General features: G+C 43.8%; 4 protein-coding genes across 8 annotated transcripts; 2 read left to right on the top strand and 2 right to left on the bottom strand.

Annotated features, from left to right (window-relative positions):
* Positions 1-6379: 6379 nt before the first annotated feature.
* Positions 6380-22990, bottom strand: LOC133422195 (zinc finger protein 239-like). Its single transcript, XM_061712139.1, has 2 exons — positions 22707-22990; positions 6380-7235 (listed from the first exon to the last, which is right to left on the bottom strand). The coding sequence occupies exons 1-2, from the start codon at positions 22827-22829 to the stop codon at positions 6456-6458; spliced, it is 903 nt and encodes a 300-aa protein (XP_061568123.1). The 5' UTR covers positions 22830-22990; the 3' UTR covers positions 6380-6455.
* A 3616-nt stretch (positions 22991-26606) lies between these two features.
* On the top strand, positions 26607-113114 carry LOC133422182 (zinc finger protein 501-like). 2 transcript variants are annotated; one of them, XM_061712124.1, is made up of 2 exons: positions 26607-26841; positions 112196-113114. In XM_061712124.1, the coding sequence occupies exons 1-2, from the start codon at positions 26680-26682 to the stop codon at positions 113090-113092; spliced, it is 1059 nt and encodes a 352-aa protein (XP_061568108.1). In that variant the 5' UTR covers positions 26607-26679; the 3' UTR covers positions 113093-113114. The 2 variants fall into 2 exon arrangements, with proteins under 2 accessions (XP_061568108.1, XP_061568107.1); XM_061712123.1 differs by lacking the exon at positions 112196-113114 and adding an exon at positions 36565-37987.
* Positions 55088-67905, top strand: LOC133422176 (zinc finger protein OZF-like). Of its 4 annotated transcripts, XM_061712117.1 has the most exons (4): positions 55088-55175; positions 55251-55390; positions 66301-66622; positions 66791-67905. In XM_061712117.1, exons 2-4 carry the CDS (start codon positions 55289-55291, stop codon positions 67750-67752), a joined length of 1386 nt encoding a protein of 461 aa, XP_061568101.1. In that variant the 5' UTR covers positions 55088-55175; positions 55251-55288; the 3' UTR covers positions 67753-67905. The 4 variants fall into 4 exon arrangements, 3 of the variants coding, with proteins under 3 accessions (XP_061568101.1, XP_061568099.1, XP_061568100.1); XM_061712115.1 differs by having other exon boundaries at positions 66301-67905; XM_061712116.1 differs by having other exon boundaries at positions 55107-55175; positions 55254-55390; positions 66301-67905.
* Positions 113115-115225: 2111 nt separating the features above from the next.
* On the bottom strand, positions 115226-117961 carry LOC133421586 (uncharacterized protein K02A2.6-like). The gene has a single exon (XM_061711237.1). The coding sequence runs from the start codon at positions 117959-117961 to the stop codon at positions 115226-115228; it is 2736 nt and encodes a 911-aa protein (XP_061567221.1).
* Between the last annotated feature and the right edge of the window lie 26218 nt (positions 117962-144179).

The raw sequence follows: 144179 nt of genomic DNA, 5'->3' as shown, positions 1-144179 counted from the left end.
TTAAATCGTTGGACTCAGGTGTTTCAAAATTTCTGTGGAAAAATAAAACTCCACGTATTAGTTTAAAGACATTGCAAAAATCTAAAGAATATGGAGGTTTAGAGCTACCTAATTTTCAGTATTATTTCCTTGCTAATAAATTACAGTATATTGTAAAATGGTCAAAAGATCATCCTTTAGATAGTCAATGGCTGGACTCAGAGCAAGTGTTTTGCAACGAACTAGAAATCTCAGAGTTACCATTCATTAGTCAAAGTATCAAACGTCATCAATGTTTCAAAAGCATTAATATTAGCACAACTTTATCAGCTTGGTGGGAATTTCTTAAAGTAGCTAAAATTTCACCTTTTCCATGTGATCGTACTCCCATATGGAACAACCCAGACATCGTGAAAAATGATAAAAAGATGGTTAATTTCGTTCAATGGAGAGATCAAGGAATACGGTACACTTATTGCTCAATACGGAGTTAGCAGGAATACATTTTTAGAGTATCAACAACTTAAGGCCATAATAAATAAAACATACAAAATTAGTCAATTAAACTTACAACTTCCCGCTAAGATAACAGATTTATTGAATCTAAGCACTTTAAAGTTGTTATCAAAACTCTACAGGTTAATATCTAAACTGGACGATTCAGTCTCTCTTCCGATTTCCAAGTGGGAGGCGGATCTCTCTCTTAATACCGACCAGTTTTCTTGGTCACAAATATGCTTAAATACGTTTACTATGACTAAAAACCCAAACTTACAACTTATAAAGTACAAAGTTCTTCATAGAATACATTATACTGGACAAAGGATGTTCCAGATGGGCTTTGTCACCTCTAATATCTGTTCACAGTGCACAGAGAACACTCCTGATAATTATATGCATGCTTTAATGCTCTGCACACCGGTTCAGAGGTTCTGGAAGGAGATTTGTGAGGATTTATCCACATGGATCAACTACAGAATCCCAGTGTGCCCCACGGTATGTATATTAGGTCACCTGGGAGACATTGAAATAGAACCTAATTGGACACACCGGGTCCTCACTGGCTTATGTATCGCAAAGAAAACCATTCTAGTAAATTGGAAACAAAAATCTGTGGCTTGGGCGTCTCCGGGTCTCCCGGGGGGGGGCTGGGCCGTGGACGTGGGGGTCCCACTCGGAGGGCCTGGCCCTGCCTGGGTGGGGGGTGGCTATCTGCGCTGGGGGGACATTGCTGCCTTGGTCCTCCGTCGCTGGGCGGGGGCCGAGTGCCCCTGTGGATGTGGGGACTCCGTGACCCTTGGGGTGTCCGCCGGGGTGGCCTCGGGGGGGTGGGGGTGGGTCCGGGGATCGGGCCTCCCCTGACCGGGGGGTGCACGGGCGGGCGCGGCGGCGGGGCGGCACCATTCCCAGGTGTCTATGTCTTATGTGAAATAAATAAATAAAAAAAAAAATTGAATTATGTTGTCAGTATGAATGGGAGGATGTTGGACCGTTTCCCCCTCCGTCTGGGGGCTCCGGCGGCGCCGGGGGCGCCCGTGGAGGTACGGTGGGGCCCTGGCCCGGCTCGGAGGGCCGGCCCCCGTCGACTGGATGGCCGTGGGGGGGCGCGGGTGTCTTATCAGGGCCGTCTTTGCTGGTCCTGCCTCCTGGCTTCGGCCTCCGCTCCCCCTCCTCCCCCCCCTACAAGATTCATACGCACATAGGCGAAGGGCGGGGGGCCCGGGTCGTGGGGGGCATTGTCCCGCGTGGCCCGGCACTCCCCGCCTCACGGTTTTAACAGCAAAATAGACACTGCACATTCAACACTTAATAAAGACATTTGACAGGGACACGTAGTTCGGGAGGGGGGGGGTCGGTGTCAAATCGATGCTTGGCCCTCCCCCTCCCTGTTTTTATGGCATTAATCACATGCACTCAACACCAGGGGCGGGGGGGGGGTCCCACATCACCCGCGTTCCCTCACCGGCCTGGGATAGGTGGGTCGGGATACCCGGGCCCGGCGGGGCTCGCCGTGCAGCCTGGGGTGCCTTCTGGCGGTGCTGGACCCCCCCGGGGAGGGGGAAACGGTGCGTGATTGTGTGTCTGTGTCGGTGAGAATGCGGTATGGAAGGGTCCTGCCATGGAGGATTTGGGCCTCCATTGGCAGGACATCAAAACTTAATAATTGATCAATATTATATTATACAAAGATGGTTATTAAAGTACCCCCTTGGGTTGCCTCCCTCCTGCTTCTCCCCTCTGTGGGGTTGCCGGTGGCCTGGGTTCCGGGCTCTTCCGTGTCGGCCTCTGGTCTCGCGGGTGGCGGGGTTGCTCCACCCCCTCCCCCACTATAGATACACTTCAGGTAGAGCTTTGTTTGGTTTATTACACACACACACACACACACACACACACACACACACACACACACACACACACACACACACACACACACACACACACACACACACACACGCATGATCATATACATACACACACACACATAGACATACACACTGGCTTGTTCACCTGCATGCTGGCTCTCTAGTTTTTGGGGTTAGGTAGCGGTAGCGGTAGCTTAGCTCAGACTGCGATCAGATCTCAAGATTTAGGTCGATTGCTGTTGTTGTTTTGGTTGGCTCCGTGCCGGTTTCGTGTTTTGTTTGTGGTTTTTTGTTGCAGATTTCCAGTGCTTGACGTGTGTTTCCGTGTGTTCCTGCTTCCTGGATTGGCAGTGGATGTCGTCACCCCCCCCACAAAAAAAAAAAAAAAAAAATCACTGGGTTTGTATGTGTATATTTATGTATGTGTACGCATATGTATGCGTATATATGCTCATGTGAACTCTGAACTTATGAATGCTTATGAACATTTTGTGAATGTGGATTTGACTTTAAAGCCAGCTCAACCTGAAATCGGCTTTAATGTGCCTCCTAAAATGGCCGCCTTGAAAAACTACAAGGACCAGTGTGCCTTGGAGGGGCGGCACCTGAAGCGCTGCACATCCAATCACTGGCCTGGCGCTGGTGATGTCACGCAACCCGTGGAGCGCAAATCTCTGCTTCTCCCGCAGCTCTCCCTCTTCTCCCAGCTAGCCAAGCAGGACAGACCGATCCTGTCGACCAGCGCACCTGGACCGCGTCTTCCCATTATTCCTGAGAGCTGTGGCGGGGGGAGAGCCGCTTGAACCGGATTGACCGGCCAAGCGTATGCCCTGATCCGAGGGCAGCGCACTCTTCACCCTCCTGTCTGCTAACTTCTCTTTTTCTCCGAGCCTGGTCCTACACCAGGAACGGGGCGTTCCGGGACGACCGTTAGCGTGGACCAAAATCCGCCGTAGGAGCTCCAGCTTGGATCCGTGAAGCCCATGCAGCCCGGCGACAGACAGGACGAGCCACACATTCCGATGGACGGAATCGGCCCCCCGTGCACAGCGAGGTAGTGTGTACAGGCTCTGTGGTCAGGCGTCAGTGAGCCGGCGTGAGGCGCCGCTACAGCTACTGTCCCCTTTCTCTCCAGAGTTGGAACTAGAGAGAGAAACGAGGCCGCCTCGGACTGGAACCACCGGCAGAACCCGCAGCTCCGGATCCGGAGACCGGAAGGCGTGAGGTTTTATGGTCCTGGGTGATCAGTTTCATTTAGAGTGGTTCAGAGCTAAATTTGCGTTTAATGTTTAGTTATCATATGTATATTACTGTGTAACGCCGGCAACTACCGACATCATTGTTTGTTTATTTTGTGGCACCACTTTTCGTCAGTTATTCACGGTTTAAACGCCGTGTTTTGTCATCCCGTCTGATTGCACGTGGCGTGACGAGGGCAAAGCCATCTTTAAATGCCGCAGTCATCCTGCCGGACACGTGCAACCACGTTGTTTTGAACCATAGATGATCGTTTTGTATCACGTGTTTCTTGTTTTGATTTCTTTTTCCATTCATGCAGTTTCATTTTTATTGTTGTTGTTTTTCTTGTTAGTTGATGGTTTTATGTTTTTAACGTAGTGTGCCATCAGGATTTATTTGGGTATTGCTTCACGATCTGCTTGGTACCTGATGTAAATACATTCTAATTGATTTTAATGAGAAGGTATTTGTGTTGTTTGCACGTATTTCGTCACAATGGCTGTTTGACAGAGCTAGAGCCGAACTGTAATTGCCTTCAACGGTTATTCTGTAGTGATAAAAGTAAACTTTACTACTCTGCAGAATAATATCTATTTCTGAGACTGAATTCTGCTGTAAAAGTTATCATTTTTCCTGGTTAAGGCCCAGGTGGTGCCCTTGCAAAATCAAGTCATTTTGATAATTCAATTTGATAAGTAATCTACCTTATTAATTATTAATTATTATTAATAGTTCTTGATAACTGAACAGTGCTACCACTTAGCATAACACCTTGATGTCCCTAAGACATGCCTGAAGTTTAGCTAACGGTTCTGTTTCATCTGGCTTCATAGACAAATAGCATAACATAAAACATATTGACGAGGTACTGTTTATCTAAGTTTAGTGATTTTAATTATAGTTCTAGTTTTTGTAGTACTTTGTTGTTGCACTTAATTGTTGTTTATCCACTTCAAATTGTTGTTGCACATTGCTGTTGCAGTTTACTTAAAATCAAAAATAAAGAAGATAACGTGTTTACAGTAAATGGTTTATACATGATAGTATAGATAGAACATAACAGGAAAGATTTCAAAGTCAATAGCAATCCTGTATAAGTCTAGACATATATTAAATCATAAAGCACTACATTTAATTTATTGTTCATTAATATTACCTTATATATCATATTGTGTGGGAGTTTGGGGCTCGACGTATAAGACAACAGTAAATGCTATTGTGCTCTTACAAAAAGGAGCCATACGTATTATTAATAGGGTAGGATATTATGAACATACAAATCCATTATTTATAAAATCCCATATTATGAAATTTTATGATTTGGTTCATTATAAAATAATGCAAATAATGTATAAAGTTAGATTAAAGTTACTCCCTGTCTGTGTACAACGTTTTTTCTCAGTATATGAGTCAAATTATAATTTGCGTTTTGTTTGTAAATTTGTAATACAAAAAGCTAGAAAAGAGACTAAAAGGAGATGTATATCTGTTGTGGGAATTAAATTCTGGAATGAAGCTAATATAGATTTACGAATGTGCAGCTCATTTTCAGTTTATAAAAAAAAGCTTTGTAGAGCAATCTTTCAAAGTTACAAAGGTTAACATTTGTTTTTGTTTGCTGCTGTTCTTTGATGTTTGTGTATACATATATAAGTGTGTATATGTGTGTGTATATATGTGTATGTATGTATGTATATGTATATATATATATGTGTATGTATATGTGTGTGTATATATATATATATATGTATATGTTGTGTATGGGTATGTATGTTTTTTTTATATATTTTGTATATTATTATGTGTATATATATATAATATATATATATATATATATATATATGAAAGAATATAAAAGGATATGCATGAAGGATATATGTATATATGTGTGTGTGTGTGTATATATATATATATATATATATATATATATATATATATATATATATATATATATATATATATATATATATATAAAAAAAGTCTTACTATTATATATGTAAACCTTATTGGTCCTCCTTTTCGGTTTTTTCTGGATTAATTTTGCTATTGTTTGTTGGTATGTAGGACAGGCATTAATATAAGCACTATGCTTCTGCCTGGGCCTTTTCAGTCACTATTTTTTTTGATAATGTTTGTGTTCAATGTTTGTTTGGTGAAGTGACTGAATAAAGAATTTCAATCAATCAAAATCAAGCATCAAGCATCCAAGGCGCCACCGTGCCCCCTCTTTTCTAATATTCTGACGCTGATGTCTTGTTGTGAGTTTGCAGTGAGCAGGAAACTGAAATCCACCAGGCAAACAAATACATTCTTTATTTAAATAATTGTGTAGACGCAGAACAATGAAACATAAACTGGTGAAAAATTTAATTTAAGATAAACACATTTTTCAAGGAAAGGCAAGTTTATTTATATAGCACAATTCAACACAAGGTAATTAGACAGTACATAATAAATAAGATTGAATAAAATTATGAATAAGATGATAAGAAAAGAAGTAAAATAATAAAAGGCACAAGCTGTTAAAAATAAGGGCAGTAGAGTCCAGCAGGTAAGTATTTAATTTAGGAGTATGCTTCAGTAAACAGTAATGTTTTTAGGCCTGATTTGAAGGAGCTGACAGTTGGAGCAGACCTCAGGTCTACAGGAAGTTTGTTCCACCTGTGAGGAGCAGAATAACTGAAAGCTGCCTCATCTTGCTTGGTTCTTGTTCTTGGGACACACAACAAACCAGATCCAGATGACCTCAAGGTTTGAAACTGAAAATAAAACTCCAGATTTTCTTTTCTTCAGAACAACATAACATGTCTAAATTGGTACCTTTAACTGAGCTCTCAGAGTAAAAGCTGCCCCACACTGATCACAGACAATTTTTTATCCAGTGTGGATACGCTGATGACGCCTTAGATGACCTTGTTGGGTAAAAGCTGCCTCACACTGATCACACCTGTAAGGCTTATCCCCAGTGTGAATACGCTGATGACTCCTTAGACTACCTTGTTGGGGAAAAGCTGCCCCACACTGATCACACCTGTAAGGCTTATCTCCAGTGTGAATACGCTGATGATTCCTCAGACCACCTTGTTGGGTAAAAACTGCCCCACACTGATCACATCTGTACGGCTTTTCTCCAGTGTGAATACGCTGATGACTCCTTAGACTACCTTTTTGGGTAAAAGCTGCCCCGCACTGATCACATCTGTAAGGCTTATCCCCAGTGTGAATACGCTGATGACTCCTTAGATGACATTGTTGGGTAAAAGATGCCCCACACAGATCACATCTGTAAGGCTTTTCTCCAGTGTGAATACGCTGATGACTCCTTAGATGACCTGACAAGGTAAAAGCTGCCCCACACTGATGACATCTGTGAGGCTTATGTCCAGTGTGAATACGCTGATGACTCCTTAGATCACTTATTCGGGTAAAAGCCACACCACACTGATCACATCTGTACGGCTTTTCTCCAGTATGGACACGCCAATGACGCCTTAAAATACTTGGTTTGATAAAAGCTTTCCCACACTGTTCACAGGTGTACAGCTTCTCTTCAGTATGAATCCTCTTTCGGACCTTCAGACCTGGTGAAGTGGTGAGGACTTTATCCCTCCTATCACAGCAGTAACTTGTGGTTCTCTCTTTGGCTTTATGTTTCTGTAAGGAAAGAGAAAAAGACTTAGATCCTGTTGTTGGCTGACCTGACAAATCCTTTTTCAGTTCAAATCAAGTGCTGTCCGTCATGTTCACAGTGAAACAATGAAGAGTTTTATGTTTGAGTGCTGAGAATGTCTGAAAATGTTAAGCATGTTCTGTTATCAATGGCTCTTGACAGCCATGTGCGGTACACAGTGCGGTATACAGTGTAGACAGCGAGCTAAACACACTCCAATAAAGACCCCGACGCAATAAGGATAATTTAGGTATAGTTGAAGTACTTTAGTGAAACTGCAAAAGAAACAGCAATACAGAAACAAGAATAAATGTCAGCCAAAGTAGTTACATTAGATAGATTAACACCAATTGTAGTATGACCATCTTTACAAAATGACCCTAATATGGACATTCTGACCATGCCATACCCATTTGACAACCAAGTGCTACCTCATCATAAACCATGTAGTGACAATCGAGCACACATACTAATCAAAATGATCAGTGTACTGTACAGAAAAACATTTCAATATTACAACACTCACAGACTGTGCCAAATCAAAAGGTGTAATCAGAAGGATGGTAGAGGATACAATTTGACTCTCCAAGATGGCCAAGTGAGCAGACGCTTTCACCGAGTGCTGCAAAGTTAAGTCTAGAAAAGTGAAGTTTTAACTTTTTCCTGGCTCAGTTCGTCCTTTCCTGAAAACATTAACACAGCGAACACAAAAAAGTCCGTATGTATGCCTCGCAAAAAAGGGACAGAAACCGAGCCTTTGAGGGTCCCAACATCATGCTGAACGAAGCTAATGCTAACGTTACGGCTCCACCTGGCAACGTGCTGATAGACAACTATCATGACCAGACTGCTTCCTTGACTCTCTCCGGGACTGGAGCCGATAAGGATGAACTTCCACCTTTACCCTTCACTCCAACTAAACCTCCAGCTTCAAAAAAGGTGATGTTTGCACGCAACAACCCTGAACATGCTAACTCCAGTGATTGATAAACACCAGGTCTGACAACATTGAGAAGACGGTGAGTGCAAACGTGATGAAGATTGAGGGTTTAAAGAAAACTATCGACTTTGCTTGCGCTGAAATCAAGGACATGAAAGGAAGAGTGTCTGCACTGGAGAAACGACCCTCACATGAAGAGAAGTGTGTGAACGACTGTCTGCAGTGGGTTTCTGAGCTGGAAAGATACTCCGGGCGGTGGAACTTACGGCTTTATGGAGTCGCGGAAACGGAGAAAGAAGATGTACGGCAGAAAGTTATTGAGATTCTTCAAGGCGGCCTGCCGAAGCATAGGGAGAAGCTACCTGACACAATGCTCCGTCTCGGCGGCAAGCGGTAGAATGACCCCAAACCCAGAGGAATAATCCTTCAGTTCTCGCCCAGAGTCTGTAGGGACGCCGTATGGAGAGCTCCAAAGACATCCCGCTTCCTGCGAGACAACGGACTGAAATTTGCGGAGGATCTCTCCAAAGAGAACAGGGAACGCAGGAACAAACTGTGGCCGCTGATTGAGAAGGCTAGAAAGGAGGGCAAAGCTGCATATTTCGTCGGAGGTCACGCATTCATTAATGGGTCTGAAGTCACTCTCCCTCCCTGAGACCTAATGGCATCAGCCAAGTATTGATATATGATGCTCAGTGCTACTCATATTAAGTGCATATACTGCCCCATTACCTCGGATATCTTCCGTCCAATAATCTGATTCATGTTCCAGGGTATCTTTTTTGACAAAACTCAGAGACTGCTTCTTCTTTCTTTATTTATTTTTATTGTCAAATTTACTAAAAATGTGACTTGAAAATGAAAGCATGTTAAGAACGCTGTACTCAAGGACTTCCGGTGTAGCGACTAATGGACTAGGACGTGTTTTTTTGAGCTCCTGCAACAACCTTTAAAAATATCTATTTTTGGTACAGCTTTTTCATCTTCCTTCGGTTTATTTTTCCCGACCTTCATTATTTTACTTTGGCCCCGTATTTTTGCCGACCAAAATGCCTCCAAAACTCAAACCATCCGCGCCACCGCCGCGGCCCTCTCCGCACGCAGCATCCCCGCCTCGTGGTGACCCCCCGTCCAGCCTGGCCGAGGCCGCCGGGGCCGCTCCTTCACACGACTTTAAGGCCGAGCTGCTCGCATCACTCCGCGTTGAGATGGCGGCTGTTTTTAAAGCGGAGCTTCAGGCTGCTTTAACTGAAAACCTGTCGAGCATCAAGACTGAGCTGCAAGCGGTGAAGTCGGAATTATCAAAAAGCATTACAAACATCCAGTCTGATGTGCGCGCTCTGAAGAACACCGTGGTTGAAATGGAAACATCTCTTTCATCCTGCACCGATGACATCACAACCTTACAGGCTAAAGTGGAGCATCTGTCAGCTGAACTGATGAGGCTGGATGGTAAATGCGAGGATCTGGAGGCGAGATCCCGGCGCAATAACATACGGATCGTGGGAATTCCTGAAGATTTTTCCACCTCTTCTGCTGTTACGGATATTCCCTCTCTGCTCAAGGAGGCTTTCAGCCTGGAGAAGGAGCCTCTCCTGGACCGGGCGCACCGCACCCTCCAGCCGAAGCCGAAGCCCGGAGAGCGCCCTCGTCCCATCATCGCCCGTCTGCACTATCATACAGACTGTGTGGATATATTGCGCCGAGCCAGGGCTCAGCAACGGATTACGTGTGGAGAGTTGACTTTTTCTGTCTTTCCCGACCACACCCAGAAGACGGCCCGTGCCCGCGCCGCCTTTAATGACGTCCGCCGCCGGCTCCGCGAGATCCCGGGGGTCCGCTACGGTCTGCTGTACCCCGCCCGCCTCCGCATCACTCACAACGGCGCAGAAAGGGAGTTCAGGTCGGCAGAGGAGGCCAGCGCTTTCATCACGTCGCTCAAAGTCTAGTTGAACTTTTTTCAGTTCATCAGTGTCGGGTTTTTTTTTTTTTTTTTTTTTCTCTCTCCCATATATACACGGTATGTGGTTTTCAGTTTAACTTGGTCGTGATTGGTTGTACCTCTCTGTTAATGTTGCTGGGCTTGCAGGAGCTCAACACGAAGCTTGTTAGTTATTATCTTGTTAGTTATGCTTAAAGCCGTAAGTGTTCTTTTCAGGGATCTGACTCCTTCTGGAGTTTGCACTGGGTTCTCCATCGTTTGGGGATGGGGTCGTTGTAAGTGCAATTGGGGGGTGGGGGGTGGGGGGTTCAGTAGGTTAAGTTTGTTGTTGTTTTCAATTCCCCCCCCCTTTTTTTTTTTTTTTTTTTTTTTTTATTTATTTTTTTTTTTTTATTTATTTATTTTTCTCCCCCTTTTTTTTTTTTTTTTTTTTTTCTTCTTCTTTCCTCTTTCTTTCTCTTTCTTTCTTTCTTTCCTCCCTCCATCCCTTTCCCTTTCCTTGGGGATCCGCATTCGGTACATCTCTATCTTTAGGAATTTAACATATGGCCACTAATACTGGTACTTCTGTGAGGTTGTTGAGCTGGAATATCAAAGGCATGGGGAGTCCAATTAAGAGATCGAGAATATTTGCTCACCTGAGACGTCTTAAAGCTGACTTAGTGTTCCTTCAGGAAACCCACATGCGCACCAAAGACCAGGTCAGACTTAAATGTCCCTGGGTTTCTGAGGTGTTTCACTCTGATTTCAACTCTAAGGCCAGGGGGGTTGCTATATTAATTGGTAAGTCAATGCAGTTTTCAGCATCTAAGGTGATTTCAGACAAAAACGGCAGATACTTAATTGTGGCGGGTACGCTATTTCATATTCCCATATTATTAGTTAATATATATGCCCCCAATTTTGACAACCCACACTTTATGAACAAGCTTTTTGAATGTCTCCCCTCATTGAACGACAGTCTTCTTATAATTGGCGGGGATATGAACTGCGTAATTGACCCCAAACTAGACCGCTCCAGCCCACGAAATCTGACTCCTTCTTCAATGTCGAGGTCTCTTTCAGATTTTGTGTCCAAGAACGGTTGCACCGATCCTTGGAGATTTTATAACCCTTGTACCAAAAAATATTCCTTCTTTTCTCAGATGCATCAATCTTTCTCTCGGATTGATTATTATTTTATTGATGCTAAACTAATTCCCAAAGTACTGTCTGTTGATTATCATCCTATTGTGATCTCCGACCACGCTCCTCTTTCTTTGGATATTCAGTTCTCTTCACAGCCACGCTACTCAACATCTTGGAGGTTCAATACATTACTTCTCTCAGATGATAAGTTCACCAATTTTATTACAACTAAAATTGATGATTACATCTCTATAAATCAAAATGATATGGAACCAATTTCATCTTCACTGCTGTGGGAATCATTAAAAGCATATTTGCGGGGACAAATTATCTCCTTCTCTGCTCACTTGAATAAGTCCCGGAAAGCCAAATTACAAGAACTCTCTATTAAGATCACAAAATTGGACCAACAACTTGCTACTTGCCCCTCTCCCAGTTTTCTTAAGCAACGTGTCGATTTACAGACTGAATTTGATCTCCTTACCACTAATGATGCAGAGCGACTTCTCTTACGATCACGCTCCGTATATTATGAACATGGAGACAAGGCAAGTCGGCTCATGGCTCATCAGTTACGTCGCCAGGCAGCCTCACGTATGATCCTTCAGATAAAAGATTCATCAGGCTCATTGCATCAGGATCCCACCGCCATTAATTCTGTCTTTCACTCATTTTATTCCTCTTTATATACGTCTGAATCTCCATCTGGCTCCACCGAATTGAATTCATTCTTAGATAGCCTCAACTTTCCTGTTATAGGCTCCGATGCTGCTAAAAATCTTGACTCGCCATTAACGGTAGAAGAAATTAATCTCGCTGTGAGAAGTATGCAAAATAACAAAGCTCCTGGCCCTGATGGATTTCCAGTGGAATTTTTTAAGAAATTTCAGGATAAATTGTCCCCTTTATTGCATGCTGTTTATAAGGAATCACTGGAACATGGCACTCTCCCTCCCACTTTAAGGCAAGCCTCCATAAGTCTCCTCTTAAAAAAAGATAAGGATCCAACTCTCTGCGGCTCATACAGACCTCTTTCGTTAATAAATGTAGATGCTAAGATCCTTGCTAAAGCCTTGGCTTATCGCTTGGAGAACATTGTGCCAACTATTGTCTCAAATGAACAGACAGGATTTGTTAAGGGGCGACAGTTATTCTTTAATGTGCGGACACTTTTAAATATTATTCACTCTAAAACTGTCACCACAACACCTGAAGTCGTAATCTCAGTCGATGCTGAAAAGGCATTTGATAGGATTGAATGGGACTATTTATTTACTGTACTGAAGAAGTTTGGGCTGGGGAATGGGTTCATTTCTTTGATTCGTCTCCTTTACACGTCTCCACAAGCAAGCGTTTCCACTAATGGCATTCAGTCCAATTTTTTTACTCTAGCCCGTGGCACCAGACAGGGGTGTCCCCTCTCTCCCCTATTATTCGCACTAGCTATAGAGCCCCTGTCAATCTTTCTGAGGTCCTCCCCCACTTTTACTGGGATCTCCCGATTGGGAACAGAATATAAGCTGTCACTTTACGCTGATGACTTACTGTTATATGTCTCGGATCCTGTCCTCTCCATTCCTTCAATTTTATCTGCTTTCCAGAGATTCGGGTCTTTCTCAGGCTATAAAGTGAACGTATCTAAAAGTGAATGCTATCCCATTAATGACTCAGCAACACAGCTCGTACAGTCAGATATCCCTTTTAAGATTAGTCCTTCCGGCTTTAGGTATCTTGGGATCAACGTAACCAGAACGTTAAGCTCTCTTTTTTCTGCTAATCTCTCACCTTTAATGTCTACAATTAAATCTGACCTCCATAGATGGAAAAGCTTACCTCTTTCATTAATTGGAAGAATTAACGCAGTTAAAATGAATATTTTGCCCAAATTTCTATTTCTGTTCCATTGTCTTCCACTTTTCTTACCAAAACACTTTTTTAAAATAATTGATCAAACTATTTCTGACTTCTTATGGTGTGGGAAGGCTCCTAGAATCCGCAAATCCACACTTCAGAGATGTAAATTCAATGGCGGACTGGCACTTCCCAATTTTCAACTGTATTATTGGGCAGCACATATTCAAAAAATTTCATTTTGGTTCAAATCGGTGAATATGCCATGGTGTAAATTGGAGGCACAGTCATGCATTTCATCTTCTTTACCTGCTCTACTTACCTCATCTATTCCATCCAACCTCTCTGTCTTTACAAATAATCAAGTGGTTCACTCCACACTTAAAATTTGGTATCAATTTAGGAAACACTTCAAATTTAAGTCAGCATCTACTTTAGCTCCATTACTGAACAATCATTTATTTCGACCTCCGCTTACAGATTCAACCTTTCTCATATGGCATAATAAGGGCCTGAAAAGTTTTGGAGATCTTTACAAGGATGGTATCTTTCGCAGCTTTGCAGATCTCTCAGGTGAATTTAATCTCCCGCCTTCTCATCTCTTTCGATACTTTCAGATTAGACACTGCGCTAAAGCTTTGTTTCCAGTTTTTCCATCCTCTCCGCCGACTCTACAGTGGGAGGTGCTTTTAAGCCATGATCCACTTCAAAAATCATTGATCTCTAAGGTTTACGATGACCTTCTGTCTTTCGATCTCTCTCCAGTTATTAAAGTTAGGGCTGTCTGGGAAGATGAACTGGATCTAAATTTGGAGGATGACTGGTGGGACGCTGCTCTTAAAAAAATTTACACAAGTTCATCCTGCGCTCGTCTTACACTTATACAGTTTAAAGTACTGTTTAGAGTCCACTTTTCTAAAGCTCGACTCTCACAGATCTATCCCAGTGTCACTGACGAATGCGACAAATGTCATGCCTCGTCCTGCAATTTAACCCATATGTTTTACTCTTGCCCACTACTTTCTCGCTTTTGGTCGAATTATTTTGACACCATGTCAAAAATACTCTCGGTGAATATAAAAGTCTCCCCCCATGTTGCCATATTCGGGCTCCCAGAGGACCATGGCCGGTTTACTTCAAACCAAATAGACATTTTGGCTTTTACTTCCTTACTGGCAAGACGCCACCTTCTTCTCCACTGGAAGTCGACTAAGGCTCCTTCTAGTACCCAGTGGCTCAACGACACCATGTTTTTTCTGAAGCTGGAAAAGATTAAATATTCACTGAAGGGTAGTTGCAACAAATTTTATAATAAGTGGCTTCCCTTTCTTACATTCTTCCACTCTCTCCAGTCCCTGCCTCCTGATTGACGGATCACCCCCCCTCCCTCTCTTTCTTCCTCCTTTTTATTTATCTTTTTATTTACTTTTCTTTTGTTTTTGGTTTTTTTTTGTTTGTTTTTTTTTTGTTTTTTTTTTCCCCCTTTTTACTCATCTATTTTTTTAATTCATACTGTTTAGCTTAAATACTTAAATATTACTTATATATAAGAATATAATAATTTTCGTGTATTTATCATTGTTTTGTGTGGATTTTTTGTTCTGTTCTTAATCCCAAAAAAAAAAAAAAAAAGGAGGTAGACTGTATATCTTTTTTGTTTATTCCTGTTCAACTGTGCCTTACCCCCTAATAAAAATATCAAAACAAAAGAACGCTGTACTCTTTTGGTTTGGTATTTTCAGTGTTTTTCAACCTCACGGATACCTTATGTGAATTATGCAGTACTCGGTTCTCCTTGATGGAACATCTTAATTAGTCGGTTGATTACTGCTATTTCTTTTTTAGTTTATCTCTTGTTCTTTAAAAACTTAGTCCTTGTCTATAGTTTCACTTAATGCCAGGGGGTTAAGACAGAATTATAAGCATAAAGCCTTGTTTTTATTTGCCAAACAACTTAAAACAGATCTTTGTTTCTTTCAACAATCTCATTCCTTGTCTGCCGATGTAAATTTTTGGAGGTCACAATGGGGTATTGACATCTGGTTTTCTCACTGTTCTGAGCGTTCTGCTGGAACCACCACAGCTAAAAATGCCTTTACTGGAGATCTCCTGCATGCAGACTGTGACAGCCATGGTCATTACACTTTATTGGTAGTTAGACTTAATAACATTACTTTGATTACTGCTAACATTTATGGATACAATTCTAAACCAGAAAATGATCGTCTACTTGACTGTATAGAAAATAGAATTTTATTTTGGCTTTCCAAATATCCTTGTTCATATCTTAGTATTGGTGGGGATTTCAATTTAACCTTAGATAACACAATTGATAGATGGCCTCAAGGGCAGTCTTCGCCCTCTAACACAAAACTGAAATTGTTTATGGAAAAATTTGATATTGTCGACGTTTGGCGAAAGAAATAACCATATGATAGATTTTTTACTTGGAGCAACAAAACAGGTACATGGCAATCTCGCATTGATTTCTACTTAATATCCAGCTCCATTGACACAAATAATGCAGCATTTAATATACTTGCCACACCCCTTACTGATCATAGCACGATATATATTAACGTACAGTTATTTGCCTCTGATTTTACACGGTGCAGTTCTTCATATTGGAAATTAAATGAATCACTACTCGAGCATAAAACTGTTAAGGCGCAAGTAAAGGATTTAATTAGCCAATTTTGGAATAAAGCTAGAAAGGAGAAATCCTAATACTAACTGGGACGTTTTTAAATTTGAAACAAGTTCATTTCTGAAAATGTATGGACATTTTATTGTCAAGCCAAGAAGAGCTGAGGAAGAAGAGTTAATAACTAACTTCTTATCAACTTATCAAAGGTCTCCTGATGATGTTATGCAAGAGGAGAGGCAGAATCTGCTAGACCTTCAGAGTAAACTCGATGAAATGTATCAACGTAAAGCAGAAGGAGCGTTTGTAAGATCCAGGAAGAGATGGCTAGAGGAAGGAGGGCAAAATTCTGCTTACTTGAGAAACATAATTCTAAAAATAACTATTCACCAGCTACTATTAACGGTACCATTACTGATAATGCGAGAATAATTTCCGTTTTTTGTTCTAATTTCTATAAAAATGTATATACATGATGCACACAAGCCGGTACTCGAGGGCCAGTTTACTGCACGTTTTAGATGTTTCCCTGCTTCAACACAACACTGACAGACATGACCGTGTCACCAACAGAGTTGTGTAGACCTTCATGACATGCTGATGATGATCAGTGATTAAAATCAGGTGTGTTGAAGCAGGGAAACATCTAAAACATGCAGTAGACTGGCACTTGAGTACCGGTTTGTGTGCACCCCTGTTTATATAGCTCCAAATATAATGAACCGACCACAATATCATATTTAGATTCCATAAAAGGACCTGAAAATTTTGAATTAAAGGTGACCTATTATGGCATTTAATGTATATTTTAAACAGGCCTTGAATGTCTTAAAAATAATCTAAAGCTTGTTTTTTCTAAATAAATCATAAATCCAGCCTGTGGGCCCTGTCACTAGTTTTACCGCTTCTAACCTCTTTTTCTGCGCCTCATTTTTAGGGAAGGGGGGGGTATGATAATGAGGCTCTGTGCTGATTGGCTCCCTGAAGACGTGTAGCAGGGGAGGAGCATAAACCTCGCTCCGCCAGAGCAGCCCGAGCCTGTAAATTATCACAACACTGAATTTTCACAAATGGAAACTTTATTGTTAAAAAAATAAAATATGAGTTATATATAAATAACATTTATGCACTATTTAAGCCGGATCTACCCGGCGGATGCTGAACGCTGGCCCGGAGCCACGCCGGGCGCCCGGGAGCAGCGCTGCTGGAGCAGCGCGCATCACCGCGGCTTTAACGGGGGAATCTGACCGGTTCCGACCGGCCGGGACCGCAGGAACCGGCCTGGACTGGTAGCAGGGACTCCCGGGGACCGACCAGCGGAATTTCAGCCGGATCTACGCGGCGGATGCTGCGCGACGGGCGCTGCAACCCCACGGCAGGCGCACAGATCGGCTCCGGAGCGCATCCGCGGCGCATCGTCGGTTACTGGTGATCAAACCGACAGATTTGCCTGAAAATCTCGGAGGGTGAAGCTGGTCCAGCCTGGGACGGACCCCCGAGGACCCAGCTCCCAAACCACCCGGGAACCTGGATGATTTAACCCGGATCCGCTCCGCCGCGTCCGACTGGCTGAAGGAAGGACCGCTCCAGCAGCGGAGAGAGCTGGTTGTGGGCGTGGTTTCAGCAGCGGAGGCTGAACCTATGGAAATCTGCTCCTGTCGTTACGTAACGACAGGAGCAGATTCTAATCGGCTCAAAAAAAACCACGTGACATTGGGGGACTCTGTCCGGCGGGGGTCAGAGACCTTGCAGAAATTCATGGTATTTTGTCTCCCCTGTGCTGGCAGGGTGAGGGGAGACCACTTTATATATGTTAAAACAAGAAAAAACGTGTTTTTCATAATAGGTCCCCTTTAAATGGTAAAAATCATTGTGATGCCCCTTTTAGTTTAAAAGGAGGTTCTTGACTCTATTAGTTCTCTTAAAAATAATAAATCTCCTCATTCTCCTGGCACCGACGGTGTTTCTCAAGTCAACTTGCTCCTTTTCTTTTACAGGTCTTTATAGAAAGCATTGAGAATAACGCTCTTCCACCAAGCCTCACCCAAGGTGTCATTACACCGATTCCCAAACCTAATAAAGATGTGCTTCTCATCGATAACTGGAGGCCTATCTGTCGCCTGCTCCTGTCGTTACGTAACGACAGGCGCAGATTTCCATAGGTCGGCCTCCGCTGCTGAAACCACGGCCACAACTAACTCCGCCGGCTGGAGCTTCAGTCATTGTTTGGAAGCGGTGGCTGTTTGAACAATGAGGGACAGTTTTTGCATCGACACTTACCCTCATAAAAGGATCAGTACCAACAGCACGGACCCGGCAACTGCACACGAGTCAGCGGTAAGTGACGTTATTTTTTTATGTTAATTATATTTGTTTACAAGTATGATCTTTGCATGGGCTACGTATTTAGTTTAGCTCCGGTGTTACTCCGAGTTACGGAGCTCTATTAGTAATACATTTTTCTTCCGTTTATGGCTTCAGATCTTCCAAGCACCTGGAGCTGTTCAACGAAACCTTCAGAAGACGCACAGTCCTTCCTTGAGCCAGCAATAGTGCATACATGTTATTTATATACAACTTATGTTTTTTTTGTTTTTTTTTAATAAAGTTGTCATTTGTGAAGATTCTGTGTTGTGATTTCTTTACAGTTAACATGATTCATTTGTCTTGTAACATAAGAAATTAAATGATGAGGAATCGGATTAAAGAACTGTGGTGTAACTGTTCAGAATTCAATTAAATCTTCCTGTGTGAATTATTGTGAAGACGAGGTGACCCGTTCCCTCTTCAGGGAACTAAAGGCTGATTTATGGTTCTGCGTTACACCAACGCAGAGCCTACGGCGTAGGGTACGCGTCGATTTAACGCAGAACCGTAAATCGGGCTTTAAGATCCGTTTACACCATGTAACTGCATGAGAGCGTCCGACTATCGCGTCGAGCTGCGTGACATCGGACGGTCTCTGTCCACACTGAAACTGTTAAACTCTCTCTGTCCACACTGAAACTGTTAAACTTTCTCTGTCCACACTGAAACCGTTAAACTCGCGGCCAGTTAGGACAGTCCAATACAAAAAAATATAAATCAATGGAATTGATTTTGTTGCGAATGTCGCATGGGACACGCTTTGTCTACAGAGCCGGCTGCTCTTCTGCACGGAGAGGTTTTGTTCTTTCCCCTGCTACACGTCATTCAGGCAGCCAATCAGCACAGAGCCTCATTATCATAGCCCCGCCCACTCAGAATCACTCATAGAGAAGAGGTTAGAAGCGGTAAAAATAGAGAAATGGCCCACAGGCTGAATTTCTCATTTATGTAGAAAAAACAAGCTTTTGATTGTTTTTAAGGCCTGTTTAAAATATACATTAAATGCCATAATAGGTCCCCTTTAATGACTGGGTTTGAATACATCAAACAGAGAATTTGACTTTTGATACACCGTCGGCGACATAGATGTTATATTGCCCCTGTTTTTCCAAAGATGACACTGGGATAGAGGCGGAAAAAAAGCCATCTTCACACTGTGTATAAATACGTAGTGTCAAGGTGCAAAAAAACTCCTCAGCACATATAATAAAAGCAACAACATCATCACGAAGAATTGCATGTGGATGTGGGGCACGGTGCATCCAAGTGAGCGCTGCGGCCTTCGTGGCGCTCTAACCCGGAGACTGTGTTGGGGGGGCTGATAAGAGGGGAGCTGGAGCCGGGGAAGGCGTTGAGACGAGGCAGGTGTGGTTATCAGGTGTGGGGGGGGGGCAGAGTATCTTCTTTTTCATTCCTCCAGGGAGATTGTGACTGGAGCGGCTGGCCAAAGCCGCTCTGTCCAGGTCAGATTGCAGAATCAACAATTGTATTGAAAAACAGGCAGATTCCAGTCATTTTCCGTCTGCCTTAAGTTTCTGGTTCATCAATGGCGACTCCAATCTATTAGACTTGTCTTGGACATACTTGATTACTCTGAGCTGGTATCTGAAGATAGCTTTATCCTCTTCCTGGATTTTTATAAGGCCTTCAATACAGTAGAACACCAATTTATCTTTCACTCCTTAGAAAAACTAGGCTTTGGCAATTACTTGCTGATGGCAAGAGCTCGATTAAGTTGAAATATGGCACGTCACCTAGGTTTGACCTTAAACGAGGCATTCGGCAGGGATTCCAAAAATCGCCCTATTTATTCTTGTTGTGTACGCAAATTGTCACAACCCATATTAGCAATAGTGACCTACAAGGAATTTCTATAGCTGGGAAGGATATTTTCATCAGTCAGCTGGCTGATGATACAACTCTTTTTTTAAAAGATGCAAGTCAAATACCTGTTGCACTTAGTATTATTAGTGATTTCTCTAAGGCTTCTGGTTTAAGCTTGAATATTAACAAGTGTGAACTCTGAGTTGATAAAAATTGTGATGTTCATTCTATTTGTTATATCACAGTAAAAGAAGAAGTAGAGTCCTGATCACTATGGCCGCGTTCAGACTGCAGGCAAATCTGATATATATCTGATTCCTTCTCATATCCGATTTTCAGGGCTGACTGTCCACACTGTTTTTAGCAAGTGTCCAAATCGGATTTGGCTCTGTTCAGAATGGGCCACATCATGACTGATCTGACGGGTTGCCGTAGCAACGACGTCGGAGCGGAGGCGTCACCCAGCGCTTGTATTGTGTGAAGTCATGTATTTTTTTTATAGCTTATATAAAAAATCCCAAAATATCTGTACCGTTTCTGATTGGGTCGGCACTGCGCATCATTTTTAGACATAAAAATGAACGCATACGGCAAAAGTTGTGTGATCGGCGGAGGAACCCGGCGTCCCAGCAAAATGAGAAACAGAGAAAGGTGTTCAGAGCAAAACCACCAGCAAACTAACAAACCAACCAACAAAGCTCAGAGTTAACAAAACGAACCAGCAATGAACTGGCAGCCCGGCTCTGTAACCTCTCCTCCTAGGAGGAGAGGGGCTGACGGGCTGCAGGTTCAGCTCACAGCGCGACTGAAGGCTGATTTATGGTTCCGCGTTACACCGACGCAGAGCCTACGGCGTAGGATACGCGGCGACCCGCACCTACGTGGAAATGCGGTCTTTTTTTCTGCTATTAAAACATGATTTGTAATGTGAATTTGCAACACTCAAACTACAAATAATAGTTTTTGACGCGACATCAGAGATTGTACATGCTCTCTGTGAAAGGATGAGTAGCTCCACAACTGGAAATGGGCGGGTGGTTTGGAGCGTCTGGGACAGTCATATCCGATCTGAGTCTTTGGAGCTGTTCAGACTGACACGCATCTGCCCAAATGAGATATGGATCAGATATGAAACTACCTCCCGGAGGTGGTTTCGATCTGGTTTGCAAAAATCGGATATCATGCGGTTTGGGACTGTTCAGACTTCAAAAGAGTCATCCAGTTTCAATCTGGACGGGCTAAAAATCGGATATTTGCCTGCAGTCTGAACGCGGCCTAAAGCGGAAGGAATTTCTCAGCTCACTCATGCCGCTATTTCTTTACATTTAGATAATAAGATTAGTAAAACTGTTGACCAGATAATCTTTAAATTTATCTGGAAAAAAAAAAAAAATCACACACATTATATAAGAAAGAGTGTTGTTATGAACAATTAGGACAATGGAGGGCTTAATTTCTTAGATTTTACCAACTTAAACAATAAATTTAAAATTAATTGGGCTAAAAAATTTCTTAAAAACCCTACCTCAATTTGAAATTTTATTCCACATTACATCTTCTCTCAGTTTGGAGGTCTAAGTTTTATTTTAAGCTGCAACTACAACGTAGGCAAACTTCCAGTTAAGCTGTCTGTATTCCACCAGCAGCTCCTCCTGGCCTTTGCTCTTATAAGCATAACTGTTCGCCACACACTTACATCATCTGGAATAATAGAGATATCATTTCAAAAAACAGATCAGTTTTCTTTGAGACTTGGTTTCAGAGTCAGATTTGGCTGGTGAGACAGCTGTTTAATGAGGAGGGGTCACTGCTCTCTTACAATTAATTATTAACGAGATACAACCTCCAAGTAACCCCCAAAGGAATATGCTGCTGTTATTAATGCCATTCCAACAGGCACCTTAGAGGTAAACACATGCCTTCACTTGGACATGTTTCTCTCCCCAGTTCAATTGACTCTCCAGAGGCAAAATCTGTTTCTCATTACACCCCTGAAATACTAATAGGAAAATACGTGCTCTATTCCAAAGAGACATTGTCTCTATCCCTTATTGGAATCAATTTATTAAAAATATAAACTGGAAGAAAGTGTGGATGCTCCCTCATAAATGTTTAATTGTAAACAAGGTTAAGGAGGTATCCTTCAAAATTATCCATAAGTATTACCCAGCTAGTCATTATATGCAGAAATAAAAAACAAAAAAAATAAGAAACAAAAAAGATTTTTCTTTGTTCTGGGAAAATGTTGTGTTTGGCTTCCTAATATGTCCTAGAGAAGAAGAAAAATGTTACTTTTTAATAAACCTATTTTTATTCTATTTTGGCATTTTTTTTATACATAAAAGTAAATTCATTAACAAAAAAATAGTTTTGTTGTGTTTCAGAAGGGAATGGAAATTTATTTTAAATCACTTATTGATTCTTCTAATCAAAAGTCTATAAAGACTGTGAATATGTGCACCCTCTACAAAGTTTTTATATAACACACTGTACAACTGGCTCTTCTGTTCTCTGTTCCACCTGTTTACTGTTCACTGTACGTTCTGATCTTTGTAAATAAAGATAAAAAGGAAGTGGGTTTAGGGAGTAAAACACAGTAAAATTGTAGCTCTACAAAAGGTAGAAACCCATTAGGTAGCATTTTTTGATAGGGTAGAAAAAAATCGTTTCTCAGTTCAAACTACTGACAATAAAATAAAGCGTTTGGATGATCAGCAGCAACAGAGAGACCGAGGAGGAACGTGGACCTGAACACTGACCTGCAGACCAGCGGAGGAAGAGTCCGCTTTGGTCCTGCTGCTGGACTCCTGGTCCCGGTCCATCTCCTGGTCCTGGTTCTGATCCTGGTCCTGGATCTGATCCTGGATCTGATCCCGGTCCATCTCCTAATCCTGGTTCTGGTCCCGGTCCATCTCCTCCAAACACGTGACCACCACTCGAGTGTTGCCTGATGGGAAATGTAGGATTCTCGTACCGTATTTTGAGGGAAAAGTTCTCCCCCCGTTCTCCCCCCCGACAGCGCTGTATTCACTCTCTCGTCGGTACGGACTGGATTCACGGAACCACGGCAGCTTCTTTTACTTTTTTTATTATCCTCGCTCGACTTCCGCATCTCTCGGGAGGAGCGTTTCGTTCCAGTCAATCAGAGTCGTTGTTTCGTTTCAGCCAATCAGAGTCGTTGTTGTGAGAAAACGCATTGACGTCACTCGCAGCCTATTTAGAAAAGCAGGATTGGAAAACACTGGGCTGGTAGCCAAGATGGCGACCTGTGTGTTGTCTGTCTTGTCTTTTTAATTAGCAGACGAGGCGTTATCTTGGTCTGAAGCCTTTATTTTAATAAACAGCCACGAGTCACGACATTCATTTGTCCGCGGACCTCCCGCGTCCGACTGCCGCGGGGCTACTGCGCATGCGCTTGACTACTGTGGCATGATGGGAAATGTGGTTTTCATGTCACATTCATAACATCACATCTTTCCCCCTATGAAAGAAATAATATTTACCCCTTACAACAAAACAAGTGTGTTTTGACTAGTTTTTCCCAAACAGTGACTTTACTTATTAAACTCTATTTAACTTTTTTTTTTATATACTTGATTCTGCCATCTGAAAATATTAAAGTGCAAACTTCAAGTATTCAAAACAACAACTTAGAATCGTGTCAACAATAGAGAGAGTCGCCGAAGGTGCATTCTGGGACGCGGCCGCCATGCTGGACGAACGAGAATGTAAACAAACCACCGCAGTACCAGTGTAGTAGCAGAGTGGTAGCAGTGTAGTTGCACGGAAAAAAAAAATGTTAAAATCTCAGAAAATAAGTGGTATTTACCGGGATACCTTAATCAAGGAAGCCAGGGACCGGTATTTGGAAAAAATTGTTTTAATTAACAGTTTGGATCCATACGAAATCCCTGCTCCGACGAGGATTTACTGCCAACGTTCTGCACGACCGACGTCTTCGCCTACCTTGTTTGCGGTGTGAGCGGCTACACTTCAGAGCAGTTCCGTTGCTATACGTCGTTGGAGTCTCATGTGCAGTTCACTAATGGATGGTGCAGGAGCTTGAGATCATAAAGCCAGTCAAAGGTAAGCTGCGCTCCATTGTAGCAACTGTTAGTGCTTTGTTTGTAGCAGCATGCACAGGTGTGCTCGTAACTAGGTGTTACAAAAGTGTAGTTAAGCTATATAAACTAATATTCAGACGTTATACTTTACTGTCATATACATAAATGTCATTTATAGGTCATGTATATACACAGTCCTGCTAGTGAGTGGCCACTACAATGTTTGGTTTCCTGCATAGAATGATACACAATGAAGTGCTGTCCTTCTCTGTCGTGACATTTTCAAGACTACCATATATATATATATATATATATATATATATGTATATATATATATATATATATATATATATATATATATATATATATATATATATATATATATATATATAAACAGTAAAGTGTTACTTTAGTATTACTGCTGCTTTCTACAGTTTTATGAAAAATGAACTAATGTATGTTCATTTGTCTCCTCTTAGGAGAGCTGATTGAGAGGATTGCTCTGGACCGAGCCATCGATGACAACACTCCCATGTCTGGCCTACGGACGCCAGCCAGCAGGCACAAGCCCCAAGCCACACTGGACAACTTGTCATTCTTGCAATATGTTGTTTTCAATATTTTTAGATGTACAGTATGTTTACAACTGATACCTGTAGTCACACAGTTTATTCAAAGACAATAAGAAATACTGTATATTATATAAATATATATATAGTATTGATACCTATTTATTTATAAGAAACATGGATATATACTATTATTATTGAAATAATTGCACTACCTCCATTGTTTACTTGTATCCATTCTTGCAATATGTTGTTGTTTTCAATATGTTATTGTATAGATACCTATTTAATTTTGGTATTGAAAGCATTTATATGTAACATGTATATTTATTATTGCAATATAAGAAATTGCACTACCTCCATTTTTTAAATTGTAACAATTTTTTTAAGCATTCAAATTGCACTAGGTTCTGTGTTCTCAGGTTGCAATACTTTCAAATAAACACTTCTTGTTTTTGCACATCAAACTGTTATTTCTCCTTGTTTATAAGACATATGCATTTAAGTATGTTTATTGTGAAGATTGTGGGTATGGATGCGACAGACACTTATGGCTGTATTTCAGACACATTTATTTCAGTGTGGGTTTTAGCATCACTCATTTTTGCAACACAGGCTAGAACACCCATGACAACTTCGAGGTGTGGAAGTCCAGTGTAGTACTTCACTTTGTTGATGTCATCCTTCAGGAAATGTTCACCCATTTTCCTCTGACCGAGCTCCCGTTTCAGGGCCCTGTTCTCTTCCAGCAGCCGCTTGATTTCATCCTGCCGACGATGACAGAAGTCACATTCTGTCAGCGGTCTCTGGTCAGCTCCATCGTCTACTGGTGCTGGTGTCTCCACTGTGGATCAGATAAGATATAGTTTATTCTGAAGGAAATCGTTAGAGCTAAATGTGCCACATACAGCTGCAACAAAAACAAGATATGGTCTTGTATCTGCTGGCTCTGTAAGGCTTACCTGCTGGAAGAAGGTCATCCATAACTGTCTCATCCATCGCAGGTGTACTGTCAGTCCTCCGCCGTTTTCTCCTTCCCTTCTCTCATAGCGTGCAGTCGATGTGACATTTATCTTAGTGTGGCCCAGGTTGAGAGATGGGCCTCAGTCTGGGTGGGAGCTGTACATTTCATTTGCTGGTTTTCCTGGTAACACAATCAAAATTATCATCCCAAAACATAAGTCTTGAAAAAAATATAGAACCTTAATGTTATGTTATGTTATGATAGGAACACTTATTTGAATGGATGTGCATAACATAGATGTGGCACTCATAATCATGACAAGGCACCTGTAATGACTTTATGATTTCTTACATGTCATGATTATGAGTGTTACATCTATGTAATGCATAGTGTTAGCCTTACGTGTGTTTGTGTGCGCGCTGCTATGTGTGTGTGTGGTGTTGCAGTTGAAGGAGAGACAATGTATAAAAAGATAATCATACAGCATCTTTAACTTACCAGAATGAAAATGCAGGGAGCAGACTCTCATTGCCATCGGGATAATGTGGAAGGTTATATTTGGTCGTCTTACAGCCAAGCGAGCCGACGACTGTTTGTTAACTCAGATGTTCGGAGGTTCTGCCTCCGAGCAGGAACCGGTGAAAAGTTAAACCATTAGCGATTTTTTCCCCCACGTCTGTTATGTGAGGAGCTGCTGCTGCTGCTACAACACAGCAACAGGCTACCAGGGTTTACAGAATAATGTAAAATAACGATTTCACGTAAAACACGACGAAGAGGGAGCACGTCTGTACGCGGTGCGCAGTGGTCTGAAGAGCTGCTAATGATTCGTCCAGCATGGCGGCTCGCCAGGTGATGACGTAGATTGCGACTCTCTCTTAGAAGTAAACAAGACGGTGACTCAAAACAGAGGTAGGAATAAAAATCCTGAAAGTCTTTTTTTGGGGGTAAGTATTAAACTATAAACAGTCCATGTTGCTCCTTAAAAAAATATATATATATATAATCCTACATTTCCCATCAGGCAACACTCGAATGGTGGTCACGTGTTTGCAGCGTCGTTACAGCGGAAATGTGCAGACGCTTTTAGACTGAAGCACAGAAAACGAGAAACAAACAGAACTAGGACCAGGAGATGGACCGGGATCAGAACCAGGACCAGGATCAGATCCAGGGTCGGGACCAGATCCAGGATCAGATCCAGGATCAGATCCAGGATCAGATCCAGGACCGGGATCAGAACCAGGACCAGGAGTCCAGCAGGACCAAAGCGGACTCTTCCTCCGCTGGTCTGCAGGTCAGTGTTCAGGTCCACGTTCCTCCTCGCTCTTTCTGCTGCTGATCATCCAAACGCTTTATTTTATTGTCAGTAGCTTTTTCTTTTGTAACAAAACTTTATTTTTATTTATTTTTTATTTTTTATTTATTTATTTCGTTTCGTGCATGGTGGTCAATCTAGAGTTTTAGAGTTTAGAGTTTATTAATTTAGCACAAAAAGATGCATAAAGCACTGCGCAAGGAGGGAACGAAGTTCTATAGCGAACTTGTACAAGGTTCCACCCTATCTACACACCCATGACCGAAAAGGAGCAGGATGAAGACACGTTTTATTTTACCTGCCCCTTATAAAATACCAAAACAAAAAGAACAGTCAATGTAACCAATATTTACAAAAAATATACACTTAAATAGAACCAACCACAGATATTAATAATACTGCTTAATTCCCAGTCTATTCATGATCATATAACTTAAATATTTTATCTTTATACATTTTTTTGAACCTAAGTGAATTTGTGCATTCCTTTAAATCATTTTGTAGAGAGTTCCACAGTTTTACTCCCACAACCGATGTACACATCTACTTGAGATTGGTCCTTGCATGCTGATGTTTGAAATTATATTTCCTTCTATGTTCTATATCTTCTGGATTTGAAAAAACAAACAACTGCTGTAGATTACTTGGTAATAATTTTCTTTTTGCCCTATGCATAACTAATAACGTCTGTAACTCAACTATTTCTTTAAATTTAATAAGTCCTGAATTAATAAATAATCTGTTGGTGTGTTCTCTGTAATTTGCTTTATGAATGATCCTCACCGTTCTTTTCTGCTGGATAAACAATGGATGTACATTGCTAGTATATGTGTTGCCCCAGACTTCCACACAGTAATTGAAATAAGGTAAAATAAGTGAACAATATAAAATTCGCAATGCCTTATAATCTAATACATATTTTGCTTTGTTCAGAACAAAAATACTCTTAGAAATCTTTTTTTTAACATGTGATATATGAGCTTTCCATGTCAATTTGTCATCCAGTACAACACCCAAAAATCTAAGTTCACTTACTCTTTCGATATTTACTCCATCTATAGACAGTGACACATTTAAAATTTTTCGATTACTAAAAATCATAAATTTTGTTTTTTGTAAGATTAATGATAACCTGTTTTCATCAAACCATCCTTTAAGTTTAATCATTTCTTGTGCAATGGTCTCTGCTAACACCTTTAAATCATAACCAGAAGTAAAAAAAATTGTGTCATCTGCAAACAAAACAGACTGCAATATTTTATTTTATTATTATTTTATATTTATTGAAAATTATTTTATATTTATTGAAAATATACAAACTCTCAAAGAGGATAATGGACAAATATCAATTTAAATGCAATATGAAAAGAAAGGAAAATAAAAATAAAAAATGGGGATTCTTGTAAGGAATACAAAAAACAAGGCGTTCTAAGAATTAAAAGGTGCATATGAATAACAAAATAAATTAAGAATTAATTTAAATTCACATAATGCATAGAAAAGGAGAGGAATTATTCAATTAGAATAACAAATAACGAGCAATGTCTAGACTTATTTTACTTGCATTTTTGTTTTCTACTCTTTTGAGACATGTGAAAAAAAATCTTAAAATCGTTAATAAAACCCTGAAAGGAGGGTTTACAATTTCTCCATTTGGCGCAATGAATATGGTACTTACCCAGTAACAAAATTATATTAATAATATCAGAAACAGAAAATTCCAAATCATCCATGAAGAAAATAATATGGCTTAATTCAAAAGGTAGAACATTATTAATTTTAAGAGATATCCACTTGTGCATGTCTGTCCAGAAACATTGAGACAAAGGACATTCATAAAACAAATGATCCAGTGTTTCTTCATCCTTTTTGCAGAAGGAACATTGATCTACCTCAAATTTAAATCTTTTTTAAGAAATTCTGCCACAGGATAGACCTTATTCATAATTTTAAAATGTATTTCTTTTTTTTTTTTTTTTTTTTTTTTTTTATACCTTGTCTGCACACATATTATTGATTGATACCATGACGGTAGAAAACAAAAGTGTATATATGTGCATTATTACTATATGTAATATATACATATATATACGCACACATATGCGTACACATACATAAATATACACATACAAACCCAGTGTTGTTTTTTTTTTTTTTGGGGTGGGGGGTGGGTGACGACATCCACTGCCAATCCAGGAAGCAGGAACACACGGAGACACACGTCAAGCACTGGAAATCTGCAACAAAAAACCACAAACAAAGCACGAAACCGGCACGGAGCCAACCAAAACACGAACAGCAATCGACCTAAATCTTGAGATCTGATCGCAGTCTGAGCTAAGCTATCGCTACCGCTACCTAAACCCAAAAACTAGAGAGCCAGCATGCAGGTGAACAAGCCAGTGTGTATGTCTATGTGTGTGTGTGTGTATGTATATGATCATGCATGTGTGTGTGTGTGTGTGTGTGTGTGTGTGTGTGTGTGTGTGTGTGTGTATGCATGTGACTAAATGACTATATGTGTGTGTGTGTGTGTGTGTGTGTGTGTGTGTGTGTGTGTGTGTGTGTGTGTGTGTGTGTGTGTGTGTGTGTGTGTGTGTGTGTGTGTGTGTGTGTGTGTGTGTGTGTGTGTGTGTGTGTGTGTGTGTGTGTGTGTGTGTGTGTGTGTGTGTGTGTGTAATAAACCAAACAAAGCTCCACCTGAAGTGTATCTATAGTGGGGGAGGGGGGGGAGATGTATTTCTTTAAAGCAGCACTATGTAATTTATCCACCTTAATCTAATATTTCATCATCATCATTGTGATGGTACATCAACTTCCAACAGGTTTAATGAACCTCTGTCATGGTCTGAGGGGTCTGTATCGCCTTCACTGGCACTATGTAACTTTAAGGAGCATGGTAGGAACCCTTCAACACTAAAAAACTACACATTTTTGCGGCTTTGACTGCTTTACGGCATACGTCACTTCCCCCTCCTTCCCGATTCGTAGTCGAGACGAAAATGGGCGGGGCGTGGAGCACAGAGCTCAGCAGAAGCTGGTATCATGGCCAAAGCAGCAAAAAAAACCGAAGAAAATAAAAGTTTTATCGGAGGAGGCGAAACAAAGAAAGTGGGAGAGTAACAAGCTAAATGCCCGGACAAGAGTAAACATTGGCCCGGCGTTCACTCGCTGGCATGAGCTGAAGACGAGGAAGGATGTCCGACCGATGGTGATTTACTTATTTTTTTATTTTGTCAGTAAGTATGTTGGACTACTAATTTATGACGAAGTCCCTCTAAAAAACGTGACAGAAAAAAAGGTGCAGTAGAACAAAAACAGAGCGTATATTGTAATTTGGGGCGCATTATCTCGCTGAAACAGGACAGGGGGGCGGAGGTGACTTCACTAATAAAACCAAATTGAACTTAGTGATTGTCAACATCGTCATATCATATTGTTTAGCCAAAAATAGATAAATTACCTCTTCGCTATCCATCCTGCAAACGACCGCTGAAAACAGAAAAGTAGTTTTGAAAGTCCGTCCCGTCTTCTCTCATCAAAACAAATGCACGCGACGGGGACGGGAGTTTTCCGGCAGTACGCGTTGGTGCTCATGGGAAACATAGTGTTCTTTCTGGTAAAGCACTACCAGTTTTGTCCAAAGGAGCCGCCAAACTCAACAAAACCTGAAAGTTATGTTGTGCTGCTTTAACTTTAGGCAAAATAGGCCATTTAATAACTTTGGAATGCGCTTTGTTTAATGTGTTTATATTTATCATGCAAGAATCCTGTCGAATTATCCTTCTGCAAAAATCATGGAATAATCTGGATTTAAAAACATTACAAATAAACTTTTTACCACACTTTTTATCAGTCAGAGTACATCCTTGGATTAATAGATTTGGTAATACATTTTAAGCTGTATTATACACAAAAAAGTCCTGAATTAGGTCAATTAATGGTAGATGAATAATACTACATATTTTGTTGAATTCTCTATGAGAAGAATTGAAATTATATATTTTTTTGAAATCTGTCTAACTTAAAAGAATCCCTTTACTATCCATTAATTCAGTTACATATATAATGCCTTTATCAAACCAATTACTTTTAAATACTGATTTTCTACTAATTGTAATTGCTCTATTGTTCCATAAAGTTGACTTATGAGGAGAGAAGTTGTGGACAAATACCAGGGGCTGTTGGTGGTGGTCACGTCGTAGCCACGATCGTATACACTGGTCTTAAATGTAGTAGTAATAATAATAATAATTACATATTCATATTTATTTTCATTTATTGAAATAGTAAAAACATAAAATAAAAACAAAACAATAAAATATAGACAACTGAGGAGTCAAGTTCAACATTATTAAACAAAAATCCAGAATGCTACCAGTGGTACCCACCGAAAAAAACTAGGGATGCACCGAAATGAAAATTTGACGCCGAAACTGAAGCGAAATAAAATTTAAAGACTTTGCTGAATACTGAGTACCGAATAGCCTACGGAATGCGGTTGTTCACAGTTTCATTTATTTTGTCATTTTTTTCACAATTGCATAGATAAAATTGCAATGACATTATTAACAACAAAAACAGTAAACTAATGAGTTGACCCACTGTCAAGCAGCTGGCGATGCTGTTGCTTAAATTGACCAAAAGGTGGCTCTCTAACATCACAGTTTGTTTACTGTGCGTGACTCTGACGCTGGTTAGTAATTAAGGAGTTAAAACTCTCTCGCCACTTACGGGACTCAGTAGCCAGCAGAAACGGCAGTAGGAGCATTTATAACATTTATTAACTGTAGTACCGCTATTATGAGAGGTTATTAATCACAGTATTAGCCTAAAGGGACTTAAGGCTGATTTATGGTCCCGCGTTACACCAACGCAGAGCTTACGGCGTAGGGTACGCGGAGGTACGCACCGTACGGCGCGCGTCGCAGCGTACCCTACGCCGTAAGTTCTGCGTCGATTTAACGCAGAACCATAATTCAGGCTTCACTCACTGCCGCAACGTGTTGCCTCCAGTCATTTCAATGAGAAGCACACCGCAAAACACAGCATTGCATATTCAGCGCCACACAGAGGCTCCCAAATGGAAATGATTATTGATTTCTGAATGAATGGATAGATACGTCGCTTATTTTTTGCATATTATTTTTTTCTTTTCTGGCCTGGCGGGGGCTCTCATTGGCCTGGCGGGGCCAAGCCTGTACAATTGTAGGAAACACTGTATTATCATTATTATTACAACTCACTCGCCATTGCATCTTCTTTTATTCACTAGTGTAACTAATGAAGTGTATGAAAATACACTCTACACGTGTCGCAGGTGGTGCTAATTGAACGCTTGAAGAGAAGACTGGATTACCGGTAGAACGTTTTGGGCTAAACGATGCAACGCGGTTAGGCTTTCTTTTGGCGTTTCTCTTTTTAATAGGAACTGATTAAACTGATGACATTTTGCAGTGGATAGCCTGAGTAATAAGGACGTACCGTTTTTATGGTGACAAAAGAATCATCTGGTGAGCTCTGCTTGTTGATCCGAGTTCCGACACATTCACTCCGCTGAGCGCGCACAAACACACGCACACACACACACACACACACGCACGCACACGCACACCGCATGTCGGGGCCGCGGAGTTTCTCTATGAAGTTGGCAGTGATCAGAGTAATTTGTGGTACAAGCAGAGCGAATCACAACTTTAATGAGTGCGGTTCAGTTTGACATTATTGTCAGTCTATGAGAAAAACATTTAATTTTATTAAAATCGAAAAATAATATTTATAGGCTATAAAAATAAGCGTCATTAAAGTAGCCGGCTGGACCTAATCGAGTAGTCGGCTATATGGCCGGCAGCCGGCGCTTGTGGAAAGCCCTGCCATTGTGGGTAAAATTGTACCCATATATTGGATATGTATAAAAATAGAAAAAACATACAACATAATATTTATGATACCGTACCTTATTTTTTTAAACTTCTCAACATTTTACTGTCTCTTCACTTTTCTCCATAAATGGTACAACTTGACTTATAGGGCTTCTCTTTTTCTCCATCCATATATTTCGTCCAATCACCTCCTGACCCTCTCTCTCCACCAGCAGCAGGCAGGTTGACCATGCCACAGAACAAGAAGTGAAGAATAGCATTAGAATTAATGGTGGTACTGATATTATGCTATACAAATCTGTGGCAACATCCAATGCAACATCCAATATTCTCTTACCTTATAATGCGCTATTTGTAAAACGAAACGAGGGCTGGATAGGGGGGTGGTGCAAATCCAGGAAGCAGGAACACACGGAGACACACGTCAAGCACTGGAAATCTGCAACAAAAAAACCACAAACAAAACACGAAACCGGCACGGAGCCGACCAAATAAATTATTAAGTTTTGTTGTCCTGCCAATGGAGGCTCAAATCCTCCATGGCAGGACACTTCCACACCGCATTCTCACCGACACAGACACACAATCACGCACCGTTCACCTCCCCGGGGGGGTCCAGCACCGCCTGAAGGCACCCCAGGTTGCACGGCGAGCCCCGCCAGGCCCGGGCATCATGACCCACCTATCCCAGGCCGGCGAGGGAACGTGGGTGATGTGGGACCCCCTTCTAACCCTGGTGTTGAGTGCATGTGATTAATGCCATAAAAACAGGGAGGGGGAGGGCCAAGTATCGATTTGACACCGACCCCCCCCCCCCCCTCCCGAACTACGTGTCCTTGTCAAATGTATTTATTAAGTGTTGAATGTGCAGTGTCTACATTGCTGTTAAAACCGTGAGGCGGGGAGCGCCAGGCCACGCGGGACAATGCCCCCCACGACCCGGACCCCCCGCCCCTCCGCCTATGTGCGTATGAATCGTGTAGGGGGGGAAGGAGGGGGAGCAGAGGCCGAAGCCAGGAAGCAGGGCCAGCAGAGTTGGCTCTGGTAAGACACCCACGTTCCCCCACCGGCCATCCAATAGACGGGGGCCGGCCCTCCGAGCCGGGCCAGGGCCCCACCGTACCTCCACGGGCGCCCCCGGCGCCGCCGGAGCCCCCAGACGGAGGGGGAAACGGTCCAACATCCCCCCATTCATACTGACAACATAAGACATAGACACCTGGTGCCACCCCGCCGCTGCGCCCGCCCGTGCACCCCCCGGTCAGGGGAGGCCCGATCCCCGGACCCGGCCCCACCCCCCCCCCGGGGCCACCCCGGCGGACACCCCAAGGGTCACGGAGTCCCCACAAACGCAGGGGCACGCGGCCCCCGCCCAGCGACGGAGGACCAAGGCAGCAATGCCCCCCCAGCGCAGACAGCCACCCCCCACCCAGGAAGGGCCGGGCCCTCCGCCCAAGATGTTTTGATAACAACTTTAAAGTGCTTAGATTCAATAAATCTATTATCCTAGCGGGAAGTTGTAAGTCTAATTGGCAAATTTTATATGTTTTATTTATTATGGCCCTAAGTTGTTGGTACTCTAAAAATGTATTACTGCTAACTCCATATTGAACAATAAGTGTATTGAAAGGTACAAACTGTCCTTCTACAATTACGTGCTGTAAATACCGTATTCCTTGATCTCTCCATTGAACAAAGTTTACCATCTTTTTATCATTTTTCAGGATGTCTGGGTTGTTCCATATGGGTGTACGTACGGTCACATGGAAAGAGTGAAATTTTAGCTACTTTATGAAATTCCCACCAAGCTGATAAAGTTGTGCTAATATTAATGCTTTTGAAACATTGATGATGTTTGTTGCTTTGACTAATAAATGGTAACTCTGAGATTTCTAGTTCGTTGCAAAACACTTGCTCTGAGTCCAGCCATTGACAATCTAAAGGATGATCTTTTTAACTGTCAGTTTCAATATAGTCACTGTAGTCCTGGGGTGTCCAAACTTTTTTGAATGGGGGCCAGATTAGATAATGTGAAAATACCTGGGGGCCAGCTGCTTCGTCATATGCAATATTTTCTTTAAGAATCACATAAAATACAAATGTACTCCACTAATGATTTTATTTTAGTGCCATTTTAGTTCTTAAATCAATAGTTCAACAGGCTATCAATAACGCAAAGCCTTTCTTGTACATCTGCAAAAGCACACTACTCTGACATTATGAAATATCAAGATGAAATAATAAACTTGTCAAAGAAAACAATACAACATTAATTGTGACTATTATATTATTAGTAGACATGTTATGTCACAACATCAATTGTAATAATATAATAAGAAGAATATTCACAATATTAAATAGAAGTGTATGCAGTGGCCTACTTTAACATAACTAGCCACTTAAAAGCTCACCATAAATCCGCCTTAAAAAGCGAGTTTCAGCTGTCAATCAAAATAACGTGGGGGCCCATAACGCTTTCAGTGTGGACAGAGAGCGTCCGATGCCACGCAGTGCAACGCGATAGTCGGACGCTCACATGCAGTTAGGACAGGCTGTTAAACCGTCAAGCCCTGGAGACTTCCCTTCCCCTCCCTGACATTCTTCTAATTGCTATATCCAGTTCTTCAATTTTAAGGTCATCCTCCATATTTTGCACAAAACTCTCATCAATTTATTTTCCACACCCCCTTATTTAAAAAAAAAACTGTTCACAATCCTCCCTTGAGATTTTGACTCATACAAATTATTATAAAACATTCTTATTTACTCATTCACTTGATTTTGGTTATCAATGCTGGTATTATTAATCAACAGCTTATGAATTTTCTTTTTTGTCTGTCTGTGTTTTTCCAAACTAAAGAAATAAGAAGTGTTTTTTTCATCTTCCTCTAGCCAATGAGCCCTTTCGCTTTTTACACATAAAGATTATCTAGTTGGTTTTGTAGATCATGCAGTTTGACTTGTTCTTCTTCTGTTAAATCTGATTTGTGACACACATTGTTTATACTACTAATAATGCCTTGCTGTTTTCGTTTTTTTTCTCTTTAGAAATGCATTTACTTGTGCTAATGCTAATTTCCCTAATTTTAAATTTAAACCACCCCCATTTCATCAAAGGGGACATTTAACAATTTGAGTTTGAGACCCTTGCAGTATACTGATCATTTTGATTAGTATGTTTGTTCGATTGTCACTACATGGTTTATGATGAGGTAGCACTTGGTTGTCAAATGGGTATGGCATGGTCAGAATGTCCACATTAAGGTAATTTTGTAAAGATGGTCATACTACAATTTGTGTTAATCTATTTAATGTAACTACTTTGGCTGACATTTGTTGTTTCTGTGTTGCTGTTTCTGTTGCAGTTTCACTAAAGTACTTCAACTATAGATACCTAAATTGTCCTTATTGCGTCGGGGTCTTTATTGGAGTGTGTTTAGCTCACTGTCTACACTGTGTACCGTACACACAAGGTCAGGGCTAAAGAAGTGCTCACTGATGACATTTTGAGTTTGTACAGAATGCATTAAACACAACATCAGTCATCTCAAGGAATTTCTATAAACAATTCATGATTTTGTTCTGAGGGTGGGTAGCTTTAGCCCTTCACACTTTTGTTTTGACATATTGAGATGTTTTTATCTGAATGTTTCTGGCTGTCAAGAGCCATTGATAACAGAACATGCTTAACATAGCACTCAGACATAAAACTCTTCATTTTTTCACTGCGAACATGACAGACAGCACTTGACTTGAATTGAAAAAGGATTTGTCAGGTCAGCAAACAACAGGATCTAAGTCTTTTTCTCTTTCCTTACAGAAACATAAAGCCAAAGAGAGAAAAAATAGGAGGGATAAAGTCCTCACCACTCTACCAGGTCTGAAGGTCCGAAAGAGGATTCATACTGAAGAGAAACTGTACAACTGTGAACAGTGTGGGCGAGCTTTTACCCGACAAGATCATCTAAGGAGTCATCAGCGTATCCACACTGGAGAAAAGCCATACAAATGTGATCAGTGTGGGGCAGCTTTTACCGAACAAGGTCATCTAAGGAGTCATCGGCGTATCTACACTGGAGAAAAGCCATACAAATGTGATCAGTGTGGGGCAGCTTTTACCGAACAAGGTCACCTAAGGCGTCATCAGCGTATTCACACTGGGGATAAACCTTACAAATGTGATCAGTGTGGGGCAGCTTTTACCAGGTCAGGTAATCTAAGGAGTCATCAGCGTATTCACACTGGAGAAAAGCCGTACAAATGTGATCAGTGTGGGGCAGCTTTTACCAGGTCAGGTAGTCTAAGGAGTCATCAGCGTATTCACAATGGGGATAAGCCTTATAGATGTGATCAGTGTGGGGCAGCCTTTACCATGTCAGGTAATCTAAGGAGTCATCAGCGTATTCACACTGGAGAAAAGCCGTACAAATGTGATCAGTGTGGGGCAGCTTTTACCGAACAAGGTCATCTAAGGTGTCATCAGCGTATTCACACTGGATTTAAGCCTTACAGATGTGATCAGTGTGGGGCAGCTTTTACCCAACAAGATAATCTAAGGTGTCATCAGCGTGTTCACACTGGATTTAAGCCTTACAGATGTGATCAGTGTGGGGCAGCTTTTACCCGACAAGGTGATCTAAGGCGTCATCAGCGTATTCACACTGGAGATAAGCCTTACAGATGTCATCAGTGTGGGGCAGCTTTTACCCAACAATGTGATCTAAGGAGTCATCAGCGTATTCACACTGGAGAGAAGCCTTACAGATGTGATCAGTGTGGGGCAGCTTTTACCATGTCATGTAATCTAAAGCGTCATCAGCGTATTCACACTGGAGATAAGCCTTACAGCTGTGATCAGTGTGGGGCAGCTTTTACCGAACAAGGTCACCTAAGGTGTCATCAGCGTATTCACACTGGATTTAAGCCTTACAGATGTGATCAGTGTGGGGCAGCTTTTACCCAACAAGTTAATCTAAGGAGTCATCAGCGTATTCACACTGGATAAGAAATTGTCTGTTATCAGTGTGGTGCAGCTTTTACTCAGAGAGCTCAGTTAAAGGTACCAATTTAGACATCATGTTCTGAGAAAAAAAGAAATCCGGAGTTTTGTTTTCAGTTTCAACTGAAAAATGTGTTTATCTTACCGTATTTTCACGATCATAAGGCGCATATTCTTCTTTTATAGTCTTTTTTTTTTCTTTATAAAATGTATGGCGCGCCCAATGTGTGTTGTTATTGTAAGGCGGGTGTAGTTGAGGCCACCATGAGAACGTTAAAGGGAGAAGTATGGGCGCGTGATTTGCGGATGTAGTTGAAGCCACCATGAGAAGGACCAGGTGATTTTATGAATCACCATCGCTGTTGATCTGTGACTCTATGCGTGCCCATGTCACAGCTGATGTGAAAAAAGAAGTGAAACAAATGAACGCTGCGCTTTCTGTTATTCCGGGAGGTGTCAGGACTCAGCCCGTCGGGCTTCATCCACAGCCTGATCGCGCTGAGACCAGGATAACTGTTAGAGAGTATGGTTACTGTGAGCTGTTGGCAGTCCCTCTATTTAACTCCCATAAACAAATTAACTAATGCGCAGCAGCTGAGTGTTCAGAGCGTCAGAGCTCGTGCCCGTCGCCGAGCGCGCAGCTTTGAGCTGTTCTCCTGGTCTCAGCGCGATCGGGCTGCGGATGAAGCCCGACGGGCTGAGTCCTGACAGGAGATCTGACAAAGGAACTCCAACCGCTGGACGTTGGTGTGAACCGGCCGTTCAAAGTGAGGCTGCGAGCGGCGTGGGAGCAATGGATGAGCGAGGGAAACCACAGTTTCACAAAGAGTGGAAGGCAGCGCCGGACAAGTTATGCCACAGTCTGCGGATGGATTGTAGATGCGTGGGCTAACGTGTCTGCTGGCACTGTTGTTCGAGCTTTCGCAAAAGCCGGCATCATTTCCGAGGGGCCGCACGGCACGCAAAGTGACTCTGACAGCGAAGAAAGTGGAACTGGCATATTTGATTTAGTTTAATACACAGGGGCGATTTTAGCATCAGAGCTTTGGGGGGGCTCAGCCTACCAAAGTTCATGGACCACAGAACCCCTAGGGGGGTCCGGGGGCATGCCCCCCCGGAAGAAAAATTTGTAGATTTTAAGTAAAAATGGATCAATCTGGTGCACTTTGAGGTCAAAATGAAGAGACTAGATCTATGAAGACCTATACACATCAATATCTTCTTTACTGTTCTGTGGTTTTACAGCGATGAAAAAATAATTGTTTCCCTATATATATTCTGCATACAGGTTATGGTAGAATTTTGCTTGCATAAATAATACCAAAATCACTTCAGGGGAGACTCAAGTAAAGTAATATTTTGCTTTGTAGGCAAAAGTAAAATTAAATCAAATCAAATGGAACTTCCTAACTTATTGGCTGGAATAATATTCCGACAAGATAATAATATACTGTAAGCTAAAGCAGGAGTTTGCAGTCAACTAGTTGAAAAGCAGCCACTTGCGATTCTGAAGGGCTTAATTTCATTCAGAAGACAAGAGACCCGTTTGAAAATATGTTCTTCACTTATGCCCATATTGTTTCTCAAAAGACATTGCATCCATTTAGACCCGCTTTACTGCGAGCTAGCATGATGGCTGGCTGGCTTGGTGTGTCATGGTAGCCTTGCCAATCGTCACCTGTCTGGCAGGCACATGACAAGTTATTTTGTTTAGCTACTACAACGGTATGCGCTAATTTGCACATCAATATGCGCTAATTGAGTAACTAACGACTCTGACTGCTCAATGCTCACCTCACAGTTTCATCATGAGTGGGGACTGGGGAGAATGATTGTTGACTGTAAAAGGCTACTTCGTTGTGTGTGTGTGTGTGTGTGACCTGTGTGAAGTGAAGGGATTAGGCACATAGATGGAGGAGGGAGCGCCTGGCAGTAGCGGTTCTAGAAACTTTTCGGGTGGGCTGAGTCAGGGCCCCCTTGGTGGGATGAACCCCCCTAAATGTTTGTCAGCACACCCTAAGAACATAGAGGGGGGAACTCACACACAGCGCATTGAGTGGAATCAGAAACTGCTAGTAATGACCACCAGAGGGGGGAAAAAAAAAAAAAAAAAAAAAAAAAAAAAAATTGTCTCTATTTTTTTGGGGGGGCTGAGACTTCTTTTGGGGGGGCTCAAGCCCCCCCAAAAAGGGCCTAGTGGCGCCCCTGTTAATACAGAAACGGAGGATGAGGACTTTGATGGGTTTGATTAATGCAATAATGATTGTAATAAAGACTTAAAGCACAATTAAACTCAGTTTTTCTCCTGCTCTATTTTTAAATACGCACACATGTATGCTTGTGTGTGTGTTGTTGTAAGGCGGCGCGCCATATGTGTGTGTAGACGGCGCCTTTTCGTACGGTGCACCGTATGTGTGTGTTAAATACAGTAATGGCACACATAACTGATACTGTGCCTTTTCATACGGAATGCCGTATGGTCTTGAAAATACGGTAAATTTGACTTTTCACCAGTTTATGTTTCATTGTTCTGCGTCTAGAAAGACATTTAAATAAGAAAGTTCTTTGTTTGCCTGCTGGATTTCAGTTTCCTGCTCACTGCAAACTCACAACAAGACATCACTGTCAAAATATTAGAAAAGAGTCACACAGTAGTATGTTTTTCATGTGGTTTTTATCACCATATGTACTATTTGTGCTGGATTTAAATTACCTCTGGACCTGCAATAATTCTAAAATGACACCATGACATCTGTATTTCGTTCAGCTGATTCACACTAGATAAGTGAAGTCTGTGTTGTACTTCCCTCATTCTGTTGAACAATTCCCTTTATTTAACACTACATTTCAATATTGAGTCAAAAGCAACTGAGCAGACACTAAAGCATTAGATTTCAGTGATTACCATGTCACATTCTGAAAAGCGACCAAATTAAGAAAAAAGCGTTATTGGCATACAGTATGTTTTAAGTTGCTATGCTAACAGTAAACTTAATGGTAAATGTAATCAGAACTTCCTTTGAAGCTCTATATGTTCTTTGAGTTTGAATAAAGATAAAAAAAAAAGCTGTTTTTTTGTGGGGGGGGTTTACTACATGATGCGGCCACATGTGTCCTCTCGTTATTCTGCTGATCTGGATTTCTTCAAAGACACCGTGTGAAGCTTGATGTTGGTTAATTTCTTTATGATTATCATCTAAAAATATCAGATCACTACACTATATGGGATGCATATAGACTAATGTGGTGTTCATCTGACATGTACATAACATGTAGATATGAACATATTTGAATTACCGTAAGTATACAGATATGAGTATGTATGAATGATTTAAATGTAGCATGTCATATGAGTATGCGGGCATGACTGGTGTGACAGAGAATCATTTAATAAGGTCACGTGTATATCAGAAAATATATTTTCCCTTATTCCATTCCACTCTTTCGATCATTCTACTATCGCTCAAAGAATAGACTAATCACACTGCAGCAATCACACAATTCAATTCAATTCAATTTTATTTAAATAGCGTCTAATACAAAAGATGTTGTGTGCTGCGTCAGCAGCAGACAGCAGACATCCACGTAGGCAGGTGGAAGCAGCAACGGGATGACCGGGGATGGGGGGGGGACCGGGACCGCAGGCCAGAACGCAGCTTCCGAGGCTCCGGCCTGCAAACATGCACAAAAGAGAAGAAAAGGGGGGCCGGCACAAGAAACTACAGGAACGATGGACAAAAATGATAGCTATGAGATATTTATAATAAATAAAAATGGTAATGGAGAAGAGAGGAAGGGAAAAGGAGAGGAGAAGAAGGGTGAGAGGCACCGCCCAGCGGATCATGTCGGTCCCCCCTGCAGCATAAGCCTATAGCAGCATATCCACCACAAAGCTATATTTGAGACTAACTATTATAGTCTTGTTCTGTAGCTGCAACTATGACTACTGACTCTAACACACTAGAGTTTACACTACCTAGAGATTTACCAACACCAGCTAGAGGTTTACTAAACACTAACTATAGGCTTTACTAAACAGAAAGGTTTTAAGTTTAGTTTTAAAGGTGGAGGTGGTGTCAGCCTCCTTAACCCAGATTGGAAGTTGGTTCCATAGTAATGGTGCCTGATAGCAGAACGCCCGCCCTCCAAATCTACATTTAGATACTCTAGGAACTACGAGTAAACCTGCACAAGAATATCTGCAAATGGAAAATCATCAGCTTTCTCCACAGGGGGAGCTGCACAGTTGCAAATGGTACTATAACTGGTACTACAACTGGTACTTCTAGTACTATAACTAGTACTATGACTGGTACTATAACTGGTACTATAACTGGTAATGTAATTGGTACGATAACTGGTACTACAACTGGTACTAGCTGTGCCCTGTACTGTAGTAGTAGTACTAGCTCTGTCCTGGGCTGTATTAGTAGTACTAGATCTGTCCTGTGCTGTAGTAGTAGTACTAGCTCTGTCCCGTAGTGTAGTAGTAGTACTTGCTCTGTCCTGTACTGTAGTAGTAGTACTAGCTGTGCCCTGTACTGTAGTAGTAGAACTAGCTCGGTCCTGTAGTGTTGTAGTAGTACTAGCTCTGTCCTGTACTACAGTCTCCATCTTGTGGAGGTGGTGGGGGAGAAGAGGATGGTGGCTAAGCTGTCATCCATCAGGACCATGGAGAGTTCCATCAGGACCATGGAGAGCTCCATCAGTGACCGGCTTTGTCTCCCTCCATGCATCACTGAGAGGCAGGTCCTCCCCGCTGGTAGTATAACTGTTATTATATCTGGAACTACTGATACTACAACTGGTATTACTGGTACTACAACTGGTACTATAACTGGTATTACTGGTACTATAAGTGGAACTACTGCTACTAAAACTGGTACAACTGGTACTATAACATGTACTTTGACTGGTACAACAACTGGTACTATAAATGGTACTACAACTGGTACTACTGGTACTACTGGTACTATAGCTGGTACTACTGGTACTACAACTGGTACTATAATGGGTACTACAACTGGTACTACTGGTACTACAACTGGTACTATAATGGGTACTACAACTGGTACTACTGGTACTATAATAGTAGTAGTAGTAGTAGTAGTACTTGCTCTGTCCAGTACTGTAGTAGTAGTACTAGCTCGGTCCTGTACTGTAGTAGTAGTACTAGCTCTGTCCTGTACTGTAGTAGTAGTACTAGCTCTGTCCTGTACTGTAGTAGTAGTACTAGCTCTGTCCTGTACTGTAGTAGTAGTACTAGCTCGGTCCTGTAGTGTAGTAGTAGTACTAGCTCTGTCCTGTAGTGTAGTAGTAGTAGTAGTAGTAGTACTAGCTCTGTCCTGTACTACAGTCTCCATCCTGTGGAGGTGGTGGGGGAGAAGAGGATGGTGGCTAAGCTGTCATCCATCAGCACCATGGAGAGCTCCATCAGGACCATGGAGAGCTCCATCAGCACCACGGAGAGCTCCATCAGAACCATGGAGAGCTCCATCAGCACCATGGAGAGTTCCATAAGTGACCGGCTTCGTCTCCCTCCATGCATCACTGAGAGGCAGGTCCTCCCCGCTGCCATCAGACTGTACAACCAGGCTGATCACCGTAGCAACAGACAATAATAATAACAACAATAACATGTGCAATATCTGTCTGTGTACCTAACACACATCCTACCTACTACACCTGGTACTAAAACTGGTAGTATAACTGGTAGTATAACTGTTACTATAACTGGTACTACTGGTACTATAACTGGTACTACAACTGGTACTACTGGTACTATAACTGGTACTACTGGTACTACAACTGGTACTACTGGTACTATAGCTGGTACTACTGGTACTACAACTGGTACAACTGGTACTATAAATGGTACTATAACTGGTACAACTGGTACTATAGCTGGTACTACTGGTACTACAACTGGTATAACTGGTACTATAATTAGTACTACAACTGGTACTACTCGTACTACAACTGGTACTACTGGTAATACAACTGGTACTATAACTGGTACTACAACTGGTAGTACTCCAGCACTATGGCTTCCTCATGAGGGAATCTCTGCCTACTGCTGGTTCTTTGGGCATCTAGTTTAAAGAGAAACGTACTATTAGTATAAATCAATTTAATATTTTAACTAATTTAGAACCAGGTAAATAACATGGTATGGAATATAAATATAAGACACATGTAAGAGGATGCTTGATAAGGTTGTAGGAAACTCCAAAAATATACTTACCGTAAGTGTCAAATCTGTTGATGTGATTCTGTAGTCTTTACCCTTTCTTCAATATTTTTTCACATCCCAATTGTGGAAATTATACTAGATTTTCAGTCATCTGGGAGTTTTAAGATACAAAATATGTTAATTTAATTATTAATTAATTTTTTGCATTGTGCCAATTTACAGAATTATCTAAATAAGACAAGAAATGTTGCTCTAAGAAGTCTATATTGTATTAGATTGCATTTCCACACTTACCTTGAAATCAGATATTAGATCAGGGTTTGAGAACCATTTAAAAACTATTTTAATATTTTAGAGCTAAAGAACAAAGACCTTTTTGACGACGGTTTACGTTACAAAACGCAAGTTTTTCCCGCACAAACAAGATAAACATTGTTAAAATGTATACAACAAACTTTATTGAACATTGAGTTGATAAACAAAGAGCAAAAGCTGGATCATGACGTTGTCTATGAATTTATCATGAGACCACAACACAGTTCTTAAAACAATACAACAGCTTTCTATCTATGATTAATTATTTGTCCGGTTTTCTGTCTGATGGAATGTTGCACATTTGACAAAAAATAAAAAAAACATTTCGGGGGTTGCGTGAATTTTGTTGGATCTTTAAAAATTGTGGTATAGCCTACTATATATCAAAAACCAAAGCACAGTAGCGAAACTCCTTGAAATTGTGTTCAGCTAAAACAAAAATAGATCTCCTCTTACATTCTTCCTTTTTCATAAATGAAATGTCCTCATTTCATTCACGAGAACGACGCTCCCTCCACCGCTTCAGTGAAGCGGCTTCACCTGGACAGAGTCGGGGAGCTGCAGTGACGTCATCGTGTCATAAACCGGTTATATCTTCAAAACTAAAGCAGCACAAACGAAATTTCTTTCTGCACAAACCAGCACTAACGCAGCACAAACGATTGCGAATATTTTCACTGAGTTTTGCGTGGGATGGGGGGCCAGCTTCACGGGGAGCTGCGGTGACGTCATCGTGTCATAAATCGGTTATATCTTATAAACTAAAGCAGCGCAAACAAAATTTCTTTCTGCACAAACCAGCACAAACGCAGCACAAACAAACTAGACCATTTTGGTTTATTTTGGACAAAGTCGGGGGGGCTGCGTGAACTTTGAATGACCTTTGAAATATAACGTGATATCTTCAAAACTAAAGCAGCACAAACGAAATTTCTTTCTGCACAAACCAGCACTAACGCAGCACAAATGATTGAGAATATTTTCACTAAATTTTGCATGGGGTGGGGGTCCAGCTTCACGCAGGCGTCGACGTCTGACAATAGTGATTCACAATTTGAAAAAAATTAACCGAACGAACAGTACATGAAAAAAAAAAACAAGAAGAGGAGGAAAAGAATAAAAGTGACAGTGGTAAGAGGGAATGTGTAACCTATGTGTGTTAGATTATAAAAAAGTAGTGCGGCAAGCCAGCCTGCCACTATATCCCAAACTCCCAGTCAGCCATCAAGCAAGTTTACTGCACATTAAAGTCTGTGTAAAGTGAATTCAGCCATTTTCTTCTAAACACATTCATAGCCACATAATACTTGTATGTTAGTAGGTATGCAACGTTTGCATGAAGAAAGTTATGTTATTTATTATTTATTTTAATTGTTCAATAAAAGATTGTGTTACTGATCTGTGTTCCTGGACTTCATTCATCATGATTCTGGGGGGCCCCATGGTCTCTCTTGCCCCCGGGAAGTCTAGAAACACCCCTGCACGTTCCTACAGGATCCAGACGGAGAGTGGATTGTCTTTGAGGAGGAACCGTACAGATCTTCAACTACAGCCGACTGGAGAGAACACAACAGCTCAGGAGACGGTTCAGGAGGACATGGCTGAATCAACAGAACCAGCTGACAGCGGGCCTGACCACGCTGACAGTCCAACTGCAACGTCTGCATCACCAGCTGCTGAGAGACTCTTCAGATTGATGAAATCACCAGCTATAGGAAGACAGTCTAGACTCTAGACCTAGGAAACATATTCAGTCACCTACCAGGTTGATTGAGAGTTGCTGAATAAGAATGTTTAGTATTATAAGTTGCTGAAAAGGAGCAACATGGACTGTTTATAGTTTAATACTTACCGGAAAAAAAAGAGAGACTTTCAGGATTTTTATTCCTGCCTCTGTTTTAAGTCACAGTCTTGTGTATTAAATTAAAACAAAAAGAAAATTGTTGACACGATTCTAAGTTGTTGTTTTGAATACTTGAAGTTTGCACTTTAATATTTTCTTATGTCAGAAGTAAGTATATTAAATATTATTTTTTTATAGGGGGAAAGATGGGACGTTAGGAATGTGACAGGAAAACCACATTTCCCAGCATGCCACAGTAGTCAGGAGCATGCGCAGTAGCCCCACGGCAGTCGGACGCAGGAGGTCCGCGGACAAATGAATGTTTATTGTTGTTTTATTGTTTATTCGGATCCCCATTAGCTCTTGCCTTGGCAAGAGCTAGTCTTCCTGGGGTCCAGCAAGGACAAACATTCCAAAACATATTACTCTACAATCGTCCTTTAACCAAAAAACAATAATTAGAAATTAAGAAGCTAAAATAAAAATAAAATAATATAAAATAAACAGCAGTAGAACTCAATACAATTACTTTGTAAAACTAAACCAAAATCACAACATCACATCACAACACTTTGCCTCTGAACAGTTTTGTTCAGCATGTTTTAGTACAGTAGTTCAGTTGCATTAGACTCAAAACCTTGCAAAATAGTACACTACATCAGATGTTCCTTTAGCTTTCTTTTAAAGGTGATTTTTGTTTGTATACTAGTTATGGTGTTAGGCAATGCGTTCCATCCCATTATCGCTCTATAACTAATAGAATTTTTAAAAATATTTGTTCTTGGTTTGAAGGTAACAAGAATACCTCCACTGGCTTGTCTAGTCCTATGGCTATGCACATCTCTTACATATCCTACCTGGTCAAAGAAATACTGGGGTTTTTTGTCAATTAAAACATTTCTGAAAAAAGAGAGAATACGAGAGTGTAATCTATTCTCAACAGTAAGCCATGATAAATTGCTGTGCATATCGTCAACATGTGTCCGATTAGAGCACTGGGGAGCTAACCTGGCAGCTTTGTTCTGTGCTGTTTGCAATTTCTGTATGTCCTTCTTGGTAGCTGATGACCAAATGACTGGGCAGTACTCAAGGTGTGCTAAGACTAGAGTTTGGGTTACTAACTTCAGAGTATTTAATGTTATATATTTGGAACATTTCCTAGTTATTGCAATGCTCCTCCCCATTCTAGTCACTATAGCATCAATTTGCTTCGTCCAATTTAGTTTAGGTTCTAGTATAACTCCAAGTAGTTTGACCTATTTTACCTGTTCCACTGGCATCCCGGCCAGTGATAGGTTTAATTGAGGATCACCATCCAACATATGTCTAGATCCAAACACCATGCATTTAGTTTTTCCAATGTTCAGTACTAATTTGTTCATAGCTACCCAATCAGCTACTTCTTTAATTTCAGCATTTAAAATATCATTTAACTCGGCTACTGTAGATGCCGTGCTGTACATTGTCGAGTCATCTGCATACATAACTACACTAGATCTATTTAGCATATATGGTAAATCATTAGTGCTGTTCTGCTATCAGGCACCATTACTTTGGAACCAACTTCCAATCTGGGTTAAGGAGGCTGACACCACCTCCACCTTTAAAACTAAACTTAAAACTTTTCTGTTTAGTAAAGCCTATAGTTAGTGTTTAGTAAACCTCTAGCTGGTGTTGGTAAATCTCTAGGTAGTGTAAACTTTAGTGTGTTAGAGTCAGTAGTCATAGTTGCAGCTATAGAACAAAACTATAATAGTTAGTCTGAAACATAGCTTCGCGGTAGATATGCTGCTATAGGCTTATGCTGCAGGGGGGCACCGACATGATCCGCTGGGCGTTGCCTCTCACCCTTCTTCTCCTCTCCTTTTCCCTGCCTCTCTTCTCCATTACCATTTTTATTTATTATAAATATCTTATAGCTATCATTTTTGTCCATCGTTCCTGTAGTTTCTTGTGCCGGCCCCCCTTTTTTTCTCTTTTGTGTATGTTTGCAGGCCGGAGCCTCAGGAGCTGCGTTCTGGCCTGTGTTCCCGGCCCTCCCCCCCCTCTGGTCATCCCATTGCTTCTTCCACCTGCCTACGTGGATGTCTGCTGTTGCTGCTTCCGCCTGCCTGCACACCCCCCCCCCCCCCCCCCTCTGGTCATCCCGCTGCTGCTCCACATGACTGTTGTGTGCTGTTGACGCAACCACCCCCCCCTGGTCATCCCGCTGCTGCTTCCACATGACTGTTGTGTGCTGCTGACGGCCCCCCCCCACCTCTGGTCATCCCGCTGCTGCTTCCACCTGCCTGCTGTGTGCTGTCGACGTCCCTGACTCCCCCAGTCTGGCCTTCGGCAGGAGGGTCCCCCCTTATGAGCCTGGTCCTGCTCAAGGTTTCTTCCCTCCTAAAGGGGAGTTTTTCCTTGCCACTGTTTGGCTTAAGGCTTTTCTCCCACTATGGGAGTTTTTACCTGCCATTGTTTATATAATAATTGCTCGGGGGTTTATGTTTATGTTTATGTTCATTTTCATGTTCTGGATCTCTGGAAAGCGTCTAGAGACATCTGTTGTATTAGACGCTATATAAATAAAATTGAATTGAATTGAATAGTGAATATTGAGAAAAGGAGGGGACCCAAGGAGCTTCCTTGAGGAACCCCACACTTCAGCTCCTTACTATCAGACAAGCTTCCATTGAAATACACCCTGTGTTTTCTTTTTGACAGGTAACTCTCCATCCAGGACAGAGCAACTGCATCAAAACCATAGCATTTAAGTTTTTCCAACAGCAAACCATGGTCGATAACATCAAAAGCGGCGCTGTAATCTAACAATATTGCTCCTATAAGCCTTCTATCATCCATACTCTTTAGCCAATCAGTCATTTGTGCAAGTGCCGTACTTGTGGAGTGCCCTTGCCTATATGCATGTTGACAGCTAGTTATCAGGCCATTACTTGATAGATATTCTTGGATCTGGGCGTATACAACTTTTTCAAAAATTTTACTCAGCACTGGAAGAAGACTTATGGGTCGACTATTTGGACCATTAAAGGTGGTTCTTTTGTTCTTGGGCAACGGAATAATCTTAGCTTCCTTCCAAATCTCTGGGCACACACCATACAACAGGCATTTATTGAATATGTGGCATAGTGGCTTGGAAATATATTTAGCTGCTATTCTGAGTAATTTGCAATCAAGATTGTCTGTACCCGGAGGTTTGTCATCACATAGATGTAACAACATTCTTTCTATATTTTCTTCCACAACATGCACTCCTTTCCCCTCATGACACAGTCTTTAATGATGCTATTTTGTCACGGCTCAGACAGGACAGAGAACCCAAATGCACAACACCAGGCAGGATCAGAGTCCAAGAGGCTTTAATCTTTGTCAAAAGGCAGGCAGGGGTCAAACCGGGTAGTCAGGCAGATCAGGCAAACAAAACCAAAACGGGCAGGCAAAAATCCATAAACCAAGAATCATGCAGGGTTACAGGCAGACAGGAACAGGACAGAAATCAGGAAGACTGGAAAGCGAGGCAAAAGCACACAACAATCTGGCAAACTAGAAGGTGGAAATGGGCCAGTATATGAGGGGAACTGCTGATGAGGGAAACCAGGTGTGGAGCTGGGTGGGGAAGCACAGGTGAAGGGAATGAGTGGATCTCTGGCTGATTAGGGTGGCAGGATCTGGAAAAACAGGGGAGTGAGTTAAACAGTAAAAAAAAACCTATCCTACACTGTGAAACTGTGACAGAACCCCCCCCCCTCAAGGGACAGATTCCAGATGTCCCAAAACCCCCCACCCCGGGCAGGAGGAGGGGGTCCGGAGGAGGGCCTCGGCCAACACATGGCCAAAGCTCCGGGGGCCGTCCTCGGTGCCGGGCAGACCGGCGAGGCAGTTCGGGGGGGTCGCCCTTGGGGCGTAACAGGCGGATCCGGGGGTCGGTCTGGGGGCTTGGCAGGCGGGTCAGGGGTTCGGTCTGGGGGCTTGGCAGGCTCGTCTAGGGGTCGGTCTGGAGGTTTGGCAGGCGGGTCAGGGGGTCGGTCTGGGGGCTTGGCAGGCGGGTCAGGGGGTTGGTCTGGGGGCTTGGCAGGCTCGTCTACGGGTCGGTCTGGGGGCTTGGCAGGCGGGTCAGGGGGTCGGTCTGGGGGCTTGGCAGGCCGGTCAGGGGGTCGGTCTGGTGGCTTGGCAGGCGGGTCAGGGGGTCGGTCTGGGGGCTTGGCAGGCGGGTCGGTCTGGGGGCTTGGCAGGCTCGTCTAGGGGTCGGTCTGGGACTGCGGCAGGCTGGTCAGGGGGTCGGTCTGGGACTGCGGCAGGCTGGTCAGGGGGTCGGTCTGGGACTGCGGCAGGCTGGTCAGGGGGTCGGTCTGGGACTGCGGCAGGCTGGTCAGGGGGTCGGTCTGGGACTGCGGCAGGCTGGTCAGGGGGTCGGTCTGGGACTGCGGCAGACTGGTCAGGGGGTCGGTCCGGGAGCTTGGCAGGCTGGTCAGGGGGTCGGTCCGGGACTGCGGCAGACTGGTCAGAGGGTCGGTCTGGGACTGCGGCAGGCTGGTCAGGGGGTCGGTCCGGGACTGCGGCAGACTGGTCAGAGGGTCGGTCTGGGACTGCGGCAGGCTGGTCAGGGGGTCGGTCCGGGACTGCGGCAGACTGGTCAGAGGGTCGGTCCGGGACTGCGGCAGACTGGTCAGAGGGTCGGTCTGGGACTGCGGCAGACTGGTCAGAGGGTCGGTCTGGGGGCATGGCAGGCTGGTCAGGGGGTCGGTCTGGGACTGCGGCAGACTGGTCAGGGGGTCGGTCTGGGACTGCGGCAGACTGGTCAGAGGGTCGGTCTGGGACTGCGGCAGACTGGTCAGAGGGTCGGTCTGGGACTGCGGCAGACTGATCAGAGGGTCGGTCTGGGACTGCGGCAGACTGATCAGAGGGTCGGTCTGGGACTGCGGCAGACTGGTCAGGGGGTCGGTCTGGGACTGCGGCAGACTGGTCAGAGGGTCGGTCTGGGGGCTTGGCAGGCTGGTCAGAGGGTCGGTCTGGGACTGCGGCAGACTGGTCAGAGGGTCGGTCTGGGACTGCGGCAGACTGGTCAGAGGGTCGGTCTGGGACTGCGGCAGACCCATCCAGGATCGCCTCAGGAAGGGGAACAGAGACCACCTTCAGAACAGAGACCGGCGGGGCCGCCTCAGGAACGGAGACTGGCTGCGGGGCCGCCTCAGGAACGGAGACTGGCTGCGGGGCCGCCTCAGGAACAAGAGTCGGGGCTGACAGGATGCGGGGAGCCGGAACCGGGGCAGACAGGATGCGGGGAGCCGGAACCGGGGCAGACAGGATGCGGGGAGCCGGAACCGGGGCAGACAGGATGCAGGGAGCCGGAACCGGGGCAGACAGGATGCGGGGAGCCGGAACCGGGGCAGACAGGATGCGGGGAGCCGGAACCGGAACAGAAGGATGCGGGGAGCCGGAACAGGGGCAGACAGGATGCGGGGAGCCGGAACAGGGGCAGACAGGATGCGGGGAGCCGGAACAGGGGCAGACAGGATGCGGGGAGCCGGAACAGGGGCAGACAGGATGCGGGGAGCCGGAACAGGGGCAGACAGGATGCGGGGAGCCGGAACAGGAGCAGACAGGATGCGGGGAGCCGGAACAGGAGCAGACAGGATGCGGGGAGCCGGAACAGGAGCCGGAGCAGGAGCTGGAGCAAGCTGGGGCCGGGGCTGACGCCTTCGTCGTTGCCTCCCCTGAGCCTGCAGGGAACTGGGCCCACCCAGAGCCAAGCGTGTTCCCCAGAAAGGGGGAAGGGACTGGGGTGGGTCTGGGACCACCTCGGGAACAGCAACAGGCCGGAACTGGGGGCATGTCCCCGTCCCCTTCACTGTACGGTGGTAGAACGCCACTTGGTCCCCATAAAAAAAATCCCACAAATCCTCTTCCTTACGTGGTAGGTCCATGTTGGCTGGGTTCAGTCTTTGGCCAGATTGTACTGTCACGGCTCAGACAGGACAGAGAACCCAAATGCACAACACCAGGCAGGATCAGAGTCCAAGAGGCTTAATCTTTGTCAAAAGGCAGGCAGGGGTCAAACCGGGTAGTCAGGCAGATCAGGCAAACAAAACCAAAACGGGCAGGCAAAAATCCATAAACCAAGAATCATGCAGGGTTACAGGCAGACAGGAACAGGACAGAAATCAGGAAGACTGGAAAGCGAGGCAAAAGCACACGACAATCTGGCAAACTAGAAGGTGGAAATGGGCCGGTATATGAGGGGAACTGCTGATGAGGGAAACCAGGTGTGGAGCTGGGTGGGGAAGCACAGGTGAAGGGAATGAGTGGATCTCTGGCTGATTAGGGTGGCAGGATCTGGAAAAACAGGGGAGTGAGTTAAACAGTAAAAAGAAACCTATCCTACACTGTGAAACTGTGACATATTTGACCTATTGTTATCTGTTGTACACATGCCATTTCGTAACTTTTCAACCTTATTTATAAAATAATTATTAAAATAATTAGCAATCTCATATGGTTTTGTAATAAATGAACCTTCTGTCTCTATGAAAGAGGTCTGCACGTTCGGATTTCTTCCCATTATACTATTCAGTGTTCTCCACAGCTTTTTACCATCATTTTTAGCATCATTTATTTTAAGTTGGTAATATTCCCTCTTTTTATTATTGTTCAGTTTTGTCACAGCATTTCTCAGTTTACAGTAGTGTTGCCTATCAGATAGAGAGCCTGTTCTATCTGCATTTCTTTCAGCATCATTACGGTGAGCCATCAATCCTCTCAATTCATCATCCAACCATGGTGCACTGTTTGACCTGGCAGACCATTTTTTCATTGGAGCATGTTTATCAGCAATCTCCAAAAACATCTTCATAAATATACTCAGTGCTTTTTCTGGATTTTCCTCATTGCATACATCTGAACATTGCACATTCCTCACCTCTGCTTCAAATAATTCCTGATCAAACCTTTTATAGGACCTTCTGTAATTTATCTTAGATACAGCTTTAGGTATACTAGTTTTTCGCACAATTGCAGCCATGTTATGATCACTGCACCCCAGTGTGACTGATACTGCTTTTGAACAATGTTTGGGCATGTTAGTATAAATATGATCAATACATGTTGTTGTTGTTACAGCAAACTTGTTTGTAGTTGTTCTGGTTGCTGATGTTACTACCTGAGACAGGTTACATATTGTAGCAGCAGACATAATTTTCTTCAACATGGGACATTTCTCGTTAAATGCATCTATGTTCAGATCTCCTAAAAAGTAAATTTCATTATTATTGTCAGCTGCCTTGTCCAACATTTCACATATTTCTTCCAGATACTTCACATTGGCACTAGGTGGCCTATAACAGCATCCAATTAATATAGGTTTGAGATGTGGTACCTGTATCTGTAACCATAAAGCTTCAATTCCATTCATCATTAAATCACATCGCTTTTTAGCTGGGATATTGTTTTTAATATAGATGGCAACTCCGCCACCATACTTGTCCCTGTCTCTTCTGAATACATTATATCCATGTATTGAAACTTCTGAATCATCAACTGATGAATCTAGATGTGTTTCTGATATAGCTAATACGTGAATGTTGTTTGATTCAGCCAGATTGCATAGTTCATGTACTTTGTACCTTAGACTGCACACATTTAGATGAGCAAGCAACAGTCCCTTCTTTGGCAAATTAATAGTATGTGACATTGGCGTTATAAGTTCACTTTTAAAAACATAACCGCATACCTGTCAAGTTCACCTTCATCTATGTGAACTCGGGTTGCTGTTGGGACGAATTATTAGTTTGTCATGCCTCAGATAGGCAATTTCACCTCTCTCCCGTGCCTCCCTCAGCTTGGGGAGTAGTTCTTTTCTTTTCATACGAACAGCATCAGTGTGATCTTCATTAATGTAAATGTTGGTTCCTTTCAGATTTTTGGCTCTCTCCAGAGCCGCTGATCTGTCCTTGAAAAGACCTTGTCCTTGAATGTCGTGGCTGTTTATTAAAATAAAGGCTTCAGACCAAGATAACTCCTCGTCTGCTGATTAAAAAGACAAGACAGACAACCATGGATGTATTATAGAAACTGGATCGGACGTCAAAAATGGCCGCCCATTCATTTCAATGCATTCTGCTCAGCCAGCGCATCCGCCGAAAAAATCTCTGACTTCCGGGTTTACTTCCGCATACAGCGGCCCATAGAGCATGCGCAGTTGAGTCACCTCCCATGATGCTCTGGGGCCTCCCATCATGCCCCGGGGCAATGACGCGAATATTAATATAATATGTATTAATATAATATATTAATTAATGTATATTATTACATGTATAGCATTACATATATTATTAATGTATTAATATAATATAATTATATAATATATATTAATATAAAACATCCGTGGAATGCACGGACACGGCTGTGACGTCAGCCGTGACGTCACGCCCAGAAAGAGACTTTTCTTTTACTTTTCTGGCCGTTATAAAACATTTTTGACGGATATAAAGTCCATGACTTAAAAATATAGAATATAAAGATTAGTAATTGCCGGGGATTACAGCTGGAGGTGTCCTGTGAACAGTTTTAGAGGCTTCTCTTTTACTATTGCGGTCTATGGGAAAAAAGCTTTCTGGGCCGCATGGGATTTTTAGTTGCAGTACCGCGGTTGGCCACTGGAAAAAATCGGCGCGCCTTCTGACTGCCAGACCCGGGGGCTGCAGACAACACACACAGGTCGCCATCTTGGCTACCAGCCCAGTGTTTTCCAATCCTTTTTTTTTTTTTTTTTTTTTTCACACAGTGTTTTCCAATCCTGCTTTTCTAAACAGGCTGCGAGTGACGTCGATGCGTTTTCTCAAAACAACGACTCTGATTGGCTGAAACGAAACAACGACTCTGATTGGCTGAAACGAAACAACGACTCTGATTGACTGAAACGAAACAACGACTCTGATTGACTGAAACGAAACAGCGACTCTGATTGGCTGAAACGAAACGCTCCTCCCGAGAGATGCGGAAGTCGAGCGAGGGAAAAAAATAAAACAGTAAAAGAAGCTGCCGTGGTTCCGTGAATCCAGTCCGTACCGACGCTACCAAGAGGTGAGTTTCTGTTAGACTCTATTAAACAAAATAGACCATTTTATGTCTCCGGTACGATAATCCTACATTTACCAGCAGGAAACACTCGAGTGGTGGCCACGTGTTTGGAGGAGATGGACCGGGATCAGATCCAGGACCAGATCCAGGACCGGGGTCAGAACCAGGACCAGGAGTCCAGCAGGACCAAAGCGGACTCTTCCTCCGCTGGTCTGCAGGTCGGTGCACGTTCCTCCTCGGTCTTTCTGTTGCTGCTGATCATCCAAACGCTTTATTTCATTGTCAGTAGTTTGAACTGAGCAGCAGAAAACACAAACACGTGACCTTCCCAAGAGACTTTTAAACTGGTCTACGTCTGAATATATAATATATAATGATGAATGTGGCGGCGCTCACGGACGCAGCAGTCTGGAGGAGTTCTGTCGATTTCTGCTGCTTCGTCGAAAAATGCTACCTATTGGTTTTCCACGTTTTGTAGAGCTACAATTTAACTGTTTTACTCCCTAGCCCACTTCTTTTTTTTAATACATCTTTATTGACAAAGATCACAACGTACAGTGAACAGTATTCGGGTGGCACCATAGACGTATATAAAGGCTAGATGACTCGTCCGCGCTGCTGCTGCGACGTCGTCACACGGCGGCCATCTTGCCACAGGAGAGCTCGCTCACTCATAACATTGTGTTTAATGGTGCATGTACTGCTTAAACAACCATAACTTGCTCAATTCTCAACAGATTTTCAAACAGTTTGGTTTCTTATGAACGTCAGAGATGTAGTTATGACACTGCATACTTGTGAATAATTATAAACATTGAAAAACGTACTTTTATATGAAAATAACCAGAAACAGATAGCTATGACATGGTATTTATATTACATCAATATTTCTATAGTATTCTTAGTAATATTTATATTTACATTATAACATATATACATATATATGAGTCCTCCAGACTCCAGCTCTATAACCACTAGGGTGCCCCCCATATTCACAGTCTTAATAGCCTTTTGATTAGAAGAACCAATAAGTTACTTAAAATAAATTTCCATTTCCTTCTGAAACACAGCAAAAACATTTTTTTTGTTAATGAATTTACTTTTATGTATAACATTTTTTGCCAAAATAGAATAAAAATTGATTTTTTAAAAAGTAACATTTTTCTTCTTCTCTAAGACATATTAGGAAGCCAAACCCAACATTTTCCCAGAACAAAGAAACATTTTTGGTGAGATGATCAATAATGAATCTACAGAGTTCTGCCCAAAATGTTTTTGTGTAAGAACAATGCCAAAACATATGTAAAACAGTTTCTGGATAAAGGTCATAAAATGAGCAGTTTGTATTAATGTTTTTTTTTTTTTTTTCTGCATATAATGACTGGCCGGGTAATACTTATGGATAATTTTGAAGGATACCTCCTTAACCTTTTTTACAATTAAAAATTTATGAGGGAGCATCCACACTTTCTTCCAGTTTATATTTTTAATAAATTGATTCCAATAAGTAGTAACATAAGGGATAGAGACAATGTCTCTTTGAAATACAGCACGTATTTTCCTGTTAGTATTTCAGGGGTGTAATGAGAAACAGATTTTGCCCTCCGGAGAGTCAAAACTAGGGAGAGAAACATGTCCAAGTGAAGGCATGTGTTTACCTCTAAATAACATCAAGGTGCCTGTTGGAATGGCATTAATAACAACAGCATATTCCTTTGGGGTTACTTGGAGGTTGTATCTAGTTAAAAATTCATTGTAAGAGAGCAGTGACCCCTCCTCATTAAACGGCTGTCTCACCAGCCAAATCTGACTCTGAAACCTCAAAGTCTCAAAGAAAACTGATCTGTTTTTTGAAATGATATCTCTATTATTCCAGATGATTCCAGTAGATAGATAGATAGAACTTTATTCATCCCCAAAGGGAAATTCAACCGTCCAGCAGCTCATCAAAACATAAACATAAAAAATCAACCACACAATAAAAGCACATTCATAATATTAAAATAAACATGAAATATAAGGTTTTTAAACAAATATCATGTAAAGTGCAAACTAAAATATAGTCCAGTTGTGGCAGAGGTGAGTGTGTGGCGAAAAGTTATGCATATATATATATATATATATATATATATATATATATATATATATATGAGCCCAGGCCAGGAGGAGCTGAGCTTAACTGGAAGTTTGCCTACATTGTAGTTGCAGCTTAGAATAAAACTTAAGACCTCCAAACGGAGAGAAGATGTAATGTGGAATAAAATTCCAAATTGAGGTAGGGTTTTTAAGAAAATGTTTAGCCCAATTAATTTTAAATGTACTGTTTAAGTTGGTAAAATCTAAGAAATTAAGCCCTCCATTGTCATAATTGTTCATTACAACACTCTTTCTTATATAATGTGTGTAATTTTTTTCCAGATAAAATTGAAGATTATCTGGTCAACAGTTTTACTTATCTTATTATCTAAATGTAAAGAAATAGCGGCATAAGTGAGCCGAGAAATTCCTTCTGCTTTAGTGATCAGGGGCCTCATGTACAAAACGTGCGGCGCAGAAAAAAACGTGCATACGCCACTTTTTACGGTCACGGTCAGATATACAAAAATTGATTTGAACGTAGAAAGTTGCTGTCTTTCACGCACACACCAAGACTGGCGTACGCATACGTATGGGACGAGGACTGGAGATTAAAGCCAGATCCTAAAACATCCCATAACTGTGTCTGAACAGAAAAACCTTAAAATAGATTTTGCAGCGAAAAACCAGTTCTGTAAAGTTGTCTTTTAAAATAAAGTCAGCACAGGTGATCGCGGACATCCACAATGTGTAAGACTCAATACACAAACTATGACCCAAGATGAACTGCTCCTCTTAACCTCAAACACCTTCGACTCTCAGTGGATCGAGTCCTCTAAAAAAGTTCTGTTTGAACACAAGGACGTCAACAATATTAGAAGTTGCCTAAAAGTTTTAAACGAATGTGGGGAAAATATCCCCCGGTTTGTCTCTCATTATCTGGATGAACTGCCACCTGTGTCATTTAACAACCTAGACGTTTCCAACCTGCTGGGCAGCATTGAGCGCCTGCACAACGAGGTCTCTGTACTAAGTCACACGCTGAAACTTCAGACAGATATCGGCGAGGATTTACGCACGGTGACTGCTATTATTGACAGCAGAGTTTGCGCTGTTGAGCGTAGTTTGGAAGCGAGTTGTAGAGAGCAGGCTGTGCCGGGCGTTGCTGAACCTCCCCGCAGCATCACGCAGAGGGACAACCCGGCAGGTGTGGATGATTCAATGTTGGGAGAGGACGTGTGCGCCACCGGGTCTTCTTCTGCAGGAGACGCGACCCGTGCTGACCTGCCTACCGCACCCGGGATCATAAAGCCCGGCGTGAGCCATGGTGGAGCTGCGGGCAGCTCACCTACTTGTTCTAAAGTTGTGAAACTTGGTCGACCGAAGAGGATTAATGCTGGGACCCAACCTGTCACCCCAAAACATCGCGCCAGTGTAGAACCCAAACGGTGGGCTTCTAAGCCGATCATCGGTACCGCTGCCCATGGAAATATAAAAGTGATCCGCACAAAGATGGTAAGAGTCTTCGACACCAGATTTGCACCTGATCTAGACGCAGAGACACTATCTGAGCATCTAGCAACACAACTTGGTCGTGACGTTAAATGTGAGCGTATTGTCACTGCGAAAAAAACAGATGCAGCGCGTTTAAAGTGTGTGCGGAATGCAATGACGTTATGGAGATGTACAACCCAGAACTATGGCCTGAAGGCTCTGTTGTGAGAAGTTTCTATGAACCACGCAAATCGAGAGAGACAGGTGGTGGCAGAGATAGGCTTGTTTATTAATATTATTACTATACAAAGATGGTTATTCATATTACTGGTGGTATTATTATTATTATTGTTAGTATATTTTATTATTATTATTATTATTATTATAGGAATCTGATGAGTGAATGGATGGATGAATGGGATGCCTGTGTCTGGGGCCCTCCATTGTCGGGCCCGCGTGGGTATCTCCCTGTTGGGGGGTTCCCTCTCTCCGGACCCGTCTCCGGTCCTGGGGGTCCGCTGTCGTAGGGGCGGGTGCACCTGCCCGCATTGGTGGCCTCTGTCTCTCCGGGCAGGCTGGCCTCCCGCCGGGTGGGGGTCGTTGGCCTGGGGGGTGAGGGCCTCCTGGCCACGTGTCCGGCCCGGACCGGGTGGTCCGCCGGTGGTCCCGGTCCACCGCCATGGGATCCCTGGCTGCCTCTTCCCATGGTCATGGTTCTTCCTTGTCGGCCCCTGGTCACACACACACACACACACAGCCACACATACACAGCCACAGCCACACATACATGTGTGTATATATATACACACACACATAGCCACACATACATATAGCCACACATACATACATACACACACACACACGGACATATACATTGGCTTGTTCACCTGCTCTGTAGTTTTTGTCAAGTTAATCGCGGTAGCTTAGCTCAGATTGTGATTTTTATTTCATATTACCAATAACTATAAATGATGACCTGGCATGACTGTGGACACAAAATTCTTCTTAGAAGACAATAAAGTCTAATCTTCTTGATGATTTGACTATTTCCTTACAGGCCAGAATTCAAACAATGAGTTTGGAAGAATCCCATCAGTTGACCCAAGCCCAAGCCTCATGTTTGATCTCCTGCACATCACATCATCAGGAGATGCTGCTCCACCATGCTCTCCAGCTCCAGGTCAACCCATTTGGTGTGTGTGCTGAAACTGCCCTGAGATGCCCACAGATGTAGAGAGATTGTGCTGTGGGCAACAACACGACTCCTGCATTTCCATGCTGCCTCACATGGAGGTATACATTTTGCAGGAGGGGGTCTTACGGCTTGCCAGCAGGATCTGGAATGATGTCCGGGCTGTGGAGGATCTTCCAGACCCAGGAGAGAGCAACAAACAGTTCCGCTACGCAGCATACCGTCAATATGTTGTGTGGCAATATGGGGCACAGGGAGCTGGGCACAGAGTAGTAGTTCCTAGTTGCTGTGTCTGGAAAATAAGAGACCGCTACCCAGATCCACATGGACAGTATATACGTTTCATCCCTAGTAGGGTGTAAACCAATTGTCTTGAGCCCTGCAGTTTATACTGTGTACTGCTTTATTGTTATTGTTCTTGTAAAATTTGCAATGAAGTACAAAGTCCAAAGTTCTTTATATTTTGTCATATTTGAATAAAAAATAGAAAACGATAAATGCCTTTCCTTTACTATTTTAGCATTTTATTTATTTATTTATTTTTTTTATTTATTTTTTTTTTGCACAGTGATAACACAATAAGGACAAATAATTTGTGCAGGAGTGGAAAAGAAGCCAGAAGGGCTTATAAAAAATCAATACAAAATCACCAAAACAAATCAGTCAATAGCAAAAGAATAGAAAGGAAAAAAGAAAAGGTAAAAGAAACAAAGAAAAATACAATAAGTACACAAACAAAAATATCCATGAAATGGCAATTTCATTTCAGTAAGAATAGCCTGTTAATATTGTCTAAATAAAAGATACCCCACCAAGCTGGTCCTAAACATTTTTAAGGATGACGCTAACTTAAGAGATCTATCTAAACAGTTCCAGAGTTGAGGGCCATGGAATTTGATAAAGGATTGGTGACTGCAGGTACGACAAAGAGGTAAATGAAAGTTCTTCCCACCTATAACTGAATAAGAATGAATATCTGATGATAACAGAAAAAAATTATGAAAAGTGCCTGGAATGTCTTGTTTGAAATGAATGAACTTAAACATAAACAGGCATGTTTGAAACTTGTTAATAGAAAAAATTGATAATAATTTAAATATGCTAAATAAGGGTGCAGAAGGTGCTTGATGAGTAGAATATGAAATCATTCCCTAGAATCTTTTCTGAATTAAAAATAATGGGTTAAGGTACGAAGAATAAGAAACGCCCCAAACAATGTTGCAATACGTCAAGTATGGATAAATTAGACTATAATATAATATCATGAGACATGACTGATTAACAAAGAAAGAAACTCTTCTTCTAATACCATAGGATTTCATAATTTTTTTTGCATACATACTCAATATGTTTTCCCCAGGTCAATCTTTCATCCACTACTAGTACACCAAGAAATTTGACACATGAAACCTGTTGGATTTCAATATTATTAATTTGGAGCTTTAAATCCTGCTCAGGAAAAAATGTGTTTTTGTTTCTAAAAAGAATATAATTATTCATATATATATATAGTTTATATAGCATAAAGCTATTACATTTCTCACCTTCTTACATGCTAAATGAATAATGACAACGAATGTGGTATAACACTTTGTTGTATTTAAAAAAAAATACAAAATAGAACAATCATAAATACTATTTTTACACAAGTATCTATAGTTTTGCCACCTCTGGGTGTCAAATCTGTATTTACACAAGAAAAGCCGTGTCCATGGACGGCTGACAGATCAGGCTTTGCATGAGGTGTCATTGTGAGCTGTGGCCATCTAGTCCTTGGGCAGTGATTTACCTTTAGGGGGAATATCACAATTAGACATCTGACAACAATTACTGCATTTCAAAGACACAATGAATGACAACACTTCAACTATGTTTCCATTTCACACAGTAACAAACATTCATGACAGTTTTGTAAGTGGTTTATCCTTGGCTTTGTTTAGATAACTACAGGTGCATCTCAAAACGTTAGAATATCATGGAAAAGTTCAATATTTTTGTAAGATATTTTAGAAAGTACAGAAAAACAAAAATATCGAGATATTTTCTTGGTGTCTGAAAAAATGTATATGTTACGGTTAATGTAGAACAACGGCTATAATGCAAAATAGCCGGCTAATGTGCACAATAACCGGCAGGGCGGTAAATATGTAAAATAGCCGGCCAAACGGCTATTTTGCAAAATAGCCGGCTAATGTGCAAAATAACCGTCAGGGCAGCTAATGTAGAAAAACGGCAGTAGCTGGTTAATGCTGTGGATGTGTCAGACCCGACACTTTTTCGGGCAGTGTAACGTTAGGCTTCTTCAACAGCCATAAATAGCCTTGTCTACAACAAGCATGTGCAGCATATGGGCTTCTTCCATTGGCTGCTACGCACCAACTGCACTGATTGGCGACTGTAAGTGACTGGTTTGAAGCGCGAATTTCATCCATTCAGCTGAACTGTAGGCTATTCTGTAGTGTAGTTACTGGACTCTATCTACCAAATGAATTACGTTTGCTTAGTTTGTTTTGGTTTATTCAATTTGTGCAAATGGAGGAGGAGGAGACACCTCATCTCATCATGCGCGCGCTTCAGGTTTGCGCGATTCGGGACGCAACAACTGTTTGTCTGTTTTTGAGGTGCAAAGAGAAGGTGGGAATAGATCTTTCCTCACAAAGACTGTCACACTGGATATTTGTGAGTACATTTCCCAGACCTATAAGGCTGGTAGAGATGATGTGCCCAAATTCAGAGCGCACTCCACTGCGCTTTGCCACATCGGTGGCGCTCTATTCTGGAGTGCCAATGACGTGATCTGTAGTTTGCATTATTCGTTTTGGAATACTCAATTGAGGAATATACTGCATGGGATTTGAACTCAGAATAATTGCTATGATTGCCACGGCATGATCCGGTCAGCTTGAGACAATTGCCTCGAGTTGACCGGAGCATCGAGACTGGAGAGATGATTAAAAATGTGATGTCCGCGCACCATGAACTTAAAAATGTATGTACTTTGCAAAATAGCCGTTTTTCTACATTAGCCCTGCCCACCCTGATGGTTATTTTGCACATTAGCTGGCTAATTTACACATTCACTGTTTGGCCGGCTATTTTACATATTCACTGCCCTGCCGGTTATTTTGCACATTAGCCGGCTATTTTGCAAAATAGCCGTTTTCCTACATTAACCGTAACATATACATATTTTTAGGCAGCACGGTGGCTTAGTGGTTAGCACTGTTGCCTCACAGCAAGAAGGTCCCCGGTTCGACTCCCAGGCCCGGCAGGGGCCTTTCTGTGTGGAGTTTGCATGTTCTCCCCGTGCTTGCGTGGGTTCTCTCCGGGTACTCCGGCTTCCTCCCACAGTCCAAAAACATGCATAGTAGGTTAATTGATGATTCTAAATTGCCCGTAGGTGTGAGCGTGAGTGTGATTGTGAGCATGGTTTGTGTGTTTATATGTGGCCCTGTGATGGACTGGTGACCTGTCCAGGGTGTAACCCCCGCCTCTCACCTAAAATGAGCTGGGATAGGCTCCAGCAGACCCCCGTGACCCCGCAAGGGATAAAGCGGGTAAGATAATGAATGAATGAATGAATGATATACATATTTTATTTATTTTTCTTTTCCTGAAATATCTTACAAAAAAATATTGAACTTTTCCATAATATTACAATTTTTGGATATGCACCTGTATTTTAGATCATAAGTTATGATATGGATTTTTCAAATTACCTTTTCCACATAAGTATGTTAGCACTTCATGATCAAGCTACAACACTGTAAGAAAACTCACCTAGCCCTCTGCTGAGTTGACTCTGCAAAAGCTCCTGCGTTGACGGGGCAGGGACATCTGACAGAACCCCATGTTGACGCAGATCGTCAGGCCTCTTTCTTGCGGTCCGTGGCAGACCCCCAGTAGCGGACAACCTGCGCCGCAGAATCGCACTTTGGAGGTCCACAATGTACCTGTAGTCCTTTTCCACCTTTAGTGTGTAAAGGCTCCACTTCCTGGACTTTGTATTGTACACCATGCCATATCTGCCATAAGAAAAAAGATTATAAGTTTACTGATACATTCATATTACCTTACAATGTACAGTATTTTAAAATAGAATAGAATGTCTTTATTGTCATTTGTACAGGTACAACGAAATTGGATGCTATCTTCTTCAAGGTGCATGGTTTAAAAAATAGATATATTAGAACAACAACTATAAAAATAAATAATCTCTAAAAGGACACAAACAGGAAGACAACATACAGTATTCACATTTTGCAGGTATTGCACGATTCTATGGCAGGTATTGCTCGGTTCGGTCAGTATTGCACATAGAAAAAGTCAGTTTGAGTATTTAGCAGTATTGAGTGTAGTTATGGCTCTTTGTCCAGTCATAATAATTTAAGTGATGATTGTGACCTGGGACTCTATGCACAGAGTTGGCTTGCTGAAACAATCTCCTAAAGCAAAATACAATAATGTTTAAACATGGATATATCCTACCTAAGCCATGTTCATAGCGGCAACACTCACTGGTCGGACAGTCTCCGAAACAATAGTTGAAACAGGTGGGGGAGGGGGTCTCATCAATTTGTGTTTCCACGGCATGGAAGTTGATGGAACCTTCTCATAGCTACATAAACACAAATATGCTACATCACCACGTTGTAAAACGTCCCGTTCAAAGCCAATATATCAACGTCATTTTATCACAATTATAATGCAGACACTGGCGACTATGGCTGTGCAATATGATCAAAATGTCATATCCTATAAGCTAGAGATAAGCAGTACCGACGACCTGTAACGTTACAGGCTTACACCGACAGAGAAGCTAATGCTAGCATTGGGCTAATACGAGCTACAAAAGTAACTTAGCTAAGTTGGCTAACGTTACACATTTCATGAAAATAACAAATCCCCCCCGAAGCAAAACCAATAATTACCTGTCCAACAGAAAGATAGCGACCTCTGCATCACTTTTGAAGCCCTTCAGCTCCTTCAGTTGTCTCCACCGTTCAAAAGCTGTGCCGATGTTCACCCTGGTTTGTCTTCTGGCCTTATCCAAAGCCTTTTTCGTCACAGCCTTTTCTTCCTCCGGCTTTCTTTTTTTAGCCTTTTTAGCAGGGTGAGTCGTTACAATTAACGCTGGAGGTGGTATTTTTGGCTGCGTTTTCTCTGCCATTCTTCAGCAAACGTGACTCGAGGGTGTGAAGTTTTCCGGCAAGATTTTCAACGTGACGAGTGCGCGCATGGGACAGAGGGGGGCGTGGGCGGGACTTAAAATGAAGGCATCTGATTGGTTCTTTCCCCCCTGCCAATCCTCTGGTCCTCTGACCAATCGGTGCGCAAAAAACAGATTGTTCAGAGTTTTTACAAGAATTAAAGCTGTCAGAGAGGTCAGATTTTTTTCCTTTTTCTGAACACATTATTCACTGGCTTACTCTTACTCTTACTCTCAGGATGGAAGGACCATTTCACCCAGTATAACAATAAATGCTTTTGAATAGGATTACAGACTATACCTTTAAACCGCTCTAAATTAACTGACTAATTGCCCAACACAGCCTCACGTCCTCCTTGGCTCCGGGTCCGGAGGGGCTGCAAGCCTTTCCAGGTGCTGATCTACGTTTCCTGCCAGGCTTTTTCAGTCCGAGCATTCGGGTACAGAAACTCCTTTCAACTCTGGAAAGAAAAGGACAGTTGATGCAGCGCCGCCTTGAGCCGGGCTCCCTCTGCCCTGGCCACGGACCTCTCACGCTGCCACGCTGCGCACGGGGGCTGGTTCCGTCCGTTGGAACATGCGGCTCGTCCCGTTTGGTCGCCGGGTGCGTGGGCTTCACGGGTCCAGGAGGCTGGAGCTTCTGCGGCTTATTCTGGGTCACACTGACGGTCGTCCTCGGAACGCCACGGATCCTAGTACAAGAGAAGCTCGGAACGGAAAAAGTTAAAGAGACAGGGAAGTCGGAGCACTCCGTGTTATCAGACCTTAAGGCTGAATTAAGCGTCTGCGTCACACCAACGCAGAGCACACGCCGCAGCCGTGACGCCGTATTGAACCCTTCGGACTTCTCCGTCTCTCCATTTGGTCGTGGTGCAGTACCCCCCGCGACCGCTAGTTAGCGATCTTTTTCTGAATGGTTTATCCGACTTTTTCCGGTCACAGTGAATCAAAGAGATAAGGACAACTATTGTGCAAAAAAACAAAATAGTTTGTGGCTGTCAAGAGCCATTGATAACAGAACATGCTTAACATAGCACTCAGACATAAAACTTCATTGTTTCACTGTGAACATGACGGACAGCACTTGACTTGAACTGAAAAAGGATTTGTCCGGTCAGCAAACAACAGGATCTAAGTCTTTTTCTCTTTCCTTACAGAAACATAAAGCCAAAGAGAGAACCACAAGTTACTGCTGGGATATGAGGGATAAAGTCCTCACCTCTTCACCAGGTCTGAAGGTCCGAAAGAGGATTCATACTGAAGAGAAGCTGTACACCTGTGAACAGTGTGGGGCAGCTTTTACCACATCAACTATTTTAAAGGGTCATCAGCGTATCCACACTGGAGAAAAGCCGTACAAATGTGATCAGTGTGGTGTGGCTTTTACCCGACAAGGTGATCTAAGGCGTCATCAGCGTATTCACACTGGGGATAAGCCTTACAAATGTGATCAGTGTGGAGCAGCTTTTACCCGACAAGGTCATTTAAGGTGTCATCAGCGTATTCACACTGGAAATAAGCCTTTCAGATGTGATGAGTGTGGGGTAGCTTTTACCCGACAAGGTCATCTAAGATGTCATCAGCGTATTCACACTGGAAATAAGCCTTTCAGATGTGATCAGTGTGGGGTAGCTTTTACCCGACAAGGTAATCTAAGGTGTCATCAGCGTATCCACACTGGAGAGAAGCCTTACACATGTGATCAGTGTGGGGCAGCTTTTACCCAACAAGGTCATCTAAGGAGTCATCAGCGTATTCACACTGGAAATAAGTCTTACAGATGTGATCAGTGTGGGGCAGCTTTTACCCAACAAGGTAGGTTAAGGAGTCATCAGCGTATTCACACTGGGGATAAGCCTTACAGATGTGATCAGTGTGGGGCAGCTTTTACCCAACAATGTGATCTAAGGCATCATCAGCGTAGTCACACTGGAAATAAGCCTTACAGATGTGATCAGTGTGGGGCAGCTTTTAACCAACAAGGTAATCTAAGGAGTCATCAGCGTATTCACACTGGGGATAAGCCTTACAGATGTGATCAGTGTGGGGCAGCTTTTACCCAACAAGGTGATCTAAGGAATCATCAGCGTATTCACACTGGAGAGAAGCCTTACAGATGTGATCAGTGTGGGGCAGCTTTTACCCAACAAGGTAATCTAAGGAGTCATCAGCGTATTCACACTGGAGTTAAGCCTTACAGATGTGATCAGTGTGGGGCAGCTTTTACCCAACAAGGTTGTCTGAGGAGTCATCAGCGTAGTCACACTGGATTTAAGCCTTACAGATGTGATCAGTGTGGGGAATTTTTCAGCCGACAAAGTCATCTAATGAGTCATCAGCGTATTCACACTGGAGAGAAGCCGTACAGATGTGATCAGTGTGGGGCAGCTTTTACCCGACAAGGTGATCTAAGGCGTCATCAGCGTATTCACACTGGATTTAAGCCTTACAGATGTGATCAGTGTGAGGCATCTTTTACCCAACAATATGATCTTAGACGTCATCAGCGTATTCACACTGGAGATAAGCCTTACAGATGTGATCAGTGTGGGGCAGCTTTTACCCAACAATTTGATCTAAGGCGTCATCAGCGTATTCACACTGGATAAAAATGTGGGGCAGCTTTTACTTGGAGAGCTCAGTTAAAGGAACAAATTAGACATGTTATGTTCTGAGAAAAAAAGAAATCTGGAGTTTCGTTCTCAGTTTCAGCTGAAAAATGTCATCTTCTCCCGCTTTATCCGTTCCCGGGTCGCGGGGGCAGCAGCCTCAGCAGGGATGCCCAGACTTCCCTCACACCAGACACTTCCTCCAGCTTTTCCGGGGGGAGTCCGAGGCGTTCCCAGGCCAGCCGAGAGACATAGTCTCTCCAGTGTGTCCTGGGTCTTCCCCGGGGTCTCCTCCCGGTGGGACATGCCTGGAACACCTCCCTAGGGAGGCGTCCAGGAGGCATCCGGTACAGATGCCCAAGCCACCTCAGCTGACTCCTCTCAATGTGAAGGAGCAGCGGCTCGACTCCGAGCTCCTCCCGGGTGACCGAACTCCTCACCCTATCTCTAAGGGAGCGTCCAGCCACCCTGCGGAGGAAACTCATCTCGGCCGCTTGTATCCGCGATCTTGTCCTTTCGGTCACTACCCAAAGTTCATGACCATAGGTGAGAGTAGGGGCGTAGATTGACCGGTAAATCGAGAGCTTCGCCTTTTGACTCAGCTCCCTCTTCACCACGACGGTCCAGTACATCGACCGCATTATTGCGGACGCTGCACCGATCCGTCTGTGAATCTCACGCTCCATTGTTCCCTCACTCGTGAACAAGATCCCGAGATACTTGAACTCCTCCACCTGAGGCAGGACTTCTCCACCCACCCGGAGAAGGCATGCCACCCTTTTCCGATGGAGAACCATGGCCTTGGTCTTGGAGGTGCTGATTCTCATCCCTGCCGCGTCACACTCGGCCGCAAACCGCCCCAGCACATGCTGGAGGTCCCGGTCTGATGAAGCCAACAGGACAACATCATCTGCAAAAAGCAGAGATGAAATCCTGCGGTCCCCAAACCGGATCCCCTCCGGCCCCTGGCTGCGCCTAGAAATCCTGTCCATAAAAATTATGAACAGGACCGGTGACAAAGGGCATCCCTGCCGGAGTCCAACATGCACTGGGAACAAGTCTGACTTAATGCCGGCAATGCGAACCAGACTCCTGCTTCGATCATACAGAGACCAGACAGCCCTTAGTAGAGGGCTCCGGACTCCATACTCACTCAGCACCCCCCACAGAATGGCACAAGGGACACGGTCAAATGCCTTCTCCAGATCCACAAAGCACATGTAGACTGGTTGGGCAAATTCCCATGAACCCTCGAGCACCCTGCGGAGGGTATAGAGCTGGTCCAGTATTCCACGACCGGGACGAAAACTGCATTGTTCCTCCTGAATCTGAGGTTAGACTATCGGCCGTAATCTCCTCTCCAGTACCCTGGCGTAGACTTTCCCGGGGAGGCTGAGAAGTGTGATCCCCCTGTAGTTGGAACACACTCTCCGGTCCCCCTTTTTAAACAGAGGGACCACCACCCCGGTTTGCCACCCCAGCGGTACTGTCCCCTTTCTCCATGCAATGACGCAGAGGCGTGTCAACCAAGACAGCCCTACAACATCCAGAGACTTGAGGTACTCAGGGCGAATCTCATCCACCCCCGGTGCCCTGCCACCGAGGAGCTTACGAACCACCTCAGTGACCTCGGCTTGGGTGATGGATGAGCACGCCCCAGAGTCCCAACCCTCTGCTTCCTCAGTGGAAGGCATGTCAGTCGGGTTAAGGAGGTCCTCGAAGTATTCCTTCCACCGTCCGACAATGTCCCCAGTCGAGGTCAACAGCTCCCCACCAGCACCATAAACGGTGCCGGCAGAGTACTGCTTCCCCCTTCTGAGGCGCCGAACGGTCCTCCAGAATTTCCTCGAGGCCGACCGAAAGTCTTCCTCCATGGCCTCCCCGAACTCCTCCCAGACCCGAGTTTTTGCCTCCAGGACTGCCCGAGCCGCGGCTCGCTTGGCCTGCCGGTACCTATCTACTGCGTCAGGAGTCCCACCGGCCAACATAGGCCGGTAGGACTCCTTCTTCAGTCTGACGGCATCCTGTACTTCCGGTGTCCACCACCGGGTTCTAGGATTGCCGCCACGACAGGCACCGGAGACCTTGCGTCCACAGCTTCGAGCCGCCGCGTCGACAATGAAGGCAGAGAACATGGTCCACTCGGACTCGATGTCCCCCGCCTCCCCCGGGATCCGAGAGAAGCTCTCTCGGAGGTGGGAGTTGAAGATGTCCCTGACAGGGGGCTCAGCCAGACGTTCCCAACAGACCCTCACAATCCGTTTGGGTCTGCCCGGTCTGTCCAACCTCCTCCTCCGCCAACGCATCCAACTCACCACCAGGTGGTGATCAGTTGACAGCTCAGCCCCTCTCTTCACCCGAGTGTCCAAGACATGCGGCCGAAGGTCAGATGAAACGACAACAAAGTCGATCATTGACCTCCGGCCTAGGGTGTCCTGGTGCCACGTGCACTGATGGACACCCTTATGCTTGAACATGGTGTTCGTGATGGACAAACTGTGACTAGCACAGAAGTCCAACAACAAAACACCCCTCGGGTTCAGATCGGGGAGGCCGGTCCTCCCAATCACGCCTCTCCAGGTATCACTGTCATTACCCACGTGAGCGTTGAAGTCCCCCAGTAGAACAATGGAGTCCCCAGTTGGAGCACCATCAAGTACTCCTCCCAGGGACCCCAAGAAGGCCGGGTACTCCCCACTGCTGTTCGGCCCGTAGGCACAAACAACAGTGAGAGACTTTCCCCGACCCGAAGGCGCAGGGAAGCAACCCTCTCCTTCACCGGGGTGAACTCCAACACATGGCGGCTGAGCTGGGGGGCTATAACCAAGCCCACACCAGCCCGCCGCCTCTCACCCTGGGCAACTCCAGAGTAGTGGAGGGTCCAGCCCCTTTCAAGGAGCTGGGTTCCAGAGCCCAAGCTATGTGTGGAGGTGAGCCCGACTATCTCTAGCCGGTATCTCTCAACCTCACGCACAAGCTCCGGCTCCTTCCCCCCCAGCGAGGTGACATTCCATGTCCCCACTGTGAGGGTTTTGGTCCAGGGATTGGGTCGTCGAGGCACCCCGCCACGACTGCTACCCAGTCCACTGAAAAATGTGTTTATCTTAAAGGTATTGTGACATGAAAAACAAATTTTTCTTGATTTTTTGTGTTTTGTTGGGTGTCTTGACATCAATTACACCCAAAAAACAACGAACTTTTAACATTCAGTGTATTGTGTGCTTTCTGGGATTTTCCGCATAACTATGCAAAAACGGCGCATGTGGTTTGGTGGCGGGCCGTTACGTATAGACCCGCTAAATCACCGCCCCCTCCACCCAGCTCCCTGCCTCCTCTCCTCTCCAGCGCACCATAAAGGCTGATTTATGGTTCCGCGTTACACCGACGCAGAGCCTACGGCGTAGGCTCTGCGTCGATTTAACGCGGAACCATAAATCAGGCTTAACACGGAGCTGTTTAGAGCCTCTTCTGTTCTCATCACCGGAGGACATCTGCTAAAAAGACCCGCGGCCACTGACTGGACTTAAGATAAGGGGACACTGCTGCTTGCATGCCTTTATTTTTATGATTGTTTGCGGTGGACTACTTCGCCGTGCAGCTTTTCCGTGCATGCTTCGCCTGTCGCTCCCGCTTAACTCTCCGACGCCGCTGTTAGAAGTCCGTGACCAGAAGTCGAGTCCTCTGGTCACGTTCATCCCCGGGCTGTAGTCGCCCTGTCTGGGCTGTGTGTGTGGGTGTTTGTGGTTTGGTGTGCGCGCGTGTGTGTGGAGACGCCGGCAGAAGTGTGTAGCGGTTGGGAGGAGGAGGTTTGGAGGAGGAACGGGGCAATGATTGACAGGAAAGGGGGAAAAGGACGCGTTTTTCACGGCGCAAAAAAACACCGTCATAAAAAGCCAGGAATGGAGTACTGGAGTGAAGTTTTTCTTGTTACACTCTTTTAGACACATTTGAGGGATGTTGGCCAAGACTTTTAATAGTGTTAAAAGCATGTTAAAAATGATGTCACAATACCTTTAAATTAGATTTTTCACCAGTTTATGTTTCATTGTTCTGCGTCTAGAAAAACATTTAAATAAAAAAGTTCCTTGTTTGCCTACTGGATTTCAGTTTCCTGCTCCCTGCAAACTCACAACAAGACATCAGCGTCAGAATATTAGAAAAGAATCACACAGTAGTGCGTTTTTCATGTGGTTTTTATCACCTATTTGTGCTGGATTTAAATTACCTCTGGACCTGCAATAATTCTAAAATGACACCATGACATCTGTATGTTGTTCAGCTGATTCACACTAGATAAGTGAAGTCTGTGTTGTACTTCCCTCATTCTGTTGAACAATTCTCTTTATTCAACACTACATTTAAAGGGGACCTATTATGAAAAAAACGTTTTTTCTTGTTTTAACATATATAAAGTGGTCTCCCCTCACCCTGCCAGCACAGGGGAGACGAAATACCATGAAATTCTGCAGGGTCTCTGACCCCCGCCGGACAGAGTCCCCCAGTGTCACGTGACCTTTTTTTGAGCCATTCTGAATCTGCGCCTATGGTGACGTCACCATAGGCGCTCATTTCCATAGGTTCAGCCTCCGCTGCTGAAACCACGCCCACAACCAGCTCTCTACGGAGCTGGAGCAGTGCTTCCTTCAGCCAGTCGGACGCGGCGCCGTGGCGGAGCGGATCCAGGTTAAATCATCCAGGTTCCCGGGTGGTTTGGGAGCTGGGTCCTTGGGGGTCTGTCCCAGGTCGGACCAGCTTCATTCTCGGTTTGATCCCCGGTAACGGGTGATGCGCCGCGGATGCGCTCCGGAGCGGATCTGTGCGCCCGCCGTGGGGTTGCAGCGCCCGTCGCGCAGCATCCGCCGGGCAGATCCGGCTGAAATTCCGCTGGTCGGTCCCCGGGAGTCCCTGCTACCAGTCCAGGCCGGTTCCTGCGGTCCCGGCCGGTCGGAACCGGTCAGATTCCCCCGTTAAAGCCGCGGTGATGCGCGCTGCTCCAGCCGGGCGCCCGGCGTGGCTCCGCGGCCAGCATTCAGCATCCGCCGGGTAGATCCGGCTTAAATAGTGCATAAATGTTATTTATATACAACTCATATTTTATTTTTTTAACAATAAAGTTTCCATTTGTGAAAATTCAGTGTTGTGATAATTTACAGGCTCGGGCTGCTCTGGCGGAGCAGGTGTATTCTCCTCCTCTGCTACACGTCATTCAGGGAGCCAATCAGCACAGAGCCTCATTATCATACCCCCCCCCTTCCCTAAAAATGAGGCGCAGAAAAAGAGGTTAGAAGCGGTAAAACTAGTGACAGGGCCCAAAGGCTGGATTTATGATTTATGTAGAAAAAACAAGCTTTAGATTGTTTTTAAGACATTCAAGGCCTGTTTAAAATATACATTAAATGCCATAATAGGTCACCTTTAAATATTGAGTCAAAAGCAACTGAGCAGACCCTTAACCTACTGGCCACACAGAGAAGCAATAGATAAAACGTCAAAGAGCTGCACAGTTGCAGTAGTGTTGTTTCCATCATACTATTGTCAGCCTGGCATGTTTTTACCCATCTATGGTTTTTAATCTGAAATGGTAGCAAATTCAACTACAAGAGCGGCCTGGGGTTGATTTACACTTAGGCTGAATTCCAATCTCCACCCTAAACCCTCAAGCCCTGAACCCTCACATACTTTAGTGACGTCAGCTGGAACGTGATCAAGTGTGAGAGAGTGTGAGGGCTCCAAATGGTAGAAATAAGAATGGGACTGCACTTAGCAGAAACCGGAAACATGTCAGATCAAAATGTTTTTTTTCTGTTTTTTTTTTTATAAACTTTATTTAACATTTTAATTTACAAAATTCCTAGTCAGATCAAAATGTTACGTACCGGTATTATAAGTTTGGGAATGATCATCCTATGGATGTTTGAAAACAAAGTGGTAGCCTATATAAAGGAACATAAAATTCAACAAAGAACACAATTTAAATATGCACACAGTACAATATGTACAGTATTTCCTTGTTAATGTAGTGTATTTCTTTCAATCTACCCATACCAGCGCATCCAGTATGCCATTTTGAGCATGATGTCATTTCATTTTTGTAAGAGAGCGTATAAATTGATGGTAACCTGAGCTAAATATTTCAGTTATATTATCACTATTTACTGCAACGTTTTTGTTCAACTTGCTGAAATTGTTTAAATTTTGTGGTCATAAATAAATTAATAACCAAATTACTGCCTGACTTGTTTGTGTTGGATCTAAAACTGTCTTGCTAGTATTTACATGTACTGTATGCATTTCTGTTAACATAGGGAATCTTAATTCAAACACTGTACTCAGATTAAAGAAAAGCAAGTCTTGTTTATTCATCACCAGGTCAACTGAGGATTTGTCTAATATAAAATGAAAACAAAAGAAATTGAACCTCAAATTATGAATTAAAAAATGATGAAGAAAACTATATTTTGTCCACCATCTTCCCAAAAATGTCAATTAACTTAGATAACTGGTCATCCCTCTTCTTTTCCCTCTCCTCCTCCTTTTCATCCAGCTCCCTCAGCCTCTTTTCTTGTCTTTAGTCTTGAAGAAAGTCCAAAACTTCATTTGTCCCTTTTTTTGGTTTTCTTCCCCCCGTTTGTTGGTAGCCCCCTGTTTGTAAAGGAAATAGTAGGGCCGTTGAAAAATCATCACGGGAAAACAGTTTCTGAATTTAAATCACTAGTGGGCTATGTATTTATACTTACAGGTGAACTTCTTTCGTCTCGCAGTCGCACATGGTTCCTTTTCCTCCGCCCCCTGTTTTGTTTACATTCTCCCTGGTAAGCTCCTTTTATGTCACAACGCAATGAACTGTGGGTAATTCCCTTTCCCAAAGTCTGCGGAGATGCGGACTTACGGTAAGTGAGCAGTAAGGCCTCAAAATGTCTGCCGGGAGCCCTCGCGCACTTAATGACTTTAGGGATGGGACAGCCCTGCACTCTTACGCAAGTCGCAGAAGCGCGCACGTAAGTGTGTGAGTCTGTGAGGGTGGAGATTGGAATTCAGCCTACATATCCATCCATCCATCCATTATCTATACCCGCTTTATCCTTTGCAGGTTCACGGGGGTCTGCTAGAGCCCATCCCAGCCAATTTTTAGATTTACACTTAATATTTAAAGTGATATGGTACTAAGTGTGTTACTGAGTTTCATCTACAGTGTAGGCCTACTAAAAGAAACAAAATAATCAAATATATCATATATAAACCATTTACTGTAAACATGTTATCTACTTTATATTTGGTTTTAAATAAACTGCAACAGCAATGTGCAACAACAATTTGAAGTGGAAAAACAAAAACAATTTAGTGCAAAAACAAAGTACTACAAAAACTAGAACTATAATTAAAATCACTCAATTTAGATAAACAGTACCTCCTCAATATGTTCTCCATATAAGAATTCAAATGTACAAAAACAAACATTATTAAATAGAATAAACAAATAAAATCAAACAAATAGAGCCGAAAGGCAGTAGTTAATATGCCAGCAGTAGTTTACTCCAGTCTGTTAACATAATATTGTTTACATAATAATATTAATTATTGTGTTTTTGTACAATAACATACCTTTTGATAATGTATGACTACTCACACGTAAAACAATAATTTTATTTTTTAACTCTTGGAGGCCCTTAGTGGTCACCTGGCCCTAAGCAGCCGCTTAGTTCACTTATGCCTTGGGCCGGCTCTGGCTGTGGAGGACAAATATGGACTGTCCAGTGTTGAAGAATAAATACAAAGTCCAGTTCAGGAATCCGCTGTGGGATTGAGAGATTTTATTCAGCCGGTGGTGAGCAGACCTACACAGACGCAATGTCTTGGTCAGTGTGCTGACCCCGAGAGATTTTACAACAGGGTTTTTATACAAGAAGCCTGTGATCTTTCAGTTTGGGACTACCCCCCGAGGAGTCAGGAAGTCCATATATCGTATCAAGTCCTCGTCTCTGCAGGAGCTGGAAGTCAAAGCCACTTCCACGGTGCCATCTCAGCAGGGATTCAGGACGCCGGAACTTGCGTGACAATGTGTCTCGAGCATTGAATGAGACTGGAGCCGCCTGCAAGTCCTCGTCCCTGCAGGGGTCCTCAGGAAGCTGGAACTTGCATGACAATGTCTCTCAACAGGTTTGATCTAGAGAAGCTGAATAAAATTTGGACTTTTGTTTTGGTGTTATAAAAAATCCAACACAATTTTTCCCTCCACTGCTGCAAGGCTGTAGCGGTGATTTGTGGGTGGATATTAGACCAATTCTCAGAAAAGATTACAATTACCAGTTCAGTTTCCCATTTTATATTTATATAGTTTGTGGTGTGGCCCCGTAGGTCGAATATACATCTGTATAGATCACCAATAATTTTTCAAGATAATTTTGAGTTATAGGACCTAATGAATATCTTGCAAATTCCTATAGAAATAGTGTCGGTCAAGCGTCATATATTTCCGACATAGTTTTAAAGTCTAGAACTTCCTGGTTATCAACCATCAGACAGAACGCTGTAATGCCTTTACTCACCCATTGGGTGAAGCTGCTGTCATTCACAGCTGGCTCAAAGTTTGGATCGTAGGCTGGCCATAATAGTATTTGAGTTTCTTTTTGAATTTTGAGTTTCTAGACCAGACCAGATTTACATTGAAAACCTAACCCACGGACTCTGGATATCATGTTTTGTAGCTGGTGTGTATCTAGGCCTGGGACGATAACACATTTTGCTGGACGATATATTGTCCCACAAATTATTGACGATAAACGATATTATTGTCGACATTGTCGAGACCAAAATAAGCACTTATGTAATGTTAATATATCATAATAATGCAAGTACACCCTTTCAAATGTAATAATTAAACCTTTATTTGACATTGGAGAACTTTTAAATATGCAAAACAAATAAAACAAGCAAACGGGGCGTTCGAGCCTTCGTGCCCCCAAGTGCAGACCGTCGGGACGCCCGGTCGCGACGAGCGGGACCCGCCCGGGGACCTCCGCACCCCTCGCAGAAACCGCCACCCCCCCCCCCAAACAGCAGCTCTCACCCGCGGGGGTGAGAGGTAAAGGGAGTGCCGTCTCCGTAGAGCCCCCCGCTTGCGCGGTGGGCGCGGCTGCCGGTGGACTCAGGTCTCCGCGCTGACAGCGTACCACTGCGCCTGCGAAGGCCGGCGGAGGCGGACATACGCTCCCATCCACTTTGGGGATCTTTGCGGCGGACGCGTGGGGTGACGGAGCTCCGGCTCTCCCCCTCGCCGCGCCGGCACGCCCGGCAATCACCCGAGCACTGAGCCGCGGGCTGGAGGGAGAGAGACGGCCGGCCTCCGGGCCGCCACTGCCCCTCTCCTCTCCACCCGCGCTCTCCTTTTTTTTTCGCCTACGACCTCAAATCAGACGAGACAACCCGCTGAATTTAAGCATATTACTAAGCGGAGGAAAAGCAACTGTAAACGGGTGGGGTCCGCGCTAGGGGTGGGACGATACGGGTAAGTCCCAATTCGATACTTTGGCGATATGTGGCCCAGGATATCGATAATATCACGATATTTTCGATATTCGATATATCGATATATCGATATATCGGTAAGAGCGATATATCACGATAAAAAGAAAAAATACCTATAAAAAGGAAAACGTCTGTAGTTATGCATTTATTCAATGCCAAAACTTCATACAAGAAAGTGCATTTGTATATTTCCTCACTGTCTCCTAGGCTTGTAAATGTAAACACTGTACAGCTGGACAAATTAAAGTGCATGAACATTAATAACATGTTTTATATAAACCAGGACAGTGCACTGCTTTGTAATAATTAAATACATTAAATAATAATTTCACAAATATAATTATTGTGAAATAACTAAGAAATAAATAACTCAAATAGGCTTAACAATATCCCTTCTTTTCCAATATCCTTTTAGCCTGTCTAATTTATTCTGTCACCACACACATATTGCCATGAAGCATCAGGCATTTTTCACTCATGTCATGACAAACTGTATCCGATAACAGAAGAAACCAAACAAGCTATAATAAATATAAATAATATGAACTTCATTGAACTAATATAACATTTTGAAATTTAAGCTGAAATATCCAAAGCACTGAACACTGGTTTTGCACGGGTGGGCGTGTGTCTGAGTGTGTATGAGAGTGTCCGTGTCCGTGTGTAACGTGTCTGGTGATTCAATGATCTGCAAGTTTTCCCAGCACACGGTTGACTGGACACGGAAGGATACGAGCGAGGATCACTTACAGAGTGAAAAGCATAAACGTCATAACACAAAAAGACTGACGATCATTTACTTTAACGGCGTCTGTGGAATAATTTTGTATTACAGTACGAGCCGCTCTCCTCTCATGGAGCGCGAGCGGAGCGGGGTCCGTTTCTTAACGCAGCTGGTTGTCTGTGCGAGCGGACATTAACGCACATGGAAGTTTAAACACCGGCTCAAACAGCAAGTTTTCCAGCATTAACAGTGCTGCTCAGCCCACTGTCTGTGCGAAGTAAACCGGTCGTTCTGTATTTTCTGAGCTGGTTTCTCAGGCGGCCGCTTCGACATGTTTGTTTTGCTCACGAGGGCAGCGGGGGCGGGCGGGGCAGAGCTTGAACAATAGTGCGGTGACAACCGCGTAAACCATTAAGTGTGTTGTAATAAAATATCGATATTAGCCGACAGTATATCGATTATTTATTGAAACAGAGAGCACAACAATATATTGAAATATCGATTTTTTTTCCCACCCCTAGTCCGCGCAGTCTGCCCGGGGGATTCAACTCGGGGGATTCAACCCGAGGCGCCGCCTCCCCCCACAGATACAAAGATTCTGAATGATTGACAAGATGGTTCACTCCGTTCATTTTCTTCCGCTAAGGAACAAACGCGCCCAGGTGCTAAGACCGATACACAGAGTGAGCCCTCTTGTCATCCAGTGTGTTTGGAGGCCGGAGACGAAGAAAACAAATATGCGTGCATATGGCCATTTATCGAGGCCGGAAAAATTATCGAGTCCATTTTCATTTATCGTGCGATTAATTGATTTATTGATTATCGTCCCAGGCCTATGCGTATCCTAGTAAACTCTGAAGGGGCTTATCTAAGAATGATAGCTCGATAACTTTCCATTTTGCAAAATATTCCTGGTAATAATAATTAATAATAATTCCTTTTATTTAGATGTGTCTTTCAGGTCACCCAAGGTCACCTTACAAAAAATACAACATACATTTTATAAGTTAAAATAGAATTAATCAAAAAAAAAAAACAGCAGCAACAGACAGAATCAAAAAATTAATAAGTCAATAAATAAAACAAACTGCAGTAGTGTAGTGCAACGTGACTGGTTAAAGTGAGTGAGTGAGTTTAAAGTCCCTGAAGGCAGAGCAACTGAAGGCTTGGGCACCCATGGTGCTGAGGCGTGAAGTGAAAATCATGAGAAGTCCAGCCGAGGTTTAGCGTAGGGTGCGGGAGGAAGTGTATTCATGTAGGAGGTCACAGAGGTCAGTGGGAGCTAGGTTGTGGAGGGCTTTGTGAGGAGGAGGTTTTTGTAGATGATGCGGTAGGACTGAGTGGACTGGGAGCCAGTGGAGTTGGATAAGAAGGGGGGTGATGTGGTCAGATGACTTGGTGCGGGTAATGATCCGGGCGGCTGAGTTCTGAATGAGTTGTAATCTGTCGGTGAGTTTGGTAGGGAGGCCAGTGAGGAGAGCGTTGCAGTGATCGATACGGGATGTGACCAGGGGCGCAACTAGGCCCTTTTTGGGGGGGCTTGAGCCCCCCCCAAAAGAAGTCTCAGCACCCCCAAAAAAATAGAGACAAATTTTTTTATTTATTTATTTATTTTTTTCCCCCCTCTGGTGGTCATTACTAGCAGTTTCTGATTACACTCAATGCGCTGTGTGTGAGTTCCCTCCTCTATGTTCTTAGGGTGTGCTGACAAACATTTAGGGGGGTTCAGCCCACCAAGGGGGCCCTGACTCAGCCCACCCGAAAAGTTTCTAGAACCGCTACTGCCAGGCGCTCCCTCCTCCATCTATGTGCCTAATCCCTTCACTTCACACAGGTCTCACACACACACACACACACACACACACACTGCAGCAACGAAGTAGCCCTTCACAGTCAACAATCGTTCTCCCCAGTCCCCACTCATGATGAAACTGTGAGGTGAGCATTGAGCAGTCAGAGTCGTTAGTTACTCAATTAGCGCATATTGATATGCAAATTAGCGCATACCGTTGTAGTAGCTAAACAAAATAACTTGTCACTGTGCCTGCCAGACAGGTGACTATAGGCAAGGCTACCATGACACACCCAGCCAGCCAGCCATCATGCTAGCTCGCAGTAAAGCGGGTCTAAATGGATGCGATGTCTTTTGAGAAACAATATGGGCATAAGTGAAGAACATATTTTCAAACGGGTCTCTTGTTTTCTGAATGAAATTAAGCCCTTCAGAATCGCAAGTGGCTGCTTTACACAGCCTGTCTGATGTGATGATGACGATATGCTATAGCTTGGCACGCCTTTCTTTCTTTCTTTCTTTCTTTCTTTCTTTCTTTCTTTCTTTCTTTCTTTCTTTCTTTCTTTCTTTCTTTCTTTCTTTCTTTCTTTCCCTATTTTGAAGCCTACCAACTTCTAACCAGTCAGATTTGTAGAAAATGTGTATGATTGATTGCTATATAAGCTGATTCACACACAAGAGTTTGAGTGAATCCAAAAAAGAGACAATTTGCATGAATGTGTGATGAAATGGCCTTAAGTAGCCTAACTAAATAATACAATGTGATTTTCAAATGTTCGTTTCCAAGACAATTAAGTCTTAAAGTACATTTTCTCAGATTTATTGGTTATTGGTGGGCCCGACAACGGAGGGCCCCAGACCCAGGCACCCCATTCATCCATAATAATAATAATAATAATAATAATAATAATAATAATTATAATAACCATCTTTGTATATAGTAATAATATCAATAAATTATTAAATTTTGTTGTCCTGCCAATGGAGGCCCAAATCCTCCACGGCAGGACCCTTCCATACCGCATTCTCACCGACAAAGACGCACATTAACACACCGTTTCCCCCTCCCCGGGGGGTCCAGCACCGCCAGAAGGCACCCCAGGCTGCGCGGTGAGACCCGCCAGGCCCGGGCATCGCGACCCACCTATCCCAGGCCGGCGAGGGAACGCGGGTGATGTGGGCCCCCCTCCCGACCCTGGTGTTGAGTGCATGTATTTAATGCAATAAAAACGGAGCGGGAGGTCAGGGTATCATGCTGACAATGATCCCCCCCCTCCAGAACTAAGTATCCTTGTTAAATGTATTTATTAAATGTTGAATGTGCGGACTTCCGGTGATGACGCGGTAGGAGAAAGACGCATGGAAGAGGTCTCCCGGTCGAACTGTTAATAATTGCCTGTTAATACCACGATTCATTCGGGAAAGTGAAGTATTATAGTTATAACTCACATATTAAGCCGTGGAATGAGTGGTTCTAGATCCAAAGCGAGCAATACGCCGAGCTGTCCGGTTACTCGGGGTGGTGCGGCCACTGTAGCTGGAAAACTGGCTAAGATGGCGGCCGCGAGCCCAGGTGCAGGCAGCGAGCCCGCTCCCGTACCTGGCGCATCGGACACTTTTTCAATGAGCCAGCTGATCTCTGAATTAGAGAAACAACGAGCCTCACTGCAGGAAGACATGTCTGTATTAATCCAGGAGTCCGTTAAACCATTACAGACTTCGGTGGACGCACTTCGTGAGACAGTGAATGACTTTAATGGCCGCCTCACCGCGGCAGAGTCCCTGGCCGGGGAGAACTTTGAGCGCATAACGAGCACGGAAAATACGGTGAAGACGCTGCAGACCCAGAACAAGTCTCTTCAGGACCGCCTCGAAGATCTTGAAAATAGGTCTCGCAGAGTCAACCTGAGGATTATTAATGTTCCTGAGGGCAGTGAAAAGGGCCAGGACCCAGTCGAGTTCATGTCCACTCTGCTGATGGAGAACCTCGGACCCGACCTCCTCTCCAAGCCCCCGGAGCTGGAGAGAGCGCACCGCTCGTTGGCTCCTAAGCCTGGCCCGGGCGGCAGACCCCGGCCCTTTGTGGTGTGCTTTCATCGTTTTCGGGAGAGGGAGACGGTGCTTCGTTGGGCCAGACAACACGAGCTGAAACACCGTGAAACAACGCTGCGGGTGTACCCGGACGTCAGCGCCATCACTGCGAGGAAACGAGCTGCTTTCAACAAGATCAAGCAGGCGCTCTACCAGAAAGGTGTGAAGTTTGGCTTCTCTTTCCTGCTCGCTTGCAAGTTACATTTGAGGATGAGGTGTTTACTTTCGAGACTCCAGAGGAAGCGCACGCATTTTATAGGGAGCGGGTGATGGACAGAAAGTAGCAGGTCGGGATGAGCCCGGCTGCGGCTGCAGCGGCGGGTCTCTCCTCCACCTGTTGGATTATACTTTGATTTCAGCTGCCGCTGCGGCGGCGGGTTTCTCCTCCACCTGTTGGATTATACTTTTATTTCAGCTGCGGCTGCAGCGGCGGGTTTCTCCTCCACCTGTTGGATTATACTTTGATTTCAGCTGCGGCTGCGGCGGCGGGTTTCTCCTCCACCTGGATTACTTTGATTTCAGCTGCCGCTGCAGCGGCGGGTTTCTCCTCCACCTGGATTATACTGTGTGCTGTCCTGCAGACTTTCTGAACCAGCGTCATGGTAACCATGGAAATGGATGAACACGTGAGCTATGGTTAACATGTGTGACGACATTTTTTCTTGCCTTATTGGGGACTGTCTTCTTCCATTGAGACCTCCGCCTGGTAATGTGCCTTTAAAACACTCATAATTATGTTATAACAGGCGGGTTTTTTATTTATTTTTTTATTTTTTTAATTATTTTTATTTTTATTTTTTTAATTTTTTTTTTGGTTCTCTTCTTTTTTAAGGCACTTCATTTACTGATTATGTTTTTTTTTCCTTTATATGGAATCTCCATCCGTGTTCTTAAGTTGTTAGTTTTTTTTTAAATATATATATCTTTAGGTGTTATGCGCTGTCCGCAGTAGTTTATTGGGTGCGATGCCTTTCTTTTTAAAAAATGTTATCTGATTTTTTTTTATCTGAGGAATAGTACTGAAGTAAAGTTAAAGATGACCTGTCCACTTTAGTTAAATGTGAGGTTAGGACTAATGTTGCCTTTCTGTATTTATGTTGCTCTTTCAAGACGTGGGGTATGTTTTATATATTAGACGGGTTGACCTCTTCTACGTGTGAGGGTTATGGAAGTCGAAAGTGTTACCCTGTTGGGTTTGAAGGGGTGGGTACACCGGGTTTGTATAAGGGATTTTGGGGTGGGAGGGTTGTGGAGGGATTGTTTGAGTTTTTTTTTTAGTGTTGAGGGTTCTTTTTTTTTTTTTTTGTGTGTTTCTGTTTTGTTTGCCCCTTTTTCATTTGGCTCAGCGGTTATGTCAAGCCTTGGAGAGTTAGAGCTCCTCATTTTTTCATGTCATGATGGCGCGGGGTAAGAAGCTTTGCTTTATCTCCTGGAATCTGAAGGGTGCTAATCAGCCTGTGAAACGTAATAAAGTAATGACTCATTTAAAGCAACTCGGGGGTGATATTCTCTTTTTACAAGAAACTCACCTCCGGACTTCTGATGTTAAGAGTATCAAGCGGCCTTGGATAAGGGATGTATTTCATTCTAAATTCCCAGTCAGGGCAAGAGGTGCAGCGATCCTTATAGGTAAAAATGTTCCGTTTGAACTGTCAAAGTCAATTGAAGATTCCAATGGTCGATTCGTAAACGTTTCTGGCCGGTTATGTGGCACGCCTGTGGTCATGGCCAGTGTTTATGCACCTACATGGGATGACGATAATTTTTTTACAAGTTTTTTCTCCTCCCTCCCTAAAGTTGATGATCACTATTTAATTATTGGAGGCGATTTCAATTTAATTCAGGACCCCTCCCTGGACAGGTCTTCATCTAGACCTCAGGCGCTTTCTAAGTCAGCCAAAGTCCTTGACACATACAAAACCAGTTTAGGCTTATTTGACCCATGGAGGGCTAATTCCCACTTGGACAAGGTTTACTCCTTTTTTTCACATGTTCATCATTCATATTCAAGGATAGATTTTTTTCTCTTGGATAATTATTTTTTATCAGAGGTCCAATCATGTGAGTACCATAGTATTGTTATCTCAGACCACGCCCCTGTATCTGTGGACATTGGCTTTCCTAGTCTTGTCCCTCCCTCCAGGCTATGGAGACTTAACTCTTCTCTGCTTAACCAAGCTTCCTTTAAAGAATTCCTTCACACTCAGATCTCCTTGTTTTTCGAGACTAATGATTCTCCAGAGATCTCTAGAAGCACTCTATGGGAGGCCTTTAAGGCGTTTATGCGGGGACAGATTATATCATTTGTTTCGTCCCTGAAGAAGGCAGAGAAAGCTGATTATGAGGCAATCGCCAAAGAGATTTCTAAAATCGATATTTTGTATGCTGTGACTCCTACCCCTGCTCTTTACAAAGAACGCCTTCAGCTTCAGTCCAAATTTGATTTATTAACCACTAATAAAACTCAGAAACAAATATTTCTTGCTAAACAACGCTTCTTTGAGTCTGGGGATAAAGCAGGAAGACTATTAGCACATGAGGCGCGCGCAGCTACACTCTCCAGGTTGATCCCTCAGATTGAATCTGTGTCAGGTGAGGTCACCTCAGACCCTACAGTAATTAACAAGTTATTTTGTGCTTTCTACTCTAACCTTTATTCTTCCCAATGTCCTCCGAGTGTTTGGGACGGAGTTAATCCACTGGACAATATTGTTTTCCCTAAAATAAATGAGGATTTGGGTAGCGGGCTGGGGAGCCCAATCTCTATTAGGGAGGTTCAGGAAGCAATTACTTCACTTCAGAATGGTAAAACTCCAGGCCCTGATGGGTTCACTGTTGAGTTTTTTAAATTATACTCTGCTGCCATTGCACCCGCCCTCCAGAGGATGTACAATGAGTCCTTTACTGAGGGCCGACTGCCTCCCACTCTGCTGGAAGCCACTATTTCACTTCTGCTTAAGAGTGATAAGAATCCTCTTTTATGTGGTAGCTATAGGCCCATTTCCCTCTTGAATGTTGACTTAAAGATACTGTCAAAGATCTTAGCCCAACGCCTACAACGGGTCCTGTCCGGTATAATATCAACCGATCAAACTGGTAGGCACTCATTTCATAACACGAGGAGGCTCTTAAACATCATCGGTGCTCCTGGTTCAGGCGTTCCGGAAGTGGTTATCTCACTGGACGCGGAGAAGGCCTTCGATAGGGTGGAGTGGAGCTACCTCTTTTTTGTTTTGCAAAAATTTGGGTTCAGTCCGGGATTTATATCTTGGATTAAATTGCTTTATACCAGCCCAGTTGCCTCTGGCCACACAAATGGACTTCAGTCTGTTCCATTTTCCCTTTATCGAGGAACCAGACAAGGCTGCCCTCTCTCCCCCCTCCTGTTTGCCTTAGCTATTGAGCCTCTAGCCATCTGGCTGCACCAGGAGGCTGGGTTTGAGGGCATCAGCAGAGCTGGAAAAGTTTACAAATTGTCATTGTATGCCGATGACCTCCTCTTATATGTGTCTAACCCAGCTGCTTCTCTCCCGGTGGTTCTAGATATCTTTGACAAATTTGGGTCTTATTCAGGTTATAAACTTAACCTCCATAAGAGTGAGGTTCTTCCCATAAATCCGGCGGCAATGAACATACCTCCGTCCCTATTCCCTTTCAAATATGCTGTGGATGGATTTAAATATTTGGGAGTGCATATTACTAATTCATGGAGTCAACTTTTCCCTAGAAACTTCTCTCCTCTAGTTGAAAAATGTAAACAGGATTTTGCCAGGTGGTCTGGTCTTCCACTATCCCTTGTGGGTCGAGTCAATTTGGTTAAGATGGTTATTTTACCTAAGTTTTTATATCTTTTTTCGCACATCCCTGTCTTTATTAAGAAGTCCTTTTTTAGAACACTCGATCAATCAATAAGTTCTTTCCTCTGGGGCAATAAAAATCCTCGTATAAGAAGATCAGTGCTGCAGCTCCCGAAGGCTCTTGGTGGCTTGGCTTTGCCCAATTTCCTACACTATTACTGGTCCTGTAATATTTATAAACTCTTGTACTGGATTAATGCCACAGCAGATGACCAGCGCCCCTTATGGGTGGATATGGAACTTGCTTCTTCAAGGGTCTCTCTTCCTTCCCTGGTTTGCTCCCAACTCCCTCTAACTACCTCTAACATTACCCCCAATCCAGTGGTAACTAACTCTGTTAGAATCTGGAATCAATTTAGGAAGAACTTTGGCCTTCATAGGGGCTCAGACCTCTCTCCTATTGTTAATAATCACCTATTTCCGCCCTCCTGCACTGATTTGACCTTTCGGACGTGGTTCAGCAAGGGGATCACAAAACTAAATGACCTTTACAACCAAGGGACTTTTATGTCCTTTTCGGAGCTCTCGAGAAAATTTGACCTGCCTAGTTCCCATCTATTTCGTTTTTTCCAGATAAGGCATTTTGTTCAGAATCAGAACCCCAAATTCCCCAGTCGTCCTCCAGAATCATTGATTGATTCACTACTGGCTCTTGATCCTGAACAAAAGAAACTAATATCTAACATTTACACGCTTATCAACTCTTCCCTTGATAACCCAGTGATGGGCCCCAAGGATTCGTGGGAGAACGAGCTTGGAGTTACGTTACCTGATGATTACTGGGAACAGGTATTGCGTTTGGTTCATTCCTCCTCAATCTGTGCGAGGCACGGCCTACTACAATGTAAAGTAGTGTACAAAGTTCACTACACTAATTTGAGGCTTTCTCGAATTTATCCAAATGCACCTGACTCCTGTAACAGGTGCAGACAATCCCCTGCTGACCATTCTCATATGTTCTGGTCCTGTCCCAGGCTTGCCACATTCTGGTCGGAAATCTTTAAAACTCTCAGCACAGCATATAACACAACTATCTCCCCTGATCCGCTCTTAGCTTTGTTTGGGGCCCCCCTACAGCCTTTGACTTCTAGAGTCTTAAAGAATGTCCTTGCCTTCACCACCCTGTTAGCCTTATACTCCTTAAATGGAAACACTCTCACCCTCCATCTCATAGTAGGTGGGTGGAAGAAATTTTACTGGTCATGAGTCTTGAGAAGCTTAGGTTTTCCCTCAAAGGTTCCTTAGATTCATTTGAGAGGACCTGGAGACCTCTGCTAGGTCATATTGAGTCTTTGACATCTCTAGGTTGATGTGCTGACTGAGCCCCCCCCTCCCCTCGTTTTTTATTTTTTATTTGTTGTGGTTTTTTTTTTGTTTTTTATTTATTTTTTTGTTTTCCTCTTCATACCTGTGTTTTTTTGTCGATGGGTTTGTTATGAGTGCGGTTGTGGGGATGGGAATGTGGGAGGGATAAAGAAAAGTGGGGAAAAAAGGAAGGAGGGAAGTATTTCCTGTTATATTGCTGTACTACTGTTCTATTTCGTGAAACTACTTCCAATAAAAAGAATCTTAAAAAAAAAAAAAAAAATGTTGAATGTGCACAGTGTTATTAAAACCGTGAGGCGGGGAGTACTGGTCCACGTGGGACAATGTCCCCTACGCCCCGCACCCCCCGCCCCTTTGCCTGTGTGTGTATGAATCGTGTAAGGGGGGGCAGGAGGGGGAGCGGAGGCCAGAGCCAGGAGGCAGGGCCAGTAGAGATGGCCCTGGAAAGATGCCCACGCTCCCCCGCCGGCCATCCAAGTCGACGGGGGCCGGCCCTCCAAGCCGGGCCAGGGCCCCACCGTACCTCCACGGGCGCCCCCGGCGCCGTCGGAGCCCCCAGGTGGAGGGGGAAATGGCCCAACATCCCTCCATTCATACTGACGACATAAGATATAGACACCTGAGAATGACTCCACCCCGCCGGGCCCGCCTGTGCACCCCCCGGCACCCTCGCTCAGAGGAGTAAGGTGGAAAACCGTGATGAAAAACACGAGCTCTACTGCCACATCCTCATGCAGCAGCAGCAGTATCCCTGGCGACAGCGTGGATCCTGAGCGCCCTCTACAGCTGCAGCAGGTCAGCAGCAGGCAGGCGTGTAGGTCGTAGACACAGTAAGCATACATTTTTAAAACACTAATAAACTCACTGTTCATTCTCATAATTTCCATATTGTTACCCGATCAAAAATGTTCATACTCACTCAGGAAACTCGGCGCACAATATTTCTCCCTCACACACACGCGGTGTCCTTCCAGTTAGCCGAGACGCGGCTAACGTTAGCTCTACACGCACGATAATGGCGTCTCGGACACTCAGTTCACTCGCCCGGCTATAACAGCTCTGAACTCGCTCACTTACTCAATTGGTACCAGTAATACTCAAAACAGACCCTCCAGTTTAAGATATCAATGACACAGTAACTTTAAACGGTCTCATAAAACTTCCAAATACTTTTCATTGTCGTCATTTTTTCCTCGTCTCATCTCCGTTACCAGCCTCCAGTCTAACGTCTTCTTTCTCGTCTTTTCTTTTTAGCCCCGCCCCCCTCCGAATCCGTTAGGTATCTTACACCCATCTCTGCCAGGCACGGATTGGCTAAACAACAGACTGATACCTGGCTAATCAAATAAAAACCTGAAACATCATGAGACATTCACAGATCATGGAAAACATGGGACATTTTACTATCTTACCCAAATGAAATGTACTTATTTTTTCCTCTCTATTAATTTAAACTTAGTTCACCATGGGACTAATTTAACCGGAAGTATTTCAAAATATACTGAATATTTGTAAACTCAAAACATCATGAAACAACATCAACATCATTTATAGCAGGGCGCTACACAGCCAACGAACGAAGGCAACGTGTAACCCAATTACTGATAGAGGGGGGCGGGTCACGGGTCACTGCGTTATAAAGATCACTGAAACCAGAGTAAACGGTCATGGTCATCTGGCAGTCGCCATTAAAAACGGATATCCGAACATTTTTTAATACACATAAAAGTACAAGTGATGGTGTGGACGGGAGCGAGCAGGAAGCAGTACCATACAGCTCCACATCTACTAGAAATGTAAGCACTGAAGTCAAAAGCCACACTGGAGTAAACAGTCATGCTAGGAGGGTTAGCTACAGCAGCTAGGGAGCACAAGGAGCAGCGTCAAGCAGGGGTGGACTGGCCATCGGGCATACCGGGCAATGCCCGGTGGGCCGATGGTGATTTTGGGCCGGGCCGGGCCAAAAAAAAGAAAAAAAAAAAATATTTTTTTTTTTTTTTTTTTTTTTTTTTGGCCCGGGCAGGCCCATCGGCCTATTTGATTTTGTTTTTTACCTGACAACAACTGGTACCACTGGCCGATTGGTTATGATGAGTTAGATTGGTTATGGGCTGGAGTCAGGGCCGCCGCAAGGGGTGTGCGAACCGTGCGACCGCAAGGGGCCTCGCGCCCCAAGGGGCCTCGCGCCCCAAGGGGCCTCGCGCTATGGGCGTTTTTTTTTTCAAATTTTTTTTTTATTTTTCAATTTTTTTTCGTTTTTTCCCTTTTTTTTCATTTTTTCCCAGTCACGTTCCATTACAGACCTAAATGTTTACTAGTCTGTGCATATCAATAAATATATGTGCAATGATGCGCGTGTCTGTTGTTCAACACAACTGATCAGACCAAGCGCAGACACAAGGTGCTCTGATCCAGACGGGTGGAGTGTGGAACAAACTGTCACACAATGTCGAGAGAACGAGACAGAATCGGGAGATTTCCATCAGGGGATGAAAAAAGAAGAAAAACGAAAGAAAATTGAAGAGTTTAATGCCTCTCTGAAAGACTCGTTTGATAAATTTGTTACAAAAATCACCGATCAGACCGGGTCTCAAGCAGCCGTGGGGCCCCGCGTCGAGGCAAGCCCAGATGATGATGAGGCAGGGGAAGGTATCCAGTATTTTGCTAATTGGAGAGTTAAAATTGCGCATATAGACACCCGATCCGACCCGAAAAACCCCCCCAAGGGCCCCCCCGGCCATTCCGCACAGGGCCTCGTAAGTCTCCCAGGCAGCTCTGGCTGGAGTAGTCACAACATTAGAGCGTGTGGCTTATTATTGATATTATTATTTATACTATTTGAAGAATGATGAGTTCATATTCAATATCTTATATATTCTATAAAACTAAATTAGCAACTCCAAATTTAAGTTGCTTTTTTGACAGGGACAGTGGTGTTTGGATTCCTGATTGTCACTAAATTTTAATAATGCTGTGATTAATAGTGGGTGGGTGGGTGGGATTGGGATAAATGTTTACCTACAGTGATGCCATCGCAGCAAAGACTGTGTATAATATATTGGAAGAACCCACTGTTTAGGCAATTCATGGTCATTAGTTAGTAAAAACAGAGGCAGCGCTGCATTCCCCCTGTTTAAAATGGTCAAATATGATGATATCAGCCTGAAAATCACAGGACGTATCTGTGGTGGTGAAAGAAGTCAGCAGTATGAATTTGAAAGATGTGTGAGCATCCCTTCATGATAAACAGAGGGAGAACGCATTCTGACAGCAGTATTTCACGCTGTCACAATGCGTTCCCCCTGTTTAAAATGGGTTAATATATCATTGTAGATATCTTAAATGTTCTTTTTGACTAGGAAGAATTGAATTACAGATATCTGCAACACATATCCAGTCTAGCTATTAAATGTTAAAACGGCTTGCCATACAAGTTTGCTGGTCTACTCAGAAACAGTACTAAGTACATCTATAAAGGGACTGGGGGGGATGGTGTAGGTTTAGGTTTATTAGACAAGAACATACACACCAACAAGACAGTGTACAAGCGGTGTCACAAGAACGTTTTTTTTCATTCATAGGCTTCATTTTCTTTCCATCAATACCTGGTGGGCCGGTCTAGGCTCAAAATGCCCGGGCCGATTTTTTGTCCCAGTCCAGCCCTGGCGTCAAGCGCAGTGACTCATCCGCACGGAAGAAACTCACCGACTTCACTCACCGACGTCAACAACAACACAAGCACCGAGGTTGACGGTAAAATTACAGCTGTGAGGAACAGCAACAGGCCATTGCAACCTAGTGACCTTGGCACAGAAAAGCCCCAAAGACCACTATTGCAGAGCTTTCCTCCACGCTTTTTCTCAGTGAAAAAAAGCTAATTCTGCAGTTCCTGTTATGGAAGCTTTCCCTGGCTGGAGTATTCCGTTCAAGCAGATGCTGCATACTGCTACCCATGCAGAATGTTTCAGACACCCAAACCCACTGATGCAACTTTCAGTGTAACTGGTTTCCATGACTGGAAGCATGCAGTGGAAAGTGGAAAGGGACTGAACAAACACGCTGCCTCCAAAGAGCACTTGACTTGTGAGGCCATGTGGCGGGACAAGGAAAGACGGTTTCACACAAGTAAGGAAATCTCAACATTAATTAACACTGACCAACTACAGCGCAACAGATATTATGTGTCTGCAATTATTGATGTTGTGGAGTTCCTTGCTGTGAACATACTGCCCTTTAGAGGTGACCAAGATGCATTCAGTGGAATGAATGAAGATGGATGTGGGCTATTTTTTGTCTCTATTTGAGTTTTCATTAGGGAAAGATGCAGAATTGGCAAAAATAGCAAAAAACATTCCTTGCAATGCAACATACACAAGTCATGACATTCAAAATTACTTAATAAATGTAATGAGTGCTTTAGTGAGAGAGCATATATACCCCTTTTCCACCAAGCTGGTTCCAGGGCTGGTTCTGGGCTAGAGCCAGACTTAGCACCAGTTCTTTGGTTTTACACAGCCCAAGCACCGGGTCCTGGCTCTCAAAACGGGTGCTACGCCAGCCCCTTTGAGCTGCTGGGCCAGCTCGAAGAACCAGCTACGTCGGGGGCTGGGGGCGGGGCTGGGGACGGTCTTACTGAACTACCGAGGCAGAATAAACACGGAATAGCGCCGTTTTTAAACAACGGAGCGCTGAAGACTCTTTTATTATCCATTTATTTAATAATGGATGTAAAACAGAAGCAGCAGTGGTCTACGGTACAATCCATCAACAGTAATGTCGGAGGGCTCCGAGCCCATGCCGATGCAGCGGCGCAGCCTCGCGTCCCAGCCCGCGGGGGAGCGTTCCAGCCCTGGGACGCTTGGACGCGAGGCTCTCCGCTGCATCGGCGGGCTCCGAGCCCGCCGATGCAGCGCAGCTCGATCCATTTATTTGATAAAAATTCCCAGCCCGCGGTTCTGGTTCCACGTTACACCAACGCAGAGTCTACGGCGTATGTTACGGAGGAGGAGAGGAGCTCCTGAGGAGAGGAGAGGAGCTGCCGGCTCTCGAGTCAAATTTCTTAACAGGCGTTATTTGGATAAACTGAGCCCAGGTTGGGGATCTTAAAGGGTTACTTTACCTGAAAAAATATTAAAACTTAATAAAGTGCCATATTAACAGCGCTACAGCTGAAATTAAAACAGCTTTTGGCTCTCAGCTTCCTCATATGGTGTGACGATCGACGCAGAGCCTACGGCGTAGGTTACACGGCGACGGGCGCTGTACGCCGTACCCTACGCCGTAGGCTCTGCGTCGATTTAACGCGGCACCATAAATCAGCTCCGGAGCCGGCAGTCAGCCAGAAATTCATCATCTCCGAAAACATCGGGTCAAATTTCTTAACAGGCGTTATTTGGATAAACTGAGCCCAGGTTGGGGATCTTAAAGGTTGCTTTACCTGAAAAAATATTAAAACTTAATAAAGTGTCATATTAAAAGCGCTACAGCTGAAATTAAAGCAGCTTTTGGCTCTCAGCTTCCTGATCAGGGTGGGGATGAAAACGAGGGGGAGTGGTGGTGACATATACAGTAACGTGATGACGTGGCTCTCTGGCCAGCTGCAGGCCAGCACCAGCTGTGTAAAATCAAACGGTTCTTACTTAGAACCAACCGCGAACCGGCTCTAGCACCAGCACTAGCACCAGCCCTGGAACCAGCTTGGTGTAAAAGGGGTAATAGTGGAAGAAGTTGGTGAATCATTCTCTACATTAAAAGCAGATGGAACTAGAGACCCAACAGGGAGAGAGAATATCTCCATAGTTCTCCGCTTTGTGAATGAACTGTGTGAACCAACTGAGCGCCTCCTAACAATAGCCACTGCTGACCAGGGAGATGCAGTTACAATGACTGACACCATCATAGGAGAACTAACCACAGCTGGCCTGAACCCTGAGAAAATCATCAGTCAGGTATATGATGGTGCTTCCCTCATGTCGGGTAAACATGGAGGGGTACAGAAGCTACTGCAGAAAAAACTGGACAGAAAGATACCATATGTCCACTGTTATAACCATCAGCTGCATTTAGTGGCCCCAAATGGTGGGCCCTGGCAGTTGAAAAGGCTGTGATGGACTTCTTCAGTGTATGTAACATGCTGTACAAGTTCTGCAGAAGACCAACTGTTGCCATTCTCTACAAAGGAGAGACACTCAAGCGCCTTTTGGATCACGTTGGAGTGGACATTTTGCAACAGGTATGTTGATTAGGACTGATTAAGCTGATAATGATGATGCTTGATGTTTGCAACAGCGTACTGTGTGAATGACTCCCCCACCTGAATATATTAATTATTTATTTAATCTTTTCTGCAGTCTCAGTCATTCTGAAATCCTTTGATGACCTATCCACACTGTTCCAAGAGATCACCAGCAACATTGGGAGCATTTGGAGCAGATCTGCGCATTGAAGCAACAGGATTGTGGCAGAGCATGTCTGAGCTCAGCTTTAAGTTCATTGCTGAGATGGTGCACAACATCCTTGCATATCTTGACCCCCCAAACAAGATGTTGCAGTCTGAAGACATGGAGCTGGTTACAGGTGAAGGAAGATTATATTTATTTTTAATCTAGACAGTGCAATAAATATACCTAATACCTACTTCTGAGCAAAATTACATTGTATATAATAATAATAAACTTTATTTGCATAGAACCTTTCATACAAGAAATGCAGCTCAAAATGCTTTGCAACAAAGAGTTGCATGCACCAAGTGCTTCACAATGAACAAAAAACATGTTAAAAAGAGATGAATGAAAATAACAAAGTGAAAATAGAAAAATTACATGCACCCATTGCTTCATGATGATTGAAAAACATGTTAAAAAAGAGATGAATGAAAATAAAAGAGTAAAAATAGAACACATAGCTTCAGCTCTATTTCTGAGATTTACAATAAACTAATTAATTTTGCATTAAACTCCATTTTTACAGTTCTGTTAAATTTTAATCAACTTTAAAGAATCTTTCAAAATCACTCAGTTAATTTCTTAACTTTGTAGAATTGATCACTTATAGCATCTTTTAAAAATTAATCACTTTAAATTGTCATGGGTGTCCCAACAGGAACAATTGATTCTATATGTATGTTCCACAATATTATTATAAGTTATCGATTTGTTTGTTTTGTTTCATTTCCGTGTGTCTTGTCATACAATGCTGCACTGTAAATTTTGTTGTATTCTGTACAGTAACAATAAGGGGTTTTGTCTTTTCTTCTAGGTTTGCAGCTCATCAGCAGTGCATGCACCTGTCTTGAGAATATCCGCACTGAGACAGAATTCCAGGCAATCCTAGCGTATTGTGACACAACAAGGCCATGAAAGAGAAGACGCACACAAAACTCTGCCCTTGCTGACTATGTGGTTGAGGAAATCAGCACATGTCGCAATGAACAGAGTTACATAGGATTTATTATAGTTGTATTGACTCAGTATGTGGGGAAATGAAAAATCGATTCGGGAAACCTAATTGCGACCTGATGGAAGCACTCAATGCCCTGGATCCTGCAAAAGCCACATTCTTGGATGTCACCAAGGTGAAGCCTTTACTTGACCTGACCAAGACACCTGCTGTGGACTCTGAATTCGAGGTGGCTCGCAACTTCCTCAGGACACAAATGAAAGAGTCTTCTCCACCGGATGAGGCGAAGTGGACAATGAAACAGGTGATTTAGGCTAGGTGAAAGTTCAGTATTGTTTTTATTTTATTCAAAAATCTCAAAAACCTACAAGGCCCCTTTTAAAATGATTAAATAGCCTATATTGTCATGGCCAGAGGTGGACAACTCCAGCTTCAGAGAGTAAAAGTTCTGCCATGTATTTGTCCTGCCCATTCACTACAACCAGGTGAGTTCACTAATTAGCTCATCTACCTGGCTGAAGAGCTGGTTAGAATCAACTGGTTTAGTGAATGTGCAGAACAAATACATAGCGGGACGTTTACTTTTTGAAGCTGAAGTTGTCCACCTCTGGTCATGGTATGGTCATTTAGGACCTTTTAAGCAAACACATCACACCGAACATGATTTGGTTCAATGAGATGAGCATTTATTTGACTGTTCAACATGATGTTGCATACATTTTTAATGTATATTGTTATCTGGGTTATAATAATATTGATTTCAACCTTATTTCTCAATCCCTACATTCTGAAACAGTTCCAGAGGCATTTGAGAAGGACTTGACTCGGAAATTTAGGAATGAGTGGAAGGACAGTGTTTTAAGAAGGTTTCACACAGTCCACAAACGTAGCCTGCCACTCTACTAAAAGTGGTTACACCTTGGTTAAACCAAATTAACATTACTTGCAGGCAGAAGGGTCAGTCACACTGCTTTGTTCTGCTCCTTGTGCTCCCAAGCTGCTGTAGCTACCTCCCCTAGCATGAATGTTTACTCCAGTGTTACTCCAGTGACCTCAGTGCTGATGTTTCTAGTAGAAGTGAAGCTGTATGTTGCTGTTCTCTGTGTACGCCACAGCCCCCGTTGCTGTTCTTTGTTACATAGTTTGACTCTGAGTGGAATACATGGACAGCACTACACTACTGTATTGTTTATATATATATATATATATATATATATATATATATATATATATATATATATATATATATATATATATATGTATGTATATGTATATATATATATATATATGTATATTTTGGGATGAACTGCCCGTTTTAGTGAGAGAAAATTATTTGACAATGCTGTAGGAGTGGCCACAGAGCCACTGTGCAGCCTGAGGCAGATAAAATGTTAGTTGAAAAGTATGCCCCCCCGAAAAAATGTTATGCCCCCCCTCTAATTTGTTTCTGCAGCCGGGTCTGGAGCGGGGGGTGACCCGGAGGCCACCCCCTCTCTTTCCCGTCTCTCCCCCGGCTCGGAGCTCTGGTGTGGAGGCCGGGCGCACCGGCGCGGCGAGGGGACGATTCGGAGCTCCGTCACCGCACGCGTCCGCCGCCACCCCCGTCGGAGCGTGCGTCCGCCTCCGCCGGCTCGCAGGCGTGGGGGGGGGCGCGGTCAGCGCGGAGACCTGAGTCCACCGGCAGCCGCGCCCACCACTCAAGCGGGGGCTCGACGGAGACGGCACTCCTCTCTCCGCCGCCGTTTTTTTTTTTAGTTGCTTTGAAAAAAAAATTCAAAGCAACTGTATGTGTAATTACGGAGCCCTTGAGGTGACATGGAAATTATTATTTTTATCTCGTGCGCACCACTTTTTATCTCGTGCGCACCACTTTTTATGTCGTGCGCACCACTTTTTATGTCGTGCGCACCACTTTTTATGTCGTGCGCACGACTTACTGAAAAGTCGTGCGCACGAGATAAAAAGTCGTGCGCACGACTTTTTATCTCGTGCGCACCACTTTTTAGTCAGTGAGAACAGAACACTGGATTGAATAGGAAGGAAGGCCAAAAGGAAACCCCCAAAAGTGACATATCCGCTCACTTCAACATATACAGCTATTGATGCCAAGCATTTATCTAGTCGTCGAAGTCCGATCTCGGGAAACTGGCTTCACAAACGACGTTTTAAAAGTGGAACTATTTCCAGAGGCGGAGTTGTCACAAAGTGCTTCGACATTGTCACGTGAGCGTGCTGGACCAATCAGAGTGGCCGCTGGTCCAAGATCGCTGCCTACAGTGCTGATTTTATTTGTAGAAATAAGCTTTAAATTGCACTAAAATGACTACAAACAATGTTATATGTAAACGAAAATTAATCTGAATTATAAACCTAAGAGACCTGCTGAAACAGTGATAATTCTGTCATTAGACAGAACATTAGACAGTGATGATTCTGTCATTAGAAATAGGGGGTTCTCCCTAATGATGGGAATATAATACCCATATGCTCAAAACCTATGTTAAACCTGCAATAATAACACGTTTTCTATTTTCTATTTTAATAGAAAATAGAAAACATGTTATTAATAACATGTTTTCTATTTTCTATTTTATTATTATTTTATTATTATTTTATTATATTATTATTATATATCATATTATTTTATTATTTTCTGTCTATTATTACTATCTATTATTTTTATTAGAAAATAGAAAACATGTTATTATTTTTTATTAAAATAGAAAATAATAAAATAATATAATAGATATATAATCATAATATAATAAAATAATAATAAAATAGAAAATAATAAAAAATAATAACATGTTTTCTATTTTCTATTTTAATAGAAAATAGAAAACATGTTATTATTGCAGGTTTAACATAGGTTTTGAGCATGGGTATTATATTCCCATCATTTGGGAGAACCCCCTATTTCTAATGACAGAATCATCACTGTCTAATGTTCTGTCTAATGACAGAATTATCACTGTTTCAGCAGGTCTCTTAGGTTTATAATTCAGATTAATTTTCGTTTACATATAACATTGTTTGTAGTCATTTTAGTGCAATTTAAAGCTTATTTCTACAAATAAAATCAGCACTGTAGGCAGCGATCTTGGACCAGCGGCCACTCTGATTGGTCCAGCACGCTCACGTGATAATGTCGAAGCACTTTGTGACAACTCCGCCTCTGGAAATAGTTCCACTTTTAAAACGTCGTTTGTGAAGCCAGTTTCCCGAGATCGGACTTCGACGACTAGATAAATGCTTGGCATCAATAGCTGTATATGTTGAAGTGAGCGGATATGTCACTTTTGGGGGTTTCCTTTTGGCCTTCCTTCCTATTCAATCCAGTGTTCTGTTCTCACTGACTAAAAAGTGGTGCGCACGAGATAAAAAGTCGTGCGCACGACTTTTTATCTCGTGCGCACGACTTTTCAGTAAGTCGTGCGCACGACATAAAAAGTGGTGCGCACGAGATAAAAAGTGGTGCGCACGACATAAAAAGTCGTGCGCACGACATAAAAAGTGGTGCGCACGAGATAAAAAGTGGTGCGCACGACATAAAAAGTTGTGCGCACGAGATAAAAATAATAATTTCCATGTCACCTCAAGGGCTCCGTATGTAATGTTGTAAGTACTCGGTAACTGAAATGCAAGGCTACTCATACACTACTCGTTTTGGCAAAAAGTGGTATCGGTGCATCCCTAATAATAATAATAATAATAATAATAATAACCACAACCATATGCTGTAACAATGCACCTTTCCATAACCATGTCTACTTCATACTGCTGCACCTTTCACTTTTTTTAAAAATTGTATATATGTTAATAAGAGCTGTAATTTGCCTATTTACTGTACATTGAGCGAAAATAACCGAGTCAAATTCCCTGTCTTATTTGACCTGACATGGTCAAATAAACATGATTCTGATTCTGAACATGTCCATTTATGTATTTGTTTATGTATTTTTGTAGCTGTAATAGACTGTAAATATGTTTATTTCTGTTAAGTTTGGCATTTTAACATGGAGGTGAGTAGAGGAACTGCGGGTCTGGATCCAGTCAATAAAGTCAGAAACTTAATTTCTTGTCCGTGGTATTATATCGCCTTCCCAGCCAAACATTTTAACTGATTTATTCATGTATTTTTCCTTCAAATTGCCCTTATAAGTTATAGTGCTCAGGAAGGCTGAACAAAGTTTGTTGGTGTCATTCTTTCAACCCAGACCTGTTGTCTTCCTGCATAGTTTATCTAGATGCAGGTGGCCCCTGTAGCCACGAGGGGCCCGAGCTACAAGGTCAGCGTCAATATCTGGTGTTGGTGGAGAAGTGAAAAAACTCATCTTCACTTCCATCCAGTTCTGTTAAATGATATGCAGTTCAGCTTAACTCAGTTCAGTTAAAGAAATTCAAAGTATTTTTCATGGAATTCTATCTATCCCTCTTCCTGCTACATTTTTATGGCAAGCCATTTTAACATTTGATTATTTGATTAAATTGTATGTATCTGAATCCAGTCCGTACCGACGCTCCCAAGAGGTGAGTTTCTGTTTGACTCTATTAAACACTAGAGTGAATACAGCGCTGTCGGGGGGAGAACATTTTCCTCAAAATAGACCACTTATGTCTCCGGTACGATAATCCTACATTTCCCATCAGGCAACACTCGAGTGGTGGTCACGTGTTTGCAGCATCGTTACAGCGGAAATGTGCAGACGCTTTTAGACTGAAGCACAGAAAACGAGAAACAAACACAAACAGGAGGAGATGGACCGGAATCAGAACCAGGACCGGGACCAGATCCAGGACCAGGAGATGGACCGGGATCGGAACCAGGACCAGGAGATGGACCGGGATCAGATCCAGGACCAGGATCAGATCCAGGACCAGGATCAGATCCAGGATCAGGATCAGAACCAGGATCAGAACCAGGATCAGATCCAGGACCAGGATCAGGACCAGGAGTCCAGCGGGACCAAAGCGGACTCTTCCTCCGCTGGTCTGCAGGTCAGTGTTCAGGTCCACGTTCCTCCTCGGTCTCTCTGTTGCTGCTGATCATCCAAACGATGCATTTTATTGTCAGTATTTTGAACTGAGCAGCAGAAAACACAAACACGTGACCTTCCCAAGAGACTTTTAAACCTGTCAACGTCTGAATATATAATATATATAATGATGAATGTGGCGGCGCTCACGGACGCAGCAGTCTGGAGGAGTTCTGTCGATTTCTGCTGCTTTGTCGAAAAATGCTACCGCCGCATAAACCGATAGCGTCTGTATATCGATTTTTGCTACCCATGTAGCATTGTAAATAAGAATGTGTTCTTAATGACCTGCCTGGTTAAATAAAGGCGAATGACTGAATGAATATCAAATAAATCGATAGAATTGTTTTTTTCTCTTTATCGTATAATGTTCACAAAGTGTAATGCAATTAGAGGAAATACTCAACGTCCCATACTATCAATTTTAAATCAATATTTCAGGGGTAGAATAATATGATAGTCCAGTAAAATCCTATCAAATAATGCTCCCTTTGAGGATGTCACCGTTAACAGCAGCGTGGATGCAAGAAATTATGGACGGAGCAATCAAACTTTGAAAATCGACTGTGCGCAGAACCACAAAGTAGCAGTTCTCAACGGGGTTAACACTTTATTTGAATGGGTGTGCATAAGACTGACATGATGCTGTCATAATCATGACATAACACCTGTCATGACACTTATGACAGTTGTCATCAAATGTCATTCGGTAAATTATTTCACTTTTAATGCCAAGTTGACATTGTTTGAGATGTCTTTGTTATGACAACTTAGACATAGACCCAAAAAACATAACCTGTCATAAACATGACATAGAAGACCGTATTATCAAACTTTGAAAATCTATCTTTGTCTTTACATGACATTAAACTGTCATATATGGAAAGCTTTGACATTGTAGTGTGGATTCTTCAGAATTGACGAGTCATTTTGTTGTTTGTTCTTTATTTACACTTTTTACATTATGGTTTTGGTTGGAAATAGGTTGAGAGATGGAAGACGTCAGATTAGACATGCCAAAAATTAATGTTCTCCTTTACCTCAGCTGCGTCTACTCGTTAATAAAAAAATAATAATAATTAATTAATTAATTAATAAATAATACAATTAATTAATTAATAAATACATAATAAATAAATAAATAATAAATAAATAATTAATAAAAAAAAACTGACGCCTCTCATAGTGCTCGGGGTGGAGCGGGGTGGAGCAGGTAGCGCACCAGCGCTGTCCGTGGTGCTGAATCCTCCTGTCAGGCACTTAAACAGGAGAAGTTGCAACACACATTGGCCGGGTTTCCCAGATCCAACCTCTCTTAAGGATTTAAGAGAGGTTCAAAGAAGGTTTGAACTAAGAGAGAATCCTAAGATACGGGTGTTTCCCAGATGACTTCTTAACACCGTTCTTTAGTTTCGCTCTTTCAGAAGCTCTTTGGAGCAGCTGTCCGGTTCTGAAACCAAATGAATCGATGCCAGGCAAATCGATCACCGATCACTATCAGCGCATTTTCACAGGCAGCACTGCTGCCTAACGCACTAATTCACTGCTGCCTGTGCGTTATAATAAAAAATTAAGATGATAAATATAATTCAATGACCCTTTTTCATCCAAACGGTGTGTTACTCCGTTATTTCTGGCTACAGTGAGGCTTTTTTTCCCCACACACGGAGACCGGGAGTAAACGGGGTGGGCGTGTGTGTGCGTTCAAAAACATGAGCCAAGAGAAGGCGAGTTTCACAAATCGCAACGTGGAATTACAGCAAACCCTGGTTTTTCGCAGGGGTTATGTTCCAAAAAGAACCCGTGATAAGTGAAATTCTTTTTACAATTATAGAGGGCTTCAGATTGCAGAGATCATCCCCGCCTCGCACGTATTCCTCCTCTTCTGATGCTGCATCCCGACTCGCGCTGTATACAGCGCGAGTCGGCAGGTGGGTTTTTTCAAGAGAAGAAAATAGTTATGGGTCGTTGTCTTCGCTCTTTTTTCTTCTGGGCAAAAAGATTCTTTAATATAAACCGACACCATTGATTATATTTGAGACTGTATGAACGATTCATCAAAGGATTTCGTTCTTCAGCTGCTGCTTCCCTGTCATCACATAGGGGCTCGGGCTCGGGCACGGCGCAGGTGTCCCGGCTGCCTGGACAGCCCGGTCCGACACACGTCCAGGGGACTGAAGTGCTGACGCACGAATGCGTTCATATAAACAGTTCTGCTTCGCGCACGGTGACGCGGTTGATTTGCAGCGAAAACATGCTGTATAGCAGCCAAATTATCAAATAAATGATATTCATGATGATCGTTTTATTTGTGCGCATAAAGCATATACAGGAACACACTTGTTATTCCTTATTTTTCTTTTTTTCCCCCTTTGCTGTCACCAATAAATGCTAAACAATATAAATCTAAAGTATAAAATAAATCAAAATGTGTGCGGGGTGCATTGTTTTAATATCTCATTGCTTGGTGTGATATTGATTTGCCTGACGCGGCTGGATCTGTGAGTCTTTGTTCACTAAGATGGTTGTAAAGACTGGGTCAGCAGCATCTTTCATTTCCTTCTTAATGAAAGAGATACTTAAGCTAAGAGCAACTCTGGGAAACGCGATTTTCTTTCACAGGCTCCTTAAGAAGGTTTGAAAGAAGTCTTTCGCTGTTAAGAACTACTTAACTGATCTGGGAAACCCGGCCATTGGCTGTCATGACACCATTATAATTGTGTCATAAATGTTTTCATTTTCCTTAAGATGTCATAAAGTGTAACTACACTGCCAAATGAGTTAAAAACTGTCATGAATAATTTCCTTCCTAGTGATATATATGACATTAATATGTCATTAAATGTAATTACACGTCAGATCAGTTTATAACAGTGTCATGAATGTTTTCCTTGACTTTAAGTAAAGTGGAACAATTTGAACTTTGTATTAGATGTCATTAAATGTAATTACACTTCATATCCGTTTATAACAGTGTCATGAATGTTTTCTTTGACTTCAAGTAAAGTGAAACAATTTGAACATTTCATTAAATATGTCATTAAGTGTAATTACACATCATATCAGTTTATAACAGGGTTATGAATGTTTTGCTTGACTTCACGTAAAGTGGAACAATTTGAACATTTCATCAAGATGTCATTAAGTGCAATTGCACTGTCAAATGATTTAAATGCCTTAACAAAAGCAATAGACAAGTCAAGACAGTTTTACTTCTTGTAGAAGTTAAGAGAGTTTTTACTTTATTGTATTTGAACACAAAATAATTTGCGAAAAACACAAACTTGCATTACTTGTATAACTCCTCCTCAAACAGAGGGTTCAACTTCCAACATACAGTATACTGCAGTATGCATATTATTAATTATGGGGGGAGATTAGATTACCAAAAAAAGGATAACTTGTTTAACATAAAAAAAATACCCCTCCAAACATTCTTAAGTGTACTTATACATTACTGGGAGGAGTTTTCCGCTTTTTTTCTTTGCTGTGATTGTTTCAGCCATCTCCTTTGTTATAGCCCCCCTGCACCGCTCTGCAAACGTGGACATCTTCCCGTTATCTTCGTCTCCTGGGAGCAGGTCATTGAAGGTGCCTGGAAATGTGATCGCTAGCTCAGCAATTACAGCTGTTCTCGCGATTGTGTTGCGATCCACATTCATTTTGGCAAAGGCTTTTTCGTGGATCCAGACAAAAAAAACATCAAGTTAAAAAAGTAATCTTTTTTTAGGCATGCAGTGGCCTTGTTGATTTGGTACCCTATCGGTACTGTAGTACTAGCAGATAAGAAAGGATCGTATTTACCCTGCTGGTTTACTGTACATCCTCCTTCCAGGCTGGTTATATTAGATTTAGCTCTTTCCCTATGCCTTAAGAAAACTCAAATATCCTATCTCAAAAAATTTGAATATTCTGGGAATCTTAATCTTAAACTGTAAGCCATAATCAGCAATATTAAAATAATAAAAGGCTTGCAATATTTCAGTTGATTTGTAATGAATCCAGAATGTATGACATTTTTGTTTTTTTAATTGCATTACAGAAAATAAAGAACTTTATCACAAAATTCTAATTTTCTGAGACAGTCCTGTACATCCCCCCTCACAAAAATAAGAAAAATAGAGAAACATATTTTCTCATCAACAAAACACATTTAAAATTTTTCAAATAACAAAATAACATATTTGAACAAATTTTCAGACAATATCGGTCAATATCTCTATATAATAACTGAAAAAATCTGAGAAATGGTTCAAATGTTATTTTGTTACTTGAAAAACGTAAAATATGTTTATGTAAAATATTCTACATGTATATGTAGTATATGTATATCATGTATATGTAGTGATATGTAATAAAAAATAACATTTATGTTCAAGTAGAGTTTATAGTTGTGTTTTAATCCCCACTCGCCAGTGCGCCCCCCCAAAATCTTTTATCACCAGCCGCCACTGTTTATCATCACACAATACGTTTTTCCAATTCCAGCTAGGCGCTTAATAATCAGAAGATGGAACTTTAGTAGCAGAACACAGTCTGTTTTACCGCCCGCGCTCTGCTTCAGCGCTGCGTTCAGTTACTTTCAGATGCACGATTGTTACATCCGCCGAAGAGTACCAAAATAAAACCATGTAACATGAAAATCCGGCAAAACAAATAAAGGCATACAGGAGCGGTTACCTTATTAATGGAACATTGTTGAGTTACTTACACTTACGATCATAATAAACCCACAACTCTTCACGGCAGGCAACAGAAAGCAAAGAACGACAATACCCAGTACTCGAGTTGAGGGGGGATGGCATCCCCCCCTGAAATAAAAACGGTCCAAATCATCCCCCCTGTAAAACTGCCATCCCCCCTTTGCATCCCTTATGTCATTTCATCAATGAATGTGGTTTTACTGCTATTTCAACATTTAGAGTCATCACCAGAAAAATAACACCATAAAAATAACTTATTTGACACTTTTCACCTGTTTCAAGTAAATTTTCACTTGAAATAAATAGGAAAAATCTGTCAATGGGACAAGATTTATCTTCTCATTACAAGCAATAAAATCTTGTTCCACATGCAGATTTTTCTACTTATTTTAAGTGAAAATCTACTTGAAACAGGTGAAAATTGTAGTTTTTTCCAGTGATGAGTCTTGTTTTAAGTGTAATGAGATTTTTTTACTAAAATGAGACATTTTAACTAGAAATAGGACAAATATTCTTGTTAAGATTTTGAGTTTTTGCAGTGATCCATTTTACTTATCCTGTGAAGGACAGAGTCATATTGATAAGTTCAGAAAACAGTTTTTTATTGTTGTGTTTGGATGTATTAGATGTAAGCCCAGTGGATATTTAAAGCTTACAGAAGGCTGCATTTAACTGCTGCTATGTCATTCCTGCAGTATTTCTGCAGGTGTTTTGGTCACTGCTATTATCTGTAATATATTATATTATTTGTAATCAGCACAAATGATCTGTCCCCATATGATAAAATCCACCATCCCCCCTGATTTCTTTTTTTACAACTCGAGTACTGACAATACCCATAATGCAATGTAGCTTAAATCGGAAGAAATGCCCCCAAATAAATTATTTTTTCCAGGTCTCAACTTCTGACAGGAATGTTATTTTATTTGTTTTTACTTGTTTTTGCAAGTTCCTTGTTAAGATGAGCGGTTTTTAATGGATAATTATCCTCATTATCATATTCAAATATATCTATTGAGGGAGGAGACAGGGCGGAGTGTTGTGCTCCCGCATGTGCGCTCAAATCCACGTTGATTGTGATGTTCAACGAAACATGCGTGGATTTGGGTGTACACACAGTTTTGAGAACCTGAATTTCTTTTTGTGTACGCAAGAATTCTTTGCACGGATTCATGTTGAAATCCATGCGCTCTTTCTACATGAGGCCCCAGGATCAAACCTGCGCTCCCTGCATGAGGGCAATAGCCTTGTAAATGGGGCCTGCTTAACCCACTGAGCTATCCAGGGCCCAGTGAAACTGAAATAAATTAAATATTTAAATTAAATGTTTAAGCCCAGACTGTAATAAAGACTATTCAGCCCTCAAGGAACTTGCAAAAAGAAGTAAAACAAATTAAAAGTACCAGAAAGATGGCGCCCAGCATGGTCGCCACGGTGTTTCGCTGTCTGCTATTTTTTAGCTTTTTGATTAATTTCCCTGTTCTCTGCTGCCCCCCACGGGTCACCTTTAGCAGAGAGCTTAGCATTGGGAAGTCTTCTCCCGGAACTTTTTACCTGGTTTTCACTGAACCGGACAGCTTTAAGGAGATTCTGTCAGAGCAGCAGCTGCTCGCTACCGGTTTCGTAGGAGACGCAGATGGGACAAGCATGCGGGAGCTCTCATGATGTTGAGGGACAGAGACTTCCGTACTCCGCTCCCCTCCACATACACCTGGGGAATGTCCGCTCCCTCGCGAACAAGATGGATGAGCTGATGCTACTCATCACTAAAAACCTGGGGCCTCATTTATAAAGCTTGCGTGCGCACAAAACAGGGCTTGAAAGATGCGCATGCCACCTTCTACGCAAAGGTTGGGATTAAAAAAAAAACAACTAACAGGACAATGTGCGTATCTTTACGCAAACTTTGATCCTAGCGCACAAACATTTTGAAGATATGGGGAACTGGCGACGCAGACGGTGAGGTGGTGAAATGGAGCCAGATTCATGTCATACTTTTAATGTTATCACATATCAGACTTGTAATATAATAGCGCTGATCATGTCCCTCTGTGTTTGAAGCACAGCGTCAGTCAGGACGCTCTGGTGCTGCTGCTGCTGCAGCTGCGGTGCAGATTTCTCCCCTGAAAATGGGTCTTTTTACCTGCCAAAAATTGATCGAAGGCCAAATACAGTTAATGAAAGGTTGTTTTCCACTCTTTTCCACTAGTACCTACTCAGCCTGACTCGCCTCAGGACGGCTCGTCACACCTCGTCTCGCCTCGAGTAAAACAGAGCGCCTGTGGATCTTATCGTTCCTTATCACCCGTCTACATCCCTTTTTTAATTCTCTCGCCAGCCACCAGGTTTATGAACATCTGCACTTCAGAGTTGGATCACCAAACAGACGTTTGCGCTGTATAATGAAATCGCCGCGAGCCGCCAGTCGCCCTCGCGCTGACTCCTGCGACCTTATTCAAATGTCTTACGGCCCCGCCCCCCGACCAATCGGTGGCACGGAGGGTGGTGACGTCAGAAATAGTGCCGGCTCAGCACGCTTAGAACCTCGGCAGAATGATTACAGAAAAAGTATCTGCTTGGCACGGCTCCACACGCCTCGGCCCATAGTGGAAAAGCGCAAGACGGGGGCGTGGCGAGTAGAAGCGAACTGAGTAGATACTAGTGGAAAAGAGCCATTAAAGGACCATTACAACACAAAATAGGCATTTTCACCTGCCAAAAATTGATTGAAGGCCAAATACAGTTAATGAAAAGTTGTTTCTGCCTAAATATGACTTGATCTCATTCTTGAGCTTCATAATCTGAAAATCTGACGTTTTAGCGCTATCGCTCAACGGGCTGCTGTGCGCACTCCCGTGGCCAGAAATCAGATTCTGGCAGGCAATCACTTTTTGGCACGACACCGGGCCACTCTTCTCTTGGCCTCCACCTTCAGATCGCACCACTTCTTTTTTATTTCTGCCACAGATCTGTACGTGGCACTCACGGCGTTTAGCACAGCAATAATGTGCTGCCACTCACTCGCTTTCACAACTGTGACCACCAAATGTCGTTTTCCTGGCTTCCACCTCATCCACCACATCTCGATCTCAGTCTCCGTGAGATTTAGTGGCACGGTTGCCTGGCTCGACACGTCTCATTCATCCTGACGCGCAGCAGAAACAGGCTGCAGGAAGCCGCTGCGCATGCTCAGCAGGCTCATTTATATGCAAATACAGTCATCAAGTAGTTTGCATTGCCCATTCACGGTAAAAAGTGGGGGGGAGGGGGGGTCATTGTCAGCTTGATACCCTGTCCTCCCCCTCCATGTTTTTATGGCATTAATCACATGCACTCAACACCAGGGTCGGGAGGGGGTCCCACATCACCCGCGTTCCCTCGCCGGGCCTGGGATGGGTGAGTCGCGATGCCCGGGATTGGCGGGGCTCGCCGCGCAGCCTGGGGTGCCTTCTGGCGGTGCTGGACCCCCCCGGGGAGGGGGAAACAGTGCGTGATTGTGCGTCTTTGTCGGTGAGAATGCGGTATGAAAGGGTCCTCCCATGGAGGATTTGGGCCTCCATTGGCAGGACAACAAAATTAATAATTTATTGATATTTTTACATACAAAGATGGCTATTAATATTATTATTATATTATTATCATTATTATTGTTATCATTATTATTATGGTTAGTATATTATATTATTATTATTATTATTATTACTATTATTATTACTATTATTATTATTATTATTATAGATAGCGGATAGATGAATGGATGAATGAATGGGATGCCTGGGTCTGGGGCCCTCCGTTGTCGGGCCCGCGCGGGTGTCGCCCTGTTGAGGGGTTCCCTCTCTCCGGGCCCGTCTCCGGTCCCCCCCGCTGCCTCCGCGGTGGGGCGCCCCTCTGGTCTTGGAGGGCCACTTTCGTAGGGGCGGGTGCACCTGCCCGCGTCGGCGGCCGGGGCGGCTCTCTCTCTCCGGGCAGGCTGGCCACTCGCCGGGTGGGGGTCGTTGGCCTGGAGGGTGAGGGCCTCCTGGCACACACACACACACACACACACACACACACACACACACACACACACAGTACATACACATAGCCACATAGACATATACACACATTTAGCCACACATACATATACATATACACACACACACACACACACACACACACACACACACACACACACACACACACATAGCCACTCAGTCACATACGTATACACACACATACAAACACATACACAGCCACACAAACATATACATACACACACACATACACACACACACACATAGCCACAAAGACATGTACACACACACACACACACACACACACACACACACACACACACACACACACACACACACACCCACACACACACGCATGATCATATACATACACGCACACACACACATAGACATACACACTGGCGTGTTCACCTGCATGCTTGCTCTATAGTTTTGGGGTTAGTTAATCACGGTAGCTTAGCTCAGACTGTCATCAGATCTTGAGATTTGCTCGTGTTTTGGTCGGCTCCGTGTCGGTCTTGTGTTTTGTTTGAAAATAAAAATAATAAAAAAGCTGAAGCTTCAGGCCTGCTTTGACTGCACGGACTGGAGTGTTTTTGAAGCTGTGACCACAGACCTGCATGAACTTACGGACACTGTGACGTCCTACATGCGTATTTGTGAGGACGTGTGTGTGCATACTAAGACCTTCTGCACATACAATAACAACAAGCCCTGGTTCACACCGAAACTCGGGAAGGTGCACCGAGCCAAGGAGGAGGCCTACAGGAGCGGTGATCGAGCCCTCTTCAAACAGGCCAGGAACACTCTGACGAGGGATATCAGGAGAGCAAAGAGGCGGTACGGAGAAAGACTGGAGAGTCACCTCTCTGCCAACTCTGACCCCTCTTCTGTGTGGAGAGGTCTGCAGAACATCAACGGGTCAGAAGAACAGCTCCACGCCCTGCAGGCACCCTCAGGCTCGCCAACCAGCTGAACAGTTTTTACTGCAGGTTTGACGAACAGGCCAGCAGCACAGTACTCTGTACACCACCATCACCCCCCACACCCCCAGCTGCACCACCATCACCCCCCACACCTCCCCCAGCTTCCCACATATTCACACTTAACCACAGCCAACCTCTGTCTACCCCCCTCCCCCATCTGACAACCTGCCTGCACTTCAGATCTGTGAGGAGGAGGTGTGTCGGCTGTTCCAGAGGCAGATGGTCAGGAAGGCTCCAGGCCCAGATGGCGTGTCCCCCTCCTGCCTGAGAGCCTGGGCCGAGCAGCTGGCACCCACCTTTACACGAATCTTCAACCGGTCCCTGGAGCTGTGTGAGGTGCCCTCATGCCTCAAACGCTCCACCATCATCCCAGTCTCCAAGAAAATCACCATTACAGGACTAAATGACTATAGGCCAGTCGCCCTGACATCTGTGGTCATGAAATCCTTTGAGCGGCTGGTGTTGAGCCACCTGAAGGATATCACAGGCTCCCTGCTCGAACCCCTGCAGTTTGCAAACAGGTCGGTGGATGACGCAGTCAACATGGGACTGCACTACATCCTGCGTCACCTCGACACCCCAGGTACGTATGCGAGGATCCTGTTCGTGGACTTCAGCTCGGCGTTCAACACCATCGCTCCTGAAATCCTCCACCAGAAGCTCACCCAGCTCACAGTGCCTTCCTCCACCTGTCAGTGGATCACCAGCTTTCTGAGTGACAGGAGGCGGCAGGTGAAGCTGGGGAGCATCACATCCAGCACCTGGACCATCAGCACTGGCGCCCCCCAGGGGTGTGTCTCTACACCCCAAGACTGCACTTCAGGGGACTCCTCTGTGAAGCTCCTGAAGTTTGTGGAGGACACCACCGTCATTGGCCTGATCCGGGAGGGTGACGAGTCCGCGTACAGACAGGAGGTGGAACAGCTGGTCCACTGGTGCAGTCAGAACCACCTGGAGCTGAACCCGCTCTAGACTGTGGAGATGGCAGTGGACTTTTGGAAAAACCCACCGCCACTCCCCCCACTCACTATCCTCAACAGCACTGTCTCCACCACAGACTCCTTCAGGTTCCTGGGATCCACAATCTCCCGAGACCTGAAGTGGACCACCCACATTAACTCTGTCTGGAAGAAGTTCAGCAGAGGTTGTACTTCCTGCGGCAGCTTAGGAAGTTTAACCTGCCACAGCAGCTGTTGATCACCTTTTACTCTGCCATCATTCAGTCTGTTCTCTGCACATCCATCACTGTCTGGTTCGGATCGGCCACCAAACTAGACAGGCAGAGACTGCAACGGACAAACAGGTCTGCAGAGAGGATAACTGGGACTAACCTTCCATCTATCCAGGACCTGTACCGGTCCAGGACCAGGAAACAGACAGGTAGAATCTCTGCAGACCCCTCACACCCAGGACACAGTCTGTTTGAACTCCTACCCTCTGGACGTGCGCTAAAACCTCCAGACACAGAGACAGTTCCTTCCCCCAAGCTGTTGCTCTGATGAACTCTCAACACTCATAGAGTATCAGATAAATCAATCACCGTGCAATAATAATAATAATAATAACAATAATAACAATAATAATAATAACACAATCATATGCTGTAACAATGTACCTTCCAATAATCATGTCTACCTCATACTGCTGTACCTTTCACTTTTTAAAAATTGTATATATGTTAATAAGAGCTGTCATTTGTCTATTACCTATTTACTGTAGCATGAGCGAAAATAAACGAGTTAAATTCCATGTCTTGTCAGTTTATGTAACTTCCGCTGCCCCCCTATCCAATCAGAACCCTTCCCAACCCCCAGACCTTAAGCGGAATTGGATAAAGCCGAACGAACATGTTTTCCATGTAAACCTAAATTCGGAATTAGTATTTACATGTAAACTCGAAGGAAAATAGTTTAATTCGGAATTATTTAATTCGGAATGATTAATTCCGAATTAAAAAACATCATGTAACCGCGCCCAGTGAATCAAAGAGATAAGGACAACTATTGTGCAAAAAAACCAAAACAACCCAAAAAAAAGAAAATCGCACACACACGAAGAAAAGAGCGATGAAAGTTCACCACTGCTTCACGAACCAGAACCGGAAATGCGTTGCTACCAAGCAAACCAATCATAGCCCTCTCGGTCTGCGTTGGGTCTGTGTCGCCTCAACGCATAGTTAAATTTTTTGGGAGTTGCACATCAGGATACGGCGTAGGCTACGGAGAGACTCCCGCGTAGCCGCGTACCCTACAGCATAGGCTCTGCATTGATTTAACACAGAACCATAATTCAGCCTTTAGTCAGATGACAAAGCAGTGGAAAATCTAATTGTATCCTCTACCATCCTTCTGATTACACCTTTGATTTGGCACAGTCTGTGAGTGTTGTAATATTGAAATGTTTTTCTATACAGTACACTGATCATTTTGATTGGTATGTTTGTTCGATTGTCACTACATGGTTTATGATGAGTTAGCACATGGTTGTCAAATGGGTATGGCATGGTCAGAATGTCCATATTAAGGTAATTTTGGTTAATTGGTGTTAATCTATCTAATGTAACTGCTGTGCCTGACATTTATTGTTGTTTCTGTGTTGCTGTTTCTGTTACTGTTTCTCTAAAGTACTTAACTATAGATACCTAAATTATCCCTATTGCGTCAGGGTCTTTATTGCAGTGTGTTTAGCTCGCTGCCTACACTGTGTACCGCACACACAAGGTCAGGGCAGAAGAAGTGCTGACTGATGACATTTTGGGTTTGTACAGAATGCATTAAACACACCATCAGTCATCTCAAGGGATATTGAGAGGTTTTATCTGAATGTTTCTGGCTGTCAAGAGCCATTAATAACAGAACATGCTTAACATAGCACTCAGACATAAAACTCTTCATTCACTGCGAACATGACAGACAGCACTTGACTTGAACTTAAAAAGGATTTGTCAGGTCAGCTAACAACAGGATCTAAGTCTTTTTCTCTTTCCTTACAGAAAGTCCTCACCACTTCACCAGGTCTGAAGGTCCGAAAGAGGATTCATACTGAAGAGAAGCTGTACAGCTGTGATCAGTGTGGGACAGCTTTTACCACATCAACTATTTTAAGGCGTCACCAGCGTATCCACACTGGAGAAAAGCCGTACAAATGTGATCAGTGTGGTGTGGCTTTTAACCAACAAGGTAGTCTAAGGAGTCATCAGCGTATTCACACTGAGGATAAGCCTTATAGATGTGATCAGTGTGGGGCAGCTTTTACCCAACAAGGTCATCTAAGGAGTCATCAGCGTATTCACACTGGGGATACGCCTTACAGATGTGATCAGTGTAGTGTGGCTTTTACCACGTCAGGTAATCTAAAGAGGCACCAACGTATTCACACTGGAGATAAACCATACAAATGTGATCAGTGTGGGGCAGCTTTTACCCAACAAGGTCATCTAATGAGTCATCAGCGTATTCACACTGGGGATAAGCCTTACAGATGTGATCAGTGTGAGGCAGCTTTTCCCAAACAAGGTGATCTAATGAGTCATCAGCGTACTCACACTGGAGATAAGCCTTACAGATGTGATCAGTGTGGGGCAGCTTTTACCCGACAAGGTCATCTAAGGAGTCATCAGCGTATTCACACTGGAGAGAAGCCTTACAGATGTGATCAGTGTGGGGCAGCTTTTACCCGACGAGGTCATCTAAGGAGTCATCAGCGTATTCACACTGGAGATAAGCCTTACAGATGTGATCAGTGTGGGGCAGCTTTTACCCGACAAGGTCATCTAAGGAGTCATCAGCGTTTTCACACTGGAGAGAAGCCGTACATATGTGATCAGTGTGGGGCAGCTTTTACCCAACAATGTGATCTAAGACGTCATCAGCGTATTCACACTGGATAAAAAATTGTCTGTGATCAGTGTAAGGCAGCTTTTACTCGGAGAGCTCAGTTAAAGGTAGCAATTTAGACATGTTATGTTGTTGTGAGAAAAAAAGAAATCCAGAGTTTTGTTTTCAGTTTCAACTGAAAAATGTGTCTTAAATTTGATTTTTCACCAGTTTATGTTTCATTGTTCTGTGTCTAGAAAAACATTTAAATAAAAAAGTTCTTTGTTTGCCTGCTAGATTTCAGTTTCCTGCTCACTGCAAACTCACAACAAGACATCAGTGTCAGAATATTAGAAAAGAGTCACACAGTAGTGCGTTTTTCATGTGGTTTTTATCCCCATATGTACTATTCATGCTGGATTTAAATTACCTCTGGACCTGAAATAATTCTAAAATGACACCATGACATCTGTATTTCATTCAGCTGATTCACACTAGATAAGTGAAGTCTGTTTTGTAATGCCCTCATTCTGTTGAACAATTCCCTTTATTTAGCACTACATTTTAATATTGAGTCAAAACCAACTGAGCAGACACTAAAGCATTAGATTTCAGTGACTACAATGTCAAATTCTGAAAAGGGACCAAATTAAGAAAAAAGCGTTATTGGCATATGTTGCAGGTCCCAGGTGGCAAGGACAAGCATGCAGATAATAATGTCTGTTAAACAGGAGAAAGAAGCACACAGAAAGTTTCAGTTGTTTCCAGACCGGTTGCTCTCATCGGAATTTATTCACAAAAATCATAAATCCATAAATCTTAGTTTCCTGGTATCATCATTTCAATGTATTTTACTTTTCTGTCAACTCTCTTTCCACCAAAACACATCAATAAACCATCACTGTATCACTGTAGTTATTTACCATTACAATACTGCGTATTTGACCCGTATTCTTTTCCATAGTACCCCAGTTACATACCATCACTTCAAAACACACAATAAATTACTATAATAGACCCTCATTCATTGTCTCCCGTTAGTATTATTTACCTCTAAATCAGTGCACTTTGCAATGCTCCTTTAAGTAATTTTACTCATCTTATTTTCAATATATATTTCAATTTCAATATTATTTTCAATAATGCAATAACACCTTTAAGTTACTGTATATGTTAATTAAGTCATTAATACTGAGAGCTGTACTTTTTCATAACCATGTCCAGATTCAAAAATATAACTAGTCACACATCTTAGAAACACATATAATTCACCAAAATATAATACCGAACAAAATATGAAACCGGGAGCTTTTTTAAGAGTATAACCCAGGGTCAGTATTCCTGTAAAAGCATGGTATATGGACATCGCCATTTTGCCTCGATTCTCTCAGCCAAACTACTGTGTTCTGCACTGAATTCGATTACCAACAAAAACCGATTTTACAAACACTTCAAAGTTAGGCTCCACCATCAAAACGTGTACTTAATATCATCACAATCATGTGTATATCATTTAGTGAACTGGTACACTAAAACCAACCTGTTCAACAGGAGAAAGAAGCACACAGAAAGTTTCAGTTGTTTCTGTAATAAATCACGGAAGGTCCACACAGGTAAGTTGTTACTTCTTTATCTAGGAGCTCCCGGGTTCATGTCCACAGCATACACGTGACTGACGTAAAAGCCCCTCCCACTGCCGTAACACCCACTAGAGTAAAACATCAACAGCTACGTTACGACAGCCGTAAAGCAGAGTACCGTAAACACTCTAATACTCTGACATCTCCCCTTTTTTAGTTCTACTTTCCTCAATAAAGTAAACAGATAAACATTCTGTAAAGAACAATGCTGTTCTGTAGCAATAAGCAGGACCACATCAAACATCCTGTGAAATGTAAACAATGTCATTCTTCATTAAATATCAATAAACGACATTCAACCCTTGGTCTGTCTTCTGTAGTACTTATATTCAATAAACCTTTAGATTATCAACGATTATCAAATTACTTTTCACTATAAGATAACAGTTTGCATTCCTGAACTCTTTTGATATTAAAACACATCAGTTTACAACATTCTCTGGAACTCTTTTTCTTTTTATGTGGCTTTACCACCTGGAACTCTTTTATGTGGTTTAAAGGTTACCACCTCTGGAACTCTTTTCCCTTCTTCCCCCCCAAAGGCCATGAGTGTGAGGACATGTTAACTCACAAGTCCAGTCTGATGACTGGCTTAGAGATCCGTCCAGACCTGGTCTGTGACAGATTTTCAGCACCAGCATGCATGCTGACACTGGAGTCCCCCTGCTGTCGATTGATGTCCGTGCAAACAGGTAAGACAGGTGCTTCGCCTCCAGGCGGCTGTGGAGCAGGCATCTCCTGCAGGTGGCGCCGGTTGCGCCTGAGTCTTGCCCCCTGCTGCGTCTGGATGATGTAAGAGCGTGGCGTGACACTCTCAGCGGTCACAACTGCAGGAGCTGTCCAGGATTTCTGGTGGTCCAGCTTGGTGAGGACGTTACCACCAGGCTGAAGTGGGGGTAGGGGTCTGGCCCCATGGCGTCGGTTGTAGTAGAAGGCTTGCTTCTTCTTCTCTGCCTCGTCCTTCTGCCTGATGCGCTGCCCGTCGGGCCATGAGGGCTGCAGGTTTCTCTCGAGGGTAGGCAGTGTCGTTCGAATCTTCCGGCCCATTAGTAGTTCAGCTGGGCTGGCTCCAGTTGTGCTGCATGGTGTTGACCTGTAGCACATGAGTGCGATGAGAGGGTCGTTCTGTTTCAATATTCGCTTTGCGGTCTGCACCGCCCTCTCTGCGTGACCGTTGCCTTGTGCGTTGTGTGGGCTTGAGGTGACGTGTTCAAAGTCAAGCTCACGGGCGAGGTCTTGAAACTCTGTGCCTGTGAACTGCGGCCCGTTGTCGCTGACGACCACATCTGGAATGCCGTAGCGGGCGCACATAGCTTTCAGCTTCAGAGAGACATGAGCGCTTGTTGTAGTTTTCATGTGCAGTATCTCGATATATCTCGAGTAGTAGTCTGAGATGATTAAGTAGTTCTGTTTATTATGCTCACATAAGTCCAGAGCTATGCGCTGCCATGGTCTGTCGGGGAGCGGAGTAGAGATTAACGGCTCCTTCTGCTGTGCTCTTCTCAACTCACAGCAGGACTGACATGACAACACCTTGTGTTTCAGTTGTGAGGAAATGCCGGGCCACCAGACAGCGGCGTTTGCCCTGTCCCGACACTTTGAGAGCCCTTGATGTCCGTCGTGGATTCTCTCAAGGATTTCTGCCCTCAGCGTCCCTGGTATCACGATGCGGCTTCCTCTCACGACCATCCCGCCATACTCTGAAAGTTCATCTCTCATAGAAAAGTACTCACGTATGTTACTTGGTACTTGGCATGCGTGTTCTGGCCAGCCGAACCTGATGTACCTGATCACTGTCTGCAGCTTCTCATCAGCCGCAGTAGCTGCTCGGATGTTGTCCATCTTTTGTGGGGTAGCTGGCACGCTGTCCATGACTGCTGCAATGTAGCACTCAACCTCAGAGTGTGTGTCTCTCCCGTCCTCGGTGTGACTCAGAGGGCTCCGTGACAGTGTGTCTGCCACAACAAGGGTCTTCCCCGGCGCATACGCAGCCACTGGCTTAAAGCGCATGAGCCGCATAAGAAGTCTCTGGCACCTTAATGGAACGTTGTCTAGGTCCTTACTGTTCATTAGTGGGACCAGGGGCTTGTGGTCTGTCACAAGTTCAAAACTCTCAAGGCCGTAGAGGTATTTTTCAAACCGTTCACAGGCCCAGACACTCGCCAGGCACTCTTTCTCGATCTGCGCGTATCTGGTCTCTGCGTCGGTCAGCCTCCTTGAGCAGTATGCGACTGGTTTCCAGTTTTGTCCATGGAGCTGCAACAGCACGCCACCGAGCCCATAGCTGCTTGCATCAGCTGAGACAGCGGTGGGTCTGTTGACGTCATAAAACACTAACACTGGCGATGTCATCAGTAGCTCTTTTAGCTTCTCAAAAGCTGTGTGTTGTGCTGGACCCCAGGTCCAAGCTGTCTTGGACCGGAGCAGCTCGTACAGTGGCTGGCCCACTGTGGACAGGTTCGGCACATATTTACCGAGATAGTTCACCATGCCCAGGATACGTTTGAGCTCGTGAACGTTCTCTGGTGCAGCGAGCTCCCGGATTGCTCGCACCTTTGCTGGATCCGGCCGCACGCCTGTGGCGTCGACCACCTGGCCCAGGAAGTTGAGCTGCTCTTGTCTGAGCTTACACTTTTCCTTATTGAGCTTGAGCCCAGCAGACTCGACTCTCTCCAGGACCTTCTGGAGATGGAGGTCGTGCTCTTCCATGTCCTTCCCATACACAACAATGTCATCCATGTAAACTGAGACGCCCTGTAGGCCTTGAAGTGTCTCCGACATTTTCCTTTGGAAAATTTCTGGGGCGCTCGTTATCCCGAACGGTAAGCGCCGGAAACAGTACCTGCCAAATGGCGTAATGAATGTGGTGAGTAGGCTACTCTCACTGTGCAGAGGAATCTGGAAGAACCCCGAGGCTGCATCAAGGCTGGAGAACACCGTTGCTCCACACAGCTCCGCTGTAATCTCCTCTGGTGTAGGTAAGATGAATCTCTCTCTCTTTACCTGTTCATTTAGTTTCTTAAGATCCACACATATACGAACCTTTCCGTTCTTTTTGAGCACGGGCACCATGGGGGCGCACCAATCGGTTGGCTGGGTTACCTCCTCTATGATGCCGTACTTCTCCATGCGGCGCAGCTCCTCCCTGACCTTGGACGTCAGCGGTATTGGGACCCTGCGCGCAGTCTGCACCGCGTACGGGGTGGCGTTGTCCTTGAGCTGTATCCTCACAGGCTCCGTCTTGAGCGTGCCATGCTCTCCAAAGGCACCATGGACCTCCTCGATCCGTTTCACGAGGCCCATCTCAGCTGCAGTGGATCTACTGAGTAAATTGTTAACAGACTTTCCTCTAATAACATACACTGGGAATGAGTATGAGTTCTTCTTGTATGTGGTGTTAACTTGAAATTGTCCTTTACAGTCTAATTGACCCCCTGGGCTGGTCAAAGATACACTAGTCTGCTTCAGTTCTCTCTCTGGAATGAGCATATTGAAAGTCTCTTCACACATTACACTAGCATCAGCCCCAGTATCGATCTTAAACTTAACAGGAGTTGCACCCAGAAGAAGTTGCACTGTCCACGCATCACTCACGTTAGCATTCACTGATCCCAGGAAGTATTCACTCTGCTCATCTGCCTCTGTTACTTCACTCACCGCTTTGGTTTTGCACTGGCTCTGCCAATGTCCGTTCCTGCCGCATTTGTTGCAAGCTGAATTGCGTGCGGGGCATCTCTCTGGATCCTTATGCTCCGTTTTCCCACACCGGCTGCACTTCCTCCCGTGCTCCGTCTTTCCCCCTCTCTTGGCGTTGCGCTGCCATTTTATATTCTTCTTCCGCGCGCCCCGCACCTCATGTACGGATGCCGTGGCTGCCGTGGCCTCTGCTGCCTGCGCACTGATCTGCATGTTCACTGTCTCTGACTGGCGAACAGACTGTATAGTCTGCGCCAGTGTAAGATCCGCCATGAGCTGCAACTTACGAGACTGCTCTTTATCTTGAATCCCCACCACGATTCGGTCTCGAATATTTTCATCTCTACTCTCCCCGAACTCGCAGTGTTCTGATAAATCATAGAGAGCCCTGATGAAAGTCTCTGCCGGCTCGCCAGGCCGCTGCACACGCTGGTGGAAAACAGCACGTTCATGGATTACATTCCGCCGTGGGAAAAAGTACTCGTCGAACTTCTCCATTACTATTTTGTAATTATTCTGGTGTCCTGGGTCAGTAAAAGTAAACGACTTGAAAATATTTTCCGCTTCACCCATTGCGTACACCAGGGAACACACTTGTACTTCACCCGACTTCTTGTTGAGCTCCGTAGCCGTCCGATATCTCTCGAACCGCCTTTTCCAGTCGGTCCACTCCGTCGGTTTATCAAAGCTGAAACTCTCCGGTGGGTTAAACTTCGCCATGGCTTACACTCTTTGCAAAACCACTGGCCACTTCTGACACCATGTAATAAATCACGGAAGGTCCACACAGGTAAGTTGTTACTTCTTTATCTAGGAGCTCCCGGGTTCATGTCCACAGCATACACGTGACTGACGTAAAAGCCCCTCCCACTGCCGTAACACCCACTAGAGTAAAACATCAACAGCTACGTTACGACAGCCGTAAAGCAGAGTACCGTAAACACTCTAATACTCTGACAGTTTCCAGACCGGTTGCTCTCATCGGAATGAGGGACGGGGCTTCCAGCCTGTAGCTAACAGCTTCTTACTCGTGAGGGAAAAATGATCCTATGCTGCCCCCTACTGTCCAAGCGAAAACTCGTATTTACTAAAAATAAATTGACCAGTGGCAGCTCCAAAAACAAATTAAAATCACTAAATAAAATAAACAAACTAACCCAAAAATGTGACTACATTCTAGGTGGGTCACACATACAGTATGTTTTAAGTTGCTATGCTAACGGTAAACTTAAAGGGGACCTATTATGGCATCTAATACCTATTTTAAATGGGGGGGGGGGGGGGGGTGACATCCGCTGCTAATCCAGGATGTGAGAACACACATGGAGGCGCACGTCAAGCACTGGTAATCTGCAAAAAAAAAAACCAGAGAAGACGCAAAACAGGCACGGAACAGGCAGAAACACGAGCAGCAACTGTCCCAGGTCCCGAGACCCAATCACAATCTGAGCTAAGCTACTGCGATTAACTAACCCCCAAAACCACAGAGCAAGCATGCAGGTGAACGGGCCGGTGTATCTGTCTATATGTGTGTGTGTGTGTGTGTGTGTGTGTGTGTGTGTGTGTGTGTGTGTGTGTGTGTGTGTGTGTGTGTGTGTGTGTGTGTGTGTGTGTGTGTGTCCGTGTGGCTACGCCCCAACCCCCCACCCCCCCGCCCGGGGCCACCCTGGCGGACACCCCAAAGGTCACGGAGTCCCCACTGAAGCAGGCGCACGCGGCCCCCGCCCAGCGACGGAGGACCAAGGCAGCAATGCCCCCCCAGCGCAGACAGCAACCCCCCACCCAGGCAGGGCTGGGCCCTTCGAGCGGGACCCCCACACCCACAGCCCAGCCCCCCCCCAGGAAAACCGGAGACGCCCTAGCCACAGCCACCTGCCCGAGCCCCCCCCAGCCACCCCCCCCACTGCCATGAGGTAACCCCCCCCCATAGGCCCCCAAGGCCCTCCCCGTCCCACGGCCCCACCCAGCGCCCCCCAGGGGCCACCAGAGGCCCGCACCCCAGCCCCCCAAGCAAAACCCCAACCCCAAGAGCTACGAGATCACCACCCTTCCTAAAGTGGTTAATACATAAACTTGACTTTGTTTCCAATTCACTAGAATGATTTTCTTTGCGATACATAAGGCAGTGAGAACCAGGTGTGTCCAGTTAGATTCCATTTGCATATCTCCCAGGTGACCTAATATATGTAACCCAAAGGATTGTTGTCCTTGCTCTGGTATGGTCCCACCCTCTGTCTCGTGAACCAGCCTCTGCGTTGTGTATTTATTTTGGTTGTGATGGTCAGGAGATGAAAATGAAGAACCAGGCATAGGAGATGTGCGACAGAGCAGTTGTAGTTTTATCTAGAATCACCTTCAGACAAACAACACAGTTCTCGGTTACTATTTACAGTAATATTGCAACAATTTCAGGAATGAACAGAACTTCATGTAAAAATAATGCAAAGTCAGTGGTGGTAACTTAACTTAATATTATACTGCCTTAAAACACATACAAATAGCTTATTTGCTGCAGTCATATAAACCATTCAGTCATCTTCAACCGTAGTCACCACATGGGCACATATCTGGCAGTAAATTCTTAAAAATATACGCAACCCATAACAAATAACCTCACTAATACAACAATATACTTCCCAACAATACTATTTTTCATACCAAAAGCATGGATGGCTAATTTTACTTAGTTAAATGACATGGATTGAACAGAGAGAGTGGATTAGCCTCCTACCTTCAGACAAACAACACGGTTCTGACCTAAAATGGCCGCCCCAGCGCCCTCTGCTGGTACCTCCATTCAATTCCCCTCCTTACATATACATATCGTGGGGCACACTGGAATTCTGTAGTTGATCCATGTGGATAAATCCTCACAAATCTCCGTCCAGAACCTCCATACCAGTGTACAAAACCATAAAGCATGCATATAATTATCAGGGGTGTTCTCTGTGCACTGTGAACAGATGTTAGAGGTGACAAAGCCCATCTGTGTAATATATTGTGTTGTTACTGTAACTTTATTCTGAAAGGTAACCGGATGGGGGGCGGAACAAGACCTCCGGTTAGAGCCTGTCAAGTCATTTTATAAGACTAAAACATTACATGGTGTCAGAGTAAATACCTGGAAAGAGAGACAATGGCACACTTCAAACCACCGCCGGGCTTGAGCCTACAGGGGAATCTCGCGGAGAATTGGAGGACGTGGCTGCAGCGCTACGAGCTTTTTGCAGTTGCGAGCGGTGTAACAGAAAAGTCAGAAGAAGTGCAATGCGCAACTTTCCTGCATGTTGCGGGGGAAGAAGCCATTAAAGTGAGTAACACATTTGTCTTCGACGATGATGAGGAGGACAAAATAGCTGAATTGAAGCAGAAGTTCCGAGACTACTGCGAGCCCAGGAAAAACCTGCCATATATAAGGCACATGTTTTTCACTCGTGTCCAAGGCCCATCAGAGACAATAGACACCTACGTCACGGACTTAAAGAATAAAGCGAAAGACTGTGAGTTTGGATACCTGTGTGACTCACTAATACGTGACAGGATTGTCTGTGGAATACGTGATGATCAAGTAAGAGCGAGATTGCTCAGAGAAGCAGATCTCACGCTCATTAAAGCCCTCGATGTGTGCCGTGCCAGTGAACTGACGTCCACCCAAATGAAAGTGTTGCATGAAGAAGTTGATGTGCAAAAAATAAGCACAATGAGAGTAAACAAAAAATATGGCAACATAAAAGAAAGCCCCATGAACACCAGAGAAAGAAAAATCAACTGTGACAGATGTGGCTATAAACATGAGCTACGAAAATGCCCAGCATATGGACAAACATGCAATAAATGTGAAAAGAAAAATCATTTTGCAAAGATGTGTCGTGCAGGCAGCCAGAAAAAGTCACACAAGATGCATGCAGTTGAATGCAGTCGGGAGAGTGCTAACAATGATGAAGACATGTTCATTGGGACTATTGGAATAAAAAATATTGGAGCTGTTGATGAAGCACAGAGTGAAAATGACAGATGGACTGAAGAACTGATAATAAATGAAAAGAGAGTAACATTTCGGATTGACACTGGAGCTGACTGTAATGTTATTTCAGATAAAACATTGCAGGCTATAAAAAATGACAATAAGCTTCGTGCATCTCACTGCAGGTTGGTGGCATACTCAGGTCACAAAATGAAGCCACTGGGCAGAGCATCACTCACCTGCAAGTACAAGGGTCAAAAACACCAGATTGACTTTGAAATAATAGAGAAAGATGCTCCAGCGATACTTGGAAGAGAGACAAGTACAAAATTAAAAATGGTGAAAAGACTTTACAGCATGGAGAAAACAGATGACATCCTGAAAGACTATGAGCATCTCTTCACAGGACTTGGATGTCTGCCAGGTGAACACACCATAAAGCTAGACCCGGATATAAAACCTGTGATACATGCACCTAGGAGGATCCCAGTTGCTCTGAGGGACAGAGTGATTGAGCAGCTTCACAAAATGGAGCAATCAGATGTCATCACGAAGCAGTCTGAGCCAACTCAGTGGGTGAACAGCATGGTGACGGTTGTCACTCCACAAAAGATCAGGATTTGTATGGATCCTAAAGATCTTAACACGGCAATAAGAAGAGAGCATTATCCACTTCTCACTGTGGAGGAAGTGGTATCACGCATGCCTAGTGCAAAATATTTCTCTGTGCTGGATGCAAACCAAGGGTTTTATCAAATAAAGCTGGATGAAGAGAGCTCCAAACTGTGTACTTTCAACACACCGATTGGTCGGTACCGGTTTAAGCGCCTTCCCTTTGGCATCTCATCAGCCAGCGAGGTGTTCCAGAGAGCTATGGCCCAGATGGTCGAGGGGTTGGACGGTGTAGTCAACATTATTGATGATTTGCTGGTTTGGGGTGACTCCATTGAGCAACATGACAAGAGGCTGCTGAGTGTACTGCAGAGGGCAGATGAAAACGGACTGAGATTCAACAAAGGCAAGTGTAAGTTCAGAATGACAGAGGTGAAATACATTGGACATACACTCAGTGCAGATGGACTACGGCCTGATGAGGAGAAGATTCGTGCAATTATGCAAATGCCTCCACCAGAAGACAAACAAGCTTTAATGCGCTTTATGGGAATGGTACAATATCTGTCCAAATTCATTCCAAATCTGTCCGAGATCTCTGCACCAATACGGAGACTGCTGCAGGGAGAAACAGAATGGCACTGGGAGGAGTCACAGCAGCAAAGCTTTGATCTGTTAAAAAAGCTGATCACAGAAGCTCCCACCCTGAAATATTATGATGTAAACAAAGCAGTGACGCTGTCTGTGGATGCCAGCTCGGAGGGCATCGGAGCTGTGATACTGCAAGATGAACGACCTGTGGCATACGGATCAAGAGCACTCACAGACTGTCAAAAAAGGTACGCACAGATAGAAAAGGAGCTGTTAGCCATTGTATATGGATGTGAAAAATTCCACCAGTATGTATATGGCAGAGAAATACAGGTTGAAAGTGATCACAAACCATTAGAAAGCATCTTCAAGAAGCCGCTGCATCAGGCTCCCATGAGGCTGCAAAGAATGCTGCTGCGTCTTCAGAAGTACAATGTGTCGGTCACTTACAAACCAGGAAAAGAGCTTCACATAGCAGACGCATTGAGCCGTGCTTACCTTCATGAACACAAAGAGGATCTCCTGGAAGAAGAACTGCAGGTAAACTGGATTACACCACAGTTGCCTATTTCAGACGAGAAACTCAAACTGTTCAGAGATGCAACATCACAGGATCCAGTTCTGCAGGAGCTGAAAAGCATGATTATGAAGGGATGGCCAAGAGATAAGTCTGCTGTGCCAGGCAGCATACAATCATTTTGGACTTTCAGAGAGGAGATCAGTTTTTCCTCTGGACTGCTTTTCAAGGCAGAAAAGCTCATCGTACCACTGCAGCTGAGACCACAGATGCTGGACAAGATACATGAGTCACATATGGGTGTGGTCAAATGCAAAGAAAGGGCCAGAGATGTCCTATATTGGCCAGGTATGTCCACACAAATTGAACAGGTGGTAGCGCAGTGTGATGTATGCAATGAAAATATGAACAGTAATCAAAAAGAGCCTTTGATCTCACATCCCTTACCAACTCGACCTTGGGAGAAGGTCGGCACTGATCTGTTCCACAGTAACGGTTCAGAGTTTCTTCTATGTGTGGACTACTTCTCCAAGTACCCTGAGATTGTGAGGCTGAGCAACACGACCAGTAAGGGTGTAATAACTGCCATGAAGTCTATTTTCTCTAGACATGGGATCCCTGACATTGTTATCTCTGACAATGGACCTCAATATGCAAGCGAGGAATTCAGGAGCTTTGCAGAAAGATGGGAGTTCAGTCATTTTACATCGAGCCCTGGTCATGCACAATCCAATGGTCAGGCAGAAAGAGCAGTGCAAACAGTTAAAAGACTGCTCAAAAAGTCTCAGAAGGATGCTGGTGACCCATACATAGCACTTCTGGAATACAGAAATACGCCGCTGGAGAGCGTGGGACAGTCTCCTGCCCAGATGTTGATGGGGCGTCGGTTAAAGTCAAGACTGCCAGCCTCCAACTCTCTTCTCACTCCTGACAGGGCGTTCAGTGTGCACAAAGGGCTGAAAGACAGGCAAGCGAACCAAAAGAGATACTTTGATCGTCATGCTAAAAGGCTGCCTGAGCTGCACACTGGAGAAAATGTAAGGATGCAGGCTGGGGACAAATGGAAGCCAGCTGTGGTTCTGAAAGAGTATGATCAGCCACGTTCATATGTGGTGCGCACGCCCGAAGGCAGAAGCTTCAGGCGTAACAGAAAACATCTCAGACAGACGGCTGAGACAGTGTTTCCACCTGCTGCTGAGAGTAATGTGACTGATGATATGGACTGTGACAACACTCTGCTGGCTGACAGGGTCAGTTCACAGGCTCAGGCTTCAGAACCAACTCAGAGAGAGGACGCTTGCGGCTCATCTACACTCACACATCCTTACCAGACCAGATCAGGCAGAGTGGTCAAGACTCCACTGAGATTCAGGGAATGAAAATGTGGAAATGGACACTTTGAGTGTATGACTGATTTAATGTTTATTATGTCTTAGAGCTCACCAGGGGTAAGATTTTGTTTTGTTGTTTATTCCTGTGGACTGGCTTTATTTTCTTGAAGAGGCATATTTATTTCAGTGATAAGTTACTCATTTATAAAAATGTGTCTGATTTTATGTTCTATACGGTCTTTATAGTTTAGTAAAGAGAAACAGTAAAAGAGAAAAGAAAAAAGAAAAAAAAAAATGTAATATGGGATGTAATATATTGTGTTGTTACTGTAACTTTATTCTGAAAGGTAACCAGATGAGGGAAAACAAGACCTCCGGTTAGAGTTATTGTATGAGGTTCGGATGCTAAGTAAAGTTCTAGCTGTGGCAGGAAAACCTGGTCGTCCTGTCAAGTCATTTTATAAGACTAAACATTACAATCTGGAACATCCTTTGTCCTGTATAATGTATTCTATGAATAACTTTATACTGTATAAGTTGTAAGTTTGGATTCTTAGTCATAGTGAAAGTATTTAAACATATTTGTGACCAAGAAATCTGGTCGGTGTTAAGAGAAAGATCCGCCTCCCATTTTGAAATCGGAAGAGATACTGAATTATCTATTTTAGACACTAACCTGTAAAGTTTTGATAACAACTTTAGAGTGCTTAGGTTCAATAATTCTATTATCCTGGCGGGTAGTTGTAGGTCTAATTGGTTAAGTTTATATATTTTATTTATTATGGCCTTAAGTTGTTGGTATTCTAAAAATGTTTTACTGCTAATTCCATATTGAACAGTAAGGGCCTGATTTACTAAAGGTTTGCGTGCGTAAAACGTGTGCAAACTTGACATCACCCGCAAAGCAATGTGCAAGCTGATCTACTAACAGCGTGCAAAGAGGACTGCGCCTCTCAAATGAGCAAAATAGCACACGCTATTCATTTAGTACTTTTGCCCTGATGAATAATCAATATGGGACGTACCCGCCAGAAAGCGCTAAATACTGGGAGGGGAAAATGCAAATAGGTCCATTTACCACGCGCAATGAGATTTACCAAGCCTGAAAGTTTTTGCGGGGATTGTGATTGCGTCTGTATTTAATACGTTCGAAAGGAAACGTGCTAATCTCCACATGCAAAAGGAGAAATATTTTATTTGAATGTTAAATCGAGTATTATTCAGCAAAAGGTTGCCACAGGAGGCACATTCATTTTTTTATTTGTGATAATAACTAAATCACGTGTTTTCATGGAGAAAAAAGTGTTTCTCATTGTGCGCCTATACTTGTTCTGCAGTTGTCAGACCCCGGTGTTGTGCCGTATTCAGCACCCCTGCCGTGAAAAGAACCCCCTCGTCTGACAAAAATTGTATTCTCATTCTGTGTCACGTTCTGTTTAGCGTCCAGTTTTGTGTTAATGATTCATGTTTAAATGCGCTCATGGATTCCACAATAGTCATACTTTCCCACAATCACAGTCACAGATAACAAAAATCGGGTAAATGGTTATTGATGTCATTAATTAATAGCCTGCTTACTGTGTTGTCTTCCATAATATTTGTCAATATATATAATATAAACTCCTAAGTATGTGTTTGTGTGAGTGTGTATATATAAATATATTGAAGTGTCAGTGTGTTGTTTTTTTTCTTGGTCTACTTATCATTGATCACCCGCAAAACACACAACAACAGCACATGCAAACTTTTTCAGTGCACACGCAATTTAGTACTCTTTATTTAGGATCTTAGTAAATCGGGCCCTAAGTGTATTAAAGGGTACAAACTGTCCTCCTATGATTACATGCTGTAGATACCGTATTCCTTGATCCCTCCATTGATCAAAGTTTACCGTCTTTTTATCATTTTTCAGGATGTCTGGGTTGTTCCAGATGGGTGTACGGTCACATGGAAAAAGTGAAATTTAAGCTACTTTAAGGAATTCCCACCAGGCTGTCAGAGTTGTGCTAATATTAATGCTTTTGAAACATTTATGATGTTTAATGCTTTGACTAATAAATGGTAACTCTGAGATATCCAGATCATTGCAAAACACCTGCTCTGAGTCCAGCCATTGACTATCTAAAGAATGTTTTTTCGACCATTTTACAATGTACTGTAATTTATTGGCTATGAAGTAATACTGGAAGTTAGGTAACTCCAAACCTCCACATTCTTTGGATTTTTGCAATGTCTTCAAACTAATACGTGGTGTTTTATTCTTCCACAGAAATTTTGATACATATGAATCCAAGGACTTAAACCAAGAAGGAGGGGGTTTGGATGGTATCATTGAGAAAAAATAATTTACTTTTGGCAAAACCATCATTTTAATGGTGACTATTCTTCCCATGAGTGAAATGGGAAGAGAGTTCCATCTGGAGAAGATCATCTTTTATTTTCTTTAAAAGCTGAACACAATTTAATTTTATTAACTCTGACAGCCTAGGGGAGATATTTATGCCTAAATATCTACTGTTCCCTGATTGTAATTTGGTATTGGCTATATTCCTAAAATTGCAGTTAACACACAAAACTGTGGATTTAGATCAATTAATAGAATAGTCAGACAGAGATGAAAATCCCTCTATAAGTGCAATTGTCTGTGATAGTGAGGTTTGTGAATTCTGGAGGAAGAGTAGTACGTCATCCGCATAAAGACTTATTTTGTGCTCTAATGTTTTGCATTGTATACCTTTAATATTTTCATTTTGTCTAATAGCTGCAGCTAAAGGTTAAATACATTTTGCAAATAGTGAGAGAGAGAGAGGGAAACCTTGTCTAGTGCATCTTTGCAAGTTGAAACTTGTAGAGATTTGATCATTTGTCCTTACACGTGCCTTGGGAGAGCTATATAATATTTTTATCCAGTCAATAAAAGATTCGCCAAATCCAAATTTATGTAAAGTTGCCAATAGAAACTTTCAGTTTACCTGATCAAATGCTTTTTCAGCGTCTAAAGATATAATAGTAGTTTCCTGTTTATTGATATTCGAATAATCTATAATATTAAGTAATCTACGAGTATGAGTAGAAGAATGTCTACCTTTAATGAAACCTGTTTGATCTGGATGTATAATAGAAGGGGTGACTCTTTTCAGATGTTTGGTAAGAGCCTTGCTGATTATTTTAAGATCTACATTTATCAATGATATTGGGCGGTAGCTCGATGGGAGTGTTAGAACGTGAGCAATCCCTCCCCTTCTCACCGGACTGTAAATATGTGTGTGGCACGTGCTGGTGTCGGGAGCGCGGAGCGCTCCGATTCACTTTCACCACACCTACAACTCACATGAAACAGTTCTCTCCACACTTTCATCCTGGCGGGTAGTGAGGTACCCACTACTCGTCTCATTTTCACCCATCCACAGCTGACAACGCTAATATAGCATACGGACTCTCAAACATTCAGATACTCGCATACACGCACACACTCACACACTCACCTACACGTCTCCCCCTGCTCCGCAGCGGAAGCGCGCGCCGCTGCAGGGGCGGGCTTTATTGAGACGGGGCCCGGGTGGGGATAGCCCATGGTTGCCCAGGGGTGATTATTTTTTGGTATATTTATGTTTGTACTAATAATTATATTAAATTGTATTAGATATGTAGACATTATATAAAGTGTTTAAAGTATATTTATTATTGATGATTATGTTATATTTTCGGTGAGGTTTTACAGCAGTTGGGGACAGTTATGTGGTTGGTGTCCCCCCTCAAGTAATGGTTTGCCCCAATTAAGTTGGCACCTGTGCAGTATTTAAAGAAGCCGCATTCAGCCCTTGGGGCGCTGAGTGGATGTGCCAGATTTTGGAATTCAGAGTTTGCCTGTATATCTCTGTGCTTTTTGGATACAATAAAAAGCCTTTTTGTTTTGGCATTACACGCTCTGCGGGGTCTTCTTTACACCTCATCATCCGGGTCCAGTTTGCCGCTCTGGTTCCTCACATTTGGTGTCAGGAGTGGGATCTTTGGCGCCACCTGGAAGAGATACTGAATTATCTATTTTAGACACTAACCTGTAAAGTTTTGATAACAACTTTAGAGTGCTTAGGTTCAATAATTCTATTATCCTGGCGGGTAGTTGTAGGTCTAATTGGTTAAGTTTATATATTTTATTTATTATGGCCTTAAGTTGTTGGTATTCTAAAAATGTTTTACTGCTAATTCCATATTGAACAGTAAGGGCCTGATTTACTAAAGGTTTGCGTGCGTAAAACGTGTGCAAACTTGACATCACCCGCAAAGCAATGTGCAAGCTGATCTACTAACAGCGTGCAAAGAGGACTGCGCCTCTCAAATGAGCAAAATAGCACACGCTATTCATTTAGTACTTTTGCCCTGATGAATAATCAATATGGGACGTACCCGCCAGAAAGCGCTAAATACTGGGAGGGGAAAATGCAAATAGGTCCATTTACCACGCGCAATGAGATTTACCAAGCCTGAAAGTTTTTGCGGGGATTGTGATTGCGTCTGTATTTAATACGTTCGAAAGGAAACGTGCTAATCTCCACATGCAAAAGGAGAAATATTTTATTTGAATGTTAAATCGAGTATTATTCAGCAAAAGGTTGCCACAGGAGGCACATTCATTTTTTTATTTGTGATAATAACTAAATCACGTGTTTTCATGGAGAAAAAAGTGTTTCTCATTGTGCGCCTATACTTGTTCTGCAGTTGTCAGACCCCGGTGTTGTGCCGTATTCAGCACCCCTGCCGTGAAAAGAACCCCCTCGTCTGACAAAAATTGTATTCTCATTCTGTGTCACGTTCTGTTTAGCGTCCAGTTTTGTGTTAATGATTCATGTTTAAATGCGCTCATGGATTCCACAATAGTCATACTTTCCCACAATCACAGTCACAGATAACAAAAATCGGGTAAATGGTTATTGATGTCATTAATTAATAGCCTGCTTACTGTGTTGTCTTCCATAATATTTGTCAATATATATAATATAAACTCCTAAGTATGTGTTTGTGTGAGTGTGTATATATAAATATATTGAAGTGTCAGTGTGTTGTTTTTTTTCTTGGTCTACTTATCATTGATCACCCGCAAAACACACAACAACAGCACATGCAAACTTTTTCAGTGCACACGCAATTTAGTACTCTTTATTTAGGATCTTAGTAAATCGGGCCCTAAGTGTATTAAAGGGTACAAACTGTCCTCCTATGATTACATGCTGTAGATACCGTATTCCTTGATCCCTCCATTGATCAAAGTTTACCGTCTTTTTATCATTTTTCAGGATGTCTGGGTTGTTCCAGATGGGTGTACGGTCACATGGAAAAAGTGAAATTTAAGCTACTTTAAGGAATTCCCACCAGGCTGTCAGAGTTGTGCTAATATTAATGCTTTTGAAACATTTATGATGTTTAATGCTTTGACTAATAAATGGTAACTCTGAGATATCCAGATCATTGCAAAACACCTGCTCTGAGTCCAGCCATTGACTATCTAAAGAATGTTTTTTCGACCATTTTACAATGTACTGTAATTTATTGGCTATGAAGTAATACTGGAAGTTAGGTAACTCCAAACCTCCACATTCTTTGGATTTTTGCAATGTCTTCAAACTAATACGTGGTGTTTTATTCTTCCACAGAAATTTTGATACATATGAATCCAAGGACTTAAACCAAGAAGGAGGGGGTTTGGATGGTATCATTGAGAAAAAATAATTTACTTTTGGCAAAACCATCATTTTAATGGTGACTATTCTTCCCATGAGTGAAATGGGAAGAGAGTTCCATCTGGAGAAGATCATCTTTTATTTTCTTTAAAAGCTGAACACAATTTAATTTTATTAACTCTGACAGCCTAGGGGAGATATTTATGCCTAAATATCTACTGTTCCCTGATTGTAATTTGGTATTGGCTATATTCCTAAAATTGCAGTTAACACACAAAACTGTGGATTTAGATCAATTAATAGAATAGTCAGACAGAGATGAAAATCCCTCTATAAGTGCAATTGTCTGTGATAGTGAGGTTTGTGAATTCTGGAGGAAGAGTAGTACGTCATCCGCATAAAGACTTATTTTGTGCTCTAATGTTTTGCATTGTATACCTTTAATATTTTCATTTTGTCTAATAGCTGCAGCTAAAGGTTAAATACATTTTGCAAATAGTGAGAGAGAGAGAGGGAAACCTTGTCTAGTGCATCTTTGCAAGTTGAAACTTGTAGAGATTTGATCATTTGTCCTTACACGTGCCTTGGGAGAGCTATATAATATTTTTATCCAGTCAATAAAAGATTCGCCAAATCCAAATTTATGTAAAGTTGCCAATAGAAACTTTCAGTTTACCTGATCAAATGCTTTTTCAGCGTCTAAAGATATAATAGTAGTTTCCTGTTTATTGATATTCGAATAATCTATAATATTAAGTAATCTACGAGTATGAGTAGAAGAATGTCTACCTTTAATGAAACCTGTTTGATCTGGATGTATAATAGAAGGGGTGACTCTTTTCAGATGTTTGGTAAGAGCCTTGCTGATTATTTTAAGATCTACATTTATCAATGATATTGGGCGGTAGCTCGATGGGAGTGTTAGAACGTGAGCAATCCCTCCCCTTCTCACCGGACTGTAAATATGTGTGTGGCACGTGCTGGTGTCGGGAGCGCGGAGCGCTCCGATTCACTTTCACCACACCTACAACTCACATGAAACAGTTCTCTCCACACTTTCATCCTGGCGGGTAGTGAGGTACCCACTACTCGTCTCATTTTCACCCATCCACAGCTGACAACGCTAATATAGCATACGGACTCTCAAACATTCAGATACTCGCATACACGCACACACTCACACACTCACCTACACGTCTCCCCCTGCTCCGCAGCGGAAGCGCGCGCCGCTGCAGGGGCGGGCTTTATTGAGACGGGGCCCGGGTGGGGATAGCCCATGGTTGCCCAGGGGTGATTATTTTTTGGTATATTTATGTTTGTACTAATAATTATATTAAATTGTATTAGATATGTAGACATTATATAAAGTGTTTAAAGTATATTTATTATTGATGATTATGTTATATTTTCGGTGAGGTTTTACAGCAGTTGGGGACAGTTATGTGGTTGGTGTCCCCCCTCAAGTAATGGTTTGCCCCAATTAAGTTGGCACCTGTGCAGTATTTAAAGAAGCCGCATTCAGCCCTTGGGGCGCTGAGTGGATGTGCCAGATTTTGGAATTCAGAGTTTGCCTGTATATCTCTGTGCTTTTTGGATACAATAAAAAGCCTTTTTGTTTTGGCATTACACGCTCTGCGGGGTCTTCTTTACACCTCATCATCCGGGTCCAGTTTGCCGCTCTGGTTCCTCACATTTGGTGTCAGGAGTGGGATCTTTGGCGCCACCTGGAAAACTGGAGAGAAGAGGTGGGAAGCGAGGCCGTGGGTTTGGCCGAGTCTGGGGAAAATGGAACGCCCCAGGCTGACCCGAGAGGAAGCGGAGCAGGAGGGGGAGGTGTCATCAGACAGCGAGGCTGGGGCCCAGGCATCGGGCGGAGACCAGCCGGAGGGGTGCGATTTGGCTACCTTGCACCAGCTCCTGGTCAAGACCCTCCAAACCCAGGAGAGGGAGGCACGGAAGCAGGAGCAGCGTTGGAGCGGCGTCCAGAACCAGCTTAATCAGCTCCGGGATGACGTCGATGCTGATCGCAGGCGTCCACCTCTACCACCGCCCGGGCTTCAACTGGGGGGCCCCCAGCAGCACCAGTCCTGGCAGCACCTCTCGTGGCTCCCGATCCAGCAGCAGCAGCAGCTCCCGCAGCACCTCTTGTGGCTCCCGATCCAGCAGCAGCAGCAGCAGCAGCAGCAGCAGCACTAGTTCCAGCAGCACCAGCTGTGGCAGCATTCCCGGTGGCTCCCGATCCTGCAGCAGCAGCACCGGCGGCCATGGCACCTGCACCAGTGGCACCAGTGACCTGGTCCAGGGCTGCGATCCCCAGGTTTGAGGAGGGGGATGATATCGAACAATACCTTACCACATTTGAGAGGTTGGCTACGGCATACCGCTGGCCAAGACAGGAGTGGGCGGTGTTACTGGTGCCCTATCTGTCTGGCAAAGCGCGTAGTGCTTATGTTGCTATGGACCCAAATGATGCGATGGACTATGATCGCGTGAAAGAGGCAATCCTGAAGAAATTCGCGATCAATGACGAGGTGTACCGGAGGAGGTTCCAGGAGCCAGACATCAGGCCTGGAGAGACGCCCCGGGAGCTGTACACACGCCTCAAGGATCTCCTCAACAAGTGGATCCGGCCAGCAACCAAGACGGTCGGCGAGATCTCCGAGATCCTCATCATGGAGCAGTTTCTTCGTACTCTGACCCCCGACATCAGAGTCTGGGTGAAGGAGCACGATCCCCAGGATGGTCAGCGGGCAGCAGAACTGGTGGAGAGTTTCATGGCGGCTCGGCGTGGACACAGGACCTTCAGGATAGAGGCCCAGCCAAGACCTGCAGCTCAAGGTAGGTCTGAGGGGTCTGGTTATGGGAGTGGTCCAAAGCCTAAGGAGCCCAGTAGACAGCCTGCCCGAAGTTCACCTACACCAGTGAAGCCCAGAGATGCCCCAGGTCAGAAATCTAGTGGGTCTGTGGTATGTTACCACTGCCATCAGGAGGGCCACATTAGGCCTGAGTGTCCCAACAGAAAGCTCATGCACTCCAGCCATTGCTGTATCCCACGACCAGAAGAGGGGGATACAGGCCTTGTGGAGAGGTTACAAACTGCACCAGTCCTAGTTAATGGGAAGAGTGCCATTGCTCTACTGGACACTGGAAGCACACAGACTCTAGTGCAGCCCCATCTAGTGGAGAAGAGAGACTTTATACCGGGTGGGAAACTGAGGGTTTTGTGTGTGAATGGTGATGAACATGAGTACCCTGTAGCTGAAGTCTACCTAGAGGTCGGAGGCCAGACTTATCAGATCACTGTGGGGGTGGTTAAGGGACTGAGCCATTCGATGGTCATTGGCCAAGATATTCTGGTCCTACCCGAGCTGGTACAAACAAGCCAGCCGGTCAGCATGGTCGTGACTAGGTCCCAGAACCGAGCACAGGTCCCTGAAGCAGTCACTGGTGAGCCTGAGTCCAATGACCTAGCCAAGTTGCCATTTGCTAATGAGAACAACTCTGCTCCCATCAGCCCGAGGGCTAGGAAGTCCCGCATGCAGTGCAGGCGGGAAAAGCTTGTGGGGACGGTAGAAAGAAGTGAGGAGTTACCACTCACACAGTCAGATATGTGGGGGGAAGTTCCCCACAATTTTGCGCAGCTGCAGAAGGAAGACCCCACTCTTCAGAAAGCTTTTGCAAGGGTTACCCACATTGATGGTGTCCAGACAGGAGTCTCTCCTACTCTGTCTGGGGAAAGCTACAGTTTGAGAGATGGACTGTTATGTCATGAGCCAGGAGAGGGCAGGGCCGAGCAGCTAGTGGTGCCCAAACACCTCAGGGAACAGGTTCTAGCGATGGGTCACAAAATACCGTGGGCGGGACACCTAAGCAACACCAAGAGCCATGAGAGAGTTGCAGCCAGGTTCTATTGGCCAGGCCTCTATGGTGATGTCCTGAACTACTGCAAATCATGCCCAGAATGTCAGCTAACGAGTAAGAGGAAGACAAGCCCTTACCCTCTTCAGCCACTTCCGGTCATTGAGGTGCCCTTTTCTCGCATAGCCATGGACATTGTGGGCCCCCTGGAGAGAACGCAAACTGGTTACCGGTACATCTTGGTAATATGTGACTATGCAACTCGCTACCCAGAGGCCTTTCCTCTGCGCAAAGTATCTGCGCGTCCCATTGCGCAGGCGTTGTTACAGTTGTTCTCCAGGGTGGGAATCCCACAGGACCAGGGCACTGCGTTCCTCTCCAAGACTATGCAGCAGGTATATGGTTTGTTGGGCATAAAGGGCATTAGGACCACTCCATACCACCCTCAGACCGATGGCCTGGTAGAATGGTACAATCAGACTTTGAAGGGCATGTTGAGAAAGTTTGTGGCAAGCAACAGGAAGGACTGGGATCGCTGGTTGCCCTTTTTGCTTTTTGCCTACCGTGAGGTCCCCCAGGCCTCTACGGGCTTTTCACCCTTTGAGCTTCTCTATGGCAGACAGGTTCGAGGTCCCTTGGACATCCTGAGAGAAACCTGGGAGGGACCCGGGACACCCAAGACCCGCAGCATTCTGGCCCACGTCCTGAAGATGAGGGACAAGATGGAGGAGATGGCGGAGATGGTGCGGACGAACCTGGAGCTGGCCCAGACACAACAGAGGTCGTGGTACGACAAGGTGGCCCGGCAGAGGACCCTTCACCCAGGTCAGAAGGTTCTTCTTCTTCTTCCCACCACAGAGAACAAGCTCCTCGCCAGGCGGCAGGGGCCCTACGAGGTGGTGCGGAAGATGGGTCCAGCAACCTACGAGATCGACCTTCCTGGGAGGAGAAAGCCCAGGCAGACCTTCCATGTCAACCTGTTAAAAGAGTGGCATGAGAGGCGGCCAGAGTTTCAGCTTCGGGTGCAGGCTGTGGCAGAGGAGGAGGAGTGTCCCGAGCAGTTCTTCCCCACCGGCCAGCAGTCAGGCACCCTTGACCTGTCTCATCTGTCCTACACCCAGCAGGGGGAGCTGGAAGCCATTATCCCTGCTGGCCTATTCCAAGAGAGGCCAGGCTTCACCACGGTGGTGGAGCATTCCATCCCTCTCAAAGACACTACCCCGTTAAGACAGCGGATGTACCGGGTGCCGGAACATCTCCTTTTATCCCTCAGGACAGAGGTGGAGGAGATGTTGGCCTTGGGGGTGATTGAGAGGTCCTCCAGTGAGTGGAGCAACCCTGTGGTGCTGGTGCCCAAGAAGGACGGCACCATGCGCTTCTGTATTGACTTTCGGCGGGTGAATGCCCAGTCGCATTTTGATGCTTACCCCATGCCCAGGCTGGAGGACTTGATCGAGCGCCTTGGGAAAGCATCATATATTACTACACTGGACTTGTGTAAGGGGTACTGGCAGGTGCCTCTAACCAAGGAGGCCAGACCTTGCACAGCCTTCCGGACCCCTCAGGGACTGTTTCAGTTTGTGGTGATGCCCTTCGGTCTGCAGGGGGCACCAGCCAGTTTCCAAAGACTCATGGACATTGTGTTGGCTGGTACGGACTCTTTTGCTGCTGCTTACCTGGATGATGTGGTGGTGTACAGCACCACCTGGGAGGACCACCTGTGTCATCTGGGTGAGGTGTTGAGGCGCATCCAGCAGGCGGGACTGACCGTCCACCTACAGAAGTGCACCCTGGCAAAGGAGGAGGTGCAGTACCTTGGCCATGTGCTGGGCCGGGGTGTAATCCGACCACAAAAGGACAAGGTGCAGGCGGTGCTGGACTGCCCAAGGCCCCGGACCAAGAAGGACATCCGGTCATTCCTGGGACTGGTGGGCTGGTACCGCCGGTTTGTGCCGAACTTCGCCCGTCGAGCAGCCCCATTGTCAGACTTGACCAGGAAGTCAGGCTCTTCCCAGGTTCAGTGGGGAGAGGAGCAGGAACGGGCGTTCCTGGACCTGAAGGGGACGCTCTGCAAAGACCCGGTCCTCCAGAGCCCTGATTTTGGACAGCACTTCACAGTCCAGACTGATGCGTCTGGCGTTGGTCTTGGGGCTGTGCTGCTCCAGGGTGAGGGAGAGGACCAGAAGCCGGTGGCTTATATAAGCCGCAAACTGTTTCCCCGGGAGACCAGATACGCAGCGGTTGAGCTGGAGTGCCTGGCTGTGAAGTGGGCACTGGACACTTTAAAATATTACCTGCTTGGGAGAGACTTTTCTTTGGAGACCGACCACCGCGCCTTGCAGTGGTTGGGCCGCATGAAAGACTCCAACGCCTGTGTCACCCGCTGGTTCTTGGCACTGCAGCCGTACCGCTTTACGGTGCAGTACCGGGCAGGCACGCAGAACACTGTGGCAGACTTCTTGTCTCGCCACCCTGTTGGCGAGACTCCAGAGGGGGAGGGAAATGTGAGAACGTGAGCAATCCCTCCCCTTCTCACCGGACTGTAAATATGTGTGTGGCACATGCCGGCGTCGGGAGCGCGGAGCGCTCCGATTCACTTTCACCACACCTACAACTCACACGAAACAGTTCTCTCCACACTTTCATCCTGGCGGGTAGTGAGGTACCCACTACTCGTCTCATTTTCACCCATCCACAGCTGACAACGCTAATATAGCATAGCCTACGGACTCTCAAACATTCGGATACTCGCATACACGCACACACTCACACACACTCACCTACACGTCTCCCCCTGCTCCGCAGCGGAAGCGCGCGCCGCTGCAGGGGCGGGCTTTATTGAGACGGGGCAAATTAAACGAATGTGGCATAAATGAACGTTCTGTTTGCAGGCTTAGTTAACAATAAGGCTAAAAACCGAACCAAACGTGCCTTTTAAAGTGCCTAAATCAAAGCCTGCATTAACTGAGCTGGATCGGGACATTTTTCTTAAAGTTCTTCTGAGTTCACTTTCAAAAACACCAGTTTGGCCAAAGTCGGGGCTTCAGACTCATGCGGTGTGTTCGCGGCCAGCCCGGCCCCCTTTAAGGCGGTGTCTGTGTTCGGGTGTGTGTGTGTGAGACGTGTGGGTGCAGCGGAGGAGAGAGAGGGAGATGCAGGTGTGCGCGTGTGAAAGACCGGAACACGTTTTTAGTTACTTTTTCAGTGTGTCCTCCGTTAGTTTCAGTCGTCGGCCCTCACGTGTTTTGCTTGCTCTTATTACATGTTTGTAATAAATGTGCGAAGTTGCACGGACAGCATTTTTCCTCCGTCCTTTTTTCCCTTCACTTTCCCCGGACTCCTAACGCCGGTTACCAGCAACGAGCCAGAGACCAAATTAAAATACCAGCTCTCCCAACTACGGTTCGGAGATAGGACTGGAAAAGAAGAAAGGTAACAGGTGGTTTGTGGAGAGGTTTGTGGGATATGTTTGGACACGCATCGGGGCCGTGATATGAGGTAACGGAGCGAAACTGGAGCGGGATGACGCCCCGCTCCACCCCAATCATCCTAGAAAAAAAACTCCCGCTCTGCGCTCCGTTCAAAATTCGCCGCTCCGCCGCTCGCTCACGCTCCGCTCCGCTCACATGCTCTGGTTTGTACTAATAATTATATTAAATTGTATTAGATATGTAGACATTATATAAAGTGTTTAAAGTATATTTATTATTGATGATTATGTTATATTTTCGGTGAGGTTTTACAGCAGTTGGGGACAGTTATGTGGTTGGTGTCCCCCCTCAAGTAATGGTTTGCCCCAATTAAGTTGGCACCTGTGCAGTATTTAAAGAAGCCGCATTCAGCCCTTGGGGCGCTGAGTGGATGTGCCAGATTTTGGAATTCGGAGTTTGCCTGTATATCTCTGTGCTTTTTGGATACAATAAAAAGCCTTTTTGTTTTGGCATTACACGCTCTGCGGGGTCTTCTTTACACCTCATCATCCGGGTCCAGTTTGCCGCTCTGGTTCCTCACAGGGAGCAAGGGATCCTTATCCGGTTTTAATAAAAGACTAATATTAGCAGAATTCAAATTTACGGGGAAGCTTTTATTCCCCCTAACATTTAGGATCATTTTATAAAATGTTGGTGCTAATATGCTCCAGAATTCCTTATAGAATTCGGCTGGAAAGCCATCTGGGCCCGGAGCTTTATTATTAGGCATATGTTGGAGAGCTTCATGAAGTTCTCCTATTGAGAGCGGTGAATCTAAATTCGTAACCTGTTCCTGATGTAACTTCGGCAGATTCATTTCTCCAAGAAACTCATTGATGGATTGGTCAGATGGCTCAATTTGTGATGAATATAGTTTATAGTAAAAGTCTCTAAAAACTGAGTTTATTAAACAGGGATCATGTGTAACTTCCCCTGATTGGTCCTTAATAGATGTTATGGTTGTTTTTTCCTTATTTACTTTTAATTGATTGGCTAAATATTTCCCCGATCTGTTAGCGTGTGCAAAGCTTTCCAGGCGAAGCCTTTGTAATAGAAACTGCGTTTTTGAGTCAATTATTTTATTTTATTCTATTTTAGTTTTCCTTATTCTATTAAAGCGACACTACGTAACTTTTCCACCTTAATATCATATTTCCAGAGTCATTGTGATGGTACATCAACTTCCAACAGGTTTAATGAACCTCTGTCATGGTCTAGGGGGGTCTGTATCACCTTCACTGGCACTATGTAACTTTAAGGAGCATGGTAGGAACCCTGCCACACTAAAAAACTACAAATTTTTACGTCTTTGACTGCTTTACGGCATACGTCACTTCCCCCTCCTTCCCGATTCGTAGTCAAGACGAAAATGGGCGGGGCCTGGAGCGCAGAGCTCCGGAGAAGCTGGTAACCGTTGCTGGGTTGTGGCTGCAGCAGCTCCACACAACAGACGTTGGGAAAAGATCGCTAATGGTTTAACTTTTCACCGCTTTCCTGCTCGGAGGCAGAACCACGGAGGCCGGCCGATTATCTGAGATAACAAATTAAAAGAGTAAAAGAGTCGTCGGCTTGGTTGGATCGCGGCTGTAACGAGCCCGACCAAACATAACGTTCCTCAGTAAACAAACCAACACGCACACAGACGGGCGTCGGATCAAAACACGGGTTTATTAAACCACAAACAAACATTCACAGACCGGGGCCACTTTTCCAGCTAAACGCAGTTGTTGGCCAGCTCTCTGCAGTGCGATTAATTTTGTTGAGGAGAAAATATTAACTATTTGATTTGTAGCTGCAGAGGAAAAAAATAATCTCACGAGGAAAAAAAAATATTGCTCATGCCTCGGAGCCTCTTCAAAGCAGTAAAAAAAAAAAAAAAGAAAAGTAAGAGTAAGAGTAATACAAAACATGTACTGTATGTTGTACTATTATACTAATTTATTGAAACACATGGCGAGTCAAACATTTACCAAAGCAGCTGCCAAACACTCCTAAACAAGGTAGCCTAAGACATGGGTTGTGCAGAACTGCGGCAGTAAATCCTTCTAAAGATTGGCGCTCCGACGAGGAGCTCCATTCTTTAGAAGGGATTTCATACGGATCCAGACCGTTAATAATCATTATTTTCTCCATACACCGCTCCCTGGCTTCCTTGTTTAAGGTATCCCGGTAAATTCCAGTTCCTTTCCAGCAGTTTAACATCTTTTTTTTGCGTTCCGTCTGTTAACTTGGTGAAACAGAAAAGCGTCCCGTCCAGGGTCGGCGTCATGGGGGGTCATCCACGGGCCATGCCCCCCCAAATGAGTTATTGTGCCCCCCTCCACTCGCCCACAAGCAGGCCAAGCCTTTGTGCCAAACTTTGTATTTTATTGATTACTTATCTTATTGAACGTGAAATCATCCTTCGTAAATTACATTTAATTAAAACCCATGCTTATTAATCACAAAACACAGGTTAAACATCATGACCAAATCCGCTCCGACCCGGTGTGTCAGTATCAGCGCAGACAGACTGCAGCTTCGCCTGAATTATGGTTCCGCGTTAAATCGACGGCGTAGGGTCGCGATGCGGTGTGCGTCGCCGCGTACCCTACGCCGTCGGTTCTGCGTTGGTGTGACACAGAACCATAAATCAGCCACCGGGAGCAAGGGGTTGGGGGACCTGGGTTGATGTTGATCCGCGGACCAAACTTGTCAAGGAGCATCAAACTCACTCTTATCTACGCGGAAATAACGCTAAAATATAAAGAAGGCTTCCCAAAGTGTGATCTATGGTGAAATAGGAAAATTAAGATGTGCAACTCTTCTAAAGGTGAGACATGCATTTAATTGACTTCATGGCGCCAGCCTTGGCGTTTATTATTACGCAAATGTGGAATGTTTCGGTCTGTCTAATTTCGTCAAATTAAATTTGGAGATTCACCGTTCACATTTTTATGTGTATGCGTTGTATGAGAGAGAGATGGAGAGGGCGAGGGAGGGAGGGAGAGACGTGGCCTGTACATCGTTGTTTTTTTGTTTTTTTGCAGTTTGGGTGCACAATACACTTGTGTGTGTGTGTGTGTATTAAAAAGAGATTTTGCAGTATGTTGTGTAATTGAAACTGGTTTGCTGTGATCGTTGATGGCAAACTCATATTAAGCATTTACATCATATTGCGTTCTTGAACGGCAGTTTCTGCCCCCCCGCTGGTTATTATGTGCCCCCCAATTAGATCTGTTCTGCCGCCGACTCTGGTCCCGTCTTCTCTCAAAACAAATGCACTCGATGGGACAGGAGTTTTCCGGCAGTACGCGCTGATGCTCATGGGAAACGTAGTGTTCTTTCTGGTAAAGCACTACCGCTTTTGTCCAAAAGATGCCGCCAAACTCAGAAAAGCTGAAAGTTACGTTGTGCTGCTTTAAGGATATGTTCATCTGCAGAGGTCCGGAAGGCCTCGTCTAACATTCTAATTTCGTATTCTAATTCTTTTGTTTTTAAGTTATCTTTCCTTTTCTTATTTGAGGAAAAGGAAATTATTTTACCTCGCATTACTGCTTTTCCTGCTTCCCATAGGACACTCGCCGATGTTTCCGGCTGATCGTTATTTTGCAAAAATATGTCCCATTCTTTCTTAAAAAAATTAATAAAGTTGGGATCTTTAAGCAATGATGTGTTAAATCTCCAATTTTTAGAGGATGCTACGCTCCCCCTCTTCCCCAGAGTGAAAGTAACTGGTGCGTGATCGCTAATAATAATTGGGTGGATTTGGGATTCTGAGATATCTCTCATCAGAGAGCTACTGACTAAAAAATAATCTAACCTAGAATATGAGTGATGAACAGCTGAGAAAAAAGTGTAGTCCCTGAGAGTTGGGTGGCGAAAACGCCATGTATCGCTGTTAGAGGGAAAATATTTTCACATCATGCGGCCTGTTTAATTTGTTTCTTTTATCTATCTGTTTTTCTCACCATTCTTTGCTGCATCATGTGAGCCGTGCCAAGGTCGCCTCATCTGAATCCACTGTGCGATGATGTGATCCACTGAAAGACTAAACTAGTGTCTTGAAAGCTAAAGTGGAGCCTAACTGACACAAAAAGCACCTTCTGATAAGGATTTGTTTTCTTTGCAAATGTTATGCCTTATTTATGTACATATTGAGTTTTGCTGTCAGCGGTAGCCTGATTTATGGTTCTGCATTAAATCGACGGCATAGCCTACGGCGTCGCCGCGTGCCCTACGCCGTAGGCCCTGCGTAGGTGTAACGCGGAACCATAAATCAGCCTGTGTAGTTGTTATTACCGAGCGAGCAGCAGCTGCGTCAGTCTGTATTTAAGTTAAATGAAACTTATATGAATGTAGAAAGACTAACTCTATTTTATTTTATTCCTTTATAGCTCTTACGGTGTGTTTGCAGTGTATTTATTGTACATCCAAGGAATAAAAACATTGTGAACCATCAGTTTGAGAGTCATCCATCATCAGGGGATGCTACAGAAATTATTTTTTCTCTCTGTGCGGCCCGGTACCAGATGACCCACGGCCCGGTACTGGGCCGGGGCCCGGGGGTTGGGGACCACTGGTCCCCAACAGTGAGCAGAGAGTGAAGTGAAAAAAGAGTGAAAAAACGAGGAGTCATCAACATTTGGACAATATATATTAGAAATACATAAATTCATGCTTTGAATTTGCAAGACTAGTATTAAATATCTACCCCCTGAGTCAATGTCTGTGTGTCCTTTACAGTAAAGTTTACTCTCTTATTAACAGGGTGCGATTTGCCGGTGGGGATGGGGGGATTTCCCCCCCCTCTGGTTTACACGTCCTACCCTCTGCTGAATTATTTTTATCCTCGGTGGGGACAAAATTTACCCCCCCACCCAAAGTATTTTCACCATTACATCGTAATTATTAACAAGTAATAACAACCAAAATACACAGAGTCCGTGTTCATTCTGCTTGTGCTGTGATTTTGATACCGGGAGCGAGTCAGAGGCATCGCGCCATGGATGTATTATATAACTGGATACTGTGCCAAATATGGCCGCCCATTCATTTCAATGCATTCTGCTCAGCCAGCGCATGTGCCGAAAAAATCTCGGACTTCCTGGTTTACTTCCTGGTACACGGGCCCATAGAGCATGCGCAGTTGAGTCACCTCCCATGATGCTCTGGGGCCTCCCATCATGCCCCGGGGCAATGACGCGAATATTAATATAATATGTATTAATATAATATATTAATTCATGTATATTATTACATGTATATCATCACATATATGATTAATGTATTAATATAATATAATTACATAATATATATTAATATAATACATCCGTGGAATGCACGGACACTGCTGTGACGTCATCCGTGACGTCACGCCCAGAAAGAGACTTTTCTTTGACTTTTCTGGCCGTTATAAAACATTTTTGACAGATATAAAGTCCATGACTTAAAAATATAGAATACAAAGATTAGTAATAGCCGGTGATTACAGCTGGAGGTGTCCTGTGAACAGTTTTAGAGGCTTCTCTTTTACTATTGCGGTCTATGGGAAAAAAGCTTTCTGGGCCCCATGGGATTTTTTGTTGCAGTACCGCGGCTGGCCACTGGAAAAAATCGGCGTGCCTGCTGAGTGCGAGACTGGGGGGCTGCATCGCGCCCACAGAAAGCAGTTTTATTTTGAAAACCAACCGGATTTTCTTGCATTCCAAAAGTGCGACTTCCGGCCCGCCAAAATAAAAGATACAGCTAGTCAAAATGAATGAAAAAATGAAAAGAATCCAGAGCAGCATATCCTCATATTTTACAGGATCACAACCAAAAAT

Source organism: Cololabis saira, chromosome 21, assembly GCF_033807715.1.
Source record: "Cololabis saira isolate AMF1-May2022 chromosome 21, fColSai1.1, whole genome shotgun sequence".
NCBI lineage: Eukaryota > Metazoa > Chordata > Actinopteri > Beloniformes > Belonidae > Cololabis > Cololabis saira.
This window is presented reverse-complemented; position numbering and strand designations above follow the sequence as displayed.

Coding starts and splice junctions, on each gene's coding strand:
- LOC133422195 (XM_061712139.1), bottom strand. CDS start 22,829: ATGGACCGGGATCAGATCCAGGATCAGATCCAGGACCAGGATCAGAAC. Junction 7,236..22,706: donor CTTCCTCCGCTGGTCTGCAG/GTCAGTGTTCAG, acceptor CTTTCCTTACAG/AAACATAAAGCCAAAGAGAG.
- LOC133422182 (XM_061712123.1), top strand. CDS start 26,680: ATGGACCGGGATCAGAACCAGGACCAGGATCAGATCCAGGGTCGGGAC. Junction 26,842..36,564: donor CTTCCTCCGCTGGTCTGCAG/GTCAGTGTTCAG, acceptor CTTTCCTTACAG/AAACATAAAGCCAAAGAGAG.
- LOC133422176 (XM_061712115.1), top strand. CDS start 55,289: ATGGACCGGGATCAGATCCAGGACCAGATCCAGGACCGGGGTCAGAAC. Junction 55,391..66,300: donor CTTCCTCCGCTGGTCTGCAG/GTCGGTGCACGT, acceptor CTTTCCTTACAG/AAACATAAAGCCAAAGAGAG.
- LOC133421586 (XM_061711237.1), bottom strand. CDS start 117,961: ATGGGCCTCGTGAAACGGATCGAGGAGGTCCATGGTGCCTTTGGAGAG.